At 37.9% G+C, this 144,179-nt stretch overlaps 4 protein-coding genes across 5 annotated transcripts; 3 read left to right on the top strand and 1 right to left on the bottom strand.

Annotated features, from left to right (window-relative positions):
* The first annotated feature begins 48,325 nt into the window (after positions 1-48,325).
* LOC149848278 (glutathione S-transferase TCHQD-like) lies at positions 48,326-49,963 on the top strand. Its single transcript, XM_090010972.1, has 3 exons — positions 48,326-48,426; positions 48,776-49,105; positions 49,184-49,963. Exons 2-3 carry the CDS (start codon positions 48,897-48,899, stop codon positions 49,773-49,775), a joined length of 801 nt encoding a protein of 266 aa, XP_089867098.1. The 5' UTR covers positions 48,326-48,426; positions 48,776-48,896; the 3' UTR covers positions 49,776-49,963.
* A 1,095-nt stretch (positions 49,964-51,058) lies between these two features.
* Positions 51,059-54,827, top strand: LOC149848277 (ribosomal RNA small subunit methyltransferase, mitochondrial-like). The gene is made up of 2 exons (XM_090010960.1): positions 51,059-51,624; positions 53,321-54,827. The coding sequence occupies exons 1-2, from the start codon at positions 51,220-51,222 to the stop codon at positions 54,041-54,043; spliced, it is 1,128 nt and encodes a 375-aa protein (XP_089867086.1). The 5' UTR covers positions 51,059-51,219; the 3' UTR covers positions 54,044-54,827.
* Positions 54,828-73,932: 19,105 nt separating this feature from the next.
* LOC149848276 (ubiquitin fusion degradation protein 1 C-like) lies at positions 73,933-101,375 on the top strand. 2 transcript variants are annotated; one of them, XM_089987914.1, is made up of 9 exons: positions 73,933-74,162; positions 82,384-82,461; positions 90,581-90,605; positions 90,694-90,726; positions 91,367-91,488; positions 91,614-91,744; positions 94,505-94,731; positions 100,679-100,917; positions 101,020-101,375. In XM_089987914.1, exons 1-9 carry the CDS (start codon positions 74,082-74,084, stop codon positions 101,110-101,112), a joined length of 1,029 nt encoding a protein of 342 aa, XP_089844040.1. In that variant the 5' UTR covers positions 73,933-74,081; the 3' UTR covers positions 101,113-101,375. The 2 variants fall into 2 exon arrangements, with proteins under 2 accessions (XP_089844040.1, XP_089844111.1); XM_089987985.1 differs by lacking the exon at positions 82,384-82,461 and having other exon boundaries at positions 73,947-74,162.
* An 11,318-nt stretch (positions 101,376-112,693) lies between these two features.
* On the bottom strand, positions 112,694-124,985 carry LOC149848275 (F-box protein At5g39450-like). The gene is made up of 2 exons (XM_090010948.1): positions 122,480-124,985; positions 112,694-113,280 (listed from the first exon to the last, which is right to left on the bottom strand). Exons 1-2 carry the CDS (start codon positions 124,507-124,509, stop codon positions 113,268-113,270), a joined length of 2,043 nt encoding a protein of 680 aa, XP_089867074.1. The 5' UTR covers positions 124,510-124,985; the 3' UTR covers positions 112,694-113,267.
* Positions 124,986-144,179: the final 19,194 nt, after the last annotated feature.

Here is a 144,179-nt window from a genome sequence, read left to right as displayed (position 1 = left end):
CGATATAGAAAGCAAAGCCAAGGAATTCTTCAAAACGTGCTCACAGTCGTCACCATCATGCCGACATTCAGAGAGAGAGAGAGTTTGTGGACCTACATCCCTTGGCCATCACTTCAAACAATTTTCACCAACAACGCTGTCCCACGTTCCCCCCTCGTTACCAATTTTTATTCCCTGGGCCTTTCCTTCTCCAAATACGACTTGGAATGATATTTATAATCATGTCTTTAGAAGTGAATGTCTTTTAACCTTAGCGAGACAACTTATTTATTGCAAAAAACCAAGAGAATCGCCGCTTTATAAGGGTGTGCATGCAACTGTGCAGTCCTAAGGGTCTGTTTGTGTATCACGGTTTCCACTCTTTCCTTCCCACGAAAAGAGAATCGGGCCACTTCCCTTGGGAACACTTTCCGCTGAAAAGGGGGGTTCCCCTGTATTTTGGGGGCTCTCTTTCCTTGCAGAAAGAGAGTGATTGTTTGGTCACAGTGGATTCCGCGAAAATGCACAACTATGTTTCCCCGAAAAGCACCCACTTTCTGCGACAAAACAAACTAGCCCTTAGTCTTATTATGTTTTCCTTACTTAAGTGGCCAAAAACCAGGGAGTTTGCTGCTTTCTCCACTACGGACAGTATTGTAGATACTCTTGGATGGAATTAAGCTTGTGATGATACTAGTGGATGTGTAGTAGAACCATCTAAAATTGCAGGACTGAGAATCCAAAGTGTGCATCATCTCCCAGATTGGGATGCAATCAGTTCTGATCAGGAACAGCTAAAACAGCCAAAAATTGCAAAATCCCAATCCTGGATCTAACCCATTTGCATCCCTACTCCCAGATGGAAAATTCAATTTGTTTATAACATAGACACAAAAATCTCGTTTTCGAGAAATATTAATGAGAAATCCATGTGGTCATATATAAAATATAAAGTATATAAATATGAAAATATTGGGCTGAAAAGGTATATCTTAAAAATATCAGCATAAAATCTGATATATATATATATATATATATATATATATATATATATATATATATATATATATATATCGTGCTAAAATACAATATTCCAAAAAGTAGATATTTTTTAAAGTATCACATTTTTGGGTAAAATATTGGCCTTTGAAATATAATGATATGATAACAATAAATACAAGAAATCTTAAAGAAAATTCGATAGAAAATATTTTTATCACTTTCATATCGGTATAAAAATGTGATGTTTTTCACAACATGCGGCAATGGTATTATCTTAATTATTATTGTATTAAGTGTATCATGGTTAGGCTATCATATGATAACAATAGTCATTATTTTAATAAGATGCATGGATTATAAGCGACTAATGTTTTTCTTTTGCTTTTTTAGGAAAATAGGGTCATGTGTTTAGGGGAAAGGACACGCCACATGGACACGCCATGATGTACAGAGGGGAATTATTTTACAACATTTCTATGGATTTTAATTATGTTTTCAATGACATATTTTTCATTGAAATACTTTTTAATATTTTTTAATTGAGCTCATGGAATTGCTAAGTTCGAGCTGACTTGATAACCAAAAACTGTTTATTTTTTAATTCAAAATAATAAAAACTATACTTTAAACCAACTGAGCCAAACTCAAACCGGTTCATTGACAAAATAAATTCGTTGTTTCAACCCCACAAGCAATAGGCTTGCAAGTCAAACACTTTAACTGTTCATCCCCTATGATATAAAATATATGTAAAATATTTAGTAGTTAATAAAACCTATATGAGCCGAGCAAAGCCAAACACTCAGTGTTTGCATTGAGCTTGCCAAGTTTATTTCACGAGTCCAAATGAACTCTTTTATGAGCCTAACCACAAGCAACTCATCTTGGTTTCATATCCTTGTAATAGGTTACCTGCCAGGCTAAATGTGATATTGATCATGTAAAACCCACCCGACGATGTCAGGTGAGGAAGGTAAGCTAAAAAACAAAAAAGAAAATGTGTTTTGGAGAAAGCGGTTGAGGAACCGTATGAAGATAAGCCTCACTTTCTCCATTTAAAGGGAGGGTGAGGGTTATCCTCATCCACCATGAGGACTATATATATAAGAGTCCTCATGGTGGTTGTTCAGCCCAAGGTTGTTAAATGCGATGAGGCGAAGCGAGGCGTTGAGCCTGCGCTTCGCCTCTGAGGCGTACGCGTACGCCTCTCACAACTGGAATGGAAGTGAAGCGGTGGGAGGGGAGGCAGTAAGAGAAGGACCACGCGCCCAGCTGGTACGGAAGCGAGGGATATGCCGGTCGTCCGGTGGTCGGAGAAGACTGAGCAGCAGCTGCAGCACAGCAACTCCGATGGTCGGTAGTCACAACAGGTCGGAGGTTGATGAGGGGCGCATCACAGCAACGCCTCAGTACCTTGAGCGTGCGCCTCGCCTCTGAGGCGTACGCTTCAGGTACTGAGGCGTACACCTCTCACAACACTAGTTCAGCCCATCCTATTCAACGATCGAGAGAGAGAGAGTTCAAGAGTGGGAGGAGGGTTACCCGATCATCGCCGATTGGAGAAGTTGCCATTGAGTTGGGTAACACCCTATTTTTTGTTCTTTCTTTTTCTATTTTTTTAAGAGGCCGACAACCCTGGTTGCTGAGGAGTTTGAAAGAAGAAGGCAAGCAACCATAGTTGTCGACGTTATTGCAAAGAGAGAGAGAGAGAGAGAGAGAGAGAGAGAGAGAGAGAGAGAGAGAGAGAGAGATGTGGAGGGGAAGCAAACAACATCTGATGTGAGGTGGGGAGGTTGAGAAGGAGTTGTGCCCCTTCCTCCTTAACTACAACCTCTGACTCAGCAGAACTGACTCGATCTGGAGGATAAACCAAACTGAGTCGGGTTTGTCGTCTCTTGGGTCAGTCTCGGTGTGACCCAGACCAAACTAGAAAGACAAAAGGTATTGGCCAATCAAACCGGTCCGGAATGAACCGAACAGACTCGGTCTCACATAATCGATCAGGCTGTGAACCCAGACCGACTCGATTCTGACCACACCGAACCAAGTCGATCGGATCAAGTTTGATGAGGTCTCGATTCCCTGTTTGGGTATGGATTGAACTAGACCATACTAGGTTTGAGCCTAGTTTGATCCAGTTAATATGAATGGGTCAGTTTTGAATTCAGATAAGAACTAGATCTAGATCTAGTCCAAGATTATTTGAATCAATTTTAGATTCAGAATGTAATTGAATATGGATCTGGTTTATAACTAGATGTATCAGTTTTGGATCCAGATGAGGACTGGGTTTGAATCCAGTTTGACAGTTCTAGATTCAGATCAACACTAAGTCTGGATCCAATCTATGACTAACTGAACTAACTGAACTAATTCTAGATCTAGAGCAGAACTAGATCTGAACCCAGTTTATAATTAGTTATGGATCTAGTTTGGAACTGAACTAGATCCAGCTCAATATGTTCCTAACTATGACAGAACTTAATTAGTCCAGTATATCCTTGATTGAGACAGAACTAAACCTAGTTGGAATAGTTGGATCTCGTCCAATTATACCAAATTGAATATGGTTTCACACTTGTTAATAAGTGGATCCATTATAGATTTTTGAGAATTCAATTGAGTTTGAATACAAACTCAGTTGGGATTGTACTAGGTTCAATAAACTTAGTATTCTTAACTCAGACCGAACGTGTTTTGTCCTAGGATGAGTCAGGTCAAATCACAGAGTTGAAATGACCAAATTACTCTTTTGTGTACCCAATATCTAATCAAGTAAAAAGAGTATAACTTTGCACCCCGAACTCAGAATTGAGTGAGATTTAGTACATTGCATTCGTATAGCATAAAGGAATCTACCTATCCCAGGGTTTTGACCAAACCACAGGCACATAAATCGATGTCTGACATACTACTTTAAGAGAGGTATTTTGGTCATTTTGTCAAATATAAATAATATCTATATATTAATATGAGCATGCTTGTGTGATGATCAGATTATATTGTTAGAGCCATATAAATAATATCTATATATTAATATGAGCATGCTTGTGTGATGATCAGATTATATTGTTAGAGCCACTTGAGACTCGATTGTGACTAGAGTGAAGCATTCACATTCAAAGTAAGAGATATTATAATTAACCCTAGTTGTAAATAAATCGTGTTATATTGCATGTTATCATTATTTGTTGTATGTCAGCATGTTTAGAAGTGTATCTCTTGAGTGTAAAAATGATATGCATAGAATGATTATGCATGACTTAATTGCAATGAGATGAATGTATGCATATGTCGGTTGTAATGGTATGCATGATAGAAAAAAAGATTGTATTTTTTACAACATATCTATGTTATGCTCCTTGAATGACATGCATCATGTTGAGAATTATGATTATCCTTGAGTCCCTTAAGTTTGGTCATGTGTTCTGAATTTAAATTAAGATTACAATACATAACCCCTTAAATCTCAAAAGTGGCGACCTATGAAGAGAAATACCTGATTCGCGGTCAAAGTGCATCCACCATGGAGAGTGGGTACCAGTGATTTAATGATGCAGAGATACTACCTCGTTACATACTTAGTATGATAAAAAGTGTGAACCCTAAGAAGATTCTAAGATTGAGAATGAGATCCGTTTGAGATTGAGAATTAGATCTGTTATGATTAATTCATAATGACACTCGTGAAAGAACGAGTGAAACATGAACTTGAGAGTAAGGTTCAAGGTAATGAACTTAAAATATTACTTAGGGTTTTATATTCACATAGTATCTCGGACTGTAGACAATCATAGATAATTAAAAGTCAATTATGGTTAGGATGTAACATGAACTATGTTGTATTTGAGCCTAACCTTCTGGCTAGCTATCAATGGGGTTCTCTTTTTCTTTCACTGCAGTGCTTGATGATCTGAGAATGACTGAGAGTGTATAGTTTATAATCCGACCAACAATATAGAATTGAAGTACTTTACATTAGTGCTACGCCCAAAGACGACTATGATCGATATAACTAACCTAGTGTTATAAGTAAGCATTTAATTGAAAGAGTTAAGAGAAAATTTTAAAATATATAAACCTTGTATAGTGTGTCGAAAACTAAACTTAGATTAAAGACTTAGCGCCCACTACAGTTGTAAGTTAAAGTCTTTTATTGCTTATAAATATTCTTTAATAAGTTGTAGACTCACCTACAAAATAATTACAACTGTTAGATACATTAGCGGAGGCAAGACGTGATCAACTACTTTAATTGTACAACAGAAATATTTGTTAGTTTTAGTTCTTGCCATTGAACATCCATGTAATCTTTATTTATGTATGTTATGAATGATGGACATTATTAAGGAATTTGATGTTTATTAAAGAAAAAAAATTAGCCATGCTTTCTATGTGTAAACTTTGTATGCTTTCTCTTTACGAAGTAATACCAATCGAACCTGAACTGTACAGGTCCCAGGGATATTACATATCATGAATAGATAAAGTCTAACGACGTTAAAACTTTTTCCTAAATCGCTATCATCTTTAGGGTGCGTTTGCACGCTGTAAACAACTAACTCTTTTCGTGAAAATGCACAGCTTTTAATGCATTTTTGTGGGGGCCCACGGCAGAAACGCAAACACAGGGCTCCCTTTCCTCACAAAACAGGAGCCTCAAAATCCAAGTTAAACATGTGGAGCTATCTCCTATAAAATAGGGTTTGATTTTGTAACGGGCCCCTAATTAGTTTTATTTCTGAACAAAATAGGGTTTGATTTTGGATGTGTTACTGGCTACTTGCATTGGATGTCTTCAATCTCATAATGGTTTGTATATCATGAAAATATATCTCCATGTTTTCAAAGGTCAATATTATATAAAAAATTTAATGAGAACTTATTTTTTTCAAAATATCGCTAGATATTCCCCCCACAAATATTTTCTCTGTTGACAAAAAAGAACAGCAGCAGGCGGCCGCCTTCTTAGAATTCATTAGAGAACCCCTACCTCCACCAAACCCTAATTGATTTAAATAGCTTTAAATAGTTGAATTCAAACTTCTCATTAATCTGTTTGCTTCATAAAAATCAATTAAGAAACCCTAATTGATTGAAAAAAAGAATGAAAAGAACGAGGTAAAACAAAACGAGCAGGCTCAATCAAGTTGGTTAGTAACCTTGCCATGACAAGGCCGGTCAATGGATCCGGTATGAACGGATTTTGACCCGAATCAGATCTACTGCAACTCGAGTTTGGGATTTAATGAAAGAGGTCATTTCTTATGCAGCGCCACTTAGCTCCACTGCTGATGACAATCCATCTCAACATTTGTGGAGATGGACGCCTCACCCATATAGAGAAATGTTGAGATGGGTGGCTGTCAAGCAGGTCGCTGCACGCCCACCATGCAGCAAGGTTGCATATAATGTGAGGTCATAAATCATAACCAAGTAGTCATAGGACCTACAGGATCCAAGCAATATATCTGGACTTAAGTATGGTTTACAAAATTTCCTATATAGTGGACCCAAGCCTCCCTTTTCCTGATCTGTTACTTCCAATCCTAAAAATTACAGAGTAAAATTTCATGGGTCTGGTTTATGTTATTTATACCCGAATGTAAGTCCGGTTCTTGCTATGCTAGTTCCGGTAGGACTTGACCCGACTTTTTTTCTTATTTACACAGCGAACCTCTGCCTGTCCAACATACTATCACTGTCTTGACAGGGTAAAACTCTATGGGCTTACCCCTTATCCTTAGGGAGTCACCAAGCTTCGGTTTGCGCAATGGATGATGTTCATGGGATTTGAACCTAGACCATGCCTAGCAGCATATGCTCCATCCCACTACGCCAAACCTCATTGGGGCATTTGGACAGATTTTTTTTTTTTATATAACCTGAAGAAACCGCACCAAGCACAAAGACCTGATCGCGCTGGCTCAGCCTGCCATACCTACGGTTATTGTGCCGACAACATAAAACTCTGATACTAGAACCCTACCCCCGAGGCCCATTCTACGCATTGGTTTGTGCAAAGCGGCGATGCCCATGAGAATCGAACCTTGACTGCCCATCTAGCAGCCAAGGCCCACCCCCACTAAGCCAGCCCCCCTTGGGCACAGAAGGTAACTTGGTACCAGAATCTCAGAGTTGGACTGGGTCCGATCTGTTACCAAGAATATCTCATTAATTAATAAAATATCCTGTCATAGTTTCCGTTAAAAGAATGCCATTGGGGACTGCCGCGGGACCCACGGCGCGGTTCCAGCCCGTACCGAAGGCGGGGCCCGCCCCTACCTGCCCTCTTCGTTTTGGAATCACACGTGGCGAGTTGCCAACACGACGACCAACGGCTCCCAAGAAGGTGACAGTTCGTGCGTTGCACGTCACTGTGGGCTCCACCTGCCGATGGCACGTTTCAATACGACTGAACTACCTCTGTGATTGTCACGGGCTTAGAAGAGGGAAAAGTGATAGTCCTTAATGATAATTTTTTTTTTTACTGTGAAAAGATACCTTATGTGTAGCGCATTTTTAGAGAACATTGAGCATTTCATGTGCAGATGTGTATTTTGAATATGAAAAAAAAATCAATGGTTGGTATTGTACTAAAATTTTATGATAAAGTACTCACATTTTTACTTCAAATCAAAACTTGATTTTTAATAAATAAGCAATGATAAACACATCCAATGGTTATGGTTAGGATCCACCATAAAGCACTTAAAACTATAGTTTTTTAAGGGTCTTAAGGTGACCTAAGAAAAAATGGCAGCACAACCCCTACTCTCTCTCTCTCTCTCTCTCTCTCTCTCTCTCTCTCTCTCTCTCTCTCTATATATATATATATATATATATATATATATATATATATATATATATATATATATATATGAAAATCTGCTCACTAAAAAACATGTCAAACATACTCACTATTGGTGTAGGTATAACTTTCGGCAAAGATTTTGGCCAATTCCAGCAGAATCCAAGCGAGCCTAATACTTTTTAGCATACTACACATCAAGATCTTTCCAATGGTGGTCTGAGAACAACGATCAAAGATACTTCGCGTACTCGAGCCCTGCATAGTATATAGGGATCTTGTTTTTTGGCTAACTTTGTTGTTGTTTTTCGGCATCATTCGACAACCTCTAATGACGCGCCAACTATCGTCAGCAATATCCCTTCTGCACCGTGAGCCCAGAACCTCCGGACCCTCGTCCAATCAATCGACAGACCCGCATGAAGTGGTGCATTTGATCAGAGATGCATCTAGGTTTTAGGTGGTTGGTTTGGCATGATTTTGAGTAAGCAGTTTCATTCTCTCTCTCTCTCTCTCTCTCTCTCTCTCTCTCTCTATATATATATATATATATATATATATATAGAGAGAGAGAGAGAGAGAGTAATGTGTTGCTTAGCCCCTTTTTTCATTAGGTCTCATTAGGCCCCTTCAAAAATCATAGTTCTAAATATTTTTTCTTGCATCTAACACCGTAGATATGATCTATAGGTTTTGTTTAGTGGAAACCGGTTTTTGATTCACAGAATCTGACCACAGGTTTTTCCAGTGATCCAAAATCAATGGCTATAAAGGTATCAGTTTTTCTCAGCTCAAAAAAACATGTTTTTTCATTGAAAAAACATGATTCAAAAGGTGATTCCCGCTAAATCAAGCATGTTGAACACATCTAACTGTTCAAGATCTATTATAAAACACTTAAAACCTATGGGGTAGAATGAGAAATGAGGCCTTATATATATATATATATATATATATATATATATATATATATATATATATATATATATATATATGTGTGTGTGTGTGTGTAATTAGTCTGGCCTTTCATTTTAGCGTGCAACTACCCCAATTGACATGGGCTTTTATCATACCCACTTTTCTGGCTATCCAGGTTGTCGAAACTGTTGATCAGAATAATAGGTATGGTTTGGTATTTTATGATTTTAAAACTACATGTGCAAGCTAAAGCTTTGTGAACACAAATATACTAATTTTGCTCAAGTCTCATGTGACATGTAGCACATGTTTGGCTTAAACAAATTCAATGCAAGATCATCCCTAACAAACATGCCCCACATTCTTCTTTATATATATATATATATATATATATATATATATATATATATATATATATATATATATATATATATATATATATATATATATATATATATATAGTGCAGCATCTTTCACAACAAAAGAACAAGTGCATGATGTAGGTATAAAATATTCAAAAACAGTTTTGGTCATATATTATTATACAGTGAGATTACATTTGGCTTCTATATCAATAGATAAGGATGCAGGAGGAACTGAACATGACACAAATGCAAATTTATTTATTTTTTTGAAAGGCAAGCTGCGGTTAGTCTGACCACCACCGATTATTATTCAACTGGGGTTTTGAACCTGCAACGTCCCACCCCAGGGAAACATGCACTGTCAGCTCCTACCAACCACACGGAGCCCCTATTGGTATGACACAAATACATTTGGTACAAGTCAGTTATCAGAAATTAGGATACAAAGACAGAGACAGACTGTGTAGATATATAATTTATTTATTTACATAGGGTCACTAGAATATGAGAATTAAAGTGTGAACAGAGATTTTCATGAGTTTTTTGTTTTGTTTTTTCTTATATCTAATCATACGGATGTGATCTACATGCTTGGTTTTAAAACGACCCGCTTTTTAAACATCCAACTGTGATCCATAAAAAAAGAAATTTTTTAAAGCTTGAAAATAGATTAAGCAAAATTTTCATAAATATTCAACCATCCAAAAAACTTTTTTTTGTTGTCAAAAATTACGATCCAACATATAGTTTGCGTGCTACCACATAATGTTGGTATCCATTTAATAGCCGTTGGATCATAAAGGATCCAATGACTGTTTTTATCCCAAAAGTTGGCCAACTTGGACATCTTTAGCCGTTGGATCATAAAGGATCCATATGAGCCGGCTCCCACATGGGAACCCCTACTTTCAGTTTTCAAAAATAGAACATGCAGCAAAAGAAGGATGCCTCACCAATACCAACAGGGGGCTCCACTTGTCTGGCAGGAGAAGTTAGTGCAGGTCACCTTGTGTTGGGACGTTGCAAGTTCGAATAATCCCAATGGTACGGTTGTATAACTGGTAAGGGTCTGCCTAACCCCAGCTTTCTCTGTCAAAATAAGGATGCCTCACCAGTTGAAGAGTTTCTTTGACCCCAAATTTCCTACAAAGAGGAGAAAATACTATTCATCCTCACTCTTTCTTTTACCAGTTCAGAGTTGGTGCAATTGGATAGTAGTAATCGTATTCAAAGATTCGGAGTTGATTGGGAAATCTAATACTGAAACAAGACTTGATTAAGTTAAATAGCTAATTGGGTATAGCCTTTGCATCAAATTCAAATGTTCATCACATTCAAAATCGGTTCAGACTCGGATTTGGATTTCAATGTAATATTCTTGGCCGATCACAATCCCATCATTAATCGGACATTGTTTGTTCTGTCGAATGCGACTAAACACATTCAGGTTTTGTTGAGTTCCTTGGATATCCTACCTGAATCCAAACCATTAACATGGGCCATAGTCATTGACGCATTATGTTGCACTAGCATTCAAGGTCTTCTAAGTGAATAGTTTTCTATTTTAGATTGGACAGTAATCCTTGAAGATAAGTTCTAACAAGTGACCTACTTGGATTTTGTGAACTTTATCAACTATCATGGGCTATATCAAACTAAGGGTATCTCCTTACAAATTATATGCATGAACAGCTTAAGCATCAGTAATCCACAGCTAGACCTATTAAGATGTTTCACTGAGATACCCAAAAATAGTATGTATCATTGTGGTACTAAACACAACACTGAAGATACTAATCTTACTCAATGCCGTCCACTAGATGAAGACAAATCAATTACATATCTATGCATATGTATGTCTACTTGCCGACAGAATTATATTTGAACCAGAAGTGTGTATGCAAGTGTGCATGTGTTTGTGTCTGTGTGTTGTCCAATGTACTTGTTTTCAGATTTATTTTTGAATCAGAAAATATGCAACATAATCCAAATCCAATAAAATTGGATTGCTGTAGTCCAAATGTGGGTGTCGATCCAATTGAACCAAGACCATACCAATTAGACCAGGACCTTGATATACCAAACAATGAGAAAAATAGGTCATAATCTGACAAAACCTAATATGTTGACAGAGCAATAGCGTAACCAAACATTCATGATATAAATTTTTCCTTCCTTTTGTGAAAGAGAAAGAGATTGAAATAATAAAAGATAAAAGAACACAAGCTGGAGTTCACATGAAATACAAGTCAAACCAAAGAACCATAATATACACCTTTGCATGGCAAATAATAGCAGTAGAGATAAGAAACTGCTATCATATAGATACTATCAAATATCAATCGTCCCCCGAGCTTCATGGTATGCTCTGAACTCATCCGGAAATACTGAGGCACGCCTTTGCAGCTCAACTGTACTCAAAGGACAAGGTGGATCTTTTCGCTTCTCTTGATGGTTGACCTTCGTAAGCTTTATGTGAACATGAAAAGTAAAACAGCACTTAACTTGCTTTTTCCTTTTGAGAAGACTTGCTCAAGGACACAAACAACAAAGAAAATGAACATTTTTCAAGATAAGGGAAGGCATGGTTTAGTCCTTAAAACTAATAGCTGCTGCAAAAGAACCGGAATGACTAATCTGTAATCCTAATTACAACATAATGTAATAAAAAATGCAAAACTGGTGTACGAAGACACTCGAGATGAAGGATGCCCAAACATTTTGTCCAGCCGACTGATAATACCTCCGGTCGACTAATTTGACAAAAATGACTTTTTAGAAAATATGACGCGAAAGGATTAGTCGACTGGTGAGTCTATTGGTCGACTAATAAACACGAAAATTTAAGAAAAGAGTTTTCTAAAAAGATTTTCATGAAAGGTTCTTTTAGAAAAGTTTTTCTAAAGACTTTTTTAGGTAAAATGCAACTTAAATATACACTCTAAGTAAGGCTCTTACAAGAATCTAAGACTTTTAATGAATTTAAACCTCAGTGCTTATAGGATGTACCTCACCGCTTTCACCAGTCAATCCCCGTAAGGCATGAGGATTGGTGGGCTTCCCCAAGGTTTACTTAATACTGAAACCGGCCCATTAAGTGACCCGCATCCCTAGGAAAGTTCCTCATCATCAAAATAACAAGAAAATGCAACACCATAAATGCTGCCTTACTGTTGCAGTGGGTTCTTCAACACACATCTCATAAATTATCAGAGCACTAGAATAATCGAACAAATGACCACGCCTGCAAAGCAGAAGCAAGTAAGATGTATGCAACTCAAACACATGACCACGAACTTTGATACCACTTAAAATATGCAAATTACGTCCAAGTGAAAGATGTGTTTCCATCCTCAGAAGCATGAGAACAATTGATCGTCCAAAATTCCTCCAGCTCATGTGACTGTATTTCCCAAAAAATTTTGACCACAAATCCAAGGGTTGGAAACTGAGCAGAATAAGAAACGAATCACGATAATTGTACATCTGTACATAATGCAATTCAAGATTTTGTTGGGCTTCCTACATGGCAGGGGCCATTACTTAAAATGACATTTTTATCATCTCCAGCAAAATCAAGATTGAAGCTGTTTCTCAAAAACATAGTTTGAAACCTAGTGAAGGATGCACCAATTGGCAGACCAATCTCCTACCACAAATTTCCAAAGTGAAAGTTGAGCATGAGAGGCACAAAGTGGAACAATTGTCAAGAACTAATAAGATGAGAAAAAAAAAGTTTCCAACAAAAAGACAAGACAAACAATTTTCGATCCACCGGTATAATAGCATCAAGAAAGCTCCAAAACACAGTTCCAAAAGCAGAAAAAAAATCGTGGGATGTTTCGGATATTAAAACGATCTAACGAAACCTGACGAACATCCACAGCATCTGCAAACAAAGGATTCGGTCTGCCCAGAATCTGCACCGGTTCGTGAATTGCCATGGAGAGCGCGAAAAGTAGGTTATAGAAACAGACCACCCAGCATAGGGAACGATTGAAGATATGCTATACCCCTGGCCCTCTACCTATCAATCAAAGCAGAGAAGCGTGCTGTTCATATGTTGAGGCGCTGGTTCACGGCTGTGCAGATCTCAGTCACTTCAAACCCAATGTTTTAACCTTCTCTGTCACAGTCCATCCAGAGTACAAGCCACTAACCCTCTTCCAATGTTCTCTTGATATTTAATTTGTCCTACCATGTAGAAAAAAAGTAAAAAACAAGAAAACAAAAGATGAAATGTGTTAGGAGTAAGAGGGAAGCGACCTCGGGGAAGTGCTTGCGTACGGGGGCGGAGTAGAGGGCGAAGGGGTCGCAGGAGTGCCACTTGCAGAAACAGGGGACGAAGACGAGCTCCATGAGGTGGCCGGTGACGGAGGTGACGAGCATGTGGCAGAACTAGCCCCTGATGGTGTAGTCGAACTCGAACACCTTGTTGAAGCGGGACCTGCCCTCGCGGGACCGAGGGTTGGCGCTGTTCGACAGGATCGACCGCGCCACCGATAGCTTGTCCGCCACGTTCAGCACCCACACCGGCCGGGACATCACCGCGCCCTTCCGTCCCTCCCTCTTGTTGCTCTCTCTCAGTGGTGGTGGTGGTGGTGATGGTCGGAGACCCCGAACTCGCGCCGGGACAAGAAAGGCACGAACTACGAATGATGCTGATGCTGCAGCCTTCGGTGGTCTCGTACCCCCTTCCACGGGGGATGGCGGGAAAACCTGTTTGTTTTCAGCCTTTTCGGATTCGAAAAGTGTTGAGCTGCCAACGTAGTTGCCCTCACAGCCAGGGATGCAAACGATTCAGATCCCGAACAATTAAATACGTGGAGATTCAGATCCAAATCGGATCCCAAGTAGTCAAGAATTGCAAAATCTTTATCTTAGATATGAATCATTTGTGTAACGCCCCAAAATTTTGAACTTGTAAAATTTTTAAAAGAACATAAAAGAGATTAAAAATCTTGTTTTTTCAAAGTTTCCACTTAGTGGATCAACGAAAACGACTTTTGAAAAAAACAATTAGGCAAACCTTAGGTGTACTACTGAAGACAAATTTACATCAATGAATCAACCATTAAAACCATGTCTATAGAAAAAAACTTTAATTTATACAAAAAAAATATTTTTTAAATAATCCCATGTACAAAACATTAAGCCCAAATAAGCATGTCCAAGACACAAAAACTAGAAGAAACAATGAGATCCCAAAGTCATCTTGCAATCACCTAATCTTGTCACTCAACTCTAATCATCACCTGGGCCCATGAAATAGGTCAGATTTGTGAAAAACTGTTAGGTGCATAAGTATAGCAGAAAAATGACAGTAGTAACATATGCTTGATTACATACATGATAAGCAATTTTAACATAATTAAAGTGAACAAGATAATTTTTATTTTGATATTAACTGTTCTTAGGGTACGCACAGGAGAAACGTAAAAACAACTGAGATTTGCTCGAAGGTTTATTATGCTTTATAATTTGATACTCCGAGTAACTAGTTGAGTCTGCTCCTAAGGGGACGGTCGGTGACCGAGAGAGAATTCTCCAAAGGCATTCATGGCAAAGGATGCATCCAACTTCTGCAGAAGTCTAGAGAGTCTATCATCTAATTGATAGCTCCATCATCTAACTCTGATGACTAGAGTCATCGAGTCAATTACTACTTGAGAAGTGTAGTTGTTAACAACCTATCCATCAAAGTTTTTGTACCATCTCATCATCTTCCTTGACGAAACCAAAAAAGCAAATGGGTGTGTCAGGTTGTATTTTAACTAATGACCTATTCTACATGCTCTGGTTCGTTGAACTCATACGAGCATCTTGCCCGTGAAGGCGATTATTACTATTTGTGTGATTATCATTTTTATATCATTGTGCAGTTTGCAATTTACGAGATCGTTACTAATCTCTCATCTAATTATCGTAGTGTCAACATATAGCGCATGTCTAGTGATACTGCTTACGATAAAAAGGGATGTAGATTTCTCAAAAGAAATCTCTAACCTTTGCTGGTTTTAATTCTTGCTTTTCAAAATTACGTATACTTGAATACCGAGTTTTCACAAAAAATCCATTTTTCTTTAAGGCATTGTCGCACATGCAAAAAAATTGCATTCTTTGAAAAGAACAACCATGATACAGGGTTGGACAGAGTACACAAACTGCGTACCTTACGAATATGTATGTACAATACATATATTATATAACGCAGGTCTGTGCACATTATAGCTCAACGGCAATGCATAAAGCATGACCCGATGTGTGAAACCACACATCGAGCAAAAACAATGCATAAGTAGTGTACGATGTATGAAACCGTATCTTGGCTAAATAAATGTGTAAGCGGTGCATGAGGTACAAAACCATACATCGGCTAAATAAATGTGTAAGCAGTGCACAAGGTACGAAACCGTACATCGGCTAAATAAATACGTAAGTAGTGCATGAAGTACAAAACCGTACCTCAATAAAATAAATATGTAAGTAATGCACAAATATGAAACTGTGCATCATCTAAATAACTACGTAAGCAGTAGCTTGTGCATATAAAGTACGACGACAAAGTAAATGGCATAAAAATTTGCTTGATATGTGAAACAACATATCGAGCGATATAAATGCGTAAGCAGAAGCCGGCAAAGTAAATGACATAAACCAATGCTTGATATATGAAACCACATATTGAGCTAAATAAATGTGTAAGCAAAAGCCTGTGCACGTAAAAGTGGGACGACAAAGTAAATGACATAAAAGAAAAAAAAAGGGGCAAGGATCACAAAGTGTGTCCTTTATATATATATATATATATATATATATATATATATATATATATATATATATATATATATATATATATATATGTGTGTGTGTGTGTGTGTGTGTGTGTGTGTGTGTTTATTTATAAGTTTAAGCATTGACCTTTTTTTGTTCTTCATGCAATTTTTCCCTACCTCGAAGAATGTCGGTTTTGATGATGGTTTTAGGTGTATGTGATAAGCGACGCATGCCTTAGTGCGCGCGTAGAGTCTGTTACGCCGATGGCATGCGCTGAATGATTCATCGTACTGCGAGAAAAGAAGAGGAGAATTACGTGTTGGCATTGGATTTGTGTCGCAAGGGACAAAACGGGCCCTGGTGTTAGCCGGGCTCAGCTACCTGGCCTAGAAGGTGAACGAGCCCGCACCTAGGCTTGGTCCTATTTCGACAAGCGCAGACTGGGCTCAGTCCAGCCCTAGCCCAGACCTGCCAACCAAAAAAAGGGAGGGCAGGGCTACGCCCCTACCTGCCAGCCGAAAAAAAAAAAGGAAGGCAGGGGTCATGCCCATGCCCGCTAGTCGAAAAAAGAAATTGTATCATCTTTTTCTAAGCCACAAATGGCCTACACTCTTAAGCATTTTCAGAAATTGTAGCATATTTTTCAAACTTTTTTAAGTATTTACCCTTTTTAGAATCAAATGAGATATATTCAATATCTATTTGTGACCATAGTCAAGGATATGTAAAGAATTTATTTCATCCAAGTTCTATAAGGCACAAAAATCTTTTTTTATAAACGATTTTCATCAAAATTCTTCAAAAAATCTTTTTTCAAATTGCATTCATGCATCATCTAGGTTAGATTATATCATGAATAGGATTTCATAGGGCCACACGCCCATCCATGTTGAGTTATTTCATAAATCCGCTTCAGAAAAATTGATTTTCTAAAAAACTACTCAAGTTTTTTTTCAAAATCGATTTTCTCAAAACATCAGAGTTTCTTCAGAAATCAATTTTTATTTCCCTTAAAAGACTTCTCAAATGTGATTCACGATTTTCAAAGTATACTCTTTTACAAATATTTTCAATATTTGAAGCATACACCATGTTTTCAATACGCATTTTCCAAAGTTCATAGCACATGCCTGATTCTTTATGCATTTAGGAATAGAACATCGATTTAGACAGTTGAGCAAAGCAAAGCACATGATTGATCATTGGTTCGATTGCCCTTGTTATGGTGCCAGAAACGGTTGAACCTCGTACCGACAGGCGAGTCACATTCTTCAGAATTATCCTGCATTTTAAAACGGAGACGAGTTATTTTCAAAATCTTTTTCAAATGTCAATTTGACTTCAAAAGTAAAATTTTGCAATGAAAACAGCATCGCCGCTTGCCTGCCTGTTGGCCAGAAAAGAAGAGTAGGCAGGGGCGGCGTCCCTCCTCTGTCAAAAGAGAGAGAAGGGAGGGGCGTTGCCCCTCCTCTCCTAACAGAGATTAGAGAGAGAGAGAGGGGGGGGGAGCGGGAGGTCACCGATGCAGGGAAGGCTTTGGCTTCAACGGTGATCGGAGGTTACACAGAGAGGGAGAGAACAAAAGGAAAGGAGAGAGAGAGTGGGGAGAGGGGCTTCTGTGTGTAAAAGGAGACACACACACACACACCCTTTGTGTTTAAATAGAAAATACGGGGTGTGTTCGGGTCCAGATTAGGGTTGGATCCAATTTTTTTTTTAAGTTAGGCTTTACAATTTGCATCCATATTCACAGCTCATAACCCACTTTTGAATTTGATATCAAATCACCAATCTAATCATGTCTATGATTCATGTCCAATTTGATCTTGTCTGTCTATTGCTAGGGGTGTAACTCAGTCGGGTATACCTGACCCAACGTGATGTCCTGAATCGATGTTGGTGGACCCGTGAGTTTGGGTCAAGTTCAAAATATAGACTCATAGTGAAAACAGGTTGGGCCTTGGATATTGTAATATCTTGTAGACTCATGACTCAAAAGAACATATTTTTACATTGAAAATAGATGGTCCTATCAAGCAAACCATGCAAATCTCATATATGAGGTCATATTGAGTGGATGAAACTTGCACCTATGATTTTTCAATTAGATTGTAAGTGCAGTTGGTAACACAATATATATAGATATATAGATATAGATATATTAGTAACAGAGTACCTACTCCCACCTAATTAAAGCTTTAAATTGTCATAATTTTATATCAAAAACATGATTCAAAGCATGATTCCTATCAAATAAACTATGTTGAGTACATTTATAAGGTTTAATTGAGAAGATACAACTTGCAACCATTATTTCTAGCATGTGAGAGTAGGTTCTCCCGAAGCATCTCTCTATATATAGAGAAAGGGGTTGCTGGCTATTCTGATATGTGCTTACTGCCAACCTATCGGGATTCTAAATATTTTTTTCTCAAATCTTATCGTATAGATGTGTTCTACATGCTTTATTTTTTAGAATGAACTCTCGGATCATCCAATTCCAATGTGTGGATAAGCTTTTATAAGGTTTGAAAATCAATGGTTTATAATTTTCATAAATATTTGAGCTATTTTTGTCAAAAAATACAATACAAGTTTCATTTTCCAACAATTCTACTATGCTGAACGCATATGAGGGACCAATTAATTCAGGTAGGCACCAACTCCCTAGTAACAAATACTCTCTCTCTCTCTCTATATATATATATATATATATATACTTTTATATATATATATATAGAGAGAGAGAGAGAACATTTGCTACTAATGAATGTAAGAAACTAATGAGTTAGAAATCATAGGTGCGAGTTGTATCAACTCAATCTAACCGCATAGATGCGTTCAACATGGTTTGTTTGTTGAGGATTTAACTTTGGATTGCGCTTTTCTGTTATAAAAATATGATCTTTTGAGTTGTGAATTTTTGGCAAATAATTTTAATTTTTTCACCCCTTTAAACACTTAATTACTTATCATAATCACTTTATTCAGAACAAGTTTCCTACTAAATAAACCATGTAAATCACATCCATAACATTTGATCTACAATAAATTAATTTTTTTAAAATAAAATAGTAATTTATACTCATTAGTTTCTTAACTTCATTAGTAACCGTTATTTACCCATATATAAGTTGTGTTCTCGTATAATAGGTTAGGTATTTTAGGTAGCAGGTAGGCTCAGTTATGTCTAGGTCTAGTCAACATGTCAAATGGGTAGGCAAGATAATTGATTCTGTTTGGTAATCTCAAAATTTATAATTAGGCTCTAAATACGTGGAAGAAGGTCCTGTTAAATTTTTAGGGCCTAACTCCATTGGGTTTAAGAGATATTAGCTCGAGAACATGTGATGATGTTTATGTTCTTGATTGAGTTGGGACTGTGATTTGGGTTTGGAAGGTCTGATTGTAAATTCATTCTCCTTACTTGGTGGAGGAAAAATCTCAATTTTGGTAGGTGAGTTAGGGACATATGGAAGGTCTGATTCCTTAGAGCCTGAGAAAGAGAAGGAGAGAACTTAGAGGCTTGAGAGAATAAGAGAGGGCCACACCCAAAGTGTGAGAGACATTTTTTGAGATAAGGAGAGAGCAATTCATTTCATTTGATTTTTTCATGCTCAAAACAGAATTAACAAGGCTTATACATAGGCTGATGAGGATTATTTGCAACCTTCACAAGTTGCAAAAATTCTCTAAAAGCTACTCTAATATTGAATAACACTTCTTAAGCTAAAACATAAGAATAGATAACGCCTATTAGGACTAAGTTAATCTTATATAACTTTGAGTTGGCTAGATTTAACCAAGCTAATTCTAACCCCTTCCTATTCTTAGATTCTCCCACACGTCAATCCATGCTCTCAAAAATAGGAAACTCACCTCATGTGGGCCCCATCAGGGCCAGACGATCCAACTTGATGGATTCGAATACAGGTCCAAAATTGATCTCTCTCTCTCTCTCTCTCTCTCTCTCTCTCTCTCTCTCTCTCTCTATATATATATATATATATATATATATATATATATATATATATATTTACTACTAATGAAGCTAATAAACTAGTGAGTTATAAATAATAGGTGCAAGTTGTGTCAACTCAAATTTAACCACAGATGTATTGTGTATGGTTTGGTTGTTAAGGATCAAACATTTTGTGGTGCTTTTCTTTTATGATGTAAAAATGTGATCTTTTGAGTTATGAAATTTTGACACATTGTATGCCATTGACTTGTGAACCCTTTTAAAAACCTAATTACTTATCACAATCACGCAATTCAAAACAAGTTTTCTACTAAACAATGTATATCACATCTGTAACATTTGATGTACAAAAAATTGAATTTTTTTAAAGAATACAGTGATTTATACTCATTAGTTTCTTACCTTCAAGTAGTCAATATTCACCCTATATTTATAGGATTTAATGTCTCGTCTGACATGCGGCATTGCGCTGCACAATTTTAATTTTTTTAAAAAATTTGACTTTTAGCTGCAGTTTTGAAAATTGTCATTTGTGCATATTTTTTTTGCACTGTTGATCGCGTGCAGCGCAAAATGGTCTGAACCATGAAACTCCATTGGGAAGGTGCAAACTCATGGCCCAGCCTTGACGTTGTGATTAAACAGAAAAAGTGCAAAACAAGCTTCAGTGTAGAGAAGTTTTTTTGTCTACCCTCAGGCTTGAGATAGCTCCGGTCAGTCCAGTCCACACTAGTGGGTTAATGTTTGTTAAAATTGTATGTGTTTTATGGGGGCTGAGGCTGAGGGAAAAAATGGGCCCCCTGTTAATAGTAGGAGTTCAGGGGCAGCGCCTCCGAAATTTTTTTAAAGAATCAAAATAACAATAAAATTTGCATTCACATTAAACAAATATAATATTCTAAATATTTATATTATATTTAATAAAAATGTATAAAATATTTATATAAACTACCTAAACATGGGCCCCTAAAAATTTTTTTGGGCCCAGGGGCCCTGAGGCCCAAGCCTCATTGGCCTCTTTACAGGTCTGGCTCTGTATATACCAACTGGGGCTCGGCTTGTCTGGCAGGAGCAGTTAGTGCATGTCACCATGTGTTTGGAAGTTGCAGTTCGAATGTGTAATTGGTACGGGTCCGTCCAACCCCAACTTTTTCTGTCGAAAAAATTTATATATATATATATATATATATATATATATATATATATATGTGTGTGTGTGTGTGTGTGTGTGTGTGTGTGTCTTATCAGATCTTTTTTGGGTCAATTTGTCCCATGAATATGATCTACATGCTTTTAGTAGTTATTAACATTTTAATCGATGGCTTCTGAGACCAAAGCAGCATTGTCCGACGATCTAAACAAAATGCATCAAACTTTTCCATCCAAAATGGAACATTACCTGGAAGTCGATTTCCACTAATTCCAATATGATGAACACATCTACAACATTAGATTGAATCAAAGCAATGCTTTTCAATAATAGTATTAGTTGCATAATGAAAGGGCTAATATGAGTTGTATTTGTACGCACATCCACCCTGTTCCAACCCATATATGACATTAAAATGTACATTAGCAAAATATAATGAGACCTTTATGAGTAAAAGTGAAGAGAAGGAGGATGGTCCACCCCTTGTTCTCTCCTTCAAAATATTTTTTTTTTGACAAATCTAACCATATAGATACTTATCACTACTCAATCAAATGTTTTTGTGCAGGTAAGATTTTATAAGTAGAAAAATTTTAAATTTTCGGAACTATTGATTTCTCGATCCTTATAAAATCCTATCTATATATCAAAATAGTTAGATCAAAGAGTTTATCCGTAGGCATGGCAGTGGACCGGGTCAGAGGCTGGGGACAAGGTCTCCACCCTCGCCTCATCTCAAAATCCTAACTTCCATCCCTGCATGGGTTTTGATTTTAACCTCCATCGAAGAAAGGCGGGATGGGGCCCCATTTTTCCTCTGTCCTCTGTCATCTCTAAAGATCTGTCAACTCTAAAGAAAAATTAGGGATGGGACGGGGCAGGGCAAAGGGCGGGGGAAAGTGTAAGTCCATCCACACCTCCATTCCCGCATGAGTTTTGATTTCAACCTCCATCCCCATTTTATGTTTTTCATCCCCAGTCCAAACGGGGTGGGGCCACGTCCCCCCCCCCCCCCCCCCCCCAAACCCCCAACCACCACCACCTCCGGTCTACTATCATCCCTATTTATCCATATGTTTTCAACCATTGTATGGATAGAATTGTCAAAAAAACATATATAACATGTAGATTTTGGAGGGGAGGCCAGGGGTGGACCACCCCCCTTTTCAAAAGTGAAACTCATCACGTGATCAAATATTTGACACAAAGAACAAGTACATCAATCTAGAGAAAATAGCTCTTTTCAAAATAGATATTAACAATCAACTTCGTGCTCAAAATCTATGAGGGCCATAGGTGCCATTTCATTTGCTCTTATAAAGTTCATGCTTATTTACATAAGCTTATGGCAAGCCACGCCCCTTCCTAGAACAAGCCTTAATGAATGCGAAATCAAAACTTAATTCCAAGTAGTTATAAGATAGAGGAGAACTAGGTTTATATATCTAACTAGAGAGTAATGGGTCTGTGCTAAACCCATTTGGTGTTAAACCGCATGCTAAATGAGTTTTTCAGTGTTTTTGCTGCTTTTTATGCGATTCTGACCATATAAATGTGTTGGGCATGGTCGATTTACTGAGAATCCACACACCTGGATCATGTGTTTTCCATGAAAAAAATGATATTTGGAGCCTTGAAAATTTATAAAGATTTTGAACCGTTGAGTTTTTGAACTTTATAAAAACCCACACGTGTCGAAATCAATCGCTTCAAAAGCTGATCCCTATAAAATCTAGTCCATAGGTCACGGTCAGAGTCTAAAAATAAAATGAAAAAAGCCCAAAAAAACTATTTAGCACGCGGTTTAGCACCAACTCATTACTCTGTAACTAGATACATATATAGGCAATTTATTTATTTATTTAATTATTGAAAATCATCTTTGCTGCTCAAAATCTATGAGAGCCACACGTGCCGTTTCTTTTCATTTGCTCTTTTAAAGTTCTTGCTTATTTTCATAAGCTTATGGCACGCCCCTTCGTAAAACAAGCTTTAAACATGCCAAATCAAAACTTAATTTCATATACCTAACTTTTAGCAAGCTGGGTTAGGCAGACCCAATCCGTTAGTATTCAGTCATACCATTGGGGTTTTGAACCTGCAACATCCCACCACAGAGAGATATGCACTGACAGCTCCTACCAACCACGCAGAGACCCGTTGGTTTCATAACTTGATACATAAGTAGATAATTTATTTATTTATTTTTTAAAAGCAAGTTGGGGTTAGGCATACCCCTACCATTTATACAACTATACCATTGGGTTTTCATCCGGCAACATCTCAACACAAGGTGACGTGTGTTGGTGTTTTCTACAAAACAATCACAGAAAGTGTACCTGTATTTGCCATAAAGCACGTGCAGGGTATTCGGCGTTCTCCTCAGCCGGTCGATGCCCACAATGAACCCAGGCCTTAAGTTGACGGTGAGCAAGACCCTTAACCCACGGTACTGAATGTAGGCTACGCTGAGGTTGAATGGAAATGTTTCTCATCATACGTTGCTCAGCCTCCTCTTTATATAGTGGAGCAATGAGAGGGGATACAGTGAATGTGGACATCCACATTCACGTAACCTCCTCTCTAATGGCATTAACTGCCCTTCACTATCATGCCTATTAGCCCACTACCTTCTTTTAATGTCAAACCAGGTCACCAAATGGGTTGGACTCAATCCATATGTCCAACATTCTCTCACTTGACCCATTGACACTAAAAGTGCACTAAATTGAGGTTTATATTGTTATCTCGATTTAACTCTTCATGTGGGTTCAGATGCTACCCTTTATCACAAGGGTAAATCAAATGAGTCATGGAGATGAACACTCCTTTATGAAATGTCATATTCTCATGTACTACACTATAATTCACCTTGAGTGCTTAAGTATGTTAAATTACCTTTATGAATAGGTTGGTCTCCTACCTATCCTATTGGTCCTTTAAGATTGTTGTTCTGCTATTCTCTCTAACCCATATGAGAAATCCTTTATGCAAAATCAACAATATATAAAGTCATAGAGAATTAAATTCATATACACAAATGTGATCACTTAATGTATCGTCATATATCAGAAGGAATAAAAAAGACCCATTCCCTTTACATGTTGGGAATACAATCCTGGTGCTAGCCCTTTAGTAAGGAGATTCGCACACATTTTCTTTGTCTTAATTGTATCAATACATACCAAATAATTCTCAGTCCTTTTTTTAACAACAAAATATTTTAACTTCATGTGTCGACACGATATTGAGCTCTTGTTGTTATTTGAAAAGGACACGGCGGCTTCATTATCACAAATGATCTTTAGTGGTCTCTCAATAGAGTCCACAATACCAAGACCTATAATGAAGTTTCTTATCTAAATGGTCTGTGACAAGGTCTCATATAGAGCAATAAATTTTGCCCCCATGGTATGAGCAGCAGTGGTTGACTGCTTTTCACTTCTCCATGAGACAGCACCACTCGTTAGTAAAAAAATGTATCCAGTAGTGGATTTTCTACTATCAATACACCTTTCTAAGTCCGTATTAGAGTATTCAGCAACCTCTAGGTGGTCAGCTTTCCTGTAGGTCAACATATAATCTTTTGTTCCTTGTAAATAGCACATGACCTTCTTTACTGTCTTTCAGTGCGCAATGCCTGGATTTGACTGATATCTACCAAGCATTCCCACAGCAAATGTTATATCAGGTCGAGTGCAGGTATGCGCGTACTGCAAACTTTCAACTGATGAAGCATATGAAACAACATCCATCTGAGCCTTCGCAATATCATCTTGAGGACAGTCCTTTAAGCTCAATTTATCCTCTTTCACTATAGGTGTCAAACCAGAAGAACAATTCTCCATCCCATATCTTTTAAGAACCTTAATGATATAGGATTTCTGAGAGAGGCCAAGGACACCTTTAGTTCTGTTACGACGGATCTCGATTCCAAGGACATAAGTGACATCACCCATGTCTTTCATATCGAAATGAGAGGAAAGAAAATCTTTTGTTTCATGTAATAGACTCAAATCATTAGCTGCAAGAATAATATCGTCAACATATAAAACCAAAATTATGAACTTACTCTCACTAGCCTTAATGTAAATACACTGATCAACAATACTTTCAGTGAATCCAAAGTTCATAATTACATTATTTAACTTCTTATACCAGTAGCGGGAGGCATGTTTAAGTCCATAAATTAACTTATTTAATTTGCAAACTAAGTTATTTGAGTCATTTATACTGAAACCAGGAGGTTGTTGCATGTATACCTCCTCATCCAGATCCCCATTCAGGAAGGCAGTTTTCATATCCATCTGATGTAGCTCTAAATTAAAATGAGCTACAAAGACCATGATTATCCTCAATGATTCCTTAGTTGAGACAGGAGAAAAGTCTCATTATAATCAATGCCCTCTATCTGTGTGAAACCTTTTACAACAAGCCTAGCCTTGTACCTCTCTACATGACCTTTAGAGTCTGTTTTGGTCTTATAAACCTATTTACAACCAACAGTTTTAACTCCATCAGGTCGAGGTACAATATCTCATACTTGGTTCTTTGCAATAGACTCAAGCTCTTCTTTCATGGCATTGATCCAATGTATTGATCTTCCACTTTTAATGGCTTCTGCAAATGTGAAGGGATCTCCATCAATGTCTATGAAATCATTTGACTCTTGTAAATATACCACAAAGTTCGAATGGATAGCAGATTTCCTGATTCTGGTGGGCCTCCATACAGATGCTACAGGTGGTTCAAAATGAGCTTTTGTATCCTGTTGTTGTTGTATATCCTCATCAACAACGAGATCTAGTTGGGATTGATGTTCATTGATCGGGCTTTCTCTTACATTATTTGAAGGGACAATGATAGAAAAAATTGAGTCTTTATCCTTAGAAGGTATGAAACTTGAATCCTGCATTTCCTCAAAATTAATATTTTGAGACGCATCTATCCCAACAAAACCATTTTCAAGAAATCTTGATTTATCTATTTCCACTATCTATGATGTGTGAGATGGACAATAAAACCTTAAGCCTTTTGACCTTTCTAGATAACCAATGAAGAAACCACTAGTTGTCCTAGGATCAAACCTTTTATATGTGGGTTATACAATTTAACTTCTGTTGGACATCCCCATATGCATATATATGATAAAAAAGGTTTTCTACATGTCCATAACTCGTAAGGAGTCTTTTAAACAACCTTCATAGGAACATTATTCAGAATATGCACTGATATCCTAAGAGCGTCACCCCACAAGGTCAAAGGAAGATTTCAGTGATTCAACATCGCTCGAACCATTTCTTTAAGCGTACGGTTTGTCCTTTCAGCTACATCATTCTAGTAAGCACTACCAAGCATGGTATACTGAGGTACAATGCCTTCCGCTTTTAGAAATTGTGCCAATGAACTTTCTTTTTATCTCATCTCAGTGAAACTACCATAATATTTGCCACCTCTATCAGACCTGACAACTTTAATAACTTCAGCGATTTGTTTCTTTACTTCTTTCTTGAAGTCCTTAAAAACCTGAAAGACTTCTAATTTTTCAAATAATAAGTAAAGATACATATACCATGAGTAATCATCTATAAAGGTGACAAAATATTTTTTACCAGTATAACACAGTGAAAAAGGGCCACACACATCCGTATACACTATTTCTAACTTTTCATTGTTGCGTTTGGCATCTTTCTTATACTTGTTAGACTGCTTAGCCTTTATGCAGTGAACACATGGCTCTATATTCGTAAAATCAAGGGATCCGAGGATTTTCTTTTTCACGAGTCTTTGGACTCTCTCTTTCGAGATATGTCCTAACCTCTAATGCCAAAGCAGATAGGATTGAGCATGCTTTAGGCCACATTTATTGTCAATCATTGTGTTCTCAATGGAGTGAGATTCGCGAATTTGGAATTTGGTTCTTAATCGATACAAATCATCACACATATATGCAGAACTTATATTCATTGAATTTTTTATAATAATAAGTTTGAAATTTTCAAATTTAAATACAAAGCCAAACTTATCAAGTTTTAAAATTGAAATCAGGTTCCGACTATAGGATGGAACATAAAATGTATCGACTAAATTCAATATGAATCCTGACTCCAACACAATTCTGCAGGTTCCAACATTCTTGACATGCGAACGCATTCTATTTCTAGAAAAGATGCTTCTCTCATGCTTTGTTGGTTCCCTCTTGTTTATAAATGTCTGTAAAGAGTTGGCAATGTGTACTGTGACACAAGAATCAATATACCAACTATGCAATGAAACATGAATTAAATTGCACTCATGAGAAACAAATGACGCATTACCTTTATTTTCGAGTCACTTCTTATGCTTTAAACAATTCACCTTTTTATGCCCCGTCTTCTTGCAGAAGAAACACTTTATAGAAGAGCCTATTGAGTGGAATTTAGCTTTTGCCTGAGAGTTTGAACTCTTCCTAGTGGTTTTTTTTTTATTCTTCTTTTTTAAGAAGCTTTTCTTTGGCCTCGACCTTTATTTATTCTTATGTGCACTTGGCACCTTCTCACCCTTCAATCTCTCCTCTTCTTCAACACACTTGGCCAAGAGGTCATTAAAAGACCACTCATCATTATGTGTATTGTAGGACATTTTGAAGGGTCCATACTCAGTAGGTAATGAGGTTAAGATCAAATGGACCAAGGAGGAGTCAGAGATGGAAAACTTCATGTCATTCAACAGAGTCGCAATATTCCTTATTTTCAAAATATGCTATCGGATGTGACTGTCACCAGTATATTTCATAGACACCAATTTAGACATGTGCGTACTGACCCTTGCCTTATTAGAAGTGACGAATTGAGCCTCAATAGCTCCCAGAAATTTCTTCATTGTTCTGTAGTGAGAAATGACACCTCAAATATTCTTAGCCACCTAAGATTGTAAAAGCAATAGACTAAGTCTGTTCGAGCGCTCCCACTTCTCAGAGGCAACCTTTTAATCGATTGTACTTTGCTCTGTAAGAGCGGGAAGTTCATCAATTCTAAGAGCCAGATCTAAATCCATATAGCCTAAAGTGAATAACATGATTTCTTTTCAATTCAAAAAATTGTATACGTCTAAAAGGAAGATTTTACTAGAATCGTCGATAAGAAAAGAACCTGATAAAACAAGGAATAAAAAATAAAAAGACGTTACTATTATTGCTCAGACGAGACTCGTGTTGAAAAGGTAAAAGTGAGACCCTTTATTTTTACCTTTTCTAAGACAAGCATAGTTGAGTCATTATCTATCACTTTGGTGGAAACGACAATACTCATAGTTGTTCTGTCTCTTCAATTCTCAAAGAATTGACTTCAGTTGGTGAAACTAGCAGATCATGTATTCGGAGGCAATTCAACACTGTACCTTTTGGTACGAATATGCTTCATGGGCTGGAATACACATCTACTATCACACCCTGCGTAAATTTGAAACACAACAACCTACCTTTGGGTAGAATCAATATTTTATAAATTCACACACAATCATAATAATGAATCTTAATACGGTCCAAAGAATCCTTAATCAACACAACTCAGATCACTTTGGTGATTATATGAATCGGTCAATCAAGATTTTTTACCAAAAACTTATTCGTATTATGAAGCACGCCCATGCACATATTTTAATGCATGTATATTCATGACATAATACAAATTTATGCTTCAACTAATATACATAAACTAATTGTCATGAATTTAATCATAATTCATGCTTGTAACCATCATGCATAACTTAACCAACACAAAACACATGAATTAACATGCATAAGTCATGCATTATTTAGAATAAATACTTTATAAAGCATTAAAAATAACAAAAACATGCTCATATGGGTAAAGCCCAGGGTCCTTAAGTAGAAATCGATTTGAAAACACCCTGAACCGGTCTGAAAAAGCCCTGAACCGATCATCTAAGGGTCTGAACCGGTTTTGAACCTTATAAATCGATACCAAATATGAACAAAAGTTCATAAACCCTATAACCGTATGTCAAAAAACATGTATTTCTTTATATTTATGAAAATAGGGTTTTAGCATCTTAGAACCGGTGAAAAACTGAAAGGAACCGGTCAAAAATGACTCTGAACTGGTCCCAGAAAGGACTGTATCAGTGTCTGATCTGGTTTGGTTTCAAAGTGTCTGGTCCCTGCTAAACAAGGATCCGACCCGGTTCAAATGGGATTCAGGTTTGACATGGTCCAAAATAGGATCCGAGTCTGACCTAGTCCAAACTGGACCTGGGTCTAATCCGGTCTGAACCAAACCCGGGTCTGACCGGGTCTAAAATGGACCTGGGTGTGACCCGGTCCTAAATGGACCCAGGTCTGACCCGGTCCGAAAAGGACCCGGGTCTGACCCAGTCTGAAAAGGACCCGGGTTGTACCCGGACTGAAAATGGACCCGGGTCTGGCCCTGTCCTAAATGGACCTAGGTCAGACCCTTTGGTCCTGACCCAACATATCAGACCCAGACCAGGATCCCACATGGATCTGGGTCCGGCCTAGCCCGAAATGGCAGACCCATTAGGGTTGCCTTTTAAAAAACTGGCTTTCGATTTCTGTGAAAACAGAAACCGAAAGTTGTCGCTCTGAAGATGTGGAGAAGATAAGCAACCGACGTCGGTGAGGCTGCCAGTGATGACAAACAACGTCGGCAAAGAAAAGGCTTCCCAACGTCATCGATTGGTGACCGACCAAATGATCCGTCGATGATGGCGTCCATCAGGGTGGCCAAACACAGCGCCCATTTGTCTCCGGTGACATCAAATCCCCTCTGATTCAGAGAATGACACTGACGAGGATGTCGGTGACTCGATGACTCAACGACGAACTCACCCCTGACGACAGGTAAGGGTTACTGTTTTTTTTATGGATATGCCACCGAAACATTCGGTAAATCAGTGATGTTGTCGGGCAGTCGACGACGCCGACAAGGCCGCCACTGCCCCTTCACTTTCGCAGCGAAAAACCACCAGCCAAAATCCCCAGCCCGACGACTGAAAGGTTTTGGTGAAAAGGGGGTTTTTCAACACTGCATTTTCGACAACCAATGCAACTCTGATAAGGAGTTCGCCGCACTTCGTCGACAATCCAACGGTCCAGCAAAACCCCCTCCCCTGGTGACATCCCGCGGTAATCTCTTCATCGGTAGACTACCCTGCTACCCAACGGTGTAGGTTAAACCCTCGACCCTCTGCATGTTTTTTTTATAGAGGGTCGCCTGAGCCAATAGCTACTGAGAATGGTTTTCACCCCACGGTGATAGTTGTCATCGTTCGGCAACCAACGTTGCTTCACGGCGATGGGCAGTCACTGACTAAAATGGCTCTATTGTCGGTGAAGGTTGTCGCCCCACAGTGACAGTATGCGAGAAACATTGTCGCCTTATCTGTCGTTGTTTGCGACAGACTGCCAGAATGATCGGTGACCCATGTCACCCTATGGTGACATGCCGGTCAGCGATATCGATGCGTGGTGAAAATTCAGACAAATGCCTGAAGGCCCAATGCGCCCGCACGCGCAGCGGAAGCGTGGTGGGCTCATAACCCAATGTTGGCTTTTCCTGCAAAACAATCACATAAAGCGTACATGTATTCGCCATAGAGCACGTGCAGGGTATTCGACGTTCTCCTCAACCGGTCGATGCCCACGATGAGCCCAGGCCTTAAGACGACGGTGAGCAGGACCCTTAACCCATGGTACTGAATGTAGGTTAGGCTGAGGCTGAATGGCAATGTCTCTCATCATACGTTGTTGAGTCTCCTCTTTATATAGTGGAGCAGGGAGAGGGGATACAGTGAATGTGGACATCTACATTCACGTAACCTCCTCTCTAATGGCATTAACTGCCCTCCATTATCATGCCCATTAGCCCACTACCTTCTTTTAATGTCAAACCGGGTCACCCAATGGATTGGACCCGATCAATATGTCCAACAACGTGCACTAGTTGCTCTCAGCAGACAAGCGGAGCACCCATTGGTCAATTTATTTGTTTATTGACAATAAACTTGGTGATCAAAATCTATGAGCGCCACAGGTGCTATTTCTTTACATTTTCTCTTGTAAACTCATGTTTATTTACAAAAGCTTATCGCACGCCCCTCCTAGAACAAGCTTTAACGAATGCCAATTAACACTTATTTCCAAGTTGTTATAAGGTAGAGGAGAACGTGTGCCTAACTATATTTGTTGGCTTACGGTTAGGGATGGCAGGGGACCGGGGCCGGGTGGGGGACAAGGTTTTCACCCATACCCCGTCTCAAAATTTTGCTCTTTATCCCTGCCTCCATTTTCGCACAGGTTTTGACTTGAACCACCATCCCCGTTTCATGTCCTCTATCCTCGGTCTAAACGAGGCGAGGTAGGGTGGTGCTCCATTTTCTCTCAGTCCATTGCCATCCCTAAAGAAGGAGAAAAAGGTTTACTAACGGGGTTCAGAGATGGGGTGGGACCGGGCAAGGCAGGGGCGATGGAAAGGGTAAGCTTATCCCCACCTCAATCCATTGCCATCCCTATTTACGGCATTCAAGTTAAAGGATGTCAAGACTTTGATATCTGAGGTATGTAAAACCAAAGCAAAACCAATGAAAAGCTATTTCTAGTGAGCAAGATAATATACTTGGGGAGTTTGTTTGTTTTTTTAAGACGATAAACCGGGTCACGGGTATAAAAAAAAATAAAGGAGACCTGGAGTTAGGCATCATCGTATAAGGGGCTGCGCTAGCAGTTCAATTGCATGCTCTATTACATGCATTAATGGGGAACATGCGTATTGTATATTTTTTTTTTATTAATTAAAGGGAGGGGTCCATAAGAGCTTGTTTAATAGCTTGTCCATGAAATTAAGAAACAGAAAAACAAAACAGACCGAACGAGTTCATTCCGTAACAACTGTACCAAGTTTAATATTTGTGTCGATGGTATGCAAAAATTGTGTTCCAAAGTTCAACGTTTGTTTTACGCTGTACACAAACAATATGGACACATATGGATAATGGGTTGGATAACTTCATTTTGGATCGTACAACTCGATCCGCCCATTATTATTCATGTTTTAACAAGTTTATTGTGGATTTTAACTCTGGATATATATCTCAAATTGGATCCAAATATAGCAAAAAAATAAAAACAACCTTAAAACAAATAAGCAAACCATTTTTTATAAACGCCTATCATTAAGAAAAAGAACTGAGAGCCTCCACAGTGCATAAACGCCTCACAGTTGCAACCGGAATTTATCATAATAGAGCCATGATAAATTAAAAAAACGCCACATTTATGAGTATGGTTTATGTACAACTATTTATCTAGATAAATGAGGTAAGTTATGCAATTGCATCAGCAGAAAGGGTGAAATATGCTAATTGATTTCACATCATATGCAGCATCGCTGCATGGTGAGGCATGCAGCAATCTGCTTGACAGCTACCAGTCTTAGCATTTCTCGAGATGGGTGTAGTGTCCATCTGGATAAATGTTAAGATGGATGGTCATCAATAGTGGAGCTGCAGGACAAGCATGCAGCACCTCTGCATAAAAAACGACCTTAGCACCAGACCCTTCGTCAGGGCATAAACAAAAGTAGCGCATTATTGGGTAGCGTAGAATCTGAGAAGGAAATATTCTCTTGGACTAGTTGTCACACATGCTACACATTTTGTTGTACAGTTATAAAGCCAATGATTATGGTATGGTATCTCTTTTTTGCAAGATAAAATATACTCAATTACTTAGCTGTCTGATTAGTTTTTAATATTGACACATGCAAGCAAAGTGTTCCTTCCATGTCGTCTTCCATTCATTTTTTTTATATTTACATGAAGAAAAACTACCCCAAGATTATAGACCTAGCCGCGCTGGCTTTGCCTGCCATACTTAGCTATCATTATTGTTCTTCTTTTGCCACTAAAGAATCGTCACACACATTTGGGCTTGGGCAAGAGATGACGCCCATGACATTTGAACTTATACTGGATGTTGCAAACCGAAAATATATATATATATATATACATAGGCAATTTATTTATTTATTTATTGTTTAAAAATAAGGTAAGGGAGAAACTAGGAGTACCAACCACACATTTGGCAGGTAAAACCTTTGAGTTCACTGCTCATGTAAGAGTCCACCCAGCTTCGAACTCATGACGTCCTGTCAAATTTTAGTGACTTCACGTCACCTCTACGAAATGGCTTGATTCCTGCCTAATGCTTTAAAAAAGTCTCATATATATATATATATATATATATATATATATATATATATATATATATATATATATATAGAGAGAGAGAGAGAGAGAGAGAGAGAGAGATTCTTTTTTATTGTTTTTAGCAGGAGACGTGCAGCTCTCATGTGTCAATGTTGTCATTACCACATAAACCCTAAGGTATTATCCAGTCCAGACTGTGTAGATGGCCGTTTCTGTATCGGCCCAATAATAATAATAAATTATTATGTAAACTATTAAAATAATATTTAAATTTGTTGAGAATTCATGACCTTGGTTGCCCTTTACCTAATGACCAACACTCGGGTTGGTGGGTCGGGTTAACGGGTTGGTGGATCAGAATAACTCAACACGAACATGACCCGTTTATTAAATGGGTAACCCGACACGGTAACCCGGCATGAACATGACCCATTTATCAAAAAATGAGCTGCCTTCAGCAGGAGAGACGAAACGTTGGGCTTGCTTTGCTTGGGTGCCAAACCAAGAGGAGGAACAAGAGGGAGGAGAGAAGAGGGTGATGGTGTGCGCCTGTCTGGTGATGGCAACAAGGTGGAGAGGAGAGGTCTCGGGCTCTTGACTATGGCTGGGTAGGAAGGAGTTAGGTGAGTGACTAAAGTGTAAAGTTAGGAGTTAGGGTTAGATAAGTTTATATATATATAAACGGGTTGTGAGTTGACGGGTTTGTGTAAACGGGTTAACCCGTTTGCCTAACCCGTTTATTAAACGGGTCAAACGGGTTGGCATACCCCTAGCACGAACACGACCCATTTAATAAACGGGTTAGGCGGGTCGACCCATTTACGACACGAACCTGTTTAAGCCAAACCCGAACCCGACTAAGAAGCGGGTTGGTGGGTCGGGTCAGATTTTGCCACCCCTACCTACAAGAGAGATGATCTTCCATCAGATTTTCTTCAAAACAATGGTGAGACTTGAAACAACCACTAAATTGCATAAAGTGAGAAGGACCACACCTAACACAAGGGGATTGTTATGTGTGTATTTGGGGGGGATTCTATTTTAGTGTTGACCATCCATGGCATGGACCACAATGGGGCAGTTAGTTAGTATCACCATTGTGTCACACTTCAATCATCAATATCAATGACAAAAGATTTTTTATTTTCATGAAGGATGGGGAATCCACCCTTGAGATCATATACCTAATTGCACCGACTAAGCCTTATGTTTGCTTTTCTGACAGTGGAAACCTGTGGTGCACCCCTTGCCCCCATTGAGTTGTCGCTTGTCCCTTCTTCTCATTATTGTAAAGGGTTTGACACTCATAAGAATGAAACGGTAACACTCCTCTAGTGGCCAAGGCCCCCTCCAGTGCACCAAACCCCTTGGGACCATAGTGACAAATATCATGAGATTTATGAAAAATCTTGTGATAATATCGTGAGAAATTGGCTGAAAGTTTAAAATGGTAATTTCTCATGAGATTTTCAAAATATCGCAAGATTTATGAAAAACATAAATACCATAATTTAAATGTGATATTTACGTTTTTAAACGGCTATTTATCATGAAAAAAATGTGTCTTTTTATTTTTTTAATACTTTTTATTATTATTTTCTTATAAAAAATGAAATTTATATTTTTTTTAATGTATTTCTTTATTGTAGAGATTTTGCCAAAAAACATGAGATTTATGAAAAAATTTCAATTTCTCACAAGTTTTTGAAAAATGAGAAATTTTCATTTAAAACGTTTGCCACTATGCTTGGGGCTATCAATGTGAAAGGATTGCTCCCAAGAGCAGTGTGACAAATATCGTGAAATTTATGAAAATCTTGTGATAATATCGCGAGAAATTGCCTGAAAGTTTAAAACTGCAATTTCTTGCAAGATTTACAAAATATCATGAGATTTATGAAAAAACATAAATACCATTAATTAAACATGATATTTACATTTTAAACGGCTATTTATCGTGAAAAAAATCATGTATTTTTATTTTTAAACAATTTTAATTAATATTTTCTTATAAAAATATTTTTAATATTTTTAATTATTTTTTTATTGCCAAGATTTTGCCAAAAAAAAAACACGAGATTTATGATTTTTTTCAATTTCTCACAAGTTTTTTGAAAACGAGAAATTGCCTATAAAAACATGTCACTATGCCCAAGAGTCATGATTGAGTGAGGCCAATGCTCATGTATGCCTCAGGAAGGGCGCTTGTGGAGGGTCGTCCAAGGGTCAGGGTCCACCTAAAGTTATGTCAGGTTAAGAAAATGAAATTCCAAACTCAACCCACATAATTTACAGCATATTTAACGCATTTATTTTAGAGTATATAAGAAAACATTTATTTTAAACAATGTATCACGATTTTGAATTGATATCAAAGTGCTAAAGCACTTATTTATTATTTTTTGCATCTTCATTTTTCTTTATAGTGTTTATAATTCATATAATTTTTACATGGCAGTAGTTTTTTTCTTCCATTTTTTTTGGATTTATATAAGATCCAAAATCCTAAACCCGCTATTTCAAAAATTGGATATAGTTTGTGGAAGAACATGATCCCAACTCATGAGCACGTCCCTTGCTGCAAGGTTGAAGCTCAGTGGATCTCAAAGGTTCTACCAGCCAGAGGCCTGCTAAAGTATTGGACCTTTGGCCTGGCCAGAAAAATAACAATGTTATCATATCAATACAATATTTAGCACAATAAAAACCTTTTATTTTAAATTTTCTTACATATTATTTATGCATTTTCACATTTTTTTTATTTTTATGTTTACCACCATTTTAAGGTGTCTTTGCACTAGCGAGGAAGGAATTCCTCTCTTAGAGCTTATTTTTAAGCTCTATTTGAGGGTAAGGGGTAAGCTCACGGAGTTTTACACTGTCAAGACAACGACCATATAAATATGGCAGGCAAAGCCAGCGCAACTAGGTCTTTGATTTTGGGTGTAGTTTCTCGGTGTAAATATATATATATATATATATATAACTCTATTTGGGAGCCGTCCGTTAGAAGACGCCGGCATCGGCCGCGAGTCGGCGGCATCCAAATCAAAAGTCAAAAGTCAATTTCGTCCTTAACCAATAACATTAAAATCTAGGGACATTTGTTTACAGTTTGTCCTGTATCAAAAAAGGTCCAGAACCGAAAGTCCAACTTTGTACAGCTTTCACTTTCCACTTGTTATTTCTAGTAAAAAAAAAAGGGCCCCGAAGAAAACAAGAGGGAAAGAAAGAAAAAAACTTCTATGAGAGCCATTTCCGTCCTTGACCGAAAATTTATGTACAATATAGTAAATCTCTCTCCTTCATCGTGAATACGAAATAACCGACGCCTCCACGCGCCCACTAACTCAAGAGAAGAAGAGCTTCGTTTCTCGTTAATTCGTTCCCTCCCTCGTAGCGAAAATTGAAGGAAGAAAACGAAGAAATCGAGGTAGTTACTTCTTGAGCAAAAACGAATTAATTCGTTTTTTTTTTGTTTCCGTTTGTTTTGTGCAATGAGATTAGTTCGAGTGAAGGAATTCCGGAATTTCTCGGTTCTTTTTCTTTTTCCTTTTTAATCTCCTGATTTATTGTTGGTTTTCCCTTGTTAATGATAATTCGTTTAGGCCCAGGCGGTTTTTGGTTTTTTTCCTCTCTTTTTTACGATCTATATCGGGATTTGTTGTATTTTGTAACGCGCATGATGGATTCTGCGTAGATCGTCGAAGATTTTGATTCCATCGAGTTTTTGTTGGGATAATTTGTGAATTTTGGTTGATTTATGTAGACTTAATTAATGTTTTTTGTGATAATTTTGTGGTTTTGGAAGAATTGCGTTGAGACATTATTGAGAGGATGAAAAACTGAGTGATGGTCCCTAAAAGATTGCTGATCGATAACCAATGAGCGAAATAGCCTAGCGTTTGTGGATCAAGGTTGGGAGAGTCGACAATTAGTGCAACTTATCGATGAAATTTGGTTTCTTGGATTCTCTTGGGAATAATCAATAGTGATCGATGGAATTTTAACAAAGGTCTTGAACTAAGATAAGCTCTTAGTGATTGATTTAGAACTTTTTTAGTTAGTTTTTTTTGTTGCCAGTAAATTGAGATTAGCTATGAGTGAGTGTGTGAATTGGAACTTGTATTGTCAAATTGTTGTTATCAATAGTTCAAAATGTTGGAAAACGAGGGGACCCATATACTCTGCTTGGATTTGCAAGCAAAAATCATAATCTGGAATTCGGTTTTGCATGTTATGTCGATAATCAGTCATGGGTATATGAACTCCCAGGATTAGGTTATTGTGAATATACTCCCACTGACTATCTGTATGTGCAATCTCAAGTTCAGCATGTTGATAGATATAGAAAGCACTTTTGCTTAATGCCCATGTTCTGGGACATGTGACTGCAGTTTGAAGATTGCACCTCAAAGTAGGGGACCGGATGCCTATTTTGTTGGGGCTCCATTTCTTATCCCTTTTACGTCCTTGTGAAGTTGTCATTCAAATGCATGCAACATATAATGACAACAAGCATACTTAGCTTAATGGATCTGTTGGCCATTATTTCAGCTCATAAGTGCACAATATGGAAAAGATAACCAATGATGGTTCTTTTTTGGTGTATGTAATGCTTTTGGTTCCACCTGTTGCCAACGGAGAAAATAAACTGCCTATTGATAGTGACATGATTCATTTAGCCATCATTATCAGCTAGCAAGGCTGCCTAACTTGCCAAGGATAATCTTATAGTAAAAAGGCTTGGCAAGTAAAGTGAAATTACATGATAAATGGCAATCTGGATGAACTATAAATACCTCAGTTTTGAGAAAAAAGTCAGGGCTTGAAAGTGGGGATTGATGAAGTTTGGCATGAAGGAATTATCTTAACCTCAGTGTTTGGCAGAGGAACCATTTTAAGGTGTCCTAACATGGAATTCTTAGGTTGAATTTATCAGATATGGGATAAAATAAATACTTCTTAAACTTGACATAGATACATTATATTAAATGACTCACTATCACATAACGTGCATTCCTCACTATCATATTGATTCAATTGGAAATATGTCTGTTGTGGCAAGTTCAGAGTTAAAGACTTCTGCAAACCAGATGGTAGGTAGTCTTAATAACAGCCAATAAAAATCATCTTTGAGCTGACATGGAGTGGGTATTCGGATTCAGGTAAGGTATCTGACATGGATCTGACCCATTCACAGCCCTAACTGCAGTTTAACAGGATTAATGAAATGCCTTCATTTGTTCTTGCTAATAAGGTATCTGATGAGCCTCACGCATCAGTACTACTGAATTTAGAGACACAACAACTGCTGGAGTCAGTATTATGTGTGACAATGTAAGAGCTTTCAGATGATAACTTTTTGGCAGAGTATGATGGTGAGGTTGGTGGCATGAAGTATCTGACATGTAATTAGTTTGTATGAAATTTGATATTTTACTAACATCTACACTAATATTGACTGAAGGTAGTTTAATTAGCCCAAGCAAAAATTCGGTATGACTTTGGTAACTCCTGAGGATAGGTGCATTTTCTGAAATCCTTTAAAAAGAAAGGGGGCTGTTCAGAAATAACCTTTCTTTTTATATGTCTTTAGTTGTCATTTAGTTCCTTGTACGTTTATTATATTTTTAATCTTTAATATCTTTTTGTTTATTTTCCTAGACATTGCCCCCTTTTTCATGATTAAACTCTCCTTAGTTGTCACCTAATTTTTCACAATGCCCAAATACTAACCCCATTTGGAAAATGTGCTCTTAGATTCTAGAGTGAAGACCTCAAAGGAAAAAACATAAAACCCCCAAAAAGATCTCACTTTTTCCTTGGGACAACATTTCAGTTTCCTGTCCTGCGTTGGGAATGGCAAACCAGATTGTCGTCCTGCCCTGGGATGGCATACTTGTCTGCCGTCCTGCCCTGGGATGGTACTCCTGCCTACCGTCCTCCCCTGGGACAACATATGAGTTTGCCGTCCTACTACGAGACGGCATTCTGCTGTGCCGTCTGTCCCGTCGAGTGTGAAGATAAGCCTCAAAGAGGTGTGTCCCAATTAGGCTCAAACTTTTCTTATGTGTTTTTCGTGCAGGACTCTTCATGGATGAGCCTTATCCCCTCTTTTGGATAAGCACAAATCCATTTGGGCTGGGTTCGAATCCAGAAAACCCTTGATTCATATCCCATCAATGATTCTTATAAACAGGGGTTGACCCCTAGAGCCAAGATCATCTGAAAATTCCCTATCTAAGTGTTGGCCCTAGAGAGAATAAGCCCTATCCTAGCTCTCACTATGCCCCTCTCTCTTAAATTGTCGTACCCTATGCGGAGGTGTTGCTGATGGAGAAATGCCAGCTGAAGCATAAAAGACAAATAGATCCCAAAGTCCTTAATCTACTTGTTTATTCATCTACTTTAGTTGTTATATTCAATTTGTTTTGTAAGTGCTTATTCGTGCTTGATATTGCTTGCATATCTCGCTTCACAAGGGGTTGAAATTCTGAATCTGAACTATCTTGACGGTGAGCTTCGTGCTTCGGATATCGAAAACCTGCCCCTGCTTCACCTTCTCATGCAGTAGAATGGACGAGGCTTGAAATGGGCATCCCACATTTTTTAAATGAATTTGGAAAGGGTTTTGTGAAATCAAGATGAGTGCCTATTTCTTTTACCGCAAATTTTTTGTTAACACACCCTTACAACTGAAAGCCTCTTTCAGTCAGAACCTAATTGAGTTCCTTTTTTAGTATTATGTAGTACCTTATTTTTGGACCAATGTCCATACATGCAATATTTGCAAGTGAAAATAAGAAGTAAAACTCCTGTGGCCATAAGATCAAAGCTGCTTTATGTAGTCTTAGTTATGATTGCAGTTGTTTTTGGCAAGTTTGTAATTGCAATATCTATTTGAGATGTAACTTCTCTCTCCTCATGATACTCCAAGATGATTCTTTCTTCTGATATTTAGGTTAAGATCAAAATGTAATGATAGAATGAGTATCAACCATCATAACTAAAGGGTTTTTTGCAAGGGATATTCTACAGTCTTTGACAGATTGAAACTAAAAAACATGTTATAGAAAATGGTTCCTTTGAAGTCAAGTCTAGAAATAAAGATAAATAGTTAGAAAAGAGTCAGTTAAAGTGAGCTCACATACATTGACTCCGAAGCACCATGGAATTTAGAGCTAGTCAAGAATTTTGGAGTCCATATATCTTGAGGAGCATAGTGAGGATGAAAAAGTGTAGGATTTCCTACATGGAACAGCTTGTGGGAGAACCCTGGGTAGATGTATACTTGATCTCATGCCTTGTGAATATTTTAGAGTTCAAATCATAGTTAATGGAAACTTCTTAAAACCTCAAAAGCTTGCTTCACAGGAAGCTTGCTTCAAGTGCAAAACTGCACGCTTTCAAACTTTATGAGAAACTCACTTCCCTAAAATGAAAACCTTGCTTCTTCGATTATGAAAATGAACTTTCTTTATTATTATAAATGCCTTTTTGTGTTAAAAAAACTATATTTCTTTTTTAAAAAGTTATGTTGTCATAATAAAATCTATATATATATATAATGAATTTTCTATTGAATACTTAAAATTCATTTCACGCAATGCATACATATTTTAGCTACTATTTTTATGTCATCTTCAACTTGTTTCTATTGTTGTTTCTGAAATGAGATCAAAAAGTCTCCACACACCTCAAAAAAGAGGCAAATACAAAACCCACAAAAGGGGCACAAGCACAATAGCCACTTAGGGGCTTAGAGGAACACACAACACATAAAAAACATAATCTTTATTACACATAAAATGCATAAAAAATGCATACATGTCAAGGGGCTCAAGGCCCATATTTATACACAAAGGAGGGAGTGAGAGGCTCCTAAAATATAGTTGTTGGGGGCTCCCATCAGTTATATTGTCAAGGAAATTAATGCCCTTGATAATATAACAAAAGCCAACAACAACAACAACAACTACGCCTTCATCCCAAAACAATTGGGGTCAGCGATATGAACCAAAAAGAAATTCATTTTGGGTCTTCCACATGAATCCTTTTCCTCCAATCATTTCTATCAAACGCCATGTCCTCGGTGAGGTTCAAAGCATTCATATCCTTTCCTATCATCTCCATCCAAGTCTTCCTAGGCCTACCCCGACCTCTTTTAACTAATATATTTTCCCATTTCTCCAACCTTCTAACTGGAGCATCATTAGGCCTTCGCCGAATATGTCCAAACCACCGTAAACGATTCTCTCGCATCTTATTTTCAATGGGTGCAACACCTACCTTCTTACGTATCTCTTCGTTCCGAATCTTATCTTTTATTGTATTTCCACACATCCATCTAAGCATCCGCATCTCAGCTACACTCATTTTTTGAATATGATGTCTCTTGGCAGCCCAACATTCCCTACCATATAGTAAAGCGGGTCTAATAGTCGTCCTATAAAACTTTCCCTTCAACCGCAATGGCATTCTACGATCGCACAGCACTCCAGTAGCACTTTTCCATTTCATCCACCCAACCTTTATCCTATGATTTACATCTCCATCAATTTCTCCATACTTTTGAATGATGGATCCCAAATATTTGAAATAATCATTCACCGGTATATCTTGCTCACCAAGCTTCACTACACTCCCATCACTACTTCGTTGCTTACTAAACCGACATTCCATATATTCAGTCTTACTCTTACTCAACTTAAAACCTCTAGCTTCCAATGTCTGTCTCCATAATTCTAACTTAGCATTAACCCCAGCTCTAGACTCATCAATCAAAACAATATCATCAGCAAACAACATACACCACGGTACATTTTCTTGAATTGATCTCGTAAGTTCATCCATCACTATCGCAAATAGGAAAGGGCTTAAAGCAGATCCTTGATGTAACCCAACCGTTATCGGAAAATTGGTTGTCACCCCTCCACAAGTGCGGACATTGGTTACTACTCCATACATATCTTTAATTATACTAATGTACTTGAGAGAAACACCTTTCTTCATCATTGTCCACCAGAGAACGTCCCTAGGTACTCTATCGTATGCCTTCTCTAAATCAATAAAAACCATATGCAAATCTTTGTTCATCTCTCTATATCTTTCAATAAGTTGTCTAAGAAGATGTATAGCTTCCATAGTTGATCTTCCAGGCATAAAACCAAATTGATTCTCCGATATCATGACAACCTTCCTCAACCTAAACTCAATCACCCTCTCCCAAAGTTTCATAGTATGACTCATGAGTTTTATACCACGATAGTTTGTGCAATCTTGTATATCACCCTTATTCTTATATAAAGGCACCAAAGTACTCTTCCTCCACTCATTAGGCATCTTATTTGTTCGCCAAATCAAGTTAAAAAGATTTGTCAACCATTCTAAACCTTTCTCTCCCAAGCATTTCCAAGCCTCGATAGGTATACCATCTGGGCCAACTGCCCTTCTTGATTTCATTTTCTTCAAAGCCTCTGCAATTTCTTTCTTTTGAATCTTGCGCATGAAGTCACGATTTATCTCATGAAAAGGAATGGAGAAGTCTCCAAGATCTTGAGCATGACTATCATTAAATAGCTTATCAAAATAATCTTTCCATCTCTCCTTAATCTCCTTATCTTTGACTAAAACCCTTTGCGTTTCATCTTTGATACATCTAACCATACCCAAATCCTTCGATTTCCTATCTCTCATCTTTGCAAGCCTATAAATATCCTTCTCGCCTTCTTTGGTATCAAACTTGTCATAAACCTCCTTATATACCTTAGCCCTCGCGTTTCGAATAACTTTTTTAGCTTCCTTCTTTGCTATCATATACTTCTCCAAATTCTCATTATCACGACTCTTACTTAGATTTCTATAACACTCTCTTTTAACCTTAATAGCTAATTTGACATCCTCGTTCCACCATGATGTATCCTTACCTAGTGGTGCACCGCCTTTAGACTCACCCAATACCTCCTTAGCTACTTTTCTCATACCACCCGCTATCTTATTCCACATTGATTCTGAATCCTCCTCGAGACACCAATCAACTTCCTTAACTACCTGCTCTACAAACATTCCTTGTTTAGCTCCTTTCAGTGCCCACCACTTAATTCTAGGATCTATCCTATGTCTATCCCTTTTGCGGCATTGTCTAATTCTAAGATCTAAAATTAAGACTCTATGTTGTGTAGCTACACTTTCTCCTGGTATAACCTTACAATCGATGCAACAACCCCTATCTCTCTTTCTAAGTAGGAAAAAATCTATTTGACTCGTATTAACCCCACTTTTAAATGTTACTAGGTGAGACTCCCTCTTCCTAAACCAAGTGTTTGCTAAGATCATATCATAGGACAAACAAAAATCTAAAATCCTTTCTCCACTTTCATTTCTTTCTCCTATACCATAGCCTCCATGGATATTCTCAAATCCATCCCTACTAATGCCTACATGTCCATTAAGGTCACTGCCGATGAAAAGCTTTTCTCCATAAGATGTCTCTTGTACTACTCCATCTAAATCTTCCCAAAATTGATGCTTAATGGAATCATCTAAACCTACTTGAGGTGCATAAACACTAATAATATTAATAATATCCGTACCTAATACTAATTTAATAAGTAAAATTCTATCACCCTTCCTACGGACCTCAACTACATTATCTATAAACTGACGACTCATAACAATCCCTACTCCATTCCTATTCCTATTTATTCCTGTATACCAAATCTTATATCCCCAAGGTTCTATCACTTTAGCTTTCTCACCTACCCATTTGGTCTCTTGAAGACATAAAATATCAATCTTTCTCCTACACATAACATCTACTAACTCTACCAACTTACCAGTTAAAGACCCTATGTTCCAAGTGGCTAACCTAATTTTATGGTCTTGGACTAACTTCTTTACCCCCACCCGTCCAACAAAGTGAGGGAACCCTTGCCTATTTGACACCACACCCGGGCGCCGGTGTGACGCGTCGCTTCTGGGCGACGACCTAGCAACCCTTGCACATTTATCACTGCCTCCGGGCCTAGAGAGTACAGCGCGTCGCTCAGTAGGGAACGCCCCAACGAAATTCTCATATTGGTTCATTTTCATAGGATATGACAAAGTTTTTATGCTGGCTGTCACAGGCCTACCGCAACCCTCCTCCTTTATCCGGGCTTGGGACCGGCAGTGTATAACTACACAGGCGGAGTTATAATAATATAACAAAAGCCAAACAACAAAAAAATAAAAGAAAAAATAAAATAGAAAAAGTATACAATTGTCCCTATTACATAGGTCAAAATACCAAAATATCCTAACACTCCTCCTCAAACTCATATATTCTAACACTCCTCCTCAAAATATACAAAATATATTACATGTACAAAATATATATATATACATACATATATATATATATATGAATATATATATATATATATATTCTAACACTCCTCCTCAAACTCACGGAATGACAAACGATGTTTGCCAAGGAGAAAGTGAAATTTAGGGGAGGGTCGCGACTTAGTGAAGAAGAAATCCACCAGTTGATACTCAGATGGTACATATGGTAGAGTGATTGTCTTCTTCAGAAATTTTTCATGGGCATAATGGCAATCCATTTCAATGTGCTTAGTTCGTTCATGAAATGTATGATTGCTTACAATATAGACGGCATGCTTGTTATCACAGCATAATCTTGAGGGTTCAATTATATAAACTGTTAAGTCTTCTAGTAACTATCACATCCACACTAATTCAGAAGTCGTAGTGGCCATTACACGATATTCGGCTTCTGTAGAGGACAATGACACCTTTTTTTGCATATTCAAGATATCAAGAAATCACCGGGGTTCATGCATATTGATACGGTTGCACCGAAGAGAGAGAAAGATTGGCCTTTGATTAGTGGTTGAAGGATTTCCATGAGTTGAGCAAATGAAACATTCTTGGAGCCTTTATCTACACCACCCATTTCGCTTGATGATCCCATAGAGGCTACTTTTTTTTCATCTATTCAATCTTCTCTTCTCTTTTTTGGGCAAAACAGTTTGATGTGGCCCAACTCTTTGTAACAGTGGCATATTATCTTATGACCTTCTTTGTAAAAGTGGCATATTATCTTACGAGCTTTGTTGTATTCATAGTCATTTGAGTTTCTTTCATAGTCATTTGAGATCTTCCCGGTCATTTGGGCTCCTTCCATTAGTCATTTTGGCGTCTTCTAAAGTGAAGAGGCCTATATGCTTTTATGTGATTTTTGGGTCTTGACATAACAAGCACCGATTCTTCATCTTTGATATAGGAGGGTTTCTTCAATCTATTCTCTTACATAGTTAGTTCTTCTAGAGTTTTTACTATGAAATGAACACCTCCTCTGTGAAGAAGGATCGATTTTGTCCCTTCAAATTCGGGCCTAAGCCCATTCATGAAATGATAAAAATGCTCCAAATTGATTTGCTTTTCTTGGAGCTCTATGTCAAGTGGACAATGTCACTTAGGCTCTAAGAGATCTAATTCATCCCAAAGGAGAGAAAGAGTGTTGTAGTATTCTCTTATGCTCATATCTCCTTGGATTATTATTCTTTTTTTTTTTAGAGATTACATATATGAGCTACATCTCTTGGAGATATTTTCAAGCATCACTAGTAAATTCAAACTTTACTAAGCTAGAATATTTTTTTATTTCAACACTATTAATGAGTCATCCCATGACTTTGGAATGTCCCATCCTCCACTCCTTCCATCTATTTTCATAGTCGGCAATGACTTTATTCATCTCTTCTCCTTGAAGTGCAATTTCTTTGTTGTTTTCATTCTTGGTAAGCATAAGCTTTGGTTCTTTCTCGGATCCATCCACCAAGCCCCATAGACCCATTTCTCAAATCTTGTGCTTCAATATGGATGCCCACATCACATAGTTTGTATCATTGAGTCTCACGGGCATGGTGACAATCACTTCTCGTTCATCCTCCATAAATACAAAAGTAGAAAGAGAGAAAAATAGAGAGAAAGAAAGAGATAATGAAAGCGGAATACTTTTGGGCACCACGAGTCCACAATCATATGATCTACAATCTCACACCCACACGAACAATCTTTACCACGATCAAGATTGCAATGGCTTTGATATCATGTAATGAAATCAAGAAGTCTCCACACACCTCAAAGAAGAGGCAAATACAAAACCCACAAAAGGGGCATAAGCACAATAGCCACTTAAGGGCTTAGAGGAACACACAACACATAAAAAATATAATCTTTATTAAACATAAAATGCACACAAAATGCATACATGTCAAGAGGCTCAAGCCCATACCTAAAATATAGCTGTTGGGGACTCCCAACAGCTATATTTCTAGTTGTTGGGGGCTCCCAACAACTATATTGTCAAGGACATTAATGCCTTTGACAATATAACAAAAGCCAAACAGCAAAAAAATAAAAGGAAAAATAAAATAGAAAAAGACAGTACAACTATCCCTATTACATGGGTCAAAAGACCAAAATACCCCTGAAGGGTAAAACATATTACATATACAATATATATATATATAAGAAACACTTATATTCTAACAGTTTCTTATTTTCTTCCCCTTACACTTAAGTGCTCCACGCTTCATGCATCCAAGCATCTCTTAAACACTCTCTTCTTGCTTCTTGCTTCAAGCATTGCTTCTCGCACCTACTTCTGACTTTGGTAACTTTTGTTCAGACAAATTACTGATTTGTTATGGGACCAATCGTTTTCTCTCTTCATGATAGATATGTGGCTTTGCATTTTGCACAGGTTATGATGTTTGTTGGGTGGTGTTGGTTAATGAACCACTTATAACTGTAAATCTGCAAGCAAGGGGATGAACATTGATAGGTATATCTAATACATGTATTCGGTGAATGGAACTTCTAAGTTCTAACCACCTTGATTTGGTAAAGGCAGAGTTTGGCTTGGTGAGAATTGGATCTGAACTTGCTAATTTCTGATTTTGGTTGTGTTTGAAGGGGAAATGTAAAAGAATGTATGCTTTAGAGGTGATGGAGTTTGATAGTTGACTTGTCGATTTTCTTGAAATAAATATAGTAACCCTCCCTAGTAACATATCATAATTTGACTTTATATTTCAGTTTTGTAAGAGTACACTTTGGCATTGGCTCAATGTCATGTATAAGCTGTGTCAAAACTAGAATTGATTGCTGAAGGAATGGTCTTGGTTATATGCCTTTTTGAGGGTGATATCTTGGCCAGCCATCTTTGCTTTGTACTACTATTTTTCCGTAATTATTTCTAAATAATTTATTAGGAGAAACCTATGTAAATTACAACGCAGACTCATAGAAGAAGCATAAATATCTCTATAAAGCATAAAAAATTATCAAGTATGAGTGGAAAATGTTAGAGCTCTTTGCTTAACTTAGGTCTTCATGCAAATGCATTCATGTTGTAAGAAGCTTGACGACATTGTAAAAGAAGCATTTGAATTTCTCTTTATATATTGTAATGGGAAAGTGAGATACCTCATGTTTGGGATTCTGGGTAGATATTCTTCATCCCAAAAATAGGAAGACATGTTAGGACAACAATACCAGAATATGAGGAAGTCAATCTCCTTCATCCAGCAGTGATCTTAGAGGAATGGCAGAAAAAGCTTACTGGTGGAGACACAATGTTGCTTAAACTTTTGGTATCTATAACTGCATCTTGTTCTTTTCAAAGTCCAACTGAGATTGTGTTTTACAGTGTGCATGTTCCAGAAGATATACCATCAATATAAACCGGGTTACTCTCAGAGCTTTGTTTGTATAGTTGCCATCATATTGCCTGCAAGATAATCAATCATGGTGTGGCAGCCTTCTAATTATCAAATCACTTGGTGCTTGACAGGCCATGACTATTGTGACTAGCACTTTTCTTCCTAGGTGATTTGCTCTTATGGAAAGTGTGTTGTTCAAGTAGGTTTTTGTGCATTCATGGCTCGTGTCACTTTTTTCTTGTTCAAGCTGCTGCTGTTCTTGGATTATTTGTCATAATCCACTGTGAACAAGAGGAAGAAGATGTATGCTGCAGGACGTGCTATGGAGGCCTTTTCTTCAAATTATTCATGGCAGTGAACAATATGAAGAAACGGCCATCAGTCGAGATTATTATGACATGCCCCTCAGTGCTCCTGATCGTTTCTGCAGCATATCAGAATGCTTCAATGTACGCCGCTACATCATCTAACATTATTTGCCTGTAAGGGTACTCCTTTTCATGTGGATGATGAGTGCTGTTATGTGTATATCTTTGGTTTTGCTGGTAATATTGTGTTAAGAAAACGACTTTTGGCATATGACACTTGTTTTGACAAAATGAAGCAGTGGTACATGTATGTTAGATGGGAAATATGATAAGCCATGTCTCAGTTGCATACTTCAGTTAGTTCTAGAGGCTGTGCTCTTTATTTTACAAACGCATTTCTCTATCACTAAAACTGATGGTACATAACTTTTAAATTAGCTCAACTCTATATGCAGAAAAGTCTTTGTTCTGCCAACTGTTAGAATCTGTTCTTAGAATTTGTGCTTGGCACCATCACATGCAGGTTAACCTGAAGATTCTCTCATAATGCTGGGGTTCTTCAGTCAGCTGTTTCCAAGTTCATAATTTCTGCCAGATCCTTCTCATTGAAAAGGTTGTATATAAGCTCAGATGTTGAGGAAATCATGCAGCTATACCACCATCCTTATTCCCTTGACAGCCAGAAGGTAAGGCTTGCATTGGAAGAGAGGGGAATTGACTACATATCATACCATGTCAATCCTTTGAAGGGCAAGAACATGGATTGTTCATTCTTCCGTATGAACCCTACTGCAAAATTGCCAGTCTTCAAGAATGGTGGAACTATCATTCTCAACACGCTCGATATAATCCAGTAATAAAAAAAAATCATAACTCTAGTATTTTGCAGCATTTTTCTTTGAGTAGTATTATATCTCTGAAAGAATTACAGGTATATACAGAGAATCAATATCTCAACCATTGATGGCTCTTCTGCCGCTGTTGATGACAAGTCTATGGAATGGATGCAGAAGATTCAAAGTTGGAACCCTAAGATATTCACCCTCTCCCACGTCCCTGAGAAATACCGCCTCTTTGTGTCCAGTTTCATAAGGAGGGTGGTAATTGCACGGATGGCCGAGTCACCTGATCTGGCCAGCATTTATCGCTTAAGACTTCAATCTGCCTATGAAACAGATGATATTTTAAAGGATCCAGATACTGTGAAGCAGAGTGAGGACCAACTTGTTCGTCTTCTCGATGATGCTGAACAGCAGCTAAGTGAGACACCTTACTTAGCTGGTGAAGAATACTCTGTGGTGGATTCTATGTTCATTCCTGTTCTAGCCCAAATAATGCTTTTACATCTAGAGGACGAATACATAAATTGCAGACCAAAAATTGCAGAGTACTGGAAGGTTGTGAAGGGTAGACCAAGTTACTCAGTGGTTATTGGGAAGTATTTTTCTGGTTGGAGGAAATATAGAACACTACTTGGCACCATCATCACAGTGTGGACAAGGCATATCCTCAAAAGATACTGAGAACAATGGAATTGACAAGCGCGCGAAGCTTGAAATGATTAAAGAAGTTATTGAAGGATATCAGAGAGGAAGGTTTATTCGGATGGAGTGATATATGTTGGTTGTGCAATCACTGAATGAAGCTCTAGTAAGCAGCTATAATTGTAGCATAGCTATAAAATATTCTATAATTTTAACTTCTTTGGGTTTCCCTCCTGCCTGGATAAGCTCGTAGTAGGTGTTCATATTTCATATATTTACACAATTTAAGCAATGGAGATGGGATGCATAATCCATATTAGGTTTTCTCTCTGCCAAGCAATTTCAAGTGGAGTTTGCATCTCAATATCATTCAAGTTTTTCTCCATATGTGCTTTTATGAAAAATATGTGGCATAAGAATGGAATTGGAATTGGATCTGAATCTGGATTTGGTCGTCTTTATGAGAAAATGGATATGGTTCCGGTTCAGGATCGATCTAACCCATTCTCTTCCCTACATGGAACCACTTCACACGTACACCACTTCAAACACAGGCTGCCACCAACTCATTTGATGTGTTTGACCTGGATTTGATCCATCTTTCGAAACTTGTCGAACCATCATCCAATGCATTTTGCATTTAGAAGATGGGGGATCTGGTGCGTGTATGTTGGGATCTGGATCTGAACACGGATCCAGATCTAACTTGAAGTGATATCTTCTGACCTAGTTAAGAAGTACTAGAGGGAGGCCTGCCAATGGGCCAGCCAGACTCGAGACGGACAAATCTCTTCCAAGACTTCCTTTGTTAAGTATGTCCCAGCCCAGGCTGAAACTGACCCATGCATGTCTTGTCACTGAATGAAAGAAAACTTTAGGTTTAACCTGGCTCCTAGCCTAGGGATGCAAACCGATAGATCTGGATCAGCTAAATACATAGGAAAGTCAAAACCGGAGCATGTCCAAAGACTCCAAACAGCCAAAAATCATAAAAATGACATACTAAATATGGTCTGTTTGCATTCTTACTGGCGAGTCAGGGCCCCAAGGGGTTTGGCACAGTGAGAGGGAGCCTTGGCCACTAGGAGCACGGTCAAGGCTCCGTTCCCATCAGCATCACCCTTTGCATTATGGGGAGGCAATGTGACTTCTTGGGTGCAAGGAGTGCGCCACAGTTTTACACCTCTGGGACTAGAGGCGTCAACAGGTCCTATGTAACCCGATATCTGACCTGAATCCTAATCCAATTAGTTGGATTCATTATCCAATTTCGGATTTGGATTCAGTACTAATTTTTCATTAAAATCTGATTAAAACCTGAATCCTACTAAGTGTAAAATCGGAGGAGAGATTTGGATTCTTCTCCCTCTCGCTGCACGGGAGACCCCTCTTTCTCCTTCTCCCTCTGCTTCTTCTCCGAAACTAGAAAACTTGACAATCCAACGTCTCACTGAAGGAGAGGCGGAGGAGAGAATGTGCGGGAATGTTTCCCCTGAGACTGGCGTCATTTTCCGGCGTCGGAGCGAGGCTCCAACGGCTATCTCTGAGATTTATGTCGAAGGGCGGTAGTCGTTCTCTGTTCGCCAGTAAACACCGAAGGGACGCCGGAGAAGGTGAAGGAGGAGGAGGAGAAGGAGAAGGGCGCGTCTATCTGCACAAGAGCAGAGGGCAGCACCTTCTCACCAACCCACGAGTCTTGGACGCCATCGTCAGTAAATCTGGCGTCGGGCATTCCGACACCGTGCTGGAGATCGGCCCCGGTACAGGAAACCTGACGCTCAAGCTCCTCGAAAAGGCCCGCCACGTCGTTGCCGTCGAGATAGATAAGCGAATGGTCGAGGTCCTCCGCACTCGCGTTGCGGATTCCGGGCTAGAGGACCGGATTACGGTAAGAGTGGTTTCATTGTGTTATGTTTTGGTGGTCATGTTTTGGAAATTTGATGTGTGCGTTAAAGTGTTTGACGAAACGCTTCAAGGAAGAGTTAGTGGGTGTTGTATGTTTTTTTGTGGGATTTGCGTGGCCTTCGTTGGTGTTTTTCTTGATCTTGGTTGCAATAGATTGTTGGTTTTTAGGTGTTTGGAAGAGACTCGAGAAAGACTCACATCACGATTTTTTTATCTTTTTATGCTATTGATTGTTTAGTAGCCAAAACGTGAAACTCACTATTTTATGCAATTTGATTGTTTGTTGACAAGAATACATTTTGGGCTCCTTGTTATTGTTTCGAATGGAGTAAGTACTGTAGTTTTTTGACTGATGGAAAGAATAGCATGGCTTCAAAGTGATCCACAAGAAGTGTTTGTTGAAATGACAGGCTGAAGGTACCATTTGTGGATTTTTTTTCAAAGACCCAAGTGGGATCATCTGCGATCTTTATTGTGAAATTTGAAATATATATATATATATATATATATATATATATATATATATATATATATATATATATGATACAGTGCTCCCGGAGTACCTAAGCTTTAGATTGTCAAATTTCTTAAACTTTTTTGTTGATCAGACCCTATAGATATGATCTATAAGCATTATTTAGTAGAAAACAAGTTTTGGATCGTCCGATTATAACATATATGTATATTTTTTAAGACCTTTAAAAATCAACGGCTCACAAAGTATCAAATTTTTATGACTTAAAAAATTCTAGTTTTATGTTAAAAAAACATGATCCAAATCATGATTCCTGTCAAATAAACTATGTTGAGTACATCCATAAGGTTTAATTGAGAAGATACAACTTACAACCATGATTTCTAGTATGTGGGAGTAGGTACTCCCTGAGCACCATAGCATCTCTCTCTCTCTCTCTCTCTCTCTCTCTCTCTCTCTCTATATATATATATATATATATATATATATATATATATATATATATATATATATATATATATATCAGTGAGTTGAAAAGAGCAATATCTTATTGTTCATGTCCTTTTAAGTGAATCTAACCTTACAGTTATGATCTAGATGGTCTGTTTGGTAGGGAACGACTTTGGAATCACCAGAATCTGATGTGTATGCAGGTTTTCCTGGTGATTCAAAAATCAACAGCCGTAAATGCACCAAATTGTTTCAACTAAATAACTGGTTCATGCAGAGTTCTGTTTCATATTCTTCTTTGCAATCTCACAAAAACTAAATAACTTCTTGGAGTCCCTACCCAAGTTTTTCTATTCAAAGAATAGGAAAAGAGAAGGAAAACAAGAAGAAGAATTATTGAAACACCAAGAAGTTTTTGACAATTTATATGATTTGTGAACATTCAAGGAAAAAAAGTAAAAGATTTTTCACCTTTTCTTTTTGGTTTATGAAGAGTTTATATTTGAAATTTGTTATGGAAATGAAGTTAGAAATTTATGCCTGAATGAGTGTGAAAACTAGATCTTCTTGGATAATTTGGAAAGCTGGATGGAGATGCCAATTACATTTGATCTTTTATTGCTGAAGGCATCTAATGATGTATTTCTGGTAAATTTTGAAGAAATTCTTTTTTTTATTGTTCTTCTTTCCTTTTCTGGCATGCTAGCTGCTTATTGAGCGCTTTGTTCAAAATGTTGAGAATACTATATTTCAGGTGATCTGTGGAGATGCATTAAAGACCCAATTTCCACATTTTGACCTTTGTGTTGCCAACATCCCCTACGGCATCTCTTCACCCTTAATTGTGAAGATGTTGTTTGGCACTTGCAACTTCCAGAGTGCCACTCTGCTTCTGCAGAAGGAATTCGCAAAGCGTCTGCTTGCCAATCCAGGGGACCCAGAGTTCAATCGCCTGGCAGTGAATGTAAAGCTGGTGGCTGATGTTCAATTCTTGATGGATGTCAGCAAGAGGGACTTTGTTCCATGCCCAAAAGTTGACTCATCACTTATAATGATCCAACCAAAGCCAGAGGTTCCACCAGTGGACTTGGAAGAGTGGTGGGCATTCATACGCACATGTTTCAACAAAAAGAACAAAACTCTTGGAGCGATATTCAAGCAGAAGAAGAAGGTGATGGAACTTATGATCCGTTCGCAAAGGGTGGTCAGGGAAGGCAGGCACTGTGGAGTTGGAGGGGAGGGTAGAGGGGCTGATGACAATGATAATGATAATATTGACATGCATAATGATGAAGAATTGGAGGAAGATGGTGGCGGTACTAGTAGCAGTACAGAATTGGGTTTGTTCAAAGACAAGATTCTTAGTTTACTGAATGCCATAGGATATGGGGACAATAGGCCTTCAAAGCTTTCCAATCAGCAGTTACTGTCTCTGCTATCTGTATTCAATGAAGCTGGGGTTTATTTCTCTGATTAGTATATGTACTCGTTCTTCATTGAAGCATTTGATTTCTTTGAGGGGACAAGGATTTGCAGAAATAATGTCAGAATACGATAACTGGATTGGCAGAGCTACACTTTCTTAAATCTTAACCCAAGGATTTGCAGAAATGTTTGAGGGGACAAGGATTTGCAGAAATGAGGTCTGAATATGATAACTGGATTGGTAGAGTTACAGTATCTTAAATCTTTACTCAAGGATTTAAAGATATGTTTGAGGGGACAAGGATTTGCGAAAATGTTTGTACCAGACCAGGTTGAAGTTGAACACAAACTTCTCGGGTTTGATCGGATGGGGAGCTATGCTACATTTTGCCATCTAAAAGGATTTGTGGAGATTGTGAAATTAGTAGTCTGGTAGATCAGTGAGCACCATGCTTGGACTAATACGTGATCAATCATAGTTTCTTGTTCATCTTCAATGATGTAAATCATGTTCTCACACCCTGTACGTTTTGGAGCTCATTGTACCATGCTTGGTTTCTTGTTCGTCTTCAATGATGTAAATCATGTTCTCACACCCTGTACCGTTTTGGAGTTCATTGTACCCGTGGTCACCATCTTCCAGATCTTGGTGCTAGAGATGCTCTGTGCTGACACAATCTAGATTCCTGACTTCTTCAGGCCTTTGTGAGTGTAAAATATTTGTATGAGACCAGGTTGACTAGTCTTGTGCCTGCTTTTTATTGTGTAGTAAACAGGAATGTTTTAGGAGTTTCTGTTTTAATGGATGATCTTAATTTTTTATAGAAGTGGTCAAATTGATTTCCGCATCCTTTTCATTATCTTGTTAAAAACTTGATGTCACTCACAAAATCTCTCTCTCTCTCTCTCTCTCTCTCTCTCGCGAGCGTATACAAACATGAGAATTATTACTTTTGTTTAGTAACCAATACTCAAGTTGATTCCACCTAGTTATTGGCATGAAAGGTCTTGCTGCAATTGCATAAATATGATGTATTTTCCTATATGGCACTTCATTGAAAAAGTGAAAATATCAGAATAAATAATAAATTTAAATAAAATTTAAATACTATCAGAAACTTTTGAGATTGTCTTAAGAAAAACTGCTTGTATTATATTTTTGGAAGTAGAACTCTCACCAAATCAACTGCATATTTGGATACATGATATAAATCAAGGAAGACATTTTGTGTAATTGCACTTGTTTTGTCATGTGTACATTCCTTGTCCACATCGTAGGGTGGCAGGGGGGCAAATCACACACTCACACACATATATGCATACATAGATATAAACACACACACATATGTGCAGCCTTTTACATTTTAATTTTATCCAAATTAAGCTACTTTTGGTTCGGGTGGTCTTCTTTTAACAATAACAAATTTCTCATTTATTATTATTATTATTTTTTCATGGGGATGGGGTACTTTCAGTTTAGATTTGTTTACCACAGAAGAATGCTCCATGGGGTGTTCCGTACTAGGCCTTCTTCTATGACACACAAACATACACTTAAAAGCAGCATAAACCAGGGTATTTCATTTATCCTCTTAGAATTATCATTTTATCTGTTTTTAACATGATTGAGTGTCTTCTGTAAGATCAGGCCATTATGGTAATTTTACAGGTCGACGAGGCTTTGGTCAACAAAAGAAAGGTTGGAAATGGGCTTCACAATGACTGGTTGTCCTCTCTTCATTTTGACTGTAGGAAAGTTTTTTTTTTTCGACAGAGAGCTGGGTTAGGCAGACGCAGACCCCTACCAGTTATACAACCATACCATTGGGATTCGAATTTGCAACGTCCCAACACAAGGTGACGTGCACTGACTGCTCCTGCCAGACAACGGAGCCCCCTTTGGTGACTGTAGGAAAGTTGATCTGATCCTCCTATGCAACCCAGCTGCACGAGAGCAACATGTCAAAACAGTGCCTCTGGGAGTTTTTTTTTAAATTACAGAAGTAAAGGTCACAGATGTTCCCACTTGGGTCTTCGAAAAAAATCACAAATAGTAATTTCATCAAACACTTCGTTTTGGTATCTTTGAAGCCTTACCATTCTTTCCATCAGTAAAAAAACTACAGTACTCGCTCCATTCAAAACAATAACAAGCTTAGCCCAAAATGTATTCTCCTCAACAAACAATCAAATTGCATAAAATAGTGATTTTCATGTTTTGGCTACTAAACAATCAATAGCATAAAAAGATAAAAAATCGTGATGTGAGTCTTCCTCATATCTCCTCCAAACACCCAAAAACCAACGATCTCTTGCAACCAAGATCAAGAAAAACACCATTAAAGGTCTCTCCAATCCCAAAAAAAGCATGCAAAACCCACCAACTCTTCACTGGAGCGTTTTGTCAAACACTTTAATGCACACACACCAATTTTCCAAAACACGACCACCAAAACGTAACACAATGAAACCCCTCGTACCGCAATCCAGTCCTCTAGCTCGGAATCCACAATGTGAGTGCAGAGGATCTTCACCATCCTCTTTTCGATCTCGACGGCGACGACGTGGCGGTCCTTCTCGAGGAGCTTGAGCGTTAGGTTTTCAGTGTCGGGGCCGATCTCCAGCACTGTGTTGGAGGGCCCGACGCCAAATTTCTTGACGATGGCGTCCAGGACTCATGGGTTGCTGAGAAGGTACTGCCCTCTGCTCTTGTGCAGATAGACGTGCCCCTCTCCCTCTTCTTCGATTTCCGGCAAACGGAAAACGACGACCACCCTTCGGCATAGGTCTCAAAGATAGCCGTTGGAGCCCCGCTCTGACACCGGAAAATGACGCCAGCCTCCGGAGAAACATTCCCGCTCATTCTCTCCTCCGCCTCTCCTTCAGTGAGACGTTGGATTGTCTAGTTTTCTGGTTTGGGAGAGAGAGAGGTCTCCTATGCAGTGACGACGGTTGCAGCGAGAGGGAGAGGAGAAAGAGAGGGGAGAGCCCGCATGTTTTCGTTAAAAAGGACTTTTAAATACTATCATTGGTGGCCGTTAGATCTAAATGAGATCTAACGGTTAGCAAGTGTGCATTTTGTGTAGGCCCTGTTTGGGAACCCGTGTTGGAGATAGTTGCAAGGAGTCGGGGAAGCACAACTACTGGATTTCAAGGGAAATGAATTTTGGAGGAGTTGGGACCTCTTTTGTTGGAAGCATAAAGGATTCAGGCTTCAACTAGTCCTGATTCCTTGCCATGTTTGGGAACCGGTAAAATAGTATTTGAGTGGATGAACCAACGAGGTAGAAGGCACAATAAATAGAACATTATCGTAGTAAAATGTTGTGAAAATTTTGAAACATCTAATTTTTAAGGGAGTCACTGGAATCCTTGTGAATTCAGTAATCGCAAATTCCTTCTCTTTCTAAGGGAAGTTCAAATGTGTATTTCGAAGGAGTTGGAGTCGGCTGATACACATTCGTAAATCTCACCTCCCTCCAACTCCTTCTTCCAAACACCAACCAAATCCTTATCTTCAGTGCCACGCCAAATAACTGTCTTTGGTTACCTCCCAACTCCGGTGACGTGCTCCCAAACAAAGCCTCTCTCTCTCTCTCTCTCTCTCTCTCTCTCTCTCTCTCTCTCTCTCTCTCTCTCTCTCTCTCTCTCCCAGTTGGATTGATTCTTGAGAGTGCCCAGTTTGTTTTTTCAATGATCTTGTTATTGTCCGTTAACTTGGTCATCAAATGCTTTCTTTCCTTGTCAGCAAATGGTAATCGATCATTTACAATTATTTCAGTTTAGAATCTTTTTGATCCATCGGATTTAGGTTTGCCCTTTCCTTTTAAGAATGACTTATGTGATAGGTGGCTTATTGACGATGGGATTGCTGAAGTGGCTGGGAAGAATTTTCTTCTCTAGTGTTGATGGCAGAGTGCATTTGAGTTGCGTCTCTGATCCTTTGTTTGTAAATTGACTGGTTGATGACATTGGTGATTCTTAGATTCTTGGAAATGTGTTTCATGTAAACTAGCAATGATGAGGAGCAATTATATTATGTATGAGGAGAGTCTTGGGATGTTGAGATTTTTGTTTTGGGGGCTGACTCCACTGCCTCCTTTTTACATTGGACAGAGATCATTATGAGTAAGGGATTAGTGGTTCTTATTTCAATACGCTTTGAATTATGCTTGATGGTTATTTCATTGAAGATATTACGTTTATTTATTTTATTACATATATATTCAGATTATGTCATTATATTTATCTGGTGGTTAATTTATGTGGTGGTTACTTTTCTTTTCTGTATGGTCAAATAGAATCTTAGGGTTTTAATCTCATTTCTTATTTTTAATGTTTTAAAACATTTTAAATTTTAAAAGGTTCTTTTAGTTTGAAAATATTTGAAACATTTTCCTATATTATGAGACACTGTAATATGACGTCTTAGATCCTTTTGTTACATGTTAAGATACACTTGACACACACATGGGTTGGATAACCATGGCAACTGTGATGTAGGTTCTACCCAAGCTGCTGCAAATACCATGCAGATGATATTGGAAGGAGAAGTTTTGGTTGCCATAGGTGGTCCTTAAGAACATTGCCTTGCATTTTCTTGTGACTGGGAAATTTTCTACAGGCTTATACTACATACACGCATGTGTTCCTCTCCATGGGCTTTCAAAAAAAAAGATCTAAAAAATCATAGTGAAGGAAATGTAATGAGTTGAACCATGGGTGTAATTGGCGATCAGTTATGCAGGTTTAGTGATCAATGGTTGATCAGATCATAGCACTTGCACATAAGGGGTGAAGCTTCAATTGTTTGGCTTGAACAGGAATGAGTTGTTCACTGCTTCTTAACAATTATTTTTATGTGAACACTCTCGACCAGCACTTGCTCCTCAGCTTATACTATGTGATCTTTTAATATATGTTCTGCTTAAAAAAAGGAAAGAAAATCTCGTGATTGTTATACAGTCTACGAGTTCAGCCATTTAGCAATTATATGGTTACATTGGCGGTTGTTTTTGGTTTTCTTGTTTACTTGTACCATTTTCTTTTCCACCTTGCATGAATTAATCTTCTGGTTGCCAAGTGTAATGAGATATTGCGGAAATATAAAGAGTGCATACAATCACTTACAACAATGAATAAAAGAGACAATATCACAAGTCCACAAAGGGACAATACAAGCATAAGCCTTTAAGAAGGCAACAATATAAAAAGCCTCTTATTGAGAAGAGAGAAAGCTCTCAAGAATGAAGAATATACAAGGGATTCACCCCTATTTATACAAAAAGGAGAGGAGCAAAGGGGTGGCCAAAAGGCCTCAAAAGGAGAGCCAAAAGGGGGCTCCCATAGAGTCGTTGGGGGCTCCAACGACTCTAAGGTTGGAGCCCCTTTAGGTCCTCAAATAAAATAAAAAAAGAATTTAAAAAAATAAAAAATAAAATTACATTTATTCAAAAAAGAAAAATAGTTGTTTTCTAAAACAACTATGTGAAATTACAAAAATACCCCTATCAGGTATTGATGTAATATACAGTATATATATATATATATATATATATATATATATATATATATATATATATATATATATATATATATATATATATATATATATTAGATACATTTTAACACCCCCCCTCAAACTTTACGGGGAAATGACGGAAAGTTTGCCAAGAAGAAACATGAAGCGAGGAGCCGAAAGAGCTTTAGTGAAGAAGTCCGTCAACTGATATTCTGAAGTGACATATGGAAGAGCAATAGTTCCTCGTAAGAATTCATCACGAACATAGTGGCAATCAATTTCGATATGTTTTGTACGCTCATGAAAAGTATGATTGCTCGCAATATAGATGACACTCTTGTTGTCGCAACATAGTTTTGAGGCTTCGGTAATATCAACTCCCATGTCTTTAAGCAGACTGCGAAGCCATACAAGTTCCATTGTCGTGGTTGTCATAGCCTGATACTCAGTTTCAGTGGATGATAGTGAAACTTTCTGTTGCTTCTTGCATCGCCAGGCAATCAAAGAGTCCCTTAAAAAGACACAAAACCAGTAGTTGAGACTCGATCATTGGGATTACCTCCCCAATCTGCATTAGTATAAGCAAGAAGATTCAAGGAAGAAGAGGAGGATAGAAATAGCCCTTTATTGATGGTATTCCGAATGTAGCGGTTGATTCGGAGAACAACACTCATATGCACAGTTGTAGGAGCATGCTGAAATTGGCTAACTGAGTGAACCGCATGAGTGATATCTGGTCTGGTAATGGTTAAATAGGTAAGAGACCCAATGAGTTGTTTGTAAGGTGTAGGATCTTCCAGAAGAACCCCATCCTCCAACCGCAATTTGGCATTAATAACTTCGGGAGTCTCTACTTTCTTATCATCAGAAATCCCAGACTTAGAACATATATCTGCAACAAGCTTCATCTGTGACAAAATATATCCTCTAGGAGAATATGCAACCTCAATTCCAAGAAAATGTCTGAGAAAACCTAAGTCAGACATATCAAAATTATCTTTTAACATATTTTTAACATTAATAATACCACTTTGATCATTCCCAGTGATAATCATATCATCAACATAAAGCAACAAAATTACGATACTAGAACCTGCATGTTTAACAAAAAGAGCAGTGTCAGTATAACAAGAGTGAAATCCTAACTTTATCATGATATCACTGAAACGACCATACCAAGCCTTAGGAGCTTGTTTAAGACCATACAATGCCTTCAAAAGCCGAAGTGTTTGACCTTGCTTAATATTTATTCCGGGTGGCGGATCCATATAAACTTCTTTACTTAAACTTCCATTTAAAAAAGCATTTTTTACGTCAAGTTGATAAATAGGCCATTTTTGGTTGATGCGACAGCTATTAAGGTCCTGACACTAGTCATTCGAGCTACGGGAGTGAATGTTTCTTCGTAATCAATGCCATATTCTTGGGAGTATCCCTTAGCAACTAATCTAGCTTTATATCGTTCTAAAGAGCCATCGCTTTTAGTTTTAACTTTGAAGACCCAGCGACAACCAATAGGTTTTTTGTGTGAGGGTAGATTAACTATTTCCCAAGTATTGGCCTTTTTTAAAGCATTTAGTTTAACTTGCATTGCTTCAACCCAATGAGGTATAGATTTAGCTTGATTATAGTGGGCCGGTTCAAAGTAAGAATGTAGGGTTATTAAACATGCCCGATAGTTGGAAGTTAATGAATCATAGGATACAAACCTATTTGGGGGTATTGATATTCTAGAAGAATGCCTAACTTGTGGTTCCTTAGTGGATTCAAAAATTTGAGAGTATTTTTCGAGGGCACTAATAGGATTTTCTTGATTTCTTCTTGAGTAAACATTTATATTGGTATCACTATCATGAACATTTATATTTGAATCACTATCATTTGAGGGTGTTATGTCAAGAGGGGATACCTCACGAGTATCGTCTATGTTTTAAAGAAAATATTTTTGTATGTCATCAATAAGATCATATAAGAATATATAATCAATTTCATTTGTTTCTTCTATTTTATCAAAACCGTTTTCTTCTTCTAGAAATGTTACATCTTTTGAAACATATAGTTTATCATTCTTAAAATCATAACATCTATACCCTTTTTTATTTTCACCATATCCTAGAAAAACACATTCAATTGCTTTTGGAGATAACTTATCCCTCTTATGTAATAAGACAAAACATTTGCAACCAAAAATACGAAGACGGTTGAAATTGGGTGAAAATTTAAAGAGTTTTTCATAGGGAGAAGCATTTTTTAACTTAGAAGAGGGCATTCTATTGATTAGATAGGTTGAGGTTAGAACGGCTTCGGCCCAAAACTTCTTTGGAATATTTCTAGAAACAAGGTTCTAGCGGTTTCTATAATGTGCCTATGTTTCCTTTCCGCTAGGCCATTTTGTTGGGGAGTCCTAGGACATGACTTTTGATGGCAAATGTCATTTTGGGTTAAATAGTTTTGGAATTCGTGAGATAAGTATTCACCACCAGAATCGGATCTTAAAATAGATATGTTACTTTGAAATTGATTTTGAACTTTTTTATGAAAATCTTTAAAGAAAATAAATACTTCCGACTTATGACTAAGGAAATAAATTCAAATATACCGAGTAAAGTCATCAATAAACGTAACATAATATGAATAGCCCCCTTTAGACATAACCGGAGAAGGCCCCCAGACATCCGAATGCACCAATTCAAAAGGCCTTGATGAAAGAAAAGTTCTAGTTGGAAATGGAATAGACTTCATTTTTCCAAAAATGCAATCTTTGCAATTAATTTCTTTTTCCTTACAAAATTTGTTTCCAAAAGGAAATAGATACATTTTGGAATAACTTGGATAACCAAGTCTTTTATGCCAAGTTTTCATGTTTTTTTCTTGGACATAAGAACAAAAATAGTTTGTAGGGAGATCAAGATGGTCCATATAATAGAGGTCTCCCTTTCTATGGCCTTGCCCAATTCGCTTCCCGGACCGGAGATCCTGCACAAAGCAACCATTAGATGAGAAAGATATTTCACATCCATGGTCGACAATTTGAGAAACCGAAAATAGGTTTAAATTTAGTTTTGGAACAACTCTTACTTTTGGAACACAAAAATTTTGTGAATCTTTAAAAGAGCCAATACTTGAAATTTTTAAAAAAGTTCCATCGGCCGTAGAGACACAAGAGTCCTTTGAATTGGTGCAAACATCAATAAGTGCATTTTTACGAGGGGTCATATGAAAAGAAGCTCCGGAGTCAAGGATCCAAGAATACGTACCGGGTGATGATGTTGAAGCAATAGTCGCACCCGATGTGGAGGAAGAAACTTTTAGCATTTATTGGAGAGCCATAGATATTTGTCCAAGAGTTTCTTTGATGTCATTGTTCTTCCCTTCATCTTCTTTGGTGGTGGTTTCTTCAAGAGAGGCCACTTTAGGCTTGAAGGTTCCAATAAGCTTTGGACAAGCGGGTCTAATGTGACCCGGCTCATTGCAATAATGACAAACAATCATTTTTCTTCCTCCACTATAGTTTCCTTGTTTTCCAAAATGAGGAGGCTTATAGGTTCTAACATTGTTACCCGGTTTTGATACGGCAAGGACTTCATCAACATGCTTACTCATGCCAAGCCTTGTCTCCTCTTGAGTGATTTCGGCAATAGCATCCTCAATAGGAGGAAAAATAGATCTATGGAGAAGTGAAGATCTCACTTACTCAAATTCGGGACGTAGCCCCAAAAGAAATTGAAACAATCGCTCTTGTTCCATTTGTTTTTGCCTTAAATCAATATCTTCCATAGAAACCCATTTTGGCTCCAAGAGAGTCAATTCATCTCATAGTGGGTTTAGGGCACTATAATAGTCTTGAATGCTAGAATCACCTTGCTTGGTGGTTCTAATCTTTTCTTGCAAGATCCTTTTGGGTATACATACCCTTCATAAATGACCAAGCCTCATTGGCTCTACGAAATTTAGCTATATTAGCACATACCTTAAGCTCAACATTGTTCATAAACCACGTAAGGATTTTTGCGTGATTGCTTTCCCAATCTTCCACTTTTTTTTGATGATTTTCAATGGCCTTGAGGCGAGCATCTTCTTCAAGAGCCTTTTCTTGACCTTCTTCTTCCTTCGTGAGCATAAGCTTAGGTTCCGGAACGGTACCCATGACAAAACCCCAAAGCTTCTTTCCTTTGAGATTATTTTTCATTGCCGATGCCCACATCATATAATTCTTTCCATTGAGCTTGAAAGATAGGTCAATCTTTGTCTCCATGATGTTGCCAAGAAGTGAGAAGATATCCACTAAATATGAAATACACGAACCACACCTTTCCTTCAAGAATCGAGTGACTCTGATACCATGTAATGAGATATTGCGAAAATATAAAGAGTGCATACAAGCACTTACAACAATGAATAAAAGAGACAATATCACAAGTCCACAAAGGGACAATACAAGCACAAGCCTTTAAGAAGGCAACAATATAAAAAGCCTCTTATTGATAAGAGAGAAAGCTCTCAAGAATGAAGAATATACAAGGGGTTCACCCCTATTTATAGGGAAACGAGAGGAGCAAAGGGGTGGCCAAAAGGCCTCAAAAGGAGAGCCAAAAGGGGGCTCCCATAGAGTCGTTGGGAGCCCCCAACGGTCACATTTGTGACCGTTGGGGGCTCCAACGACTCTAAGGTTGGAGCCCCTTTAGGTCCTCAAATAAAATAAAAAAAGAATTTAAAAAATAAAAAATAAAATTACATTTATTCAAAAAAGAAAAATAGTTGTTTTCTAAAACAACTATGTGAAATTACAAAAATACCCCTATCGGGTATTGATGTAATATACAGTATATATATATATATTATATATATATATATATATATATATAAATATTAGATACATTTTAACACCAAGGCCATTGGATAGCTCTTTGTTGTCAGCATGTGAATGTGTATATCTCATTTGTGACTTCCACAATAATTTGAAGATGCAAGTCGGTCACATTTTCTAATAAGATGACATCCACTCTAGATGTCTATAGCTTCTTTTCTTCAGGTAATGGTTAGAATTTTCTGCATATATCTTGCTTCCTATATCTGTATCAAACAGATCTGATTCTACCAAATGATGGTATTTCTCACGTTTTGCATCTTCTTGTAAGTGTGACATGCCGAGGTTTCTTGAGTTTGATTAAAGATAATCTAAGCATTATAATCCTATCTTTCTTTTTACTTGTTCATAGCTCTTATAAGAAGATCTTGCATTAAAGACGTTCAAGTCTGATTCTACCAAATGATGGTATTTCTCACGTTTTGCATCTTCTTGTAAGTGTGACATGCCGAGGTTTCTTGAGTTTGATTAAAGATAATCTAAGCATTATAATCCTATCTTTCTTTTTACTTGTTCATAGCTCTTATAAGAAGATCTTGCATTAAAGACGTTCAAGTCTGATTCTACCAAATGATGGTATTTCTCACGTTTTGCATCTTCTTGTAAGTGTGACATGCCGAGGTTTCTTGAGTTTGATTAAAGATAATCTAAGCATTATAATCCTATCTTTCTTTTTACTTGTTCATAGCTCTTATAAGAAGATCTTGCATTAAAGACGTTCAAGTCACATAAAAGAAATGTGTGGTGGTTAAAAACTATGTCACTTGGGTGCGGGTGCGAAACGGGTGCGGAGCAATTTCAAAAATTTTGGACACGGGGACACGGCTATATATATATATATATATATATATAATTTTATTTTAAATATAAAAAATGATTTTTTTTAGTTTTTATACGTCTTTTGCCCTAAAAAATAGACAAAATAGACTCGGTCAAAGTTGACCGAGTCCAAAATGTGGATGGACTCGGCCCCAGTGCGTTGACCGTGTCCGCCCCATGTCCAAAGCTGCACCCGTGTCGGGGCGTGTCGACGCGGGTGCGTTGACCTTATAGCCGAGTCCGTGTGACTTAGGTTAAAAAGGCTTGGAGATGCACTAACAATTGTTGTTGTTGCAGGTAGGCTTGTGTACACAGATTGTACACTGAAAGCTTGTGAATATTTCATGACTACAGAGTTTCTGTTCTTTTCATATTTTCTGTTCTTTGTGTCTTGAAAAATCATTGATGACAATGAGTTATATTTATTTGTGCTTTATTGGAAGTTGCCAAATTGTATACAGTTATTCAATTGGTCCAGAAGGAATGTTGAGTTTATGGTTTTGTAGTTTTTAAAAAATGTTATAGCACTCATCTGTTGGATGACTTGGATTTTTCTCCATTATATTTTTTTGTTGAGAGCATGGTTTTCATCTCATATCTGAAGAGTTCTATGAGCTGATGATGGCCAAATATGAGACTGGAAAATGCAAAGACATTCTCTATGAACTAACCAGGTTCATGTTTTTATCACCAAAGTGGTTGCTTGCCTTGTATTCTTCTTTCCCTTTTGTTTGTAGTTCTTAACAAATTTACCTGTAGCTAAACAAAGTAGTTTTTTAGTAATTTTTCACATGATAGAGTAAGTTATGAATTTTTAACCCTTGTGCTCATATCTCCACTAAGAGACTGATTCTAGATGGTAAGAATCACTTAACCATGAAATATCCATAACAGGCATTCATTGAGTTATTTAAAGTGCCAGAACTACTTATTTGATTGTCAGATCATAACTTTAAAACTTTTGGCATTTGATTCAATGTTGCAATTTACAGTTGCCGGTTACCGATTGGTTTTTATAGGAATTGTTTTTATCTGCTTTTCAAAGCAAGTTACTCAGCGTTCGATCTCCATGTAAGTCTTCTCATGACTTCTCAATTCTCATGGTTAGCTTCGGGAGAAGTTGCCACATGAGTATGAAAACATAACATCAAATCCTACAAAATCCATCTTATTCAGTAGATGTGTTTTTATCAGTTTAGTGCTTTCTCATAAATAAATGTGCATTACTTGCAGAGACAATTTTGATTTTGTCAGTAGCTTCTTTTAATGTAAAGAAAAGGGGAAAACTTAATTGGTTGGACATTTATCTAAAGTTGTGTGCATATAAAAGGAAAAATTGCCTGTATTTTGCACAATTTATAGAGCATTGATTACTCCAGAAATGCCTTAGTTTATTTCAATGACAAATATGTTCAAATCTTCATTCTTTTTTAGACTTGATGTTTTCCACCTGCTATTTAGATATAGAAGGTGAAGGATTGTTTGCCTTGTCTCCATGCTCTATTTGTCCCTACTCTTTTTATTGGTCATTCATGTTATCCAAGCTACCTAATCAATCTTCTTATGCACATATACCTCGCGCAGATGTGTGCATGCATGCACAGAGCTGTCTTTGTGTTGGGATGATGTTGCCCTATTAAAAGGTGGTTACATATCCTAGTTGGATATTTTTTGGCATTGACACCAAAAAGACAAATAACCTATAGTATGTTTCCTTAGGTTTTTTCCATTTCTGCTTAGCTTAGTTTATGTGGGCTGTCTGAATCCCCATTCTTTATTATTGTCTTAAACATAATATGGCACAATGACTGTTCTCTGATGTTGTCATTGGAGTTATCAATCATCTTCTCTCTTGATGTGTGACATTTTTGAATCCCATGGATTAAACTTATAATGTAAGAGGATGAAATGGTCAATCAGTCTGGATCAACCATAGGGATGTTTCGAAGGAAATAGGGTTAGCATGATGAGGAAGAAAGCAAATGAGATGCAGACACGCGAGTCAAATATTGCTTCAAATTTTTTTCTATAACTAAATTCACTATTGGAAGCTACTGAAATTTGTCCCTTCTATATACAACAAAACCTATATGAAAACACCAATATAATTTTACTAGAAGAAATAAAAATGTGAATACGCACTACATTTGTCCATGATTAGTGAAAGGAATTTAAATTTGGAAGGCAGCTTTTGAAAAGGAGTAATTAGCATAACCCAATGAAGGTTGCATCTGTCTGGCCAGTATTAGGCTTTTCAGCTGTAAATGCCACTTTATTATACTGCCATTTTTTATGCTGATTACCTCTAGAGTCTAGAGCTTGTTACTATATGATTGGCTGTAGGACTGGAAGAGATCTTTGACAAATCATTAGTTTCCAGTATAGGCATACTGAGTTATCAGCTTTGGAAGATGGATTCTATTTCATGATCCAAACGAGCAATCTTTGCCATGAAACCCACTTGTTTGAGGCTGTCCACATGCCAATGATCATCTGGTGGTGCATGTACGCACATATTTTCCAGTTGCTAAAAAGTGCTTGTGTCCCTACATTTGTTTTTCTTCCCTGGATATATCTTGAAGACCAATGCCGGGCTAAATGGTTGTTTGCTACGTCAGCTTCCATGAGTCTCTTTTTAGTTAAGACATGCATGCCATTTTAAATAAAGCAGAATAGTATGGTTTAGGTAGCTGCTCTTATGCAGCAAACACTCTCAATTACTGAATATACTGGACTTCTTAATTCTTTTGGGGAATCTTCAATGTGCAAGAGTATTAATCTTTCTTTGCAGTTGCATGGCATGCCACTTTGCATGATCTTGTTGAAACTTACTGCAACTGTGTTCCTTTTCTCCTTTTTCTTCATGTCTTTACACTTACTATTGATTAAATGAAAAAAAGAGGTCTTTCGGGAGATAGTTCTCATGAAACTATGAGATATGATTCATGAATTATCATTTACATTGCCCTTTATGCTTTGTTTTGTGAACTTTTTTTTAGCTTTAGCATGTCTCTAAAGGATTTCGCTGAAGTGAAAATAATCTTCATTTGGGATGAATTGAGAATTTAAGGTTATATATGATATTGCTTGTATATTTATTGCTAAGACTACGTTTCTTTTTGCCAATCTAGTGGTTTGTTACTGTTGAACCCATGTACGACACTTTGAACAAAATTTGGGAGGACAAATTGTACTGCAAATATTTTGTCATTTTCATGACAAATTGCAGAGAGATTTTGTTGAATATGTAACTAGTAAGAACTCTTCCAATTGCCTGACTTTCTAAACATTCCATATGAGCAAGACAGATCAGTGATGGCTTGAGCATGTCATATTTTTAAATTTTAACAAACATGCTTATATGGGACTGTTCCTCTGACAAAGTTCATGGCCTTCCTCAAATCTATAGTTATGTTGACATTAATTTGGCAGCAAACTCTGTAAGAGTTATCAATAATTGGCACTTTGATACTATTGTTTGATGTTCACAAATGAATGTCCTGCTAGAATGTTTCTTCTAACCATGTAAGTGTTTTTTGAGTAATATACTGCACCATGATAGAAATCCGGCTGGAGTTTCTATTTCGAGGATTATTATATTTGTGAATGATTCTCATTTGATCTCACTGAAGAACTTATATTGTTATTTTCTTTGAAAAATTGCATCAATGTATCATGAAGCAGGGTGAGGTCATGTTAATTTTGCTCTCTTTGCTAGGATATGTCATGGAATGTTAGAGTTAAATGTTTTGAAGCTTTTTCATGTTATTTCAGGCAGTTGCTACGAGATATATACCAGGGCCAAGCTGAATAAGGCAGCTCGTGAGCAAGCACAAACTAATTGTGATTGATCATAAGAACCCATTTTTCCTGTCAAGCTTCTGGTGTCTGCTGCTGGATTGGCAATAATGCTTGCGTGCTATTTACAGTGGCTTTTGTTGGTTCATATAGGCAGACCAGACTTCTGTTTACAGACTTGTTTGAATGAAGTTACATGTAGTTTTTAATGCCTCTGGATTTTCTCTGTACTGCCTCAATACAGTTGGTGAAACTAAGAAAACCTTTCCGCCATAGCAAAGTTGAGTTCCTCAAACAGTCAAACTGAAGCTTGCTTCAATTTTCTTCAAAGCCTTATGAGGAGTCAAAGATATGAAGTTGGCAGTGTTTGAAAGGAGTTTGAATGAAGGGCGCTTGTAATCTTGCATGCTTGCAGACCTTTTCGTCACTGTGTTACCTCACTGATATCTTTTGTGCCTTGTTTTTATCCTTTTTTCTTTTACCAAGAACTGATAATACAAGTAGCCAAAATAGAGCTATCTCTTTCTCTCTCTCACTATCTCACTCTTATCAAGAGATGCCAAGGAATGAGGCCAAGAGGATGCTATCCATGCCACAAGAGACATGGGCACCATAAAGATATGAGATGAATAAACAAATTTGCATGCCTAGATGGGAGGTGGATCTTTTGGATTGGATTCTAATGGACTCAGACCAGTTTTAACTTGGATCTACTTTGGATTCGGAATGAATTCAAGCTTTCCAATCTTGAAAACTTGTATTCAGCCTTTTCTTTCCAGCTGGCCCGGAATGAACATCGATCCAGATTAAAACACATTTTTCCAATAAAAAATGGATCAAGACCCACCCACCGTCTGGTCCAACTAGTTTTCACCACTATTTCTCAGCCATTTGTATTGGAACACTGCCTAAACTAAATTTCTAGATTTCTTCGTGTCATGCACACGGCACCATTTGAAAGTGCAAAAGATGTAAGAAAAGTGATACAACATGAAAAAACCCGAATGGTTTTTTTTACCCTTCCAAACGAGAGTTTTTCTAAAAAGTACACTTCTTTATAATAAACATTCCTCTATGAAGGGAGTTAGAAGAATGTTTACTACCAAGAGAAAATGCTTAGGTCCGCTCTCCATCACTCATCTCATCACATCTTACCAATCACCACCACCACCACCACCCATCATCACCCAGCTCTCGGAAAACTGCCCTCCCATGATTTTTTACCATCCATCTCACCGCTACCATCTGACTCCTGAAAATTTGTATTGAAAAAGCTCTACCACCACCCATCATCACCCACCTCTCGAAAAACATCCTCCCCACGAAGATTTTTCGCCATCCATCTCACCACTACCACTCATCATCACCCACAAACCGAAAAGCTATGCCGGAAAAGCTACACCGCAACCACCACCACCTCTCATGATGATTTTTCACTACCGCCGTACATCTAACAACCACCCACCATCTCCCACCTCCCATAAAACTATCATCTCTACCCTCCATCACCACCCACCTCTCGAAAAAAAGTGTTCTAGAAGCTCCACCACCAACACCAAGTAAAATTTTTCTCATGCTATGCAAACAAGTGAAAAAAAAACATTTTCAAAAAATTATCATATCAAAACTTCTCACATGCAAATATTTCTTTTACTATGCGAGCTTTCTCACTTTTAAACGTGCACACACACCTTTCTTACTTTCAAACATGCACACACACACACAGAGAGAGAGAGAGAGAGAGAGAGAGAGAGAGACCAGTTTCACAAAGGCCCCAATAAAGTCCCACGGCCAACCTTAACTATGGGTTTGAATAGGTTGGATCTAATTGGACCTCCAGCAATTTAATTCTTTTATTATGGTCTGTCAAATGACATAAATATCTAATTTGGAGTTTATTTTAGCATATTTATGAATGATGTTTGTTATGATTTAGGATTTTGATTTGGTATTTTTATATTGACATGAACGAATAGTTTATAGTTCTAGTTTTTTTTTTGTGTTTTTTGAATTATCTTTAAGCATGAATCTTTGAATATTGTGTGATTTGATTTTGGTTAGAATATTAGGCCTCTTTATTAATTAACATAAAAAAATTTATATTTGTTATAATTGAGGTTTTGATTTGGTTTTTTTAAACGACATAATATTTTGTTATGGTTTTAAGGTTTTCCTATGTTTTTTTTAAAATTACCATAAGACATGAGCCATGAATATTGGTTTATCTGATTTTGGTTAGAATATTAGGGTTTTCCTATCAATTAACATAAATGCATAATTTATGATGTTTGTAGTTAGAGTTAGGTTTTTTAAAATTACATAAATGTTTAGTTTATAAATTTAGGGTTTTTTGTGTTTTTTAAACTACCATTTTGCATGAATATGTGAATATTATGCAAATTTATTTTGATTAAAATATTAAGAGCTTTCATTAACTAGCATAAATTTATAATTACGATGTTTGCATGAATTAGGGTTCCGATTATGACTTTTTAAAATAACATAAAATTTAATTATTATTTTAGAGTATTGTTATGTTTTTAAAAATTACCATTAGGCATGAATCCATGAATATTATGTGATTTTGTTTTGATTAAAACAATAGGGATTTTTTATCAATTAACATAAATGTATAATATATGATGTTTGTAGGAATTAAGATTTTGATTTGTTTTTTTATAATGACATGAGTATTTAATTGTGTTCTCGGTTTTGTTTGCATTTTTTCCAATTACTACTAGGCATGAATCCATGAATATTGCTTAATTTGCTTGTCTAGAAAAAAATCAAATATATTTAAATCACAAAAATCTGAGTTATTGTAAGAAACCACAAAAAAATATAATAACTATAAAAATATAATAGTAACATAATATTTAAAAAAGTTATATTTTGATACTTGCCCATCACAATCACAAAATCCTGCTCTAGCCAAAGAAAACCTTGGATTTTTTTTTAAATAGCAAACATATTTAAAATTCAAAAAATTACAAGAAAATACATAAAAATTAGAAAAACACAATAATTGTACAATAATATAAATATTCACAATAACAATGATATAAAGATGATAACATAACATCAAACCAATACATTTTCTTAAATAAAATGACCATATTGTATGACAAGAAATGATGTGTTTCTTGAAATGTCCTACAATGATGTTCAAATTCATAAATTTCTAACAGAAAAATGACTTTTTTACTATTCACACAAACAAAGTTTCTCCATATATGCAAACTTCTTCTGAAATATCAAAATATGTGAACTTTTTCAAACACATTTGTGAATGTCATTCTTCTTGTGCTCTTTCTACAATTTTATTAAAATGAGTCTTACAGATTTTTTAAACATTCACGACCATGAGTTGCAAAGGTCACCAAAATGTGCATACCTTTTTTAATTAAATACTCTCACATTTGCGAATATCCTGACCTTCACACGTGAATGCCCTCACACACATTTGCAAGCATCCTCTTGCCTTTGTCTCTTATGCGTTTTTAGTAAAGGAGTTCACACATTTTTTGAACCTTTGCAACTCATGGTTGAAAATGTCGTATTATATTTGTGAACGTCAAGACATATCAGGCAAATGACCTAATGTTTAGTGTTTGCAAAAGTATAGCTAAAGCCTTTAGCAATGCTTCAAAAGTTTTGCTAAAGACTTTAAGAAAAAAAACATATAATTAGAAGAAAAAAATAAATATTTATGAGACAATTCACATATTATCATATTTGGGTGGAATTGAAACATAGACATTAGATATAAATATAAAATTTTGGAAACCATGAAAATTGCAAATCTCGTATTCTAAACCGATTACCTGATTTAACAAAGTTATGTTTTTAGTCAAGAACAATATCAACTATATTTAAATCACACAAATATTTGAGTTATTGTGAGAACATATATATATATATATATATATATATATATGTATTTGCATTAGTAACATAATATGTAAAAAAACAAGTTATATTTTGAAAACATGGTGCTTTTCAAATGCACTTACATAGTCACAATCACAAAATCCCGTTATAGCAAAGGAAAGTCTTTGAATAAATTAAAATGTAACATTTTTTCTTGAAAAATAGCAAACATATTTAAATTTAAAACATATGTAAGAAAATATATAAATATTAGAAAAATTGATACAATAGATTGCACTTACTAGTTACAAGGCTATAATTTAGTTGGAATCTAAAGATACAACTTGTTTTGATGCAATCCAGCATCCTAGATGCGTTTAGCATGGTCAATCTAGCGAAACCCCCCTAAAGGGCTTGCTAAAGCCAATTGTAGATATAATTGGAAGAAAAGTTAACTCCACACGATTATATGACAATTAATTATGTTTTTGGGTGTTTTTAATGTGCAATTATCTATAGTATAATTTATATTATTCTTTATATTCATGCTCTTTTATCGTATTATTATTAATTATTTTCATTCATATAATCAGGTAAGTTAAAAAACAAATTACTAACAAGTTATTAAAAATTAAACCTATTAATATTGATAAATAAAAATCCATAATGTTACTATTTACTGTATTTGTAGATTTTTATATTGCATATATGTATTAATGTTAATTTGAAATATATTGCTATTTGCTTGTATTGAATATTTTAACTCTCATTAACGTTAGAATGGATAAATTGTTAAATATTTTAACTACTATTAGATATTATCAATGTTAAATATTTGAACTATTATTAATGTTATGATGATTATATTATTAAATATTTTAACTTTTTTAACTATAATTAACTATTATTAAAGTTTTAATATTTACTTTTGTAGCAATTTAGAGGTGAGACGATCCGGTTCCACATGGATCGTATCACTCGTGTTGGTTGAACACTTGAACGGAGAGACAAATGAGTCGTTTACTCACCGGTTCAAGATACGATATAAAAGGGAAAATTAGGGATCGGTTAGGTTTCTTGGTGCTTGAGAGAGAGAGAGAGAGAGAGAGAGAGAGAGAGACGACCTGCATCGCCACTAAGAGTGGTGGAGTTGTTTGCTGAAGGATCGGTGGACGGCGACCTGCATCATCCGTCCCTGGCGTTGTGTTAACGAGAATGACGGAGCCTGATTCCTCTTCATCCGTCCCTGGCGGTCAAGGTGCCGTTGGAGCCGGACGAACTTCACCTCTACCAGCGGCAAGTGGCTAATCCCCAATTTTGTTTGTCTGTTTTTCGTACTCGTGTTTGTGATGGAAGGGGTTTGATGGACTACACTTTCCTTCTCTCTCATACCCTTGTTTGTAGATCTACTTTCGTAGGTTGCCCTCTTCATCCTCTCTCGATCTGTTTCTCATTGCCCCTACATCACCTCGGTCTGTAGATCTACAATGCTTGTCAGATTTGACGGGCATGAGTCCTTGTTTGTTTAAACGTCTGGTTGTCATTGTTCTTTTATGTTGATTTTGAGATGATCTATGTCGCACCATCTTCTTTCTCCCTTTTCCGTCTCACAAATCGACATTGCTCTTTGATTTTTGTATGGGTGACATTCTTTTTATTTTAAAGTTTCCCACTTTTCGCTACTTAATATGGTTATGCTCTGGATATGGTTAGAATATCTTTCTTTATTTGTTCATTTTATATTTCTGACAATTTATTCTATGCCTATCGTTGTATGCGTGCTTCTTTTTGCTTGCTGGTACATATTAGTTTATGTGTGCATCTGTTTGCTTGTTGATATGCATCAGTCTATGTGTTCCTGATTAGTTTATGTATGGATCAGTTCATGTATGTCTCTGTTTGCTTGCTGGTATATATCAGTCTATGTGTGCCTCTGTTTTTGTCTATGTGTTCAGATTGATTAGTTTATGGGTGTATCATTCTGTGTGTGCTTCTCTTTGCTTGCATACCGGATTAATTAGTTTATGTGTCTGCCTATGGCTCTTTTTTGTATTTAAATAATATTGATTTTCTGTTCCATTTTCCTGGTTAGTTCTGAAAAAATGTTGTATTAATTTTCTAATGATAAGATCCTTAGATTTTCAAAAAATTCTGGAAAATGCAACTTGTGGAGTCTACTGTGTGTGGTGCCAACATGTCTACTCCTACAAGCAAAACTTGTGAACCTAATACTAATGTGGAAAGTAACGTAGCTTGTCTGCCACAGAGAAAATTAAGATGTACTGTTTGGAAATATGTTGAAAAAGAGACAAAGCCTGGTTGTCAAGCTATTGCTACTTGTCGACATTGTGAAAAAGTATTTGTTGGGAACAACAGAAGTGGCACCACTCATTTGAAAGTTTGTCCCAGAAAACCTAATGATGACTCACATCAACAACGGCTTGTTGTGAGTGTAAAGAAGATGGATGGGTCAAATGATATTACCACATTCAAATTCGATCAAGATCAGAGTCTGATCGATCTAGCAAGCATGGTTATTCTTCATGAGTATCCATTTACTATAGTTTGCCACACTGGTTTTCAAAAATTTGTTAAAAGGATTACAACCCCGGTTTAAACTAATGTCACATAGCACAACCTGAACAGATTGTCTAAATATTTATGATGCTGGAATGAGTAAACTTCGGGGCATTTTTGACAATTTTGCTTCTAGAATTAGTCTTACATCAGACTTGTGGACTTCTTGTGAACCTCATGGTTATATGTGCTTAACTGCTCATTTTATTGACGATAAGTAGGAGTTGAAAAAAACAATCAATTTTGTGGCTGTTCCCACTCCCCATAAATCAGAAATCCTTGCTTCAACTCTTAGAGAGTTAGAGATTGTTTACTAAAGTGGAATATTGATACTTAGTTGTTTGCATTTTAGATAACTTTTTGACAAATGACAATATTGTGACAAGAATGATAGATTGGCTCTGCTCAAAATGTGCTCTTGTTTGTGATGGAAAGTTTTTCCATGTGAGATGCACCACTCGTATCTTGAACTTAGTTGTTCAAGATGGTCTGAACGAAATTCATGAAGTTCTCCATAAAATTAGAAAAAGTATTAATTACATTAAGGGGTCACAAACAAGAGGAGATAATTTTGATGGAGTTGTGTTGGGTTAATGTGGCTTTGACTTGCCACATGGGACATGGGTCCCACTTGAGGTCCCTTTCTTATGTTTCCAAGGAGACCCCAACGTGTTAGGGATTTCCCTCCTTGATTTGAAAACTACCCATATGAGGGTATTTTGGGAATCCACTAGAATGGTGGTAATTGGAAACCATATGAGAAGAGGGTGCTTCCATCATGAAATATTTTGAGAGAGGAAAACCAAAAGAAAAAGGAAGGAAATAAGGAAGAGAAAGAGAGAGAGAGGATTTGGGGTTCTTGTGTGAAAAAAGAAATCTTGTTGGGTCTTACAACAAGGAAGAAGAAAGGAGGGGCAGTCACGAGTATCACTCGAAGGGTTTTGGTTTGCCGGGTTGAAGCTACCGATACCGACTTGCCAGATCGAGGTAATCGGTATTGACAACATACTTGTGTATTTCTTCTTGTTCTCAAGAGACCTGTAATCTCTTATATTTGTCTGCATAATAAAATTTCTCTCGTACTCCCCTTGGATGTATATAGTTTCGTTGAACCATGTAAATTCAGTGTCTTGTGTGGTTTGATTGCTTTTTTGTTCTTTCATTACATCATGTGTTTGCACGCTTCCCACACCCAAAAACTAGTATGACAACGAAAGGATTGAGCGTGAAATATAAGATTGAAAAGTTTAATGGAAAGATGAACTTTGGGTTATGACAACATAGAGTGAAAGATCTCTTGACCTAACAAGGGCTGGTTAAAGCCCTCTATGGGAAAGAGAAGAAACCCAAAGGTATCCTCTATAATGTCATGAATATAGGCTCTGCCCCAAAGCTATAGTTGAAATTAGAGAGTTTATACATGAAAAAATCATTGACTAACAAGCTTTATTTGAAAAAAACTAATATATTCTCTTCAAATGGTGTAAGACTCGAATTTACAAGATCACTTGAATGCATTCAATAGGATATTGATTTAGTTGTTGAATCTTGAAGAAGAAAATCGAGCTTTGTTATTTTTGGCCTCTCTTCCTCCATACTATGATCATTTGTGACCACTATCTTATTCGGGAAGGAGGTTCTTGAGTTGGATGAGGTTACTGCGTCTCTTTTATCGAATGAGATAAGAAAAAAGCCTGACACCGATCGACCTCAAGGAGAGGGGCTTCTGACACAAGGTGATCATATTAAGGAAGAGGTAGATCGAAGTCACGGGGTTTTGGAAATAGGAACCGGTCGGAGTCGAGTGGAAATGACACTCTTGCTATTCCTGCAAGGAGGAGGGACATATGAAGAGGGACTGCAGGAAGCACGAACAGGACATCTAGGTCATATGGCCTAGATGATTTTCTTAATGAATCTTCACAGTCCCAACAAATCAAAACAAATTTGGACTTGTACTTGGAAGATGTAATATACCTTAGAACAATGCAATCAATATTTTGATGTGTTGGAAGGTAAATGCACCACATACCCTCTTTTGGCACGGATGACACACAATATTCTAGCTTTTCCATTACCTACAGTCCCATTTGAATCAACATTCATTACAGATGAATGTGTCCTTGATCAGTACCGAAGTAAGTTGACCCAAAAACCGTGGAGGCCTTAATATGTGCCCAAGATTGTCTGCTAAGTCAAGTGGCAGGTAAAATTTTTCTTAAGCTGAATAGCTTATACGTTTTATCATTGTTCAGTCATTCATGCGATGAATAACTATTTTCAGAACCTACTTCAAGTGATTCTGATTTGCCTACGCCATTGCCCGAGGATATAGTGCAATCGGTTTCAATGTTTGATGATGCAGATTGACATGCAAAAGAGTAACCTTTTATTTAATTTGAAGAGCCGTTTTGACACAGAAGGCAGTGGTTGTATCATTTGGTTTTGGAATCCCAATTGCCTAAATGTAGATGTAGTTTTCTACTTAGAATCAGACGATTCCTGTAGACCTAGACACAACTATTGCTTCATTTCAAGGGTATACACAGTCATGTACATAATAGCTATGTGAGCACAAGAGAGTTCCGGAGTAGAACACATAATCACAGTCTTGAGGCTCCATGGATCCTGATGAGAGAGTGGAATATAATGAGGTTTGACACAAAAAGATTGGGATCACACGTGGGAAGTGTGTCTTGAGAAGAATTTAATGCAAAAACTGAGCATAATGGATAGCTTAAATCCAAAACAGGGCGATGAACACCAATGTGGCATAACAACCAGCATGGAGAAGCATTTCATGCAAGTGATCTGGATAGGGTGTTAGCTGCATGGATAGAGAAGATCACTTACACAATCATTTGGGTGTCCGGCCACAAGGGACTCTTGATAAACATTGAGTGGTAGGATTCCTATCTCACCTGCTGTTTAAAATTTTCAGGATGTAAGCTCAACATGGACAATGTAAAGCTGCAGTGGAAGAAAGTTGGTAAAGTTGGTTGACTATTGTTAGAAGCCTTGCCATGTTCAAGCTAATGAAGAAGTGGGAAGTTGTGAAGCAAAAATTGCACACTGGAACAAATTCAACTTTGGGAACATTCAGGAAAGAACAAAAAAAACAAAGAGCTGTTTGAAATCCACAAACATATCCAGCAATGTAATTTAGTCACAATTCACAATGAAAGCCAATTGAGGTTGGAAGTTCAGATGTTGGAACTTGGAATGGATAGTCTAAAAGAAACATATTGGAAATAAAAGTTAAGAAAGAAATGGGTTCAAGAGGGCCCAAGACTTGACACTTTTCCATTCTCAATGTAAAAGGAATAGCTCAAAAAGTTACATCCATTATATAGATAGTGGGAACAGATCCTGGGGTTTCCAACAAGATGAAATTGCACAACAAGAATTCAACACACAGTTGTGCACCAAAGAGCAACACACTTTGAGCTTTTTGATGGTGTGGCTGACCCACAAGTGAGTATAGAAGAGAATAACCAATTGAATTCTTCAATTTATGTTGCAAAAACTGTGAAGGCTGTTTTTGAGCTGAAAGCAGATAGCTTTCCCGATACGGTTTTCTCAAGCATTTTCCTCCTGACCTATTGGGATATGGTTGGCTCTGATGTGATTCACAGTGAAATATCTTTCGGAAAGGGGAAGTTTTTGCATAGAATCAATCTAATTCATATTGTGCGTATTCCTAAAAATTTAAGTGGTTCTTGAACTTACTGATTTTCAGCATTTTACTTTGTGTAGTTTTGTCTACAAAATTATCACTAAAATCATGGTGATAAGAATATGTAACATTCTCCTTCCTCATGTAATTTTGTCCACAAAATTATAATTTCATGTTTGCTAGAAGTTTGAGAAGCAGAAGGAAATGGTCGCTCTGGTAACAAAGTGATGGACATCATATTTCAACCTTGTAATCCTTTTATGGATCTATGCTTCTAATTATATATCTACATCAGTTTCCACACTTTTGGTCCTAGACTCTTTAATGATGCATCATTTTCTGATTTTACATTCTTTTATGATGCGACAATTTAGCATAATCTACAAACACATTAAGTGCTTGAGCTGCATGAATTGACTCTAGTGCCTATGGCAATACTCCTCCCTCTAGCATTCTTCATAAAATGAGGTGAACAAGCAAAGATTCTATCTTAGCCAGCAGTTTTGTATTTCACTTATAGCCAAATATTTATTTATTTATTTATTATCTAAATGAACAAAGCATGCATAATTATCCAACATTATGTCTATAATATTTATTTCAGTACCTAGTAGATCAGAATCATGCCCCATAATTAATTATCCAACACAACAACTTGTCTTAGTTTTGAACATGAATATATATCTGTGCAGCGCACCACTATGTGCATACACCTCTATGTGTGTGCATTAAAGGGAAACCAATGCTAGAATAAAAATTGAGGTGAAGCTCTTAGGGAATCAAGAGAACTAGCACTTTTGGAATGATTTCTCACATCTAGGGCATAAATAAGTTGTTGAAAACCCAATTATCAAATAATGTTTTCAATATTGCTAATGCCGCTATAACATGCATTGGCACAAGAAAGCTCTACCATTTTGAACTCTTGAATTAAGACTGCCATGCTTGTCAGGAACCATTGGTACTTGCTTATTGCTCAAAGTAAGGCATCTTGTTTTTACAATCAGCAATTTATAGTTCAAATTTAAATTATGGGAACGCTCCATGACATCAAAATAAAAAACCAAGTTGTACACACACAAATTTCAAAAAAATAAGTTAAAACAAAATGCTAATACCATTAGAGATCTTAGTGCAAACGCTAAAAATCACACCACATAATATCATTTGAGTCAGACCGAATAATAACCATTATCATGCCACAACGGAAGTTACAAAATCGATTGGTTGCACAAATCCAATCCTCATAAACGAATTATCCACAGATTCGATGAACCAAACACAGAGACACACAATAAGGAAAAAAAAGTAAAAGAGAAAGAAATCCAATGACACATGAAATTGAAACCCTAGAAGAATGCAAGGTATTAACAATTTGTTTTTTTCTCTCTCTATGCTGGTTGCATGAAATGCTTCTCTATGTTGGTTGTGATGCCGCATTGGTGTTCATCATCCCATTTTAGATTTGTGCTATCCATTATGCACAGTTGCTGCATTAAATTCTTCTCGAGCCACACTTCCCACATGCGATCCCAATATTTTTTTGTCAAACCTCATTAATTCCTCTCTCTTATCAGGATCCATGGAGCCTCAAGATTGTGATTCTGTTTTCTACTCTAGAGCTCTCTTGTTCTCACATAGCTATTATGTACATGACTGTATATCATTAAAATGAAGTAATAGTTGTTGTCTAGGTCTGCAAGAATCGTGACTACCGGTTCTAAGTGCAAAACGACCTTTACATTCAGCCAGTTGGGATTCCAAAACCAAATGATACGACCATTGCCTTCTACATCAAAATTGGCTCTTGTTTTAACCTACTGAACAACATCTGAATTAAATATTTTTTAGTAATTTTTGCCTATAGATAAAAAGCCACTTCTACCTTGTTTTTTATTATGAATGAATTTATTTCTCTTCTGTCCTATATTATGCTACTTATGATATTCCATGCTAAAGCTCCAATCAAGACTAGTAGGAGAAGTATCTTCCTGTTCTAGCAGTGCACCTGCATACATGTGATTCTCTAGGGATCCTTCACTCGAAGTTTGGTTAGATTCTTCTACAGGTGTCATTTGTTGCAGATTCTTAGTTTTTTTATTTAAGAGCGTTTTTTTGGGAATGTCAAGGATGTTTGAAATATCAACTCCTTGTTGACCATTGAAAATTAGTTCTACTACTTCATCCGACCCTTCACCTAGCATTTGGATATTGGTCTCTCTCTCTCTCACACACACACAACGACAAAACTTCACTTTCACATTTTCTTGGAGGATGGATTCCATAATTTCTTGAAAGGGGTTCTCCACAAGCCATTGCTTTTCTTCAAAAAAAAAACACTAGCCATCATGATAAGATTTTGACTTCAAATTCTGAAAATTAACATCCAATTGCCCTAGAAGAGAAAGCAAAACACCTGATTATCATGTCTATCCCAACTCAATACTAAGATAAACAAAAGGTAAAGGTACCATTGAATCCATCAACAACTATGATTCAATTGGCCAAAGTATTTATAATTACAAAAGAAATACAAATCAAACTAGACATGTGCCATTTCTCATGAGAGTGATAGAGAGAGAAAGATGGGGAAGCTTTCTGTCAAGAGCACCACATCACATGGTAGTTAGGCTTTGGAATGGAAATTAAGACATAATAATGCATGAGTGCATGAGAGTTCCTTGAATTTCATTTCTTAGGTGTTAGTGTGTTACTGAAAATACAAAGAGTGAATTATGCGCTTACGTTTTAAAACGGGAATGGGATCAAGTACTTTGATGCAATTTATTTGTCATTGATTCATTCAAGGTTAAGATAAATTTTTACTAAATGGTTTTCCGTTTAGATTGGCAATTGATAGTTCAATATATTGAAGTTGCTTGATTTAACCATTACTTTTCCATTTTTAAGTAATGTATACTACTAGAATAGACATTTTCAGTACTATATCACATGTTCACTATAAATAACTGCTTACAAAAGCTTCTATAAAAATAATTTTAGATGTTTGTTATTGTATTTCATTTGATTATATGAAGTGTCATGCATTGGTAGTTCTAACTTCTAATCTTTTAGATGGAAAATAGTAATCCTGTAGCAGGTAAAAACATTGCTTGATGTAGCTATCAGGTTCATATTCTTTTATTCAGGAAAAGTGCATTCAGTAGGCGCGCCATTTTTTGTAGCAAGAAAGTGTTTTACATTAATGTGTTAAATATTATTACCACTAATCATTTACACTAATGATTTAATGCTAATTTGCAGTTTTTTGAAGGCTATGGTTACCATGTAATGTCATTTGAGCAGACATATCGCTGTTATCCAGTATCTTTTATTGATAAGGTTCATCCGAATCTCTCTTTCTGTGTGTGTTGATGGCCTCTCTTGCCAGCTGTAACTGTTTACAATATAATGGCCAAGTAATTCAAGTTCATTATAGGCAACCATATCCCAACAATTTTTTTGATTTTGATCTCTTGGGCAAATAATGTTCTTGTTATATAAGCCCTGGTATTGGTACCTCCCAAAACATTCCCTACAATTGCTGTAGCATTTTGGATCTCTCTCTCTCTCTCTCTCTATGCTCATGAGCTTGTTAGCCTGTTCATCTTACTATCAGATATATTAATCTTCACAACACTGGCTTTCAGTAAGTCCTTTTGGCTGTTAATTTGAATAACAAGTCATTCTCTAGAATTTTCTGGTGGTCATACAACTGTCATTCTTTTCAAGCCAAAGAATAAGTTTTTTGTTGAAACAAAAGAATATGAAAATGGTGATCAGCAATCACTTATCTGGTTGTTGAGATGGTGAAAACCGAGGTTGTAAGTATCGTATCGGATTGTAAACTTATCGTAATTTTTTAATATTTTTTTTTCAAAAAATCCAAAAAAAATCAGAAAAATAACAAAAATTCTAAAAATATCATAACACATGAAACAATGATGAATTGCACAAAATGCAACCATAAAATCGCATTTATGTCTCATCAAACATAAACTAATATAGAATCACAAATAACATTTCATGTGTTATGAAATATTATGATATGGGTATGATACACACCATATTGAGATACAAGTGTATATCGTATCATTTTCCCCAAAGTAACAATATGGTACGATACTTACAACACTGGTGAAAATTGCTTTTGGGCCTCTAGCCACACTTTGTGAATCTTTAGAGTGAGGAACTCTTATAACATCTTTATAATCTCCACAACACTGAATGCAAATCAATTTATGAGATGAGCAACATATCATCACTCTCAGCAGTTGCACTATGACATGGTTATTGATTATCGTCTACTGGTACTAATGTTTTCCATCTATATCTTGGATGCATGAGATTGGGGAAGGCAGTCATGAATGTTTTGAAGGGTCCTATTGTAATGAAACAAGGAGTCTTCACATACCTCACTCAAGAGGCACAAATCACACCCATAAATGGTCCAAAGCACAAAAACCATTAAGGGCTTATGTAGGGATGGCAATGGACCGGGGCGGGGGACAGGGTCTCCACCCCCGCCCTGTCTCAAGATTAGAACCTCCATCCCCGCACGGGGATGGATTTTAACCTCCACCCCCACCTTCATCCCCATTCATGTCCTCCATCCCCGGTTCAAACGGGGATGAGGCGGGGCGGGGCGAGCCCCCGTTTCCCCGTAGTCTATTGCCATCCTTTAGAAGGACTGGGGATGGGGCGGGACGGGGCTGGGCAGGGCTAGGCGGGGATCGTGACGGGGACAGGGCGGGGAAAAGTGTAAGTCCATCCCCGAATGGGGATGGATTTTAACCTTCATCCCTGCCTCCATCCCCGTTTCATACCCTTCATCCCCGGTCCAAACGGGGCGAGGCGGGGCCCCGCTTTCCCCCGGTCCACTGCCATCCCTAGGCTTATGAAGAACACAATGACAAAGTGCACATGCACAAGTCCACTATGAGACATGCCAAAAATCTCTAAGGCTTACACAAGCACAAGAGTGCATACAATATCAAAAGAGAGACCACTTAAAAATAATGAAATTTATTCATCAAGGTACTTCAAAGAAGCTTACTAATACAAGGGGCCTTAAGCCCTTATTTATAGACAAGAAGAGGCCAAGAGAGAGCCTCCAAATAGATCTTGGGAGGCTCCCAAGTCATATTTGTGACCATTGAGAGTACTCTCAACAACTATAAAGAGGCATTTTACAAGAATGCCCTTACACAAAGAGATAAAATGCAAAAAATTAAAAGAATAAAGAAAAATCTATTTTCTAATACGTATAAAATGACCAAAATGCCCCTGGTGGGCAACCTAAATTACATTATTAGTTATAGTTATATATACATATAGCTTGAATATATATAACTATATATGGAATTGTGCATATAACTTAACACCTCCCCCTCAAACTTACGGTGATGTAACCGTAAGTTTGCAAATACAAAAAAACCCATATCTTTAAAAGTCTTCATTAGTCTCCACCATGCTTTTTCATTGGTTCCTTCCATTGAAGGGTCTATAGAGTCTTCAATATTTTTGTTCAATCTTTTGCTAAAAAACGATTCTTCAAAACCTCAACTATACAAGAGAACATATATATCACAAAGACAAAGAACATTTTAAATTATCATTTGTTCAAAAAAATATTGATATTCTGAAAGGAGTCAGTCTCCTAAATCATAAACCACTTTAAACATTCATGAAAACATTTATGAAAATATGCACAATACGCCAATACTTTGAAATGAGAAAGTAAAACCTACTAGAAAAACTTCACAGTCATGTATAAGATTTGAAAAACTCAAGAAACATCCAATAAAAAAGTTAACTTTAGGATAATCAACACATATTTATCAAGAAAAAGCACATTAATGCATGCAATACATGTGAAATAGGATTTGTCGAGTAATATTAATACCATGAATAAATGACTCACAAAAGGTGTTTAACTCATAAACTTCCAAAGAGTATGACTCATAAATATATTTCCTCTTGAGAACAAGTTATTTTTACACAACGGAAGATACAAGAAGTAATGTGTTTAAATCTTTCAATAAAAGTTAAGATAAGACAAATATAACATATATGTATCAATCAAACATTATGTTTTAGAAGCAACTAATGCATATATGAATGAATCATGCAATAGTTTAGAGCCAATAAGAGAGTCATTTATGGACCAATTACAATAAAACTTTTTCAAGAGAAAATAACTTATAAAAGATTTAAAATTCCATAAATATCCCCAAAAAATATTTTGCAAATAATAATATAAATGCAAAACACACAAGGCAACCAATACAAACAACAACAACAACAACTACGCCTTCATCCCAAAACAATTGGGGTCAGCGATTAAAGCATATTTAATGCAAAATGCCCAAAAATATTTCAATAACCATTTTCCATATAAGGATAAATGAGTAGTAAAAATTCAGAAATTTTGTGAAGAGATTTAAAAGTCTCTTGTAACACAATGAATTATGTTTGAAAATCTCAACAATAGTTCAATCATCACAAGCAATTACCTTACTAGACCTCTAAACCTCAAAATTTAAGTGTATGAGCTATTAGAACAAGAGCACAATTACAAATGTCAGCTATGCAGGACTCTTTGACAATACAAATTAAGAGATTAATTACAAATGTCTGCAACAATCATCTATGTGACCGTGCACAGGCAATACAGGGCTCCCTGACAATACAAAACAGTTACAATCCATAAGAGGTGCACATAATTCACCTTTCAAATGATTGCAAAACTGTAAACAGTGCACATAACTCACTACATTGATAATCCAAAATCTCTTATAAACAACATCAGTTTCAACGGGTGCACATACCTCTCACCACACTGATAAACGTTTTTTGTTGACATAAAGTGACACTTAAACAAAGGGCATAAAAAGGAGAAGTCACTCAAGGTAACATAGTTTGTAATGGAAGCACACTAATGCCACAAAAAAATATCAATTTTAACAATCCTTCAGAACACCATGGTTTCAAACAATAGATTGTCATCACAAATAAATAGAGTTATAAGCATCTATAATAATAACAATGACCAGTCAACAAATGAGTGATACTCACAGATCCAGAGATCAATCAACCGTCAGTTAGAGCCAAACCACAAGTTGAAAATCTAAACTGACATAAAATGAGGTGCAAACAACTCACCCCAACAAACATCCGTGAACAAATAACAAGACCAAAAAATAATGCACGGTATAAAATTTTGTGATGGACAATCCAAATGCCACAAAAGACAATACATACTCACTATTCAATTTCCAAATAGGTGAGTTCATATCAAATATCCGATTTGAAAAAGCAAGTTTCAAATCAAGTTCTATAAAATTAGGTAAAAACCTTTGTAAAGATTTGTGCAATCATATGCACACAAGATATTAATTTATAATTTTTTATAAACCTTACAAGTAAAATCAATCAAAATTACATCAATAACAATGAAAAATGAGTATGACCAATATAAACAAGCTATATAAAGAGATAACTCAGTCTAGATTATAAGTCTATTATGAGACAACAAATGATATACTACATAAAAGGGGTCAAAACTTACAAAGGTTCTCAACGAACCATACACAAGACCAAGAGCATACCCAAACACAATCAATCATGGATACCCTCAAAGAGATTAAAAATTCATGCATATCCAATAATCTAATAACTTTAAGGCCACATAAAATCCACTATAATATTTAACATTTTATAAATGACAAGAACCGTTAATCATGAAAATTAGTGTCCATTAAATATCCAAGTGGACAAGCACAAGTGTCCATTAGGGGCACACCAACAAAGCCCACAAAAGGGCATCCGTAAAACACTCAAGATGTAAATTTCATTTGTTCAACAAAAAGGAAGAGGCATAAAAAACATATAATCATAGTAATTAGAGTCCTTAAGAAACCACATACTTATAACATAATTTTTAATATATTATAGGAATATGCGCAAATAATCATAAAGACATTAATACAACAAAAATATACTTTGAATTAATATGCAAAGAAATGAAAGTCTTCAAAGATGTTCACCAATGAAAGAAAACAAGGTCCTCCAAAAGATACCAAAACAACAAAGTGGACACTCAAAGAGTTCCACCAAAGTACCAAAAGAACATTCACAAGCCATAAAATAGTCTCACACACAAACACCCACTAAAGGGGAAAACACACAATAAAAATAATATTATAGTGATCAAGACTATGCAAGAAGCATTAACTTATTTTAAAAAACTCTACATAGATTTCAAAGAACATGCCTTGACATATGCATGAAATTATCAATAATCATAAAAGTGTTCAATTTTTTTTTAAAATATATATACTTTGAATGAACACGTACACAAATTTACAAATGGATATACATATTTTTGTAGAAAAGTTAAAAATGGAGGATTTATCATAAAGAGCTCAACAATATGCTACTTATGAGTTAATATCAAAACACAAACTCTAGTTCCAATTTAATTTTGAAAGAAAAACACATTTTACATGATTAACATGAATTTGTGCATCATTTACCTTTCTTGAGCCAAGTATACAATATCAATGAAAGAAATATATAATGAATTTGGTTAGTTCTGTGTCTTTTTATCAATATTTGTGGTGCTACTTTGCTTCTCACTGAGTGTGATGTGTGTGCCAAAAGCAAATATGTGAAGTTCCTAAAGTATTGGTAAAGCTGCTTTTGTTTTTCTTTGTTTTTTCCTTGCTGGGTCAAGGGAAACCACCCCCTAATGGCCAACCTTACGTTGGCTGGCCTCTGGTTGGTAAAACCTTTGAGGCCCATCCTGCCCACCGGGGAGTACATGCAACTTCGACCTTGCGGCAATGGATGCCCCTGTGAGTTTTGAACTCATAACGTCCTGTCAACTTGGTAACGTTAACAAGTTGTCCCTATCAGTAGGCATGGATACGAGCTGAGCCTGGGCTGCTCGAACACGGCTCGCTTCAAAATGCCTGTGTTCAAGCTCGAGCTTCGAGTCGAGCTTGAACAACATTGTTCAGACTCGACTTGGTTTTGAGCTTGAGCCGAGCCAAGTTGAGCTTGACCATTGTTCCAAAAGGACTACCGGTAAAGGGTCCTGAAAAAGTGAGATTCAATCCCCAATCTCTCCAGATGGTGCACAAATGCCCCCACTATTACGCACATTGGGTGTTGTGTTTATTATGACCTAGAAAATTTACATATACTAAAAACCCGCTAGATTTTTGTACAGAGAAAAAAGTTTAGGGTGTGACATTTTAACTCAGCACCTCTTGAGGAAGAGACTAACACCCTACCTATTAAAAAATGACTTTTTTGGGTTTATCTTGCAAACATATTATATATATAATTTAATGTGTTATGGAGCTTTTCATGCTTAATTGAGCTCAGCAACTTGATCAACCTCAGCTCGTTTATCCACACTGAGTTTGGACTTACGTTCAAGCTTGACTCATTTTTTTGAATCAGCTCAAGCTGAGCTTAAATGGGTCGAGCCCGAACTAGCTCGGCTCATTGTGCCTGCCTGCCTATAAGATGAATGGAATCCTTGTGACTTACATACCGAAGCCCACATCATGTATCTCTACTTAACTTGAAAGATTATAAGAGAGAGAAAAATGTAGACAACACAACCTCTTGGGCACCACAATCACCACGATCACACGGGTACTACGATCACGTCATGATCACACTTCAAAGATCCAAGAACACCCTCGCTTTGATACCATGTAATGAAACAAGGAGTCTTCACACACCTCACCCAAGAGGCACAAATTACACCCACAAATGGTCAAAAGTACAAAAAACCACTTAGGGCTTATGAAGAATGCAATCACAAAGTGCACATGCACAAGTCCACTATGAGGCAAGCCAAAAAGCGCTTACACAAGCACAAGTGTGCATACAATATCAAAAGAGAGACTACTTAAAAACAAGGAATTTATTCATCAAGGAGCTTCAAAGAAGCTTATGAATACAAGGGGCCTTAAGCCCTTATTTATATAAAAGAAGAGGCCAAGAGAGAGCCTCTAAACAGATGTTGGGAGGCTCCCAACGGCTATATGGAGGCATTTTACAAGAAAACCCTTACACAAAGAGATAAAATACAAAAAATTAAAAGAAGAACAAAGAAAAACCTATTTTCTAATATGTAAAAAATGACCAAAATGCCCCTGGTGGGCAACCTAACTTACATTATTAATTATAGTTATATATACATATATCTTGAATATCTATAACTATATATGAAATTATACATATAACTTAACACCTACAACTCCAAAAGAGGGGGTGATTTAATTTTGGAAAGCAATGTTGTTTTGCATTGGTTAGATGCAGTCACCCAGTATCTGACACAATTTTAATTTATATCTAGGCCCCTAAGTAAGCAATGATTGGAAAGAGGAGAATGAATTGAAGAAGAAAAAGGATGAAATGGGGTTGAATCTCATCCATGCAAGGTTAGTGGATGAGTCAATAGGAATGAATAAGTGGGAGAGTGGACAGAGCTGGTCTTTCTAGTACACGTTGCACTTGGTTGCCTGTCAGTATTCCCTTTCACATATTGTCCAGTTTGAATGTTTATGGAGAAGAACCAGCATTCCAGCAATACAAAAAGTATTATCTCATAGAAAAAGACATTTTCTTGAATCAAGAGAAGCCAAAATATGTAAAATACATATGTAAATAAATAGACAGGAGAGGGAACAGTGTAGAAGAACCACCAAGACAGAAAGTGTTAGCTCTAAAAGGACCCTTTCTCCATAGAGAGAAGCCTGAATATGGAAAATGCACGTGTGAGGATTTTTTGTTTGCATACCTTCCACTTGCATATATGTCCAAGATGATTTCACATACAGTCCTGGTGTCCATGCATGCATATTTAACTTCATGGTGTCTATCTTCTTTATATGATATCTTAATTTCTGTTAAGATGTATCTATATATACATCATATACATCTATGTACATAGTAGAATGTTTTTAGGATAAAAATGTATTTTTATTTTCTTATTTATTTTTTGTATTTTTCACCTTAACAAGGCATTTTGTCTTTTAGTTGGGTCAGCCAACTAGCCGTTAGATCTACCTAATGGCTAGTTATTCTAACAGCTAGCTCTTCCCCCTCTTTTGTATATAAATGGGACTAAGCCCCTTGTACATTTCAATGCATTCTTTGTTCATTTGAATGATTAATAAAATATTATTTTTAAGAGTGTGTGCTCTCTTTGTCCCTCAGTGGCTCTTGTGCTTGTGCCCATAGTGACTTGTATTTGTGCCTCTTGTGAGGTGTTTGGGCTCTTTTCTCACTCCATTACAATTTCTTGGTAGAAGGAGCCATTGACTTTACGTCAATTTTCTTGTATCCTAGATTACTATTCTTTGGTGTATATTTGTTTTCTATTTATTTTTTTATTTATTCATTTATTGATTGGTCTATCCTTCCTTGCTCATTGCAGCCACATTTGGAAAGCGGTGATAAAAGTAAGTATTTTCATTCACTTGTCTTATTTTCTCATAGAAAGTTGCACATTTTATTGCTAATCCCTGTTTTCCACTGTTGCTGTTCCAGTTATAATGCCTCCCTCAGCTCTTGACAGGCTTGGTGAGACAACTTGCTTCCTCATTTTTTTCTGACTCTACACACACATACATATGTTTGTATGTATTCCTAAATTGTTGGCACATTGAACTTATTGTAACACACACATACATATTCATGTATAAATTGTTGGCATATTGTAGTTATTGTAAAGTAATAAAAAATCTAAAGGAAAAAGAAATTACCATGGTAGTTTTAAAAATATTGGCAATTTAAAAAACATCTTGATATTATTGCAATGACATCCTAAATTTATCATGATATTTTAATCTCATTTTTATTTTTTGTATTTTGAATATATTTTTCTTATTTAATCTTGGTATTTTTTGCATTGTACATCTTTTCTATCTTTTATGTATATTTTTGCAAAAAAATTAAAGCATAATACTTTGGTATTATTTTATATTTTTATAGTTTTTCAATGCCTCTATTTTCCTGAGGCTTGTCAGAAACATATATTATCCCAAGATTTTTCTTGGATCACCACTATATGTGACCATGATATGTATATGTCTGTGTGCACACTGCCATAGCTGATGGCTATTGAATGTAGCATTTGTGTTGGACGCGTCTGTTGCTATATTTGCTGATAATCATAGTTATTTAGTTATTGTAAATCAATCTTCTAAGATTTTTTCTGCAGCATCTCTGCATATCGACTACCCGATGTTATTTGAGCTGCATAATCCTTCAACTGAACGAATTTCACATTGTGGTGTGCTGGAGTTCATTGCTGAGGAAGGCATGATCTACATGCCATATTGGGTAGGCTACACAAAAATAATCATTATATGACCTAAAAGCATTCAAATTAGGAAACCGTGCTGCTCAGAGTATTAAGCCTGTCCTCCGCTTGTTTTAAGTTACTCTTTTTCTCTCTGACAATGCAGATGATGCAAAACATGCTTTTGCAAGAGGGAGATACAGTGCGTGTAAAAAATGCCACTCTTCCAAAAGGGACATATATGAAATTGCAGCCACATACTAAGGATTTTTTGGACATTTCAAATCCAAAAGCTATGTGAGTATAATTTGTGTATTGCATCCCAATTTATGTCACATGGACATGGATGCAGGCAGCGTAAGTAGAAAAAATACGATGAAGAAGAAACCCTTAGCCTCCAAGTTTCTTTCTGAGTGAGAATCCTGCATCGTTCGAGTCATATTCATATAGGAGTCTCCCATAAAGGGCATCACCTTTGGGCTATTATATTTGCTTCTAAAATATAATGGCTACAATGCTACCACATTTTGGCAAGCCAATAGCACAAATATAGAGTGGAAAACATGGCATTAAATAAGGTGGCCAAATTTATACATAACAAAGTTAGTAATCACGAGACTGTTTCTGGCACTTGTCACACTTCTCTTCAAGTTGTACATTATGTTTGAACATGTTCAACTTGACTTATTGCTGATATCCTTTTTTTGTAAAAATATTTGCAACTTGATCTTCTATTCTAACAAAATTTGGCTTGACCTCTTCTTTATCAACTTTATCTTGTATAGATATTTGGAAATGCTCTGATCTATCATGTAATAGCAAGTTAGTAAACGATGCAATTGCTCTTCCGTTGTCACAGAATACACTTAATCTTTGAACCAGTGTTATCAAAAACGCGCCTTGAGGCGCAAAAGGCGCGCCTCGCCTTGAGGCGCGGCCCTCTGTGCCTCAAGGTGCAAGCCTGAGGCGCAAAAAAAAAAGTTTTTTTACAACAAGATTTCTGAGACATGATCAACAAGATTTTTGTAGTTTTATCTCATATATTTTCCAGTTATTTCAGTTATGTAATCAGTTTTTGAGTATATTACTATATTTTAACTTTTGTTGGTTAATCTCGTATATTTTTCAGTTATGTAATTAGTTTCTTAATATATTTTAACTTTTGTTGGTTAATCTCATATATTTTTCAGTTATGTAATCAGTTTTTTAGTTACTTTTATATGTTAGTCTCATATTTTTTAGAATAATCTCATATATTTAAACTTTTGTAGGTTAATCTCATATTTTCCAGTTATTTCAGTTATGTAATCAGTTCCTTAGTATATTTTAACTTTTGTTGGTTAATCTCATATATTTTCCAGTTATGTAATCAGTTTTTAGTTACTTTTATATGTTAATCTCATATTTTTTAGAATAATCTCATATATTTTAACTTTTGTAGGTTAATCTCATATATTTTTTAGTTATTTCAGTTATGTAATCAGTTTCTTAATTCTTAGTATATTTTAACTTTTGTTGGTTAATCTCATATATTTTCCAGTTATGTAATCAATTTTTTAGTTTTTTTATATGTTAATCTCATATTTTTTAGAATAATATCATATATTTTAACTTTTGTTGGTTAATCTCATATATTTTCCAGTTATGTAATCGGTTTCTTAGTATATTTTATCTTTTGCTGGTTAATCCCATATATTTTCCAGTTATGTAATCATTTTTTAGTTACTTTTATATGTTAATCTCATATTTTTTAGAATAATCTCATATATTTTAACTTTTGTAGGTTAATCTCATATATTTTCCAGTTATTTCAGTTATATAATCAGTTTCTTAGTATATTTTAACTTTTTTTGGTTAATCTCATATATTTTCCAGTTATGTAATCAGTTTTTAGTTACTTATATATTTTAATCTCATATTTTTAGTACTTATTTGAGATTTTCTATTTCTTATTGGTTGTTATTTCATCAATAAAGCATTTCTTTTTTTATTTGTATATTTAGATATTTTTTAATAATTTTTTAAAAGTTTTCAAAAAAATATTTGAGCCTTACGCTTTACGCCTCACCTTGATTTTTGGTGGAGCACCTCGCTACGCCTCAACACTTTTCACAACACTGCTTTGAACCTTCATCTTTGACACATTCATCAACCTTTCCTGATGAAGCCACGGCTTTCTCCAGTGGTTGCACAAAGCACTGGGAAGCACTTCTACAGGAAGGCAGGGGAAAGGTGAAATTGGAGCCCAGATAAATTACTATTGTTTTCAAAAGATTGTTTTGGAAAAGTGGTTTCTTCCTGTTCTTTTAAAACTTAGTTTTAGGCCCCAAAATAATATTTTTATAAAGTTATTTTGGAAATGTTAGCAGCCAAACAGAGAAGCAACATTTTAGGAAAATTTAACTCCCATAACATCACTTTATGCATCAGTCAAATGCCCCTAAACTGTTAGAGTTAAGAAAATTTTGAACTGGTTAACATCTGTTGATGTGTGTCTGCGCTTGCACGTTTTCAAATTCTTTTTTTTGTAGAACCTTTATGTGTATGTTCATGTCTTGTAGCTTTTACTGGTTGTTGACCAATCCAAATCTGTTTACTCCTCCCAGTTCTTGAAATACTATAGTGTTGCTTTATATTAGGTGCAATTCCAAGGGTAATTTATTTAATTTGAAATAGTAAAAATTATCCTTTTGGAAATCTTTTTTGGGATCAGAAGTATAAACAGAAAATCTTTAAAATAATTTTGGGTGGCTGCCTCAGTATAAGGCATCAGGTTGGTATATGATGAACTTTTAAGCTGGAAAAACTTAGTTGACACTGTTAATGTGCAAAAAAGTAACATAGATAAACAACTCCCCATACTTCCGGTCTTTTGGTGGTAACGCACACAGTCTGTGTGTGTGTGTGTGTTGTGCACGTGCATAATTTGGTTCTTCATTCCGTGTTATCTATGACTTGCCTCTTGCCCATAGCCATATCCTTGTGATGTAGGTTGCTTTATATTTTGTTTTGATGCTGAGTTTCTGGAAAATATTGGCTTAATTCTTGTTCTTGCAGCTTGGAAACAACACTACGGAACTTCTCGTGTTTAACCACTGGTGACAGTATCATGGTTGCATACAATAATAAAAAATACTACATAGATATCGTTGAGACAAAGCCCTCTTTAGCAATAAGTATTATTGAGACTGACTGTGAGGTAGACTTTGCTCCTCCTCTTGATTACAAGGAGCCAGAAAGACGGGGATCCTCGACTATTCCTTCAAGCAATATACCTGCTCCAGGTTTATAGTTTTTGTTAACACTATGTTTGTACTTTTGATTTTGTTCTTATGTATGTCATTCCACAAATATGATTATTTGCATGCAATGTTTTGAAAAGCGGTGAGGCATAGCACTCCACCAAAAACTGAGGCGAGGTGTAAAGCGTAATCCTCAAAAGTTTTTTTGAAAACTTAAAAAAAATTTAAAAAAATTAAAAAAAATCTAAAAATACAAATAAATAAAAGAAATGCTTTATTGATGAAGCAACAACTAATAAGAAATAGAAAATCTCAAATAAACAACGAAAAATACGAGATTAACATGTAAAAGTAATATTAATGCAACAACTTGATCTATGTATGTAAGAAATAAACTATGGGCCTTCAATAAAACATTAAGTAACAAAAACTGTAACAATCAAATTTCTCAACATCATGTCATCATCAGAAAATGCATATTAGCATTAACAACCGCACACACACACGCACACACACACGCATATATATATATATATATATATATATATATATATATATATATATATATATATATATATATATATATATATATATAGGGAAACTGAAATATGTAAACTAGTATGAACCGATATTTTCATAGGGTTTTTTGCAAGTCTAACCCTGCGGGTGCATTCAGCATGATCCATTTGCTTGAAATCGACTATTGGATCATCAGAATCAGATTAAGAAATATGATTTTGTATGCTTGAATATTTACGAAAATTATGAGCAGTTGATTTTCAAGTATTAAAAAATCCTTCTTATACATCGTAATCAGTTGATCTTAGGGGTGGCAATCGGGTCGGGTTGGCGGGTTGGCGTGTCAGCATACCTCAACCCGACCCCGACCCGTTTATTAAACGGGTCGGCTGTGGCAAACACGAACCCGACCCGTTTAATAAACGGGTAACCCGACACGACCTGCCAACCCATTTAATAGATGGGTTGGGTCGGGTAAACGGGTTTTCAGGTTCGCGGGTCAGGTTGGCGGGTTGACGGATCGGGTTGGCAGGTAGGCAGGTTGGCGGGTCGGGTTGACAGGTTGACGGGTCGGGTTGGCGGGTTGACGGGTTGACCCACCCGCCTAACCCGTTTATTAAACGGGTCAGCCGGGTTGGCGGGTTGGCATACCCCCAACCCGAACCCGACCTGTTTAATAAACGGGTTACACGGGTCGACCCGTTTATTAAATGGGTTGGCTTAAGCCCAACCCGAACCCGCCTAAGAGGTTGGTTGGTGGGTCGGGTTGGCGGGTCGTGTCATAAATTGCCACCCCTAGTTGATCTAAGAGTGTTTCTATAAAACCTTAGATCACATCTGTATGGTGAAATTTTAGAAAAAAATAAAAAAACCTATGAAATTCTCAATGGATACTAGTTTACATATTTTGCTGGTTTTCATATGATACCCCTATATATATATATAGCTGTGGAAAAACTACACAGCATAACTGGCTTGACAACAAAATATAACGTCCTAACATGTATCTATATCTGTTTTCAACACAAATAACACAGATTTATATAATTAATTAAATATATAACATATACATAATTGAGAAACTGATTATATAATTGAGAAACTAATTATATAACTTAGAAACAGATTATACATGAATTATATAATATATATGTAATATACACCTGTCCAAACACAGAATATGTATGTGTGTATATATATATATATATATATATATATATATATAAAACTGAAAAACAGAAACTGAAAATGGAAAAAAAGGAAGGATAACAAGAGAAAAAAGGAAAAGGGAAGGGGAAGGAGAAGGGTGGAAAAAGAGAAGAAGAGACGACAGTGAAAAAGAGGAGAGAAAAATGAAAAAGAGGAAAAAGAGAAGAAGAAGAAGACGATAGAGAAAATGAAGTGGAAAGGATAAGAAGAGGGAAAAAGGAAAAAAATTGTGAAGGAGAAGGTGAAAAAAGAGAAGAAGAGATGGTAGTGAAAAGAGAGAAAAATGAAAAAGGGGAAAAAGAGAAGAAGAAGAAGACGGTAGAGAAAATGAAGTGGAAGAGATAAAAAGAGGAAAAAAGGAAAAAACATTGTGTACTTGGGTCAACGGGGTCTTTCTTCTCACTGGCAGAGAGAGAGAGAGAGAGAGAGAGAGAGAGAGAGAGAGAGAGAGAGAGAGAGAGAGGCCTCCCTCTTTTTTCCCCTTATTTGGGTCAAATGGGGGCTTTGACTCCCATTTGACCTGATACTAAAATGGCGCGTACCTCAATCTGAGGCACGTCTTGCCCTGAAGCGTATGCCTTAGGGCATATACGCTATTTACTTGCGCCTCATGGCACAAGAGCCTTCGTCTTGAGGCGAGGCACACCTTTTGCGCCTTGAGGCATGTTTTTAACAATACTGATTGCATGAAATACCCTTATGATAAGATTTCATGTGGTTCACCATTGTGTGATGCTGCTAATATTTTTATTGTGTCACACATTAAAATATCTTACTTGTAAATTAATCATTTGGAAAATATATTTGTGCAATGGTGAAGATTTCATATCCTGTAATTAAACTAAATTATCCCTATAAATAAATGCATCTAAGTGAGAGTAAGCTTGTAACACTTATATAATGCAGTGGGCTGTTTTTCCAATACTTTTTTTTTGTCAATCTGAAATACCATCTTGGTGATTTAATTTAGGACTTTCGTGAAAGCATAAGCTATTAAGGGCATACATATGGAAATGATGATTCATTTTCATATTTCTGAAGTGATTCATAAAATCTGGAAATTCCACGGTTAGTTGTTAATGCTAGTTTTTGCACCACAAGAGCAGAGATAGCCCATCTTCTCATATTCATTTTGAGCCACCGAAAACTAATTCATGGGATAAAAATTTGTGAAAAACTACTGGATTACATTGTATCAGGGCTATAAAAGTGTGATACAAGGACATACTTTATAAAAGTGCACTCGGTTAACTTTAATCGATTCTTGAGCCTAGAAGTTAACATATTTTGATGTGAAATAGTGACCGTGTTGGTTTACGATAGTTTATCCAAGGAAGAACATTTTTTCCAAAATTAGGTGTTTTCAAGTTTTTTTGTTTGCATATAGTATAAACAAGATGGAGGAAGATGCTAGCTTCTCCAACAACCAGGAGGGTTTGCCAGACAAGTACATTCTAGGAAGGGATAACAACAGCACTCCCTCTCCAGTTAGATCATGGACTTAGTTTTTTACTTCCTCTCCAGTTGAATCTTCTACACCATTTCCTGGTGCATCTCTGCCCACTCCTAACCTCTGGGAAGAAAAAATTGTAATCAATGTTCCCTTATATTTTTATGAGAAAGGAATTGTTCAATTGTCGTCAAAACTTTAGTGGGCTTATGATGCCTATGGAGAGATCATTCAACACCATGGAACTTGAAAGCAAATCCAAGCCTAGGGCTACCTTTTGCTCGCTTCCTAATAACAAGTTTATTGTACAGATCTGACGGGCTGTGGCTTGTGGCCTGAAAATGGAGTCATTGGTTGGATCAAGGTTTCTAAAATTTCAAGGAGTTTCGTCAAGTCTTATTTTACCTAATAAGACTATTCTATAATGCTATTCTACCAAATAGTAGAAGCTGTTGGTGGCACAGTGATTGTATCAGACGAAAAAACAAAATATGGTGAGATTTCATTTTGCAAGGCTTCTATCGGAATTGCTAGTCATTAACAAGCTTCTGAACACTATTTTTCATTAAACTGGCACATGTGAAACTCAGAGAATTATCATTGTTATATGAGTCCTTGCTGAAGTTATGCACATTATGCTGGGTCAAAGCACATGTAAAGGATAATCGTCCAGATTCTAGCTTTAAGATTTCAAATATTAATCCTCAAAGGTAGATTAAAGAAGGGCTAAGAGAAGACCACAGCATTGTATATTTCCCAAAAGATTCAGTTGTCACAGGGAATAAATTTAATGTTTTGGGCCAACTTAAGGAACAGGTAGGCACTTCAGGAGCATATAATGATGAAAATCAGGTTTACAATGAGCAGGGCCAGCCAAATAGGCTATGCTAGTGATGTACATGGCCGCTGGATATACTTTGGAGAATGCTCATGTACAGAAAATAAGATTTAGATTTTGTTGTCTGAGTTGATAAATTCCAATCTTCTTGCCATGGAGGCAGAGACCAGTAAGGAAGGTAACATATAGACCAATTGGAATGGGAACGTAGAGAATGTTAAGGGAGTTTTTGAATAAGGAAATAAGGCTAGAATTTTTTTTGAAAACTTGGAGGTTGGCTGACCAAATGATGTGAATGAAGATTATACTTGGACATGATTGTATGAGAGTCAACTAATCTCTTGCATCCCCCTGGAATACACATGTTTCTTCCAAATTAATGTTCAAAAGTAGGCCAATGCCAAGGGTCCTTTAGTTAAAGGATCTGGCTGTCTAGGCCAGCAGCCCAATGTGATCTTGAAGGGGTGATTAAATGACCTAATAATTGTATTTATTTTGAAGTCTGTTATCTAATGAGAAAAATCAATCCGGAAGATGTGGACTAAGTACTATGATGTTTGTATGGATGAGAAGGCATCCAATGGTAGAGCTAGATTGTTGACTTTGTAGGATTCTGGAATAAACCTGGCAGCTGGCATATACTTGAAAACTAGCACGCTCTTAAGATTTCAAGTCTCATAAGCCATCAAACAACTTGTTACCAGTAATGGTGGGCTTTGGATCCTAATGGGGGACTTTAATAATGTTTTGCACTAGGCGGAGAAGATGAGGAAGCTGCTGGTTAGAAGGTATGCATCCCAATTATTTGAATTCAACTCATCATATAGGCTGTTTGAAATGTGGGACCTAAAAAACTGTTTTACTTGATCAGTTAATAGAAAAGAAGGGGAAAATGTATGATGAAAGTTGGATTTATACATAAAAAACTACCAAGTGTTCAATGATATAATTATGGACAATGCCAACAATTTAAATATTTTCCCTTGGATCACAACCTCCTACTATTGTTTGAAGTAAAAGATTTAGGGACTAGATGCAAATTTCGATCTCGTTTTTCACAATATGTGGATTATCTTGATGATTTCGTGAAGATGGTGAAAGTGAGTTGGAGGCTTAGGAGTCTTAGTTGTCGATTAGAGTGCTGAACAAGCTTGCTGGGATAAAACATAACTGAACCCTTTCGAACCAATATAAGTTGGGGAATCTTGCAAAGAATCCACCGTGTCATGTAGGAAATTGAGAAATTACTGGTTCATGTGCCATTAACAAAGAATTGAAGTTGAAAAACTAGCTTGAGGAAGCCCTTTTGCAGGAAGAAGTGTGTTGAAAACAAAAAGCCAAGATTGCTTGGCCTGAAAAGGGGGATAGGAAAAATTAAGGGGTCGGCCAGTTGTCAAAAGTCCAGCCTGTGTCACATGCATTGACCCATGGACCTATTGGACAGGCTGGGTCTGGCTGAACTGGCCCAGTCCCGACTCCCACCTCTCTCACACACAGCGTCACACCACATAGCCTCACAAACACACACAGTCACAGTTGCAAATGCATACAGTCAAGCTGCACATACAGTCATACATAGCCTCACACACAGCCACATGCAAGCGCACACACACAACCTCACATACACACACACACAATCTCAATTATCCAAAAAAGGTGGGTGTTGGTGTGTGGAAATAACCCTTTAAATTAATTATTCTATTCTTGCTGATGATTATTGCTATGCTTGTAACATTCATAGTGTAATTTTGGAAATACTTATCTATCTGTTAAATTTTTCTTAAAGAAAATCTTAGATGCCAAAAGTTTCCCAGTTAGGTTCGATTCTGAATATTGTATTTGGGTGCTGCAATAGTGTTAAACAAAATTATAAATTTGTTCAATCACAGTGACCATGAGTTATGTAGTAGCATCACTTTTACCAAGATATTCAAGTTTTTGTCTCAATGTTGCTCCTCCCATCTTCTATACAGTGCAACAAGAACCTGTTGTGGCAGAGCCAAAGTTCAACCCATTCACAGGTGCTGGAAGGCGCTTGGATGGGAAACCTTTGAATCATTCAGTGGCACCTGCTTCTAACTCTCTGCCTGGAAGGAACCTTCCATCATCTTCAAACAGTCAGCAAAAAACGAGTGTCTCTTCAACAAGGGCTACTCCAGGGAAGCTTGTCTTTGGCTCCAATTCAAGCAATGCCACGAGTGAAGCAAAGAATGTATGATTGGTGGAAATAAATGGGCTATGGTTAAAACTCTTTAAGAATCTCTCTCTCTCTCTCTCTGGGTTAATATACTATTTCTACTTGTTTTTTTTGCAGGTGGCCAAAAAAGAAGCGAAGCCAGATCAGCCCCCGAAGGAAGAACCAAAATTTCAAGCATTCACTGGCAAGAAGTACTCGTTAAGGGGATGATACTGTTTAGTGTATAGCAATATTCTCTCCCTTGTATGGGGGCTGAAAAAATAGATATCAAATGATTATTCAAATGGAGATTTGACTACCTGTAAGTTATTTTACGTGGTTCTCATCTTCATGCTTTATGAGGCGAGTTGCTGGATCTTATACAGACAGTGAGATAGTCTGTCTTACAGACTGATACCATGTTAAAATGTTGCTAAAATAATTTATAGGGGTATCATCACACACAAATCTAATCTTAAATAAGTTGTTTTCTATTTGTTTTTCTTATTTTTTGTGCTTTTCCTTATTATGTTGACTGGTGTATGCAACTCGAAACGTGGTCATTGATAATAAATCATGGTCAATGATGTAAGGTTTCACTGATTATTTAAATGTATACTTCCTCATCTCTTGCACTACTGTGCACAGTTATCACATGTAACACCTAGTCATCCGCTGCGTCCTTGCCATCCACGTCTAACATAAGTTCATTACCTTGACATAAAGCCAATTTGCAAAAATATAAAACCAGTGAGAGCCAATTTGCATAAACAAACAATGAACTGGCCGGAGGAAGAGGGATGATTAAGGTTGCCGATGGGTCGGGTTTGTATTGGGTACCTGACCCGACCTGAGCCTGAATTTCTGAGTATGGGCATAAAAAATGCTGAGATGACTACTATTCCGGTTGACCTGAAACCGACGTTAATAATATTCACATTAGGTTTGGGTTATTATTTTTGCTTGGTATGTGTTTTGTATGTATTTTTAGTAAAAGTAGGCATCTAAAAGTATATGTATCTGGGTTTGGGATTTTGTTTTCTTGACCCAACAAAACCAGAATCCGAATTTGACAACTTGCTATCTGGGTGACCACCGGTGCATTCAGATGGATCGGATACCTGTCCGGTTGACAGTGATAATAAGGCTGCCGTATAAGGTTAGTTCTACATATTTGGTTTTGGTTTTATCGGTTTGTTTGGTTATGTTTTGATTAACATAATCAATCTGTTAAATCTGTTCTAGGAAGGTTTCTCCTTGGGACGGTGAAATTTGAATGTTCTGTGCTGGTTCGGATGAGATATCTAGGGTATTCTACAAAACTTGTTGAGGATGGTGGCCGAGGGAGGCTATGCATCATTTTCCATGTCACCCATCAGACGTGAATGCAAGAAAAATGATTCGTATGGAACTTGTTCTAGTTGCAGATTGTTGATTTTAGGGATTGATCTATAGAAAACAAAATAAAGGGTTCTCTCTGACTCTATCTATTAAAGCTAGAACCATAACTGGGTCCTATTTTGATAACATCAACCAGACCCAGTAAAATAGCGACTCTTTTACATTAGAAATTGCAGATCTTGATCAGGACTTGGGTCAGACCTGGTTTGGCTGTGAAATTACATGAAACCCTACCAATATCTAAATACTAATTGGGTCTTATGGATCTGACCCGAATAATTAATCTGACCATTTTCTTTATTTTGAAATCTGGGTCCTACTGGATCCAATACTGGCCTTAACTGGGTCATACCCATGCAACCTTTACATTCTATACACACAATCACCTGTCTTGGAGGTCGGTTCCACTCATGCTCTGTGTCATCCCCCATCATCATCCCCCTCTTAAATTTTAAGATGCAAGTTGTTTTGATTAAGCCTGACCTTGTTAGATTCAACATGGTCGAATTAATAAGAATCAACCCCTGGAATGTAATTTTTTTGACAAAAAAAGTAGGATTTTTTTAGATCACAAAATTTTCTTTGGTCAACCATTGGTTTTTCACTAGCCAAAAAATCCTATGCACAAGTCAGATTTTGGTGATTTAAATGTCGTTCTTCACTAAATGAATGATGTAGATCACAACTATGGAGTCCGATTTGATAGAATACAATTTGCATCAATAAAATCCCAAGGAGTATGAATATATAGGGAAGACATAAGGGTGAGTGGAACCGAATTGTCTGTCATGGACTTGGTAAAATGAATGATCTGCGGCACCGTTCATCTTGATTTTCATGAGCAAGCCTTGAATGCACTTGCATTATGATTGCACTTAGTTTCCCTCCAACCCACTTGAATATGAAGTTTAAACCACTTATCACGCTTGAAAACTTATTGCTTTGCAAGCCAAACACTTTAACCATTTAGACCTTATGACATAAAATACATGTAAAATGTATTTATTGCTAATTAACGAACCTAGAACCTATATGAGTCAAGCTGAGCTAAACACTTTTTCTTTGTATTCAGCTTGCTGAGCCTATTTCATAAGTTCAAACAAGCTCTTTACAAGCTGAACACTAGCTGAGCTACGAGTGGTTCATCTTGTTTTCTAGCCCTAATTATTAATAAACAAAAGCAGTAAATGTATTTGCTGTGAAAATTTGTCATCAAGGTTTTAAAGGTTGTTGGGGATAAGAGTGGTGCCGTTTTATCTTTCATGAAAACAAGGGGAGTCTGGTGCCATTCAAGATGTTGTCCGAGGGTTCTGATACGAAGCAGGTTATATGTTCCCCCCCCGAAGAGGGCAGTTAGCTACATCTCATGATCGGGGGTCCCAAAGAGCACCACGTATGTAAGCATGTGTGTCTCGTATCCCCATGTTTGTCAACATTAATTAGCGTTGGAGTTTGATGCGATTGCAAAGACTTAAGTACCCTCTCCTATATTGGTGCAAAAAAAAATGACGGCTCTTGAAAAGGAGTGGTTGTAAAGACTTAAGTGCCCCGAAGATGATTATTTAAGACCCAGTCTCTGCACTGCAGGATTATCCGAGAAAGAAATCTCCCCTGGAGGAGGCCATGAACATCAACCCTCTTACTCTCTCTCTCTCCCTTCTATTTCTGCTTCTGTGCACATCCATTAGAAGATCATACATTGCTCCATCAAGCACCGACTGACCTGCACATTGACTGTTGTGGAGCCTGATTCAAAGTTTTTACCCTTACAGGAGGAGGGTTTGGGGGCTCATCCCAGCGTGGGTAGCATCATTCAACTCTCACTCTCTCTCTCTCCCTTCTATTTCTGCTTCTGTGCACATCCATTAGAAGATCATACATTGCTCCATCAAGCACCGACTGACCTGCACATTTACTGTTGTGGAGCCTGATTCAAAGTTTTTACCCTTACAGGAGGAGGGTCTGGGGGCTCCTCCCAGCGTGGGTAGCATCATTCAACTTGAAGAGTTGTGGAGTCTGATTTAGAGTTTTTACCCTTACAGAAAGGGGGGTCTGAGAGCTCCTCCCAGTGTGGGTAGCATCATTCAACTTGAAGAGTTATGGAGTCTGATTCAGAGCTTTTACCCTTACAGAAGGGGGGTCTGAGGGCTCCTCCCAGCGTGTTCATGGCCTTTTGCCCTTATAGAAGGGGGGATTTACATTTCGTAGAACACCCGTCACCGGAACGAGATGAACACCCGTCACCGGAACGACGGCTCCGCTGAGACCTCCTCGCTAGGGAGAGGAAGACGACATGGTGGAGCTTCTGCTGGCCATCCTCAGCGCGACTGCACCGACTGGGTTGCTGTCGAGGAGGAGGGCGAGAACGGTGACTCTTAGCTTGGGCAATCTTTCTTTTGATGATTGTGGTTGTAATGTATCGTTTAATTTAAAATGGCGAATGAAATGACAATAGAAATTGCTGAAAATTTACAAAAATAAACTAAACTCAATAACGAAGACACCACTTTTTACGGATTTGGAATATGACCTCCAGTTAGGGAGATATGGCTCTGACAAGTTGGTCCTAATTTGCGAAAGACACTACAAATCGCTATAGCGATTTGTGAATCGCTATAGCGATTTGCGGAAGACACTACAAATCGCTACGAATCGCTATAGCGATTTGCAAAAGACGCTACAAATCGCTATAGCGTTTCGCGATTTGCGGAAGACACTACAAATCGCTATAGCGATTTGCGAATCGCTATAGCGATTTGCGAATCGCTATAGCGATTTGCGGAAGACACTACAAATCGCTATAGCGATTTACGGAAGACACTACAAATCGCTATAGCGTTTCGCGATTTACGGAAGACACTACAAATACTACAAATTGTTGTAGGAAAGCCCGATAATACTACAAATCATTGTTGGAAGGCCCAAAAAAAATTTGGTCCGGGATTCGCGCCGGGGGGAGCCCCCGGACCCCCCTCCTGTAAGGGCAAAAACTCTAAATCAGGCACATAAGTAGAGAGAGAAGGGAGAGAGAGTGAGAGGGTTGGTGTTCATGGCCTTCTCCAGGAGGAACCCTTTACCTCCCTTGATTTCTTCTCTACAGAGAGAGAGGGTTTTACAGTGTTTTACGAAGAAGGAAGAAGAAGAATATGACGATGGAGCAATGTAGGATCGTCTGTTGGATGTGCACAAAAGTAGAGAGAGAAGAGAGAGAGAGTGAGAGGGTTGATGTTCATGGCCTTCTCTAGGAAGAACTCTTTGTTTCCCTTGATTTCTTCTCTAGAGAGAGAAAGGGTTTTACAGTGTTTTACGGAGAAAGAAGAAGAAGACATGTTTGTCCTTTTTTTGAACAAAAAAAGAAGAAGACTTTGAAGAGTCAACATCATCCTCGACTTTCTGGATGGAGGACATGTTTGTCCTTTTTTTGAACTATTTGTTTTTTCTTTTTTGAATGAAGGACATTTTTGTCATTTTCTCAAACCATCACTTTATGAGAAGAATAGCAATAAAGGGTACTTAAGTCTTTGCAACAACACCAGAGTCCGATGCAAAGTTATGTCAACATACACAGGAATACGAGCCCCATGTGCTTGTATACGTGGTGCTCATTCAAAGCCCCGAACATAGGCGTGGGATTCAGTGAATCATCGGGAGCGAACATACACCACCCTCTCGTTCTGATACAGCCAGTGTGAGCTGTGGGGCCCAAAAGCAAATAGATGGCGGTCAGGTGCAGCAGTGCATGCACTTTGAGCAATGTGATTGCACTTGATCCAAATTTCCCCCATCACAGGAACACCCCCTTCTAAGGGTCCGTTTGTGTCATGGAAGAGAGATTCATGGTAGCTTTTAACGTGCATCTCTCTTCCAAGGAAGATGAGTTCCAACCCCCCCACCCCCGGGAACCATTACTGTGGAAAGAGGGGGTCAAACACTGATTTTGGGGCTCCTTTTTCGTAGGAAAAGGGAGCCCCGCATTTGCGTTGCTGCTGTGGGCTTCGCTCAGAAACGCATGAAAAGCTGTGCGTTTCCACAGAAAGCCCTAGCTTTCCTAGGCACTGCCCTGAAAGGATGAATGATGAACCCTAGATCACACCGAATATATTACGACATACTTGTCCAATCACTGAACGCCTTGGAAGTGCAGGGCTCATGCATGGATGCGTGATATCAGTCCATTGAACTAAATACCTTGTAAAGGGCGGGCTGATCAGGTGCGATCACATTGCACACTTTGAGTGTGTTGCTGCACCCTCCATTTTTAGGAAGCAGATCAGGTCATGCTGAACTTTTTGCTCATGCCGACATCATGGCCGTCTGTTTGCATCTTGGATGAATGCTACGTGGTTTTGTTGACTTTTGAGCTTTTTAAAATGCAAATCGGATGGCCACGATGTCGGCATGAGCAAAAACACTCATGTTTAGCATGACCTGATCTGCTTCCCCATTCAGGTGCAATATGATTGCACAAATATTTGTGCATTAAGCACCGGATAACCCTCCCGAGACAGGCCTGTCACTTGTGGGGCGTAAGGCCTGATGGAGGTCCATCAGGTACTTAAAGCACAAAATTTGTGCCATGTGATTACACCCAATCTGAACTCCCAGTTGTGGGGCACAACAAGTGACCCATTCAAGAGTGGAACCAACAGGGATGGCAAATTTTTTGACATGGGATCAGGTCAGAGGTAGATCTATCACAATGGATGTCATTCATCTTAAAAGTGAAGGACAACTGTCAAAGAAAGTGGACAGGCTTATTATGAACCGTTCATTTTTTGGTTTTTTGGCACTCTGTTCATCTGTAACATGAATGACATCAAGAAAAAAAGCGAAACCCATCCAAGCGATTGACACACCACTTATGGTGATTTAGATCTCCAATACTATCATGAGTTTTTGAAAGATCATGTGATTAACAATAAAAGCAAAACTCTTGATCAAGTGTTATTTGAAAATTCATGCATGATAACCCGAAAATAACTCTAAAAGAAATAATGAATAACATTAGTCACAGCGTATGTACGAAGGTTACTTACAAACACGCATGATGTGAACAAGAAAAAACTAAGGTGTTATATGATTCATTCGAAAAATCTTTTAAGATGCTTTTGTCTATTTAAATTTAACAGGTAATCACTAAGGTACATTCAGACTGATCAATAAGTTTCCCTATTCATATCCTTTTGTTCAAGCATTAATGAGTTTTTAAAAGAATGTCTTTCAGTTCTTACGGTACATGACATGTTCTTAAACAAAAAAATATACGAGTATATTGTTGTTAGCTCATAATATTGTTTATTGACGTGAGATATTTTGTTAGCATTTGCGGTTAATAATAAGACAAAGATCATTTTATTTTAAGATGAACATCTAAAGTAGATTACCATGCCTCTGACCTAATCTTGAAACCTTATTGAAATCATGTTCATTTAATGGGCCTGCCTCCCTACAACAGGAATGGCAAATTAAGTTGGGGCTGATCACAATAAGAGCAGATCGGGTTTTTCAAATCACTTTAAAAAAGTGATTTAACATCCTTATCATCCATTCTAGTGATAAAGGGTCACCATAACATCATCATTAACATTTTTGGTGTTGTAGTTTTTTAGAGAGATGATGGTTAATAACTACATTAGCAGGTGACCTTCAACATGAAATTGGCTAAACTAGCTTTGGTCTTGGACAATTAACATGTCCATGCACTGGGCAAGTAAGGCATTTCTAATACTAATTACAGTACCCAATGAGAGCACAAGCCAAACCTTTAATATGTTTTCAAATATGAGTTATATTAATATATAATAATAATTAAGTTTATTAAGTTAAAATCATGACAAGTTTTTTCTTAAATCAAGTTTTTAGGTCCCCTAAAATCTCTACAACCTCTTTTTAAAAGAGTCATAGTCAATCACGTAAAAGCATTTTATGTGAGTTCTGCACTCTGTAAACGTGGGCCCCGTGCAATGCTGTCATAGCCATGTCACAACCGTTCGTTTGATCTCAACTCGTGGGCACTTGGGGTATAAGTTGATCATCAGCTCCTGGTCCATCTGGATGCAAGCCTTCTTGAGTGCATCCTTTTCCAGCCCGAGGCCAGAGCCATGTTTGATCCACAGTACTTCTCCACCACCTTCCTCCAACCCTGGGCCCGGTTCTCTGGCCACCTTGACTAGTCCATTGACTCCACTAGGTACAAAAAGGTGAAGAACTCGCTCCAGTTCTCCACGGCCTCGCCAAAGAGGTGGCGGCTCAACATGAACACGTGCACTTGCCACCCGACATGTTGAACCGGAGCTTCTCCTTGGATGGGAGCCCGAAGAAGCGGTTCGAGAGGTCGGACATGGCAGCTGTGAGCTCGGCGATGATGCCGTGATCGACCACTTGAAAAACCACCCACTGGCCTTGACGATCTGCTCGAGCACTGACGAGCGGCGGGCGGCAACATCGGCAACGAGGTCGGAGAGGGAGATGATGGGCACTGAACTGGTTGTAGGCCAACTTGGGCTGCTCTTCCTCATTCCGAATGAATGCGGGCGGGAGGAAGGCCTTGGTAGTCGATGCCTCCTGCACTGAGGTTGGTGCCATCTCTCTCTCTATATATATACACTGCAGGATGTTTAGTATCATAAGAGTGTATTTATACATATAAGATAAAGATGCTAAGCAATAAGAGTAAAAAATTTGATTTACTTTGTCAAACCACAAGTTAGGTAGGGAATCTCCCTCTCTCTCTACACCGCAGGCTTGATGTTTAGTTTCACAAGTGTATTTATACATATAGGATAGAAATGCCAAGCATCAAGAGTAAAAACTTGATTTACTTTGTCAAACCACAAGTTAGGTATGGAATTTCTTTCTCTACACTGCCTTAATATTTATACATATACGATAGAGATGCTAACCATTAACAGTAAAAAACTTGATTTACTTTGTCAAGCCACAAGTTAGGTAGGGAATCTTATTTCTTTCATCTATGTTAAAAAGTGAAATTCAGGTGCATCTAATCTTGTTTTCCCTCTATGATTTGGTGTTTCATAAAGGTTCTAGAATTTGGTTGGGGTTGCCAGAACATTTTAGATCATGGCGTCATGGTCATTGAATTGGGTGTGCACTGGTTGGTGAAAGGAAAATTCAAATACAAGTACTGGTGGTCACAATTATCATACTATTAAGCTCAAGTATGAACCCTATGAAACAGAACAAAAAATGAAGATTAGGTGCTTCTATGAAACAGAAAACAACAATTGCTTTACAATTGTTTTATAGGGTTACATTTCTGTTAAGCTCAAGTATTTCCTTTTTATCTCTATGAAACTGATAAAAAGTGAAGATAGGTGCCTCTAATCTCGTTTTTTCTATGGAGTCAAAATAGTTGTAAGGAGCAATTCTTTAAAAGAAGAAAAAAATCAGGGAGAAATACCTTTAAAACAGCACACTTTCTATGCAAGAAAACTAAATCAATGACGTGTGGCTGCGAAACTAACTGGCTCAAGCATCTCCACCGTTGCAGGTGCTTTGGTGTACATAGTTTACTCCATAAACCTTGAAGTGCATTTGGGTGGGGTTTGCTGTTTTAGGCTATGCTTCTTGCCTCTAGAAATTTTAGTAATGATGTGAGATTGTTATTCATTGAACTGAAAATTTGAAGAATAAGAATAATTATCTAGTACTTGGTCTGAGACCAGAAGACCGCTTTGGAAGATCACTATAGGGTGGTATACGCAAGAGCATCCCTCATTTTGAGGATCATTTTGGCCGTGGATCATCGAAAACCGCAATTTGGTGCCTTATGAAAGTAGACATCCGTGTGACAGGTGTTGGTGGTTTCTCTTCTTTGCAGATATCAAGGACCATGTTGGGCAGAAGTGCCTTTGGATAGCCATAATTAAGGTTTGGGGCATGAGCATGGCAGTGGGTTGCAAGAGATGAGGCGTGTTGAAAGTTGCAACAATGGCAGGTTGAAGTCAGAGACGAATGGTCTTACGTGCAAAGAGAGCTCTAACATAAAGTTACGACATGTAGTCACCCTACGGATGTTGGCCATCTCTAGTCAATCTGAGTGGGACATGCATGGTAGTTATTGCAAGAAGCTAAGGTAATCAATATGCTTTCTAGTCAGGGGCGTAGCTAGGATTCATGTGAGGGGGGGGGGGGGAAACAGGGGTGCAGCAAAAAAAGATTTATTTGTGTGATAGCCGGGGGTTCGGGGGCAGCGCCCCCGAAAAAATTTTTTTTTGAGATAAAATAAAAATGGCTACAATTATTAATAAAAATCTATTTCATATGGACAAATCAAACTATTTGCTGCAGTCAGGGCTGGGCTAAAAAATGGATAAAAATCTATTTCATATGGAATCAGGGCAGGGCTAGGACTGGGCTTTTAAAAAAAAAAAATTTTTAACTGTTTGGGGAGGCAGGACTGGGCTACAGCCCAGTCCTGCCCCCCCTTAGCTACGCCCCTGTTTCTAGTGTCCTCTGCCACTGTTCTTGTCATACTTGACATTTTGAGTTCAGAAAAAAAATTTGTGTAACATCACTTGTGGTTGTAAAAATACATGCCATCATTGGAATGGTAGTAGACAACCAAAGCGTTTGTCCTTCCGTTTTGTTACCAAAAGGCATAAAAAAACAAACCTTCTTGGACCATCTAGAACAAGGCCAAATTAATTTTGAACCAGATTTTCCATAATGGTCTCTCAGTAGACGTCTCCATTGTTGCTTTGGCTCAATGGAAACCACAAGCTGCTCTTGGCTGTCTTGAATTCTTTGAAGTCGACGTGTCAAGAGACTCCAACCCGGCTCCATCTCTTTCTACAAACAATGGCCCTTGCAAGCAATTCTTTTCCCATGAATTGTTCTTGGAGCACCTTTTGCTCTTGGCCACTCTGGAGGGAAGTCTTCACAAAAGAAATCCTTATTTTCATGGGATACCTTTGGCTGACTTACTTGGTTTAGCCTCAAACGTTGGGCAAGAAAAAAAGTTGGTGGCATTCGATGGGATGGATATTGACTTCAACCTACACTACTGTGCATCGGACAGCGGCAGTAGCGCCAGCGCGTGCGCACCTGCGCACAGCCCACCCACAGGGCCCAGGCGTGTTTTAGGCCAGCTGAACGTCTCTTTTACACGCACTTGGGCAGTTTCGCCCGTGCGTTTGTTTTGATTTTTTGAGCATTATTGGATGTCTATATTAAGAACCTGTGTGCTCGATTTCAGCCCTGGGTAAGGCTTGTAGGTAGGGTTTGCAGGCCCGATATAAACTACCCTGTAATCTAGCCATGTACACCACACGAACACGGGTGAGGGAAGACCTTAGCCAAGTTGGCCTAGTCTTGGTATACCGGTCCACAACAGTACACATATTGAATCACACACTCGAGCCTGTGGATCTTCCGAGCGGTCCTACATGGATCCAACCATGCACAGGCTTAGCCAAAGGAGAAAAAAGAGCATTGGCAGAATACGTAGACATGAAGAGGACAGAAGATGGATGCAAGTAGGTATGACAGCAGGACGGGCTTGGGCTTATAAATTAGGCCCAAGCTTGACCTGAACCAGGCCATCCCGGTTCGGCCTTTGTGTGTGTGTATATATATAAGTTATATAACATAGAATATATATTATATATAACATACAATATGATATATATCTTGTATATGTAATATATATTATATATAATATAATAAGCTGGACCGTTGCCCACCCCTAGATACAAGCATAACCAGCTCACCCTTTTGGTACATGGGTGTGTTACATGTAGTGTTTGGTCGGTTGGTTACTCATCTTTTCAAGGATATGGATTGTCATACTGATACATGTTAAGACCTGTCAGTGAATGGGGTCAAAGGATGCATAATGTAGATAACTTCCAAATATGGATATAGATGGGTGCTTGAATAGGTTAATCAAATCCCAAACTAATCCTCCTAGAGGAGTGCGGACCAAATGCACCTGATCCTTTTTACATGGAAATCATGGGTATAGGCCACATATGCTCAATCGCACCCCATAATAGAGTTTATTTGCTAGAGATTGCACTTTATATTGCGTTTTTTGAACCTAAAAACATGTTTTTTCAAGTTGTGAAATTTTGAAACGTTGTGGGCCCTCGAGTTTTAGATATCTTGAAAAGTCCTTACGTATGTTATACTAGTAAAGTAATTCAGAACTCTTATTTCACTAAATAATCCATCATATTTGCAGGTTTTGATCAACAAAATAATCTCTCCAAAGACTGATAAATTTCTCCCTAATAACAGCACATTGACCTCAAAACAGCTCTCTTATTTATTATGCACAAAATTCCTAAATCCTTCCAAGATAAAGACACCAACTTTCACAGTTTGAAAGCGATCGTTTCTAGCATAAATACCCTGTTGCAAATAAATGTTGCAGTGGTCTACGAAAGCGTTTGGCAGCATCTACTCTTTTACATCCCACATAAAATAAGAACCCGTTTAGACACTTCAAACATGAAACAGACAGCAAATTTAACATTTGTTGATGAAATGCTTGTGCATTTGGGGCTCAACTTTCTCCTCTCATGCAAAAGGAGATGCACACTCTTGCATATAGTGTCCAGGTATGTAGCACCTTGAGAGCACAGATGGGTACACGTATTTCCAATTGATCCATCATTTTATTTGCCCTTACAATAATTTCAGTTCAATGGCAAGGGCAAATAGTTTAGCATGGCCTGATCCAAATGTAACAGAAAGCTTATTGCAGACACCATCTTAAAATATGTTGGCGGCGAACTCATGCAAGAAAGGAACCAATTTCTACTCCATGTGATCATTCAAGAAATGAGATTTTTCATGAAAGGAAGAACCCTTTGCTGTACCAATATAAAATTTGCTTTTTGTAGCTTCTAACAACTCATCTTTGGATGAGTTAGCATGTGAGGCAGCGCAACCAAGCTGGTCCTCAACTAGATGTGCACTTCTGAATGCACCGCATCAAGAAAAAGGACTCCCCTTCCATCTCACTGAAGTGATCTGCCATCAAGGAAGTGGAATTAGAAACAAAATCAAGTATTACCGAGAGTAACTTGCACTTTGAATGCTGTATTCTAAATGGGAACATGACCTCTATGAATATCCTTGGAACAAAATAAGTGCTGGATACTAAAAATATTTCCTACGAACAATTTGACAAGTTTCTTAGCATCAGCATGCCGAAATAAAACCTGCACATTAGCATAATAATAATAACAACAATAATAATAAGGGTTATTTACAAAAAGATACCTGGTTTTTAGTCATAATTTAGATTCATACTTCAAAAAATTGCTAATTCAGATAAATACTTGCACTTTTAATGTTGAATTCTAAATGGGAACATAACCTCTATGAATATCCTTGGATCAAAATAAGTGCTGGATACTAAAAATATTTCCTACGAACAATTTCACAAGCTTCTTAGCATTAGCATGCCAAAATAAAACCTGCAGATTAACATAATAATAATAGTAACAATAATAATAAGGATTATTTGCAAAAATATACCTAGTTTTTAGTGATAATTCAGATTCATACTTCGAAAAATTGCTACTTCAGATGCATACTTGGTTTATTCCATGGTTAACCAAAATCATACCTGGTGTTAGCTCCTAATGTGACAGTTCAAATGCTCACTCCCAAATCTTCATTCCATCTCCTTTGTTATTTATTTTTCTCTCTTTTTTTCCCAAAATTTCCAACTAAAATCCCACGTAACATTCTTCTCCATCTACAACACTAGGTTTTTCCAATAATATTGAAGTTGGTTAAGCTAATATGATTGGATCTAGGTCAACACACAAACATATTTCAGCTTTTACTTGAACAAATAAAAATGTTTTCATGTTTTCAACAAACCAAAGGCCCTAGTTCTAGATTCATTTACTCAGTCCTAAGATGGATATAGCTAGATCAGACAACATTTGTTCTAATATGATACAGATTTATACATATATTATCCAGCTTTGATAATACACCTGGCCATTTACATCCCTACCCAATACCACATCTCAAATCTTGAGCAGATCCGAAGCACCACTTAATGTTTGAGTCAGATTCTTATTTTAATATGGATCTAATCCTAGAAAGCAAATACGGTGTTAGGTCAACTCAAGTTTTTACACTAAGATGGGTTGAAGAGTCAGAGAGAGTCGGTGGGTGGTTGTAGTAAATGGAGAGAGAGAGAGAGGGTAAAATGATAAAGATTTTTTTTAATGAGGGTACAATTGGCATACTTTAAAATTTGTTGATTGTTAACTATAGTTAAGAGGAGAATAGTCAAAACAGATGCATTTGAATAACTATGATAAAAATAAGTATGTGTTTGAATTACTGATTTTTTCAGGTATGAATCTCAATTATAAAAGAAAACTGCGTATGTTTCTGTAAATAACCCTAATAATAATAATAAAAGAAAATTAAAACCAAGCTTCTTTGTTATTATAAAAAAAAACTTTCTTCTTCCAAAAAGACAAAATCCTTCTCAAAGCCACATGTTATGAAGCTTGTCTTAAAATTGGATGAATTATGTTCGAGAGGAAAAAAAAACTTGTAATCATCGGTTGAAATAACCAGGTTGTCATACGCACTTGTTATCTAGATTGATGAAATAAGGGAAGGACGATCTCACCAGCATGTATTAGCAATAATTCTTGCAATGCTAATGTCACTATCACTCAACCAGATATGCCCATCACAGGACTAACAAAACCGACAACAGAAACCAGGACAAAACCATTAAGAAGTGTAAAACTATCCCCCGCAAGTGGATATTTCTCCATCTGATTGGTGATTTACCAAATTCCACCTCAAACTTGAAGAAAAAATTTAAATCTTTTTCCCAGTCCATGATGTTATAATGGCAATAATTTGTTAAGAAAGCACCCTTTCATATGAAAATTGATTAATAAAATGATTAATTCTGCAATTCATCAACTCACAAACAAACTCTTTGGTGCTTTCATCATCTAGAGAACTTCTCCATTTTACATTATTTTAAAATATCTTAACTCAATCAAACCAAACATATAAGACTTTGTTGCTGTCAAACCCGGTTTTAAAAAAAAAAAAATCAGACCCGGGTTGGATCCGGATCTAACCCGGGTTGGATCCGGATCTAACCCGGGTTGGATCCGGATCTAACCCGGGTTGGATCCGGATCTAACCCGGGTTGGATCCGGATCTAACCCGGGTTGGATCCGGATCTAACCCGGGTTGGATCCGGATCTAACCCGGATCCAAACCCGAGTCTTCCCCCTCCCGTGCTTATAAATAAGCATGCGGGGGAGGGTTCCTCTTACGCAGAAGAGGAAACCCCTCCCCGCACTCTTCTCTCTCCCCGACAACCTCTCGTTCTCCCTCCTTTCTCTCTCCTTTTCCTGGCCACCCGATGCCGGCGACACCCCCAAGCCGGCCTCCTCTAAGGTGAGTCTCTCTCTCTCTCTCTCTCGCTATCTGCTTCCTCGGTTCACAGGGAGGGGCACCACCCCCTCTCTGTTCTCTCTGAGGTCGGGGGAGGGGCATCACCCCCTCCCTGGTTCTCATTTTTACAGAGGAAAGGCGGCGCCCCTCCCTGTCCCCCTTTTTTTGTCCCCTCGAGTAGCAAGGGAGGGGCGCAATCCCCCCCCCCCCCTCGCTCTCTCTCTTTCATATCGCATGGGAGGGGCGTCGCCCCCTCCTTGCTCTCATTTCGACAGGGGAGGGGCGCCACCCCTCCCTGCCTCTTGGTTTCAGCAAAGGAGGGGCACCACCCCTCCCTGTTTCTTTTTAGCTAGGGAGGGGTGCTCCCTCCCTGCTCCCTGCTCTCTCTCTCTCTCTCTCTCTCTCTCTCTCTCTCTCTCTCTCTCTCTCTCTCTCTCTCTCATTGTCGGATTTGGGGCCAGACCCGACCTGGCAGTCGAGCCCACCCCACCCCACCCCATCTCTCTCTCCTTCTTGGTTTGAGTTGCCAGGCTCGGCCAGGTAGCCGAGCCCACCCTACTCCCTGTGCTGGCAGGTCGACCGGTAGGGGCGTGCGGCATGCCCGCCTACCCCTTCCTCTTCCTCGGTCAGGTCGGTGGGCAGGGGCGCGGCCCCTACCCCCTCCCTCTTGTTGTTGGGTCGGCAGGCAGGGCGCAGTCCCTGACCCCCTCTCTCTCTCTCTCAATCTGTCGAGCAGAGGCACAACCATGTCCTTCCCTTCTTTTTAGATTTGGCCCTTAGCACGGGTCGACACTTCGTCTTTAATAAAGAAACGTTTTTTAAGCAGTACGTGCACCCCATCGGTGTAATGGACTCTACGCGTGCACCGAGGCACAAGCATTTTATCACCTATGCCTGGAGACGTCAGTAACTCCGACATTCTCCAAAGTAGGGAAAAGTTGTGTAAAGGACAATGAAATAATTAAATTAAGCATATAACATTTAAACTGTAATATATATATATGTATATATATACGTTTTTAACTCAAGGACACAGTTTTGCAATCCTTGTCCTTTCCTTCGTGTCATTTACTTTGCCATAGCGTTTTAGTGCATAGGCCATTGCTTACACATTTATTTAGCCGAGGTACAGTTTTGAACCTTGTGTACTGCTTACGCAATTTATTTGACTTGATGAGCGGTTTCGCACATCAAGTATTGCTTTGTAGGGAGGAGAGGGCAATTTTTTTTTGCCCTAATCCTCCTCTCAGCCCATTTCATCGGGCTTTTTTTTAAGTCCAAAATTTAAAAATTTATGACCTTGGGTGCGTTGACCGCACCCAGGGTCAGTTTGATTGCACCAGGTGTCGCACCCGCGTCGCGTCGATGCGGGTGCGGCACCTGGTTGACCGAATCCCTGTGACATAAGTCAAATGTTGAGGGATATTTGTAAATTTTTCTGTAATATATAAGATGCATTTTATTTGTGAATATTTTACACTTTCTAAATTAATTGTTATATTTAGTAAGGATGTCTATTTGCAGTGTATACCTATGTGTATATGTCTATGTGCAATTTACGCCACCCAGCTGCAGCCTCACACCCTTCTCTTGGAAAACAACTGCTCTATCAGTCATGCCACATTTTACCACACACTAACACCTATACTTATGTGACATAACCACCACTTACAGTCTTTAGTTGGCTTTCTGGTTTGTGATATAGCTCTTTAAGTTGATCTCCTATATCCGCTGATTGTGGAAATGTGAATATCAACCTAGTTTTTGCCACCTTCAGGGCTATGTCATAGGGATTCAGCCAACCAGGGGGCCACACCGCATCGACGCGATGCAACACGGGTGAGCGTGTGGGTGCAGTCAAACTGACCCTAGGTGCAGTCAACACACTCAGGGTCATAAGTGTCCAAATTTTGGACTTAAAAAAAAAAACCGATGAAATGGGCTGAGAGGAGGATTAGGGAAAAAAATTTGCCCCCTCCTCCCGACCCCGACACGGTGATGACTATGAGCTATCACCGTCCGACGATGCCTCCTCTTCATCTCCAATCTAGGTACGCATTCTCTCTCTCATTCTCTCCTTCAATCTCTCTCTTCCCTCGTCTCTCAATCTCTCTTCTTAGCTACCTCTCTCTCTCTCATTCCCTTTTTCCCTCTGTTACGACATACCTCTCTCTCTCTCTCTCAACTCAATCTCTTTCCCCTTTCCCCTTTCCCCTCTGTGTTACTGCGTACCTCTCTCTCTCAATCTCGGCTAAACACTGTGGTTGCCCATTTTTGAAAAAATATTTACTCATTTTAGGGGAAAACTCAGTTTGGCTTGTTAAGAGTTGATCACGAGCTGACTTGTTTTCTCAAAAAACTATCTTTTAAGAGTTTTTACACGCAAAACCTATGTAATATAAATATTATACATAATATACATTTAAAATATAATATATTTATATATAATATATATAGTCGACCCGAGCTTTCCCAGTTCATACTTGGCCTTACGGCCCTTACCTAAACATGCTGGCTGACTAAGCTCACTGTACCAAATTAATGAGCTGAACTGAGTTTTCACAAGCCTAGCCAAGCCGAATTGAGTTTTCCCTATGACATATGGTTGTTTATGCTAATGACTAATATGTATTATTTGTTGATGACTTGATGTTGAGTAATTTGATTGTTATTATTGATTTTGTTACTTAAAATTTAGTTGAATGCTCATATTTTTATTAGTTACTAGTTAAATACTTAGATAGATAAAGTTGCATTAATGTTATTGTTATATATTTTTCTCATACCTTTCGGTATTTATTTATACGTACTACTACTAGATTTTTAGAACTTATTATATATGTTATTTACCTTGCACTCAATATTATCAATCTTGATTGTGTGCATAATTGATTTTAATATAACATTTTTTTATTTTCAGGACAAAAATGACAGATAAAAAGAAAGGACTTGCGTCATTTTCATCCACACATGTAAGTTTTGCTGCTAGTGTTGCTGGTAGTTGTAGTGGGAGTGTTGATTCAAGTTCGTTAGCTGTAACATGTGATGATGGGGGGGTCACTATGAGCACATGTAGATAAGCTTGCAAAAACTGGAGGAGGTGATGAAAACAAAAGATTTCAATGCAAGCTTTGTGAAAGAGATTTTGTTGGGTCTTACATAAGAGTTAAGACTCATTTGTTGAAGATACCAGGACATGACATTTCAAGATGCAGAAGAGTTGATGAGGCAATGCAAAAACAATACAAAAAAATACAAAATGAACATGAGAAGAGTAAGCCAATGAGTGATTCTTGTGCAATTAGTGTACCCTTTTTAAGCCTCCAAAAAGATGCTAAAAAAAAGAAAAGTAGATGTAGGAGGTAGATGAAGAGGAACAATACAAGCATCATTCAATACATATGAAAGGGAGGAGATAGATAAAAAAGTAGAAAGGTATTTTTATTTTAGTTCACGTCCATTTAATGCAGCTAGAAATCCTTATTGGAAGGATTTAGTTACTTCACTGGCAAATTGTAATTTGAGTAACTATGTACCTCCAAGCTCAGAAAAACTACGAACCACACTTCTTGCAGAAGAGAGGGCAAATGTTGATAGATTGCTAGAGATTGAGAAAAATTCATGGGAACAAAATGAAGTTTTCATTGTTTCTGATGGGAGAACAGATATTAAAAGGCGTTCATTCATTGCTTCTTCGCTTAGTGACCAAGTATTCTTGAAAGCAATTGATGCATCTGGGCAATATAAAAATGATGAGTATTTGAAGGGGTTGTTTATAGAAGTAATAAAAGAATAGGGTAATAAAAAAGTAGTGCAAATCATTAGAGACAATGCTCCAGTTTGTAAAAGTGCAACATTGAGTTTAGAGAGTGAGTATCAACATATTTTTTGGACTCCCTGTATAGCACACAACTTAAATCTGACCCTCAAGAGCATCTGCAACCCCAAAGAAGAAGAAAATTCATCAGCATATGCTCTATGTTCATGGATTGAGGAATTAGAAAAAAATGTCAAAAGCATTAAGAATTTTGTTGTCAACCACCATCATGCTAATGCTATATTTAATAGGCATTCTGACCTGAAATTGTTGAAGGTCGCTGAAACACGTTTTGTGTCCATCATTGTGACGGTGAAAAGGATTAAGGAAGTAAATAATGCTTTGGTTAACATGGTGACTGATGAGAATTGGACATTCTATCATGTTGATGATGTTGTCAAGGCTCAAGAAATTAAGAAATTCATTGTTGATGATGAGTTTTGCGATAGAGTCGTATACTTTCTTCAATTTACACAGCCTATTTAGGAAATGTTGAGAGAAGTTGATAAGGATGTGCCCATGCTTCACAAAGTTTATAAAATGTGGGATAATATGATTGAAAAAATACAAGTTGTGATTTTCAGGCATGAAGGAAAAAATCCTGCATTGGATGATTCAGAATGTTTTAATCATATTCATTCAATTTTAGTCAGAAGATGGGATAAGAGCAACACTCCTTTGCATTGCATGACACATTCTCTAAATCCAAAATATTATGCAAAAAAATAGCAGGAATATGATATTAGTTGTGTCCCTCCAAATTTAGACCCAAAACTATCAAGGCATAGAAATATGTGTATGACGACTTTATCCAGAATCACATATTCTAAATCAAGTCAAACAAGAGTTTGAAAATTTTTCATGTTCGAGATTATATGGACAGGCATTACTAGCGAGAGAGGAAAATATAGATTCTATCACATGGTGGTCAACATTTGGATCAGAAACACCTCTTCTCCAACGTCTTGCATTGAGATTGTTGCTAGTTTATCCTGTTGTGAAAGAAATTGGAGCATATATTCTCAAATCCACAGCATGAAGACAAACAAACTCACCAGCAAGCGTACAGAGGATTTAGTATATGTTCATTATAATCTTCGACTACTTTCGCAAACCAATGATGAATATAGGTATTAATTACTCTCTTAGTTATTTGACTATTTCTTAGCTTTTTCATTTAAATATACTTGTATTGTATTTAACATTTTCAAATTGGGTTTGTAATGCAGACAATGATCATCCAAATTTTGAGATGTAAACCCAGAATAGTGTGACTTAGAAGGAGAACATGATTTTAACATTACAAACATAGATTTATCTAGGCTCAGTCTTCCTTCTTATGATGCATTTGATGATAAAGCGAAAAATTATTAGGATCCATTACCTCATCATCATATACATTGTGTAGGATATACTTTTGGTATGTAATTATGCATTGTTTGCTTCTTTTATTAGTATACTGTATAATTTACTCTTTTTATGCTTTACTTATTTGATTGTTTCTATAATATATTTAGGTTGATTTAATTGTGGTGTTAGTTTTTATGATAAAGAATAGAATTGTAGATTGTTAATTTGATTTATTGCATGCATGATGATGAATTGATTTGATGATATTATGACAATTGTTTTTTATTTCATTAGTGTTACTATTGTTAACAGTTAAAACTTAAAAATTATATATATATATATATATATATATATATATATATACCCTCCCGCACCCCCGCACCCAAGCTTTTTTAAAGTGCCGCATCGCCGCATCTGCACCCGCACCTATGTGACATAGCTTCAGGGGTACTCTTCCCTTCTATGAAAGATTGAAAATTTGCAAATAAATGTTTTATAATTTATTTATTTTTTCAAAAAAATTTAACTCGTTCTAAAACAAATATTTGAAGCAGGCACTTGATGCTAGAGACCAATCATACAAGGTATTTTGTCACAATTTCACCTCATTATAAAGTCCTTGTTTATTCTAGTATTATCATTGTTCTTGTTGTTGTTTGTTAGAAGCTCTCTCTCTCTCTCTCTAGTCTGAGATTCAATGTGTAGCCATGAAACCTAACAGAACTTTATGGAACCTGTGCACTGCCATTTCATGTGAGTCCCTTAGGATATACTTGAAACTAGAAATTTCAAGTCCTTTAAAAAAAAAACTAGCATTTTAAGAGCTGCAGACCCATTGTTTCAGGTAAAAGGGGACACTCGTATGAAAAGCAGTCCTATGCAACAGAAACAACAAAAGGTAGAGCTTGAGTTAGTTATCCATATTTTTTTTTACTGTTTTGAGGATTCATAAATCTTGGAAACATAAACACTAAAACCAACATTTCTAAAGCTGAGAAATAGAATCATTAAGCGGGATCACCAAAAATTGCTACCCACACATGCCTTATCCACACATACAAACACGTGCACAGTACACAACCACATGAATACACATGGAAACTGGAAATACTAAAATTGCCAACACTTGAGGAATTTCAGATAAAACTCGAGCATCCTGAAATAGCTGATATTAGTTAACAAACAAGCACCTATCCTCAATACACAAGTGCACCAGTATTATTTATGGCGGAAACAGACTTGACACCACAAGGAAACAAATAAAAAAGCAGAGACTTCTGAGAAAGACATGTACAATGTTCTAAATTGTAAAGCATAAGAAAGCCCTGAGATTTAGAAAAAAAATCTAAATGATCCAACAAACCATCAATGCTCCCATGCCTTCTCCCATCTACATGGTTTCAGCCCATTTGATCATATAATCGATGAAAGGAAAATTGGACTTCATATGCATCATGCACATTCAAACACAGGACATTCAACAATAGCCAAAATGTGCCAGCTAGATATCATGAAAAACAAAACTTATAGTGTAAGTTTCACGTGAAAGCCAAGCTAAGTAGAGCATCACATCTGATAGAAAAGGACAAAGGCCGAAAACAAGCATACCTGGGAAAAGACAAAGAATGTGAACCCGCAAATCCTGCAAACACATTTGAGTAAGACTTGGTCAAGTATGCAAAGTTGGCAACTGGGGGTAAAGCAGCTACCCTTTCACCCCTCCCTAACAGCGATTTCAAGTTTAACCTCTGCAAAGTTAATACAGCCCTTGTTTCTCTCCAAACAAATGCAAGAAGCCCTGTTTGCAAAACAAACAACGCTCCAGGTTTAGAGCCGGGATATCTGAAGCCATAGCCATTAGCTATACCATCCCCATGATAAGCATGTTTAATAACTACAGGAAGGGAATCCCTATCTGCACCCCACGGGAATGGATCTGATGATGGCTCATGGATGTTCACAATAAACATTGCAGAACCATTGGGATGAAGAACATAATGAGTCCCCTCCAGTATCTTAGTTGCAATCAGAAGTTTTGCCTCTTCAGATTCTTCATAAGAGAGCAAAAGGAAAAATAAGGCCTTTCCAGGTTTGTCTTCTGCAGGCCGTCCAGGTGGCCAGCCAAATGTCCCACCCCATAGGCCTGCATATTCTTGGCCTACCACAGGAAGTGGTTGAGGTAATTTATACAGTGCAAATCTGTTGTCATGCATGATAGGCCACGCTCGATAAGTAGATAACCTCATTGTTGAAGCATGCAAACTCAGTCCTGTAGAATTCCCTAGTCTCAGGAATTCATGCAGCTGCACATGCTTACTCTCACTGCTGGAAGAATCACTCCTTAGATGAATGCTACCATTATTACCACCTGTAGCCTTTCCAATGATCTGTTTGAAACCATCTTTGAAATATCCAGCAATACTTCTCCTCTTCACGTTCTGTGATTTTTCCTTCTCAATAAAAGACAAGTGCCGACTGATTGTGCAACTAAGATTATTCCTAGCCTTATGCTCCCTAGCAGCATCAACGCCCAATTTCTCCCTGGAAGCCTTCAGCAAACCTGTGGTAGTACACTGAATTCTCGAACCTGAATCCAGTTGAACAGCTTCCCTACTAGAACCGAAGGTTGTTTGCCCTTCACCAATATTCCCAAGCATATACATCTGGATAAGTAATGACCTGCGCTCAGCTAACAGAACCACATCTTCGTTAATGGCCTCTTTTTTCACTGCAAACTCATCTTCCACCCCCAGGACATCTCTTGACCGAGTGAACAGAGGACCGCTTGCACAAGCAGGCATTTCCAAACGTACGTGATCAGCAACAAGCTCCAGCAATTTGCGCCTGTCCCCGAAAGCCAATCGACTAAATGGCACCGAATCATTTCCCTCCGCTGCCTTATGAGAACTTGAAACATTTTCTTCCGACCGACAAATCCTCGAAACATCGGTACCCAGATCATCAACGGTAGTCCTAACAGTGTGAGTTGTTGCATTCTTTTGAGGCCCCGCTTCTAGCAAAAGAACATTACACTGATCATCGATCGCCTTCAAGGAACCTGGATAACAGTAATCCTTATCCCTTTCCCTTCCATGAAGAAAGAAAAGCGGCAAACCATCCGAATCGCCTATGATCTCAAAAACTGGAGCCCACAATAATGGGCCATCGAACCCGAGCGGGCCGAGCTCTTGAGGAATTATCCTACAACCGACGACCGACATGAATCCCCACATCACGTAGACTACATTGCCTAGCTCCGGGTTCTGGTGAACCCAAATCCCAATCAACGGCTTTACCTTAACAAGGAACCTACAGAGCGCCTTATACGAATCGACCACCTTCCTCCATGACAACAAATCCTGAGCATCAATCAAGGCCAATTTATCGCATTGCATGAACCAAACCTTATCGGACGCAGCCAATCCATTAAGACTCCGGCAGCAAAGACTCAAATTACAGAGATCAATCGGGCTCAACAATCGCGAAACAAGGGCTAGAACGTCGTCCGGAAGAGATAAAAGCAAGCTCGACCCGCAATTTAGGCCAGAATCAACCCCGTAACACTCGTTGCCCAAAATTCTTCCGAAATCCGGCGACATCATCGGAGAATACGAGCTCCCCGGCAATATGCAAGTCATAATTCACATCCAAATCGGACTTCAAGCAAACCAACACGCAGAAATCCGTATACCCATCATGACAAAAGCCGTGAATTAGGCACAGAAATTTTTTTTGACAGAAGAATTCGGCACAGATTCGTTCGACGGCCAGAAAATCCCAGTTTTTCGCGTGAAATTCAACAGAAAGATGCCAAAAAGTGGTTCACAGGACCCAGCAAGCTCAGATTTTGCAATCTTCGATCCAAACTAAACCGCAAAACCCGTGATCTAGAGCTGCTGATTGTTCAGTGTAGAGGTTCAATCAGGAAGAATCTAAACCACGCAAAAAATATCTGGAAAACCATAAAATTCGAAAGAAAAGGTCACCATCATCATCATCAGAACGATCGTCAAGAAGATCGAAGAAGACTTACAGATCGCGACGACCGACAATTCATTAAAGGAATTACTGAAACAGTGAAGAAGAAGAAGAGAAACCCCTCTTTTGGTTGCATGATAGAGATCTCTTACGTTATAAACTTATATACGCTCTTATTTAACGAAGAATAAACTTCATAGTCTCTCTCTCTCTCTCTAATTCTAGAGAGAGAAATAAGTAGCGTCATCAGTAAAATATTCTCCTCCTCCACATTGACGTTTTGCTCCCCCTGTCAAATCAGGAGAAGATGCCTATTTCTAATAATGACCTTTCTATTTTAGTAAATTGCTTAAATGCCACTGTTAACTGGAAAATCCCGGCCACGATATGACGCGATAAATTCAAAAAATTTGTTTTCTCGAGAAATTCTCGAAAAAATCCATATATATATATATATAACATAAAACATATATAATATGAGTAATGTAAAAAAATTTACCGTCAGAATGATAAATGCGTTACTTTTGAAATATCACACTTTAGCGTTAAAAATACCGCTGTAGTGGGTCGACTGTGACCTTGGCCGGGCTCTCCATACCTAGACAGATAGGCCGACTTAAGGCATTTAAGTTGAAGAACATCAAGAGTTCGAAACTTGAAATGCGCGTTCCATGTCATAAGGCTGAAATCATGGCTAGAATGTTCTTTGATGGGCACTGTGGCCAGCAGGGTGGTTGTAAGGGTATTGAGATTTTAGATGAAAGCGTTAGATCAAATCTCATTGGTGCATGTGTGTTTGTAGCTTTCAAAGGTCAGCCACGTAAGGCAGGGTGATCATGGGGCTCAGCCTAAGGTTTTCTTCCCTTCGGCGAGGGTTTCTCATCATAAAAAAAAAAAATCCTTGCATCAAAATACCTGTTTAATACAGTTCAATTTTGAGATTGATTTCAAAGCTTGAATATAATAGCTTTTCATCCTACTTTGCTTGCAATTTCTAGAAATTATGCTGTCATATCCCAAAGTGTTACGTGGGGGAGGAAGAAGAAAGATTAAGGAACAAACTTTGTTTTTCAAATATAATTGGACTTTATGCAATTGATTATTTTTTTTCTGTTTTTTTTTTCTTATTAACCTTTTTTTTATCATGTGTGAAATTTCTTAGGAACCGTTTCCGTAGAAAACCCACCTCCAACGTGTGAAATGACATGCCCGTCGACGATTTTTGGCAGAAACGGACGATTCTACCTTTTGTATTGTCACTGCCGGTGGATGCATTTTCTTAGAAAACAATCCACTTTCAGTGACATACAAACGGGCTCTAAAAGGAACGCACATTAACAGTATCTTATTCATACGTCCGATATAAAATACACTTTGATATTTTTATTTTTATTTTAACTTAATTAACTTGTAAAATATCGGGGGGGGGGGGGGGGGGGGTTTCATGTTTGGACAAATACCGAAACAACCAATCAGCACAATAAAGTTAAAAGGCCAAGTTGCAATTGAGAGGCTTGATATGGTTTTGGATTCTAATGGATCCATGTCCGGATTTCCACCTGCATTAGGCCTCAAACCCGACCGAGGTTGACCAGAACTAGGGACACAAATGGGTCGGTTCTAGAATGGAGGTTTAGCTGTTTCGAATCCCCATTCCCATCTGAATCCCCCATGTATTTAGATGTTCCGGATCCGAACCGTTTTGCATCCCTAACCTAAACCACACACAACATGTCGGTATCGAGGGGCATGGAAGTCATTCTAAAATACATGAGGAGGTAAGAGCCATATTTGAATTACATGAGGACTTAAATGTCCTTTCAACCATTAGTTGAAAAATGAAGCACTGTCCCGTCATCCTCGTTCGACGAAACTCTTACAAGTTTTGCAAGAAAACCCATAAAAGCGTGCGCTGCTTATTAAATTACAAAATCCCCAGGATTCATTTTGAAAGGGAAAAACAAAAATACAAAGAGCAATAAAAATAATAATAACATAAAAAAAACAAAAAGAAAGCGAGTGAGAAAAGAAAAAAAGAGAGAGGGAATCACGCTTCACCAAAGTATAAAGCGAGTTTCCCACACACTTTTTCTTTTTGAGGAAGCGCAGTCACCCCCCCCCCCCCCCCCCCGGTAAGGAGGAGGCGCTTTCAGTAACTATGGTGGGAATATCAGGACAAGTTTTTTCGTATTATTAGCTGAAGGGATAAGATGGAAGATGGACAGAAATATCTGAAAGATTAGTTTGTTGGGGCCTGTTTGTACGAGTTGGTGGATGAAGTGTGACGGTGCAGACGAGGCAAAAGGTGACAGTGGTGGAGGAAACGGACAGTAGGCGAAGGCGGCATGTGTTGGCCATCTTCAAATCAGAACTGGAATGTGAAAGAAACGCCATATGAAATGATGTGTGGGTGTTCGGCATTCTTCAAAACAAATGTGAAAAACAATTATACATATCAGCAGATGTCATAGATGAAAAGAGGTGCGGAGTTGGGACTGCAATATCTCTTTCTTACTCGTCTCGACATCGTCTTTGCGGTCAACAAGGTATGTCTCTTCCTCTCTTCGGCTCAGTGCCTACTCAAATACGGATTGGGCTGGCTGTCTAGATGATCGTAAGTCTACTGCTGGCTTTGTTGTTGTTTTTTGGACCCAATGTGATCTCCTAATCATCCCACAAGCAGAAGATCGTAACTCGTTTTAGTACTGAGGCCAAATACAAATCCCTAGCATGTGCTGCCTTTGATCTCCTTTGGTTACATTTTCTCCTACGTGAACTTGGGTGTTTTCTTAACGCACCCCCTGTGCTATGATGTGATAATCTAAAACCTAGCTGTCAATCTTGTTTTTCATGCTTGGACCAAGCACATTGAAATTGATTTTTATTTTGTTCATGATCATGTTTGCAAGGGTCACCTTCGAGTCCAATTTATTTCTTCTCATGACCAGCTAGAGGATGGACTCACCAAACCACCGTCGTTAGCGCAATTCATCGATCTTTGCCACAAACTCAACGTGCTTGCTCTCCCGTTGAACTTGTGACGGCGTGATAAGCCAAGCGTCACCAATCATCAACCGATAATGACATGTGAAGATCCTTCAGGATGACATCGCAATATCAACTCCTTCAACGTAGATGAAGATTCCACAAATGTAGCAACCGTCTCCTCTATTGAAGGCCAGTTCATCAAGTCCAGCTGCCGTTACTAATTAAGATGGTGCAACCGATTCCTCAATTGTCATTGTTGTCCAACCGATTCCTCAAATATCGATATTCTATCACAATATAGCATTATCCCTCGAATGTCAACATTTGAGGATCGTGTATAAGTTGTGTATAATCTCTGTATAACTGAATATAATAAAGCCCTACACTCACAAAAGATATAGTGAGTTGAAAAGGCAGGTTTACAATTATCATTATCGCGCAAGCTTCTTTACATTATCGTTATTCTTTTAGTGGGAAGCTAAAGAGAGAGAGAGAGAGAGAGAGAGAGAGAGAGAGAGAGGATATCCCTTTTAAGTGGTAAAGGCTGGCCGTCCAATCTTACTTAAAATCGGAAAATCGGCATTGGTTTGAAGCCGTCCGAAGATATACCCATCACGAAGATATGAGTCTCTCTCTCTCTCTCTCTCTCTCTCTCTCTCTCTATATATATATATATATATATATATATATATATATATATACTTGCTCTTTTTGCAAATTATTCTGTGAGCAACGAATGTGTATAAATTTTTGACAGCCAATCTTGGGATCTCAATCCAAGACTCTTGGTACAAACACTATAGCTCTAGCACATTCTGCAATTACATTCACAACACAAGCAAAAACGAATTGGGTAACAGTTCATAATCCACTCTCTTTTGCTTTACCCCTCAAACAAGGAAGAATCCAAAAAAGAAGACCAGCTCGTAAGAACATGACGAACCAGACAATGTCGGTAAATGACAAAGGAATCCGGAACAACATTTAGAATTCCCACATTAGAAAGGAAACTAGGAATCACAGGACTACTACACTTGGACTATGCACCACCTGCATGATCGGGTTAGAGGCTGCCAGTCAGCTCTGTGGGTACAGCAGGGTCTTAGTTCTTTCAGCAACTCTAATGTTTCAGATTATGGGAAACAGACTACGATGTGTACACAGAGCTTGGAACGGGCTCTGTTAGTTATCTGCTTCATCCAAATTTCGGGGCTCTTCCCTGTTTTATGTTTATGTCTTTTCTGAAGTTAGTTTATGGTTGTTCTCTTGCAAGGTGGTCTCTCTCTCATCACGTACCATTGTGCTTAGTACTACCAATCTGTTGGATTATTTTCTTAAACATCTCTATCTCAGAGGTGTACAATGCTGCTCAAGGGAAGCAATTTTGGATCAACAACAAAGAACGACTTTCCTTGTTCGATATGGTATCATCGGCCGACCAAGAATAGTAATACACTGCTGGTCATCCAATGTCACATTGTAGCACAGTTTTCTACAACAACAACTACAACTACACCTTCATCTCAAAACAATTGGGGTCGGTGATATGAACCAAAAAAGAAAATCATTTTGGGTCTTCCACATGAATCCTTCTCCTCCAATCATTTCTATCAAATGCCATGTCCTCGATGAGGTTCAAAGCATTCATACCCTTTCTTATCATTTTCATCTAAGTCTTCTTAGGCCTACCCCAACCTCTTTTAAGTAATATATTTTTTCATTTCTCCATCCTTCTAACTGCACCATCATTAGGCCTTCGCCGAATATGTCCAAACCACCGTAAATGATTCTCTCTCATCTTATTTTCAATGGATGCAACATCTACCTTCTTACGTATCTCCTCGTTTCGAATCTTATCTTTTATTGTATTTTCACACATTCATCTAAGCATGCGCATCTCAGCTACACTCATTTTTTGAATATGATGTCTCTTGGCAGCCCAACATTCCGTACTATATAGTAAAGTGAGCCTAATTGTCATCTTATAAAACTTTTCCTTCAACCGCAATAGCATTCAATGATCGTACAACACTCAAGTTGCACTTTTCCATTTCATCCACCCAACCTTTATCCTATGATTTACATCTCCATCAATTTCTCTATACTTTTGAATGATAGATCCCAAATATTTGAAACAGCCATCCATCAGTATTTCTTTCTCACCAAGCTTCACTACACTCTCATCACTACTTCGTTGCTTACTAAACTGACATTCCATATATTTTGTCTTACTCTTACTCAACTTATAACCTCTTGCTTCTAATGTTTGTCTCCATAATTCTAACTTAGGATTAACCCCAGCTTTAGACTCATTAATCAAAACAATATCGTCAGCAAACAACATACACCACGACATAGTTTCTTGAATTGATCTCGTAAGCTCATCCATCACTATAGCAAATAAAAAAGGGCTTAATGCAGATTCTTGATGTAACCCAACCGTTATAGGAAAATTGGTTGTCACCTCTCCACAAGTGTGGACATTGGTTACTACTCCTTTGTACATATCTTTAATTATACTAATTTACTTGAGAGGAACACTTTTTTTTCATCATTGTTCACTGCTTTTTTCAAATCAATAAAAACCATATGCAAATCTTTGTTCATCTCTCTATATCTATCAATAAGTTGTCTAAGAAGATGTATAGCTTCCATAGTTGATCTTCACGCATAAAACCAAATTGATTCTCCTATATCATGACAATCTTCCTCAACTTATACTCAATCACCCTCTCCCAAAGTTTCATAGTATGACTCATGAGTTTTATACCATGATAGTTTATGCAATCTTGTATATCACTCTTATTCTTATATAGAGACACCAAAGTGTTCTTCCTCCACTCAAAATTCTACCATCCCCACTTACCCCTTTCCATCATTTGAAGGCAGAGATCTGATCAACTTCTTGCATGAGATCAGAAACAGGGGAAAGGTTCACACATAGTTGAAGCCAGACTTTAGAAGAGAAACAGACATGATCATAATGCTCACATTTTAACATCAAACTTGTAGGCTAAGAGACCATAAAATATTTTGGATGGTGGCTGTTACCACTAAGGCTGTCCACCAAAACTCAAACAGCAGAAGATTAATATAAAACTCAAGATAAAACAGTTGCAAGACTTCGTCTTAGCAGCTGCAACAGCTGGTCTTATACCAGATTTTTACTGTTTCAAGTCATCGACATGGAAAAAATTTAATATAGCAAGTATATATAAAAAAAAACACCTTTTCACTTGGACTGCTTTCTTGGATATCAGGGATCACCAAAATTTATCCGAGATGCCAAGCAGCAACAATTGCATCTGCAACCAGTTAGAGACGGTGAAGGCCTCCACTGCTACAAATCCAATTGGCTAACTCAGAAAAGAAACAGGAATTAGTGGTAGTGTGAACGATTCATCAATGTAAGTTGGATAAACCCTTTTTGTCTTCTCCTCTTCAAAATAATGAAACAAGTCAGAATCAGTAACTGGTAACTATTGTCATGTCGAAATTAGGGAAAAAAAAAGAAAAAATACAAGCTGGCCAAGTCTCTGCATGTTTGCACATGAAAAGATAACATCCACTATTTTCAGCCATTGTTGGTGCCAAAATTAAACTAGATTATGGTTCCCTACAAGTACGGCAAAAACGGGTTTGCTATTAGTTGGAACAGTTATATTGATAAATGGCAACTTTATGGAAGTGACGTGCAAGAAATATTTTTTTTTAAATAAGAAATGCAAATACCCGAACAAATTGCTAATTATATTCTCAAAACATGCACATGGCATAAATGTCATTTAGAAAAAAACATGCCTCCTGACTCGTCGTGTCCTCCATATCAAGGACACGACCTTCTTTCTCCTCCACCATGGTTGTGAGGTCTTTCCTTCTGTTGTTGTCTTGGTCCCCCTGAGCCGATTGCTCCGGTCATCTTTCTTCCTGGGCCACAACTCATCTTAGATCGAGGCTTTTTGATGTAGGAATTTCGATCAGATCCGGCCTAAACCCAATCTTTTGGTCTTGTTCATGTGGAACTGACCCATAATCAAGCCCGGATGAAACTCCAATTTGAATTTATATCCGGTCAAAATTAGACTCAACTATTTTTGGACCTGGATCGGGTCTAGACAAGATCTATTATCCCCCCAAACCCGATCCAGGCTTCGTTCTACCCTAATTCGGGTCCGATGACTTGTCATATGCCCAATCTTGTCATGATCCAATCAAAGTTTAATGAAACCCATTATCCAAACCACCTGAACCATACCCACACTCATCTTTATATCTCTCCAAACCACTGCCCAATTCAAAATAAGCTTTGAACTTAGTTTATTTATCAAGGTTCAATGTCCATGCAAGAATACATAAAAGAGTTTCATAGAAAGGTACCATGGACACAAAATTGTGAGACATTTGATCAACAAATAGTTAAGTTTATTGTTGGGCATTGTAGTTTCCTTTTTTTTTAAACTATATAAAATCTTCTTCACAACCTTACAACAAGCTCTTTAAGGTGTCTTGAATCTCAAAGCAAAACTAAAATCCGATCCAAATCCCCCTTCAAAGCCTAGTAAAAACCCGATCCAAGACAAACCCACTCTATGCCTAAACCCAAATCCAGTTGACTCCTTCCATTCATCACCTCCTCCTATCTATACCCAAATTTCACTTGTACCCACCTCACCTAAACCAAGCCTGCCCCAGAACCCGAGCATGTTTAGGGTGCAACATCAGCAGCATGGAGAACCTGAAATGATGAAACCAGAGATTCAGATTGTTTATTTATGGACTATTTCATATTGAATCAAATCAGCCTTAGATTCATTCGATTTATTTGATTTAGATCTTCAAAAGGATGCAATCAAGGACTATTGATGGTTCGAAAAAAAGGTTTCAGGTTTTCATATACATATTGAAGCATAACCTCTTTGATCTACTCAGTTTGTGGTGTGGTATAATGATCCAATTTTGTATTGTGGACTCATAACCTACAAGGTGGAATGAAATTGAAAAAAGCACAAGCAGGATCCAGACTTGAAGTCAAGTCTTCTCTAATCCAGGGAGGATGATGTAAGATCAAAGCAAAAGAACTGAGTTCATAAGGATCCATTTTAATCTATTTTAGAATTTAGAATTTTTGGACTTTGTATTCAAATATTGAATCTACCCAATATCCAAAAATAAGATTAGAGTTTTATCTTTATATAAATAAGGAGGATTAGAGTTGGATGATTAAGATTTTTTTTTTTTTTGAGTTTTATGCAATTTTCAATTTGGTGCACAAAAATAGTATAACGTCTACTAAATCAAGTTATCTAGATTTACATCACTTTACCCCTGGCAACCGGTAGTTTAGAGGGCAATTTTATAACAATATAAGGAAGGGGTTTCTCACCATAGTACCCACAATACCTTATGTTGGTTTCCTTCAGCACCACCTCCTGGTCGGCTCATTTTTTATCACAAATTCAACATGAGGAGTGGGCCGAAAGTCTCAACAGAACTTTCATTTTTCGAAGAGCATACTACAACCTCTCGCTAGTTTTGGTGTAGTAATCTGTCTCCAACAATTCATCGCCCAATGATTCCAGGATGCTGTCAAAGACATCTAGCGACCATAATTTGGTTGAGAGGTCCGATAAACGGATCCATATCGGGATCGTGGATTGAATCTCGAGCTTGATCGACATGTAGGCCCTCCAAGGATTGGTTACCACAGATGACTTTCTGCGAGATATATCTTAATTGATCTGTCGATCTCGTCAAGATGACGAAGATGCCATCTCAAAAAATAAAAAAAGGGATCCCTTTTGTGCTCTCCCACTGCCCTTTGAGGGCCTCGATCATGAACCGATAATCCATTTTTTTCGTCAGACCTCTGCAGAATCCGGCTATTGCCGTGAGCCTCTTCGGTTCCAACAGCTGGGAATACCTTGTTGTCGGAATCTGTACGCTTGGGCATGGGTTTCCTTGATTTTCCTTTGTTACTTCCACTACCGAATTCAATGACTGTAAGTGGCCTCTCGAGACCACATTCGCCCAAGATCGAGCCTTGGTGATCTGTTTCAGTCCTTGCCTTGGAATCTCCATGTTGTTGGACATTTCGGATTGGGTCCAACCATACGTGTGACCTGGTATGACACTAATGAAGGTATTAGTGGGAATTAGTAGAGAAGAGGTTAAGTCAATGTGAAAAGGTTCACATTCAATATGGCATGTGAAGGGTTCACAAACATGAATGCCATGTATGTAACCCTCCACTTTCCTCCCACTATATATTGAGGTATGGTTGCTTGATGAGGGCAACCAAGGTGTCCTCATTTCTTATTTAGGTTTAGGGTCCTGCTCACCATCGGCTCGACGGCCTTGGCTCATCATGGGCCCATAACCCAATGTTGGCATTCTTCAAAACAAAATCGGAATGTGAAAGTAACAGTATATATCGGTAAACACAATGGATGAAATGATGTGTGGGTGTTCGGCATTCTTTAAAACAAAACCGAAATGTGAAAACAATGATACATACTGGTAAATGCCATGGATGAAATGCCAAACGCTGCGATAGAGTGTAGGATCCTGAAAAAAATGGTGAGTTGTCTTTAGAGAGCTTGGAAGAGGAGCTCATAGGGGTAAAAACGGGTTTGGCATCAGCCATGCGGGCCTGCTGAAGTAAAGTTAGAGTATATAATTGCTGAGAGAGAGTCATGCCCATAGGAGAATAGAATACCTCCATGCCAAGAAAATAACTCAGTCGCCCGAGATCCTTGATAGAGAAGGCCACACCAAGATGCGAAATAAGATGAGAGATTTCGGCTGATGAGTTGCATGTGATGGCGATGTCATCCACATAGACTAAAATATAAATAATAAGATTGTCCTGCTAAAAAATAAAAAAGAAAGCATCTAATTGAGAGATAATAAAACCATGAGAAATCAAGTAGGAGTTGAGGCGCTAATACCAGGCCCGCGTAGTCTGCTTGAGACCATAGATAGCATGGTCAAGTTTACAAACATGATGAGGAAACTTGGGATGAACGAAGCCAGACGATTGGCTCATATAAACATTTTCATCCAGAAACCCATTAAGAAAAGCATTGGTGAATGTGCAACTTGAAGGAGACCGCAATGGATAGAACCATATGTGAATGGTGGTTGACTTAACGACAGGACTTTAGGTTTTGAAGAAATCAACACCTTCTTCCTTATGAAACCCTTTAGCAACAAGACGGACCTTATAACGAGCAATAGAACCATCAGTATGCCTTTTGATGTGATAGACCCACTTAGAGCCTACTACATTCAATTGTAGTTATGGTAGAACAAGATGCCAAGTGTGATTTTATAAGAGAGCGGCATATTCATCGTCCATAGCAAAACGCCAATATGGATGCTTTGTAGCTTGGTTGTAGGTGGTGGGCTCAAGCTCAAGAAGGTGTGCACTAAAGGCAGTGTAAGCGATAGAGTACAAAGACGCAGAGAAAGACTTGGGTTTAAGTGAGTCAGTCATGGAGCTAGTGACCATGGGATGAACGTGATTAGTAGGATGGGCAGTGAGTTGGGCAGAGACAGACGGTACTATCATGGGAGAATTGGCCACAGGGTCAAGAGAAGCGAAATCGGGTAAACCGGTCGTAGGGAAAGAAGATGGATCAGGTGGGTCAGGCACAGTGTTAGGAGTGGATGAAGAAAGTGGAGGATCAGAAGAAGGTGAGGGATTGACTGACACCACCGTCGAGGAAACACCTCAATGAGGAAGACTACACGTAGAGACAGGAGAGGAAAGACTAAGATGAGCAAATTGAGACTCATCAAAGAGCACATGACGAGAGATAAAAATGCGAGATATAGAGGAATGAAAACAAATGTAACCCTTATGATAAGGAGGATAACCAAGAAAGATGCATGATTTGGTTTTTGGGTGAAACTTGGTAGAGTTGTAAGGGGTAACAAGAGGATAGCATACATATCCAAAAACACGAAGGTGATGGTATTCAAAGGACTGATTTAGGAGACATCCAAAGGTTTTTACGATGAAGTACTTGAGTGGGTAAACGGTTGATGAGGTAGACCGCAATGCAAAAGGTATCAGTGCAGAAGACATAGGGTAGAGATGCACAACTTAAGAGATTGAGACCCATTTCCACAACATACCGGTGCTTTCGCTCAACCAGTCCATTTTGTTCAGGCATGTGAGGACAAAAAAAATGATGAAAATACCAATGCTTTGTAGGTAGGTTTCAAACTCCCTACTTGTGAACTCGCCACCATTGTCGGATTGAAAAGATTTGATGGGAAACCCAACTTGACTTTCAACAATAGATTTGAAACCTTTGAAATAGTCAAATACTTGAGATTTGGTTGTTAAGGGAAATAGCCATGAAAATCGACTAAAATCATCCATAATTAACAGATAGAAATGAAACCCTTCACGTGAGCCAATCGGAGCGGGGCCCCAGATATCAGCATATAAGAGTTCAAGAGGTTGTGAGCTCTCTGATAGATAACGACCAAATGAAAGTTTTGTTGCTTTCCAACAAGACAGTGTTTACAAACTGAAATGCTTTTATTATTAAAAGAAATGACATTATTGGATTTAAAAAAAGAGATCGTCTTCTTATTTGCATGCCTGAGGTGCTGGTGCCACAGATCAAATGAAGCTAAAGGTCCTGCATTTTCTACCATCATTAAGGTTTCACTAGCCTTAATTGGGTAGAGTCCCATGTTGGTTTTCTATCTTCGAAGAAGAATCTTGTTTATCTGTCGATCCTTAACAAAAAATTCAAAGGCAGTGAATTCAAAAACACAATCATTATCCTTTGTGAATTTTTTCACAGATAATAGATTTTTTGCAATGTCGGGCATGCGAAGAACATTCTTTAAATCAAACTTAGAGACTTGAGATGATAAAACCAAATCACCAATATGAGATATAGATAACAGCTTATTATTCCCGATCATAATGGAATCATTGCCCTGATAGGGGGATTTGTTGGCAAGTTGTTGGTCATCAATAGTTAGATGATTGGTAGCACCAGTGCCAGGATACCAATGGTCATCTATTGCTTGGTGTAATGACATGATGGAAAAGGCTTTGGGAATATCCCAATAGTTTTTCGCAGCATGACCGTGTTTACCATAATACTAACAGGTGATCGGGCCCCGTTGATGTTGAGGGTTATTGAAGGGTGGATTAAAGTTTCAGAAGGGACCCCTGCCTCGACCACGACTTTGATTCCAACAACCCCTATAGGAGTCACGACCGCAACCTCTTCCCCGAGAGACCGTAAAAGTGGCTTAAGAAGATTCTGGATTTTCTGATTGCTTAGGATGAAGCATAATAACTCTCCTTTCTTGATTAATCAAGAGATCATACAGGTCAACAAACAAGTGACAGGTGACTGCAGTGGTGATGGAGGTGACAAAGCTCTCATACTCAAAGGGGAGCTCGTTGAGAGTGATTTGCACCAAGTCAGTGTCATCAACGAAATTATTTGCAGTAGTAAGGGAATCGGCCAGAAACTTGATTTTGTTTAGATATATATCCATGCCCATGCTTTCTTTCTTAATGAAGGTAAGATTCATCTTCAAAAGCATGATTCTCAACAGTGATTGAGTTCCAAGAGACTTTTCTAGCACGACCCAGGCTTCTCGTGCAGTCTTGGATCTCATGATTTGGCTAAGTACAGACTTATAAACTGTAGCCTTGAACCAACATAAGGCAAGTTGATCGAACTTGCGCCAAATGTAGAACTTGGGATTTGCCTCTTATTTTTCACCTTCTGAGAAGATGAACTCAGGGGGTTTAGAAGAAGAGTCATCTATAAATCTGAGAAGATCTTGACTCAACATTACTGACTCAAGTTGAGATCTCCAGAGAAGGTAGTTTTTTCTGTTCAACTTGATTGATATGAGACTTGCTACAACATTCCACTGGGTTGCGACAATACTGGAAGCCATTGAAGCGCTCAAACGAGCTTGATGCTTTGATACCATAAAAGAATAATGATAACGTAAAGAAGCTTGCGTGATAATGATAATTATAAACCTGCCTTTTCAACTCACACGATCTTTCATGAGTGTAGGGCTTTATTTCAGTTATACAGAGATTACACACAACTAATACATGATCCTCAAATGTGGACATTTGAGGGATAACACTATATCATGATAGAATATCGACATTTGAGGAATCGGTTGGATAATGCTATATCATGATAGCAACGACATTTGAGGAATCGCGCAGTTGCACCATCTTAGGAGCGACAACTGGACTTGATGAGCTGGCCTTCAATAGAGGAGATAGTTGCTGCATTTGTGGAATCTCTAGCTACATTGAAGGAGTCAATATTGTGATGTCATCCTGGAGGATCTTCACATGTCATTATCGGTTGAGGATTGGTAACGCTTGGCTTATCACCCGCTACCTCTCCAACGATCTACCCAACGAGACCACTCTAGTGACTCAGCCGTTGATGGCGTGATTTTCAGTGACCACTTCAACACATCTGGCTTGACATGGTTTGACTTTCGGTGACCACTCCATGCCTTTTTCTAAGCCCCATTGCCTGTGATGCCAAGCCCCAGCCATTTCTATCCCTTTTCCCTTCCCTGCATTAGGTAAGCTTATCTCTCTCTCTCTCTCTCTGTATTAGGGTTTTTGTAATTTGTTTTTAACAACATGTATTATGGTGTCTTGCCATTTTTGTTGTTGTAACACATTAGTAATTTTGCAACTTTTTTTTTTCAGAACCACCTTTGCTCGTCTTTTCCCTCTCGTTCTCTCTTTCCACCCATTGTCATCGACGACGATGGGCTTTCCCCAGTGACCTGAAGCCTTAATCGTCTCTCCCCTTTTCCCTGCATTAAGTAAACCCTCTTTCTCTCCTTCTGTATTAGGGTTTTTGCAATTTTTTTTTACAGCATGTATCATAGTGTCTTGCAATATTTGTGTTAAAAAATCCTGCATAAAAAAAAACATTGCAAGACACTATGATACATACGGTAAAAACAAAATTTTGCAAAAACCCTAATAGGAGAAAAAGAGGTTGCCCTAATGCAGAGGCAAAGGGGAGAGACAACTAGGGCTTGGGGTTGCCGGGGAAAACCCATCGTAGCTGATGACAGTGAGTGGAAAGAGAGAACGAGAGGAAAAAGCGGACACACGAGCAGAGGTGGTTCCTAAAAAAAAAGTTGCAAAAATACTAATGTGTTAAAAAAAATCACAAGACACCATAATACATAACGTAAAAAAAGTTGCAAAAACCCTAATACAGAGGGAGAGCGGGTTACCTAATGCAGGGGAAAAGGGGAGAAACCGTTGAGGCTTGAGGTCACCGGGTAAGGCTTGGCATTGCCGACGGTAACAAGTAGAAAAAGAGAAACAACTAAGGCTTTGAGAAACGCCAGGGAAGGCTTGAAGTGGTCACCAGAAGTTAGGCCACATCATGCCAAACAGTCGCTGAAGTGGTCACCGAAAATCATGCCATCAACGACTGGGTCGCTGGAGTGGTCTCGTTAGGTACATCGCTCGAGAGGTAGTGGGAAGAGAGAAACGAGAGGGGATGCCCATTTTAAGTGGTAAAGGCTGGCCATCCTATCTTACTTAAAATCTGACGGTCGACATTGGTTTGAAGGTTGTTCGTAGAGAATCCCATCCGAAGATATGCCATCGACGCAGATATGACCCTGTTCTTATGCCCTTTCACCTCCTCACCAGACTCCCGCTCGGTCTTTCTCGCCCTCTGTCACCCTCTCTCTATGAGGAGTTTATCTTTGGGCGGATTCTATGGCACATAATCATCATCACTGGCCGAATTTTGGAGCTTTTTGGGGCCTCAGCTCTCGCCAGCCTCGTCGCATCAACCGTGATGCCCTGCATGTTTTGGAGAAGTCCCTTAACGATTGGGGGGTTGCCTATTGTCTACGACAACATGGTGCTTATGTTCACCTGCCCTTCCTCGTAACAGCATCCTTCTTTCATAACCTCGGAGAGGTTTTCGCAGCATGCCTGAAAACCAGATCGTTAATGCTCCATGACATTAGGCAATTCCTGCAAGCGGTGCGAAAGGAGACGGCAGGGGCTTGCTCTGTCGGTTCTATCCTACATCTGTCATTCTTTTTCAGGCTTTCCACGGAGGAACTGCTCGATGGATGACAACTTGTTTCGTCGGCATGGCAATCGTCCTTCAGTTCTGTCATTGGCAGGGCAGAGAATTCACGAACTCGGAGGGCTGATTGGTGGTTCTCATAATGCTTATCGTTGAATTTTTGCAGCCACAGTGGTTGTTTTCATTGTGGGTGCGAGCGTCAAGGACGCAGACACCCTGTTTGCTGCGCCCGACGAAGCTTTCGTCGTTCTGCGCATTTGCCTTCGGATCCAGTAAATGCGTCGTGCGAATCACGAAAGAAGGTTACCTTCAACAATATGCATGAGTTATGTTTGTTTGAATCTTTCAAGCCCCCGTTACAAGCCTTTCGGGTGGGATCCATCTGGGTTCATGTCCGTTGAACAAACCAAATTCACACTGAAAAGTCTCCATTGTCGCCAAAACTTGCGCCTTCAGTGGATGACCATTGCGAACTCGCAATGGAGCGATCATCACAGTTCCCCATAATGCCGGAGGCCCCTTTTCGATTCTTGGAGAAAAAATCTCCTCGTGAAGATGTTAACATCATTACTCGCTCTGCGCTAGAGGATCAGGTTTATGACTACTTAGATGTTGTGATCCCTGACGCTTCGTATTCTTTCCGCTCTGTTTTGAAAACTTGCGAGAAAGCAGCCTCTGAAAGACGTATCGTTCTCGACCAGTGCATAGATATTTCATTTTTATGTCATGTCGTTTTCTCGACGGTTGGCAACATAAAATATATCATCATGGGACCATTTCAGATCATCTTGGAAACTCCTACGACCTGCATCTTTTCTCTCACTTCTTGTTTTGAAACAAGAGCTTTTCTTTATCAGGCAGATATGGCTCCCGCCTTAGTTTGTGACGAGGGGGGTGGGTCGGGATCATGACTTCTTTGAGGCTCCTCAAGCTGTGCAAATAGACATTGTGCGCAAAGTCAATGAAGGGGAATCTTTAGGGGAAAAAGGGGATGATGACCGATTGCTTTCTCAAGTGATGGGCTTTGATGTCACGGCGGCAGCACAACTACTGGGTATCGAGTTATCTGAATCGCAACTACATGAAATCTCAAAGGATCTTACGGTCTGTGCTACAACTATGGTTTCATCAGTTAAACAACCTTCCCCAGATGATGTGTCTTCAACATCCTATCGTTTGGGGTATACACAAAATGGAATTGATGTCAGCACGACTATATCTCGCGTGCAAAGGAGAGATGTTGTCTAGCCACGTTGTTCACACCAGACACGCAGACCTCAGATTTTTTCATATTGTGTCCAATGAAGATGGCTTGCTGGAATATTCGGGGCCTAAACTGCCCGACAAAACACTTATTCTTGTCTAATTGGATTAGACAGGAAAATTTGGATGTGATTGCTATTTGTGAAACAAAGATGCAAGAGGTTTCTATTGCTTCGGTTTCAAAGTTGTGAAGCGGTGCGAGCTTCTGTTTTAAAATGGTTGTTAATTATGCTGGGGGTATTTTAATTTTGTGGAAGTCTTCATTGGGGACGGCTCAAGTGGACCTAGGTCAATTTTCGATTTCCATCGCTTTCACTGTACAAGCTCTGAATCGTATGGTTATGCTTACTGCGGTGTATGGCCCAAATTGCGCTTCTAGGAGATTATTGTTATGGGAGGATCTAAATCGAGTGCTCACTTTGGCTGGTGATTGCCATATTTTATTGGGAGATTTTAATTGTTTATTGTCCATTCAAGATTCGAACAATTTAGTGATGCCCAATCAGTCGATCAGAGGATTCCAAGATTTTGTTGCTGCTAATCAATTATATCTCATGCCATTGTCTTGAGAAAGGTTTACTTGGTCTAATTGACGGGTACGACCATGTTGTAGGGTGTTAGATAGAGTCTTAATTTTAACTGGATTCCTCAAAATCATCCCAGATATAAAGAGGTGGATTATTCCCCCAACCGTGTTCGACCATGGTCAGGTGATCGTGCAATGGAGCGAAGGCTTTAGATCAGTTCATCGATTTTCTTTCAAATAGTGGTGGTCAACTGAACCAGAGTTTCATTCAGTGGTTGAGGGGTCATGGACTTCGAGGGATCATGAAAACAGGGCTGCTATCCGATATCAAAAGAAGCTTTTGTGCCTAGCTAAGGATATTAAACTTTGGTTGCAAAGGCGGTCTGTGAGTAAGTTTCATGAGATGGATGAATGGGAGGCAGAGATCTCATCATTGTTCACCCTATTATCTTCCACCGAAGGATTGTCGGACGCGCAGTTGAAGGGGTTGCAAAGCAGACTTGCTGATCGGATGACGTTATTAAAACGTTGGAGGATAAAAGAGGAGTTGAAATGGAAGCAGCATGCTCGGGTGAAATGGTTGGCAACAGGGGATGCAATACTGATTTTTTCCATTCATTTGCTTTCGATCGGTTTAGACGAAGTATCCTTCAATCGATCACAATTGGCGGGGTGTTGTGGGAAGGGCAGAATCTTGTGTCGGCGGTCTCTAACTATTTTGAGAAGTTTTATTTTATTCCACCAAATATGGTGGGTAATATTGGGCATGAGTTATTTCCTTCTCTTCAACAAGATCAGGTCTTAGCCTTGCAACGTAGGTTTTCGGAGGCAGAAATCATGAACGCAATTAAAGATTTGTCGGGTTGGAAGGCACCAGGAGTAGATGGTTTTCCTATAGATTTTTTCAAAGTTTTTTGGAGAGTAGTGAAGAGTGATTTGTGTACAATGTTTGATGAGTTTTATCGTAACTCTAGACTGCCTAGGCAGTGCCATATCGGATTAATCTCCCTTATTCCAAAAGGAAGTGTCGCCATAGATATTATGTGTTTCCGTCCCATTTCCATAATGGGAGCCTTGTATCGTATAGTCGCAAAGGTCTTAGCATCAAGACTAAAATTGGTGGCATCTAATCTATTTTCTGATTTTCAGTTTGCTTTTATTCCAAATAGGAGAGTTCAACAAGCATATATCTCGGCTTTAGAGGTCATTCATTCCATGCACGCGAGTCATACTCCTTACTTCGTGTTGAAGCTTGATTTTAATAAAGCATATGATTCTGTGTACTGACCTTTTCTTTTGCAAGTGGTGAATCACATTAGATTCGGCAGCTGTTTTTTCAGATGGGTGTCAGAGCTCCTTACCAATGCACAAGTCATGGTGTCCATTAACGGGGTAAAGGGTGAGCAATTTTCATTGCGGTGCGGCCTACGACAGGGATGTCCATTATCTCCGCTTTTGTTTAATACAGTAGCAGAAGGACTTGCGGTGGTTCTTAGACGTGCACAAACAAGGGGTTTCATACAGTCATTGGATATCCAAGGTTTTTCTGAGCATATTATACAATATGCTAGTCTTTGAAAGGGCTTCACTGCAGCAGATGCTTCGCGTAAGGCTTATTCTCATGTTTTTTGCAGCTTTGTCTAGGCTGAGGCTCAATGAAAATAAGTGTTTGATCACGCTTCTGAATGGCGATTCGACCAGTCAAAATGCGGCGAAAAAATTTTTCAACTGCGCTTTAGGGTCGTTGCCGATCAAGTACTTGGGGCTCCCCCTACAAGTCAAGCCAACCTCTAAAACATCATGGGCACCGGTTGTTGACAAGGTGTGTCTTAAGCTCCAGTCTTGGCGTGTCAGATATTTGTCTTTTGCAGGCAGGATTACTTTCATCAGGCATGTTTTGTGAGTGATTCTGAAATTCTTCATGTTGGTTTGTGTCATGTCAGTCAATGTTGAGCAACAAAGAGTCCTGTCAAGTTTTTTTTTGAGGACTCCATTGTTATGCCAAGGACTATGGCTAGCTTAGGAATTTTTGCTTTGCATAAAAGGAGTGTGGCATTGGCTGTGAAGCAGTGTTGGTTGGCTCATACTTCACAGGATGCATGTGCAAACTTCCTCCGGCTGAAATATGGTCTAATTGATTCACTTATTGTTCGTCGGGGGGCTCGTGGACCATACACATCGCATTTGAGGAAAATGTGGTTTAGGGCATTGCGTTTGTTTCTTGACAGGGAAACGTGAGGGTAGACAGATCTTGGCTTCAATGGGCAGTTTCAAATGCGAGAGTTTTCCAAGACTACAAGGTCTACCGTTCTCTTTTACCTCCAGGTCCGGGTTGAATCCCCAAAAATGCTTTATGGGCAAAGGGACCATCTCCGAGGACCAAGGTATTGGCTTGATTGATTCTTCATGACCGGATACAAACCCATAACAATATCAAGAGGATGGGGTTTCAGTTTCC

This window comes from Nuphar pumila, chromosome 1, assembly GCF_984573655.1.
Source record: "Nuphar pumila chromosome 1, dmNupPumi1.hap1.1, whole genome shotgun sequence".
In the NCBI taxonomy this organism is placed as follows: domain Eukaryota; kingdom Viridiplantae; phylum Streptophyta; class Magnoliopsida; order Nymphaeales; family Nymphaeaceae; genus Nuphar; species Nuphar pumila.
This window is presented reverse-complemented; position numbering and strand designations above follow the sequence as displayed.

Excerpts from the sequence above, each read along its gene's own strand:
- LOC149848278 (XM_090010972.1), top strand. The coding sequence starts at position 48,897 with ATGCAGCTATACCACCATCCTTATTCCCTTGACAGCCAGAAGGTAAGG. Across the intron at positions 49,106-49,183 it reads AACACGCTCGATATAATCCA|GTATATACAGAGAATCAATA; the intron begins GTAATAAAAAAA and ends AAAGAATTACAG.
- LOC149848277 (XM_090010960.1), top strand. The coding sequence starts at position 51,220 with ATGTTTCCCCTGAGACTGGCGTCATTTTCCGGCGTCGGAGCGAGGCTC. Across the intron at positions 51,625-53,320 it reads GGCTAGAGGACCGGATTACG|GTGATCTGTGGAGATGCATT; the intron begins GTAAGAGTGGTT and ends ACTATATTTCAG.
- LOC149848276 (XM_089987914.1), top strand. The coding sequence starts at position 74,082 with ATGACGGAGCCTGATTCCTCTTCATCCGTCCCTGGCGGTCAAGGTGCC. Across the intron at positions 82,462-90,580 it reads CAGTATCTTTTATTGATAAG|CCACATTTGGAAAGCGGTGA; the intron begins GTTCATCCGAAT and ends TGCTCATTGCAG. Across the intron at positions 100,918-101,019 it reads CCACGAGTGAAGCAAAGAAT|GTGGCCAAAAAAGAAGCGAA; the intron begins GTATGATTGGTG and ends TTTTTTTTGCAG.
- LOC149848275 (XM_090010948.1), bottom strand. The coding sequence starts at position 124,509 with ATGACTTGCATATTGCCGGGGAGCTCGTATTCTCCGATGATGTCGCCG.